The sequence below is a fragment of the Siphateles boraxobius genome, unplaced genomic scaffold (assembly GCF_051911475.1).
Source record: "Siphateles boraxobius isolate OS27281-9 unplaced genomic scaffold, OSU_SipBor_1 11, whole genome shotgun sequence".
Taxonomy (NCBI): domain Eukaryota; kingdom Metazoa; phylum Chordata; class Actinopteri; order Cypriniformes; family Leuciscidae; genus Siphateles; species Siphateles boraxobius.
Window position 1 is genome coordinate 12,963,467 of NW_027508711.1, and position 144,179 is coordinate 13,107,645.

At 41.3% G+C, this 144,179-nt stretch overlaps 3 protein-coding genes and 5 long non-coding RNA genes across 10 annotated transcripts; 1 reads left to right on the forward strand and 7 right to left on the reverse strand.

Moving 5' to 3' along the window:
- Nucleotides 1-13,458: 13,458 nt before the first annotated feature.
- Nucleotides 13,459-14,574, reverse strand: LOC143703509 (uncharacterized). Its single transcript, XR_013191118.1, has 3 exons — nucleotides 14,268-14,574; nucleotides 14,058-14,143; nucleotides 13,459-13,709 (listed from the first exon to the last, which is right to left on the reverse strand). It is a non-coding gene; the product is annotated as an uncharacterized LOC143703509 (long non-coding RNA).
- A 74-nt stretch (nucleotides 14,575-14,648) lies between these two features.
- Nucleotides 14,649-34,698, reverse strand: LOC143704390 (uncharacterized). Its single transcript, XM_077197437.1, has 6 exons — nucleotides 34,690-34,698; nucleotides 33,826-34,483; nucleotides 16,245-16,292; nucleotides 15,983-16,062; nucleotides 14,988-15,031; nucleotides 14,649-14,793 (listed from the first exon to the last, which is right to left on the reverse strand). Exons 1-6 carry the CDS (start codon nucleotides 34,696-34,698, stop codon nucleotides 14,742-14,744), a joined length of 891 nt encoding a protein of 296 aa, XP_077053552.1. The 3' UTR covers nucleotides 14,649-14,741.
- Nucleotides 34,699-35,402: 704 nt separating this feature from the next.
- On the reverse strand, nucleotides 35,403-36,306 carry LOC143703466 (uncharacterized). 2 transcript variants are annotated; one of them, XR_013191079.1, is made up of 3 exons: nucleotides 36,011-36,306; nucleotides 35,693-35,786; nucleotides 35,403-35,508 (listed from the first exon to the last, which is right to left on the reverse strand). It is a non-coding gene; the product is annotated as an uncharacterized LOC143703466 (long non-coding RNA). The 2 variants fall into 2 exon arrangements; XR_013191073.1 differs by having other exon boundaries at nucleotides 35,403-35,588; nucleotides 36,011-36,305.
- Nucleotides 36,307-59,458: 23,152 nt separating this feature from the next.
- On the reverse strand, nucleotides 59,459-112,309 carry LOC143703444 (uncharacterized). Its single transcript, XR_013191051.1, has 3 exons — nucleotides 112,205-112,309; nucleotides 111,773-111,924; nucleotides 59,459-59,502 (listed from the first exon to the last, which is right to left on the reverse strand). It is a non-coding gene; the product is annotated as an uncharacterized LOC143703444 (long non-coding RNA).
- Nucleotides 61,229-71,719, forward strand: LOC143703066 (uncharacterized). 2 transcript variants are annotated; one of them, XM_077197214.1, is made up of 3 exons: nucleotides 61,229-61,317; nucleotides 70,047-70,165; nucleotides 70,343-71,719. In XM_077197214.1, the coding sequence occupies exons 2-3, from the start codon at nucleotides 70,114-70,116 to the stop codon at nucleotides 71,404-71,406; spliced, it is 1,116 nt and encodes a 371-aa protein (XP_077053329.1). In that variant the 5' UTR covers nucleotides 61,229-61,317; nucleotides 70,047-70,113; the 3' UTR covers nucleotides 71,407-71,719. The 2 variants fall into 2 exon arrangements, with proteins under 2 accessions (XP_077053329.1, XP_077053321.1); XM_077197206.1 differs by lacking the exon at nucleotides 61,229-61,317 and having other exon boundaries at nucleotides 69,955-70,165.
- LOC143703520 (uncharacterized) lies at nucleotides 74,611-75,238 on the reverse strand. Its single transcript, XR_013191129.1, has 3 exons — nucleotides 75,160-75,238; nucleotides 74,974-75,066; nucleotides 74,611-74,800 (listed from the first exon to the last, which is right to left on the reverse strand). It is a non-coding gene; the product is annotated as an uncharacterized LOC143703520 (long non-coding RNA).
- LOC143703482 (uncharacterized) lies at nucleotides 90,347-91,024 on the reverse strand. Its single transcript, XR_013191090.1, has 3 exons — nucleotides 90,888-91,024; nucleotides 90,695-90,806; nucleotides 90,347-90,616 (listed from the first exon to the last, which is right to left on the reverse strand). It is a non-coding gene; the product is annotated as an uncharacterized LOC143703482 (long non-coding RNA).
- Nucleotides 112,310-138,887: 26,578 nt separating the features above from the next.
- Nucleotides 138,888-139,747, reverse strand: LOC143757061 (uncharacterized). Its single transcript, XM_077248057.1, has one exon. The coding sequence runs from the start codon at nucleotides 139,698-139,700 to the stop codon at nucleotides 138,888-138,890; it is 813 nt and encodes a 270-aa protein (XP_077104172.1). The 5' UTR covers nucleotides 139,701-139,747.
- Between the last annotated feature and the right edge of the window lie 4,432 nt (nucleotides 139,748-144,179).

The following is a 144,179-nucleotide window of genomic DNA, read 5'->3' on the forward strand; positions in this document are numbered from 1 at the left end:
TCGGGCCAAACAACTTTAAGCCAGCCCAACAGGAAGTGGGCTATTTTGGTCTTAATGTGGATTTTTGGCAAAATCAGCCTCTGATTTTTTACCCACTCCTCTTAAGTGGTTTATTCAATTCCCACCAAACTTTTTCAACATGATGAAAATACATTAAAGAAGCTAAATTGTGAATGGCTATTGAATATCTCAAATTGTTTTGCTATGGCCAGGGATTAAAGTCATGTCAAAAAAGTAAACACTAAAAGCCTCATATCTTCTAAAAAATTAATTATAAACCATTTATTTCTAGATAAAATTACACAAATATCAGAACTAAACCCATTTTATTCTTGTTTTCAATTTAAGAATAATGTACAAGTTTAAAAACAGCCAGAATGTGCTATTCAGTTAAAAAATAAATACATCAAGTAATACAAAGGGCTATACTGCCCACTTGTGTCCAAAATGATATCAACTCAGTACATAAAACTTTTTTTATCAGGTATGGCTATTGTAATTAAATACAAATATATTAGGTATGTGGCTGTGAGGATCTTTTCCCACCGGTTAATCGACGTTAGACACCAGCGAGGCCTTTTTAAATCGCTAATATAAAAGTGAAAGTAAAGTATAAGGACGTCCGCCCGGACATTAATAGTGGTGGCGCTCGCAGTGCGCTCGAATGAATTTCTATGGAAGTAGAAATGAAAAAACGTTCGCTCTGTTCTGCTCGCTCGTCGCCATGGACGCGCACCGTTATGAATGCCAGTGCAGCCGCATACTTTTTAGTGTCACTTTAAAATTAGCACCATATCGGGGGCCGATTGTTTCCGGTTTTCAGGTAAAACACAACAACAAATGAGTAAATGACAGATTCGCTTAAATAGGCGCTTTTACACAAAATATTCCGTCATCATTTTTTTCAGTCAGCTCTTCACTCTCGTGATTAATGAATTTTGACTCCTGTTGCTGATCTTTGCTGCAACTTTCGTTCAGCTCACAATTTAGTAAGCAAACACGCTTCAAATGTGTTTTTATTTTATTTTTGTGTATACATGTGTGTTTATATATATATATATATATATATATATATATATATATATATATATATATATATAGCTTATGTTTCAAATATGAGTTAATTAACAATCGTTGGAAAGAATGATACTTTTAAACATATCACTAAACCGTCATTAGGTGTCGCCAGGCGACCGTCTTAATGAGCGAGTCATTGATTCATTCGTTCAAACGATTCGTTCGAACGGCTGAGTCATTCATGAATGAGACAGATTATGGATTGGTCTTTGAATCTTTGAGTCAACCGATTAGTTCAAAATGCTGAATCATTCAGTAATGAGAACGCGTTGCTGTGAGATCCTCGATGGTTCTGCTGTGATCTTTGTTTAACTATTTTCGCTGCTGAAACAGAAAAAAAGTCAATATTGCATCTAAAATGTAAGTGATTTGACGTGTGTGTGTGTGTGTGTGTGTGTGTGTGTGTGTGTGTGTGTGTGTGTGTGTGTGTGTGTGTGTGTGTGTGTGTGTGTGTGTGTGTGTGTGTGTGATTGTGCCTGTTACAGTGATTGTTTAACCCTTGTTAAAGTTTAGGATATATATCTTTTTATATAAAAAAATAGCATACAACCCATATATTTTAAATGTATTGTTTGCTTTAAATTACATTGAGATTTGTATGTTTGGTAATTGAACCTGAATGAATTTTAAATGAATGTGCTATATTTCAGATCATATATTTGTTTTCCTTAAAATTTGAACTAACACTAACTTTATTCTCATCTGAATGATAGATTATTTATTTATGTATAAAATAAAAACACATTTGATTTTTCTTTTTTAATCAATGTAGAATGTGTAACTGAAAAAATAAACAGATTAGGGCTCTGTTCGAGGACAAGAAATGAAAACCAATGCAATATGATGAATGTCCAAAATATTTTTTTGCTTTTAAACTATGTGTGTGTGTGTGTGTGTGTGTGTGTGTGTGTGTGTGTAAGAGATTTTGGTTGGGTGACAGTTGTAGTTTAGCAGTACAGTTTGACAAAAGCACAATGTTGTGTTTTATTGCGATTGTACACAAATATAAGTAAACACTTTGCAGTTTGAATAATGTCCTGTATGAACAAAAGGACGGAGTATGTTTTTATGTCTACATTGTTCAATCACGCCTCACACACACACAGACACAAACTATTTTTCTAATCAGATCAGGCAAATATTCTGTCTTGGCACACTTCATATAACTTTCAAACTTGTGTACTTATTTCATGTGTCCATTAAGTCCATGGTAGGGTGTCTCATTTTTCATTTTAGGTTTCAGAAGGTTGCTCACGCATACTTTGTGGTTGATATGTGCCCTCAATGCACACTTTTGCAGAGCCCACACCAATGCAAGCTCTACAGCACACATCTTCTCAAAGGTCAAAACGGGGTTACGTTATTGCCCGTCATGCACAGTAACCCCAAAGGCACCGGGGTGGCGGTGCCACCGGCTTGTTTATATATAGCTGCGAGCAGCGATGAAGGGCCAAAGCCGGCGGCACCGCCACTCCGGTGCCTTTAGGTAACTAAAGGCACCGGGGTTGCGGTGCCACCGGCTTGGGCCCGTAATCGCTGCTCGCAGCTATATTTTATTCTTCTTCTTCTTCTTCTTCTTTTTATTATTTTACTACCTTTTGGGTACTTTTGGGGGCCTTAACGTGTTTGCCTTGTTTGGAAACTCATTTTCTATATTTTTCTTACGACTATTCGGGCACTTTTGGGGCCCTTAACGTGCTCGAAAACTCTTGAAACTTTGCACACGGGTCAGAACCCGCGGCCATCAGGGCCGGGCTGAAGATGGTACCCGGGCGTGGCAGGGGGGCTCGACAGCGCCCCCTGGAACGGGGTCCGAAAACTTGGTCCATAAATCAAACACGCTTGCATGTAATAATATGAAACTCGGTACACATATAGATCTCATCGGTTCATATATACTTCATGCTCTTTTTACCCCAGCCCAACAGGAAGTCGGCTATTTAGGGTTGTTTGTAAAACGCATGCAATGGAATTTAAAGTACTTCTCCTAGAGAATTCAAAGAAATGCCACGAAACTCGGTCAGCATGAAGTCAAGACATTGAGGATGAAAAATTGCCAGGGGATTTTTGATATCTCGAACGGTTTGGCCGTGGCGAGGAAACGAATTTATGGCGAGAAACGTGAAACAGGAAGTGTGTTATAACTTCAGCATACATTAGCTGATCTTAATGAAACTTCAGCAGTGTGTTCGTTGTAAGAGGCCGATCACATGGATGTGACTATTGTGAGTCAAAGTTATAGCGCCACCAACTGGCAGCAGGAAGTGTGTCACTTTCAAAATGCTTTGAAATCACCCTCTTATTTTAACCCGATTTGCTTCAAACTTCATCTGTATAATGTAAATACACGGCAGATGTAGACCTGTGAAAGGATTATTGATATCTTAGATACTGGTGCCATGGCAACGCATCAAACCTTAATATTCTTTTTGGATGCTTTTGAGACTCTTAGCATGCCTGAAATTGCTTAAAATTGCATGAAACTCGACAGACAGATCACATTTATTAGCCAGTAGACATGTGCAAAGTTTCAGAAACGGGCGTGGTGCAGGGACTCAGTAGCGCCACCTTTTGACAAAAGTGGGGGGGTTAGTTTTATAGTTTTACCTACAATCATAAAACTCGGTACGCATATTGTTCTGATCAAGCCGGACAACTTTCTAATTAACTGTCATTAGCTCAGACCAAGAGGAAGTCAGATATTTTGGTTTGAATATGGTCATTTTCTCTCTCTCTCTCTCTCTGAGCCAATATGGCAAGCCGTTTTAACATTTAATCATTTTAACCTACTAGTCTCTATTTTCATGCTTCTAGTACTTATTTTTTAGATACTAGTATCTATTCCATTAAGTACTAGTACTTATTCATTAGTGACTAGTGCTTTTTCTTTAGTACTAGTGCCTATTCTTTAGATACTAGTGCTTATTCTTTAGATATTCTTTTGAATACGTATTAGTAGCTAATGAATAAGTACTGGTATCTATTTAATAGGTACTAGTATCTAATGACTTAGTACTAGTATTTATTGAATAAATACTAGTATCTATTAATAGGTACTAGTATCTAAAAGGTCATTTTCTCTCTCTCTCTCTCTCTGAGCCAATATGGCAAGCCGTTTTAACATTTTATCATTTTAACCTACTAGTCTCTATTTTCATGCTACTAGTACTTATTTTTTAGATACTAGTATCTATTCCATTAAGTACTAGTACTTATTCATTAGCGACTAGTGCTTATTCTGTTTAGAATATTAAAAGTGCTTATTCAATTTTTATGCTTATTTATATTTTCAGAGCAGAAAATCCGAATTTTAAAATAAAAAATCCCGAATAATCCAGACCAACCAGAGCGCACTATTTCTACAACATCATCAGTGCTGAAGCGGAACTACCAGAGCCGTTCGGCAGATAGCCAGCAGATATTTTGTGTCACGTCGTGCACAATAACCCTAAAGGCACCAGGGTGGCGGTGCCACCGGCTTTTTATATATATATATATATATATATATATATATATATATATATATATATATATATATATATAAATATAGCTGCGAGCAGCGATGAAGGGCCAAAGCCGGCGGTACCGCCACCCCGGTGCCTTTAGGTAACTAAAGGCACCGGGGTTGCGGTGCCACCGGCTTGGGCCCGTAATCGCTGCTCGCAGCTATATTTATTATTATTTTACTACCTTTTGGGCACTTTTGGGGCCCTTAACGTGCTCGAAAACTCTTGAAACTTTGCACACGGGTCAGAACCCGCGGCCATCAGGGCCGGGCTGAAGCTGGTACCCGGGCGTGGCAGGGGGGCTCGACAGCGCCCCCTGGAAGTGGTAAAAAATCTTGGTCCATAAATCAAACTCGCTTGCATGTAATAATATGAAACTCGGTACACATATAGATCTCATTGGTTCATATATCCTTCGTACTTTTACTTTTTACGCCAGCCCAACAGGAAGTCGGCTATTATGGGTTGTTTGGAAACTAATGCTCAGGAATTTGAAACACTTCTCCTAGGGAATTCACCCGATCGTCACCAAACTCGGTGTGCATGAAGTCAAGACATTGAGGATGAAAAATTGCCAGGGGATTTTTGATATCTCGAACGGTTTGGCCGTGGCGAGGAAACAAATTTATGGCGAATAATGGAAACAGGAAGTGTGTTATAACTTCTGCATACATAGACTGATCTTGATGAAACTTCAGCAGTGTGTTCGCTATAAGAGACCGATCACATGGATGTGACTATTGTGAGTCAAAGTTATAGCGCCACCAACTGGCAGCAGGAAGTGTGTCACTTTCAAAATGCTTTTAAATCACCCTCTTATTTTTACCCGATTTGCTTATAACTTTATGTGTATAATGTAAACACACGGCAGATGCAGACCTGTGAAAGGATTATTGATATCTTAGATACTGTTGCCGTGGTAACGCATAAAACTTTAAGATTATTTTTTGATGCTTTTGAGACTCTTAGCATACTTGAAATTGCATGAAACTCGACAGACACATCACATTTATTAGCCAGTAGACATGTGCAAAGTTTCAGAAACGGGCGTGGTGCAGGGGCTCAGTAGCGCCACCTTTTGACAAAAGAGGGGGAGTTAGGTCTATACTTTTATCTACAATCTTAAAACTCAGTATGTATATTGTTCATATCGAGCTGGACAACTTTCTAATTTACAGTTATTAGCTCAGACCAACAGGAAGTCAGATATTTTGGTTTGAATGTGGATGTTTTGGAGAATTTTCTCTTCCTCTCTCTCTGACCCTACGTCTCTCCGTGTGTTTGGGGGGAGGGGGATTTGTCTGCTGAGTGAGATTGCTTTTATTTTTGTTTTTCAAGGTTTGGGGGCCCTTAACGTGCTTGAAAACTCTTGAAACTTTGCACACAGGTCAGAACCCGCGGCCATCAGGGCCGGGCTGAAGCTGGTACCCTTGCGTGGCAGGGGGGCTCGACAGCGCCCCCTTGAATGTGATTCGAACACTTGTCCATATATCAAACATGCTTGCATGTAATAATATGAAACTCGGTACATATTTAAATCTCATCGGGCCGAACAACTTTCGTGCTCTAAGTTTAACGACAGCTCAACAGGAAGACAGCTATTACGGGTTGTTTGGAAAATGCATGCTTTTATTTTTTATATACTTCTCCTAGAGAATTAATCCAAACACCACGAAACTCGGTCAGCATGAAGTCAAGACATTGAGGATGATAAATTGCCAGCGGATTTTTGATATCTCGAACGGTTTGGCCGTGGCGGGGAAATGAATTTATGACTAAAAAAGGACACATAAAGTGTGTTATAACTCAGTTAGTTTTACCTACAGTTACATAACTTGGCGTGTATATTGTTCTCTTCAAGCCGAACAACTTTCTAATTTACAGTTATTAGTTCCGACCAACAGAAAGTCAGATATTGTGGTTTGAATGTGGATTCTGAGAATTTTCTCTCCCTCTCTCTGACAGAGAGAGTGTTCCCTTCCATTCTCGGTGTGTGTGTGTGTGTGTGTGTGTCTGTGTAGGGAGGGTGAGAAGGAAAGGGGGGTGGGGCGTGGGGTGGTCTCTTCCAGTGATAGTTTAAACACAAAATCATAAATAGGGCTATACTGCCCTCTTGTGTCCAAAATTATATTTATACGCACTTTTATTTATTTATTAAATGTATTATGCACACACACACACACAGTTCGATCGCCCCTGCGCCTCTCTCTTTCTCTCTCTCACACACACACACACACACACACACACACACACACACACACACACACACACAGTTCGATTGCGCCCGCGCCTCTCTCTCTCTCACACACACACACACACAGTTCGATCGCGCCCGCGCCTCTCTCTCTCTCTCTCTCTCTCTCTCTCTCTCTCTCTCTCTCTCTCTCTCTCACACACACACAGACACACACACAGTTAGATCGCGCCCGCGTCTCTCTCTGTCTCACGCGCACACACACAGTTCGATCGCGCCCGCGCCTCTCTCTCTCTCTCTCTCTCTCTCTCACACACACACACGCACACACACACACACACACACACACACACACACACACACACACACACACACACACACACACACACACACACACAGTTCGATCGCGACCGCGCCTCTCTCTTTCTCTCTCACACGCAGACACACACACACACACACACACACACAGTTCGATCGCGCCCGCACCTCTCTCTCTCACAAGCCACACACACACACAGTTCGATCGTGCCCGCGCCTCTCTCTCTCCCACACACACACACACACACACACACACACACACAGTTCGATCGCGCCTGCGCCTCTCTCTCTCCCACACACGCACACACACACACACACACACACAGTTCGATCGCGCCCGCGCCTCTCTCTCTCTCACACACACACACACAGTTCAATCGCGCCCGCGCCTCTCTCTTTCTCTCTCACACGCACACACACACACACACACATATTGGAACGTGAGTGAAGTACAAAGCCTATAATAAAGAATAGTTTAGCATCCAAATACATCGCAAATGTTGAAACAATTTGATTCTAATGAGAGAGTTACGTTAGCCCAACACCACTTACTTTCACATTCGCTTCACATTATTTCGGTTACTTCTTGTTTATAGTTTTTTAAAATTCTTGTTCTGTTCTGTATATCATTAAATTTAAAGGATTGCTTGTGTAATATTTTGAGTGTATCATCAAATCAGAATAATTCTCTTGTTTAGTGATTCCCTAGTTATTTTTTAATTTATTTTTTCATTGCTCTAATCAGGTAAGGCAAGTAATATTCTCTGTGTCTGTATATATATATATTTTTATATATATATATATATATATATATATATCATCTGAATTATAAATAACTTATTTCTGTATAAAATAAAAATTCTAGAATAATCCAGACCAACCAGAGCGCACTATTCCTACAACATCATCAGAGCTGAAGCGGAACTACCAGAGCCGATCGGCAGATAGCGAGCAGATGCAGCATATGTGTTGTATCGAGGCAGGGTCAGGCCAGGGGAATCCATTTGCAGCTTTTTTATTAAGAATTGTCAAGACAGGCAGGGTGAACAATGGCAAACAGGGTGTAATGTTGCAGCAAAGATGAAGCGGAGAGTGAATCCAATCGCAAGCACTTTAATAACAGAATATCCAGGGTAAACTCAGAATAAGGCACAAGGCACACAGAACAAGGAACTGGGAAAAACTCACATCAAACAACGACCGACAAAAACCAACTGAAACACAGAGATCTAAATAGACAGGCAAACAAGCGAAACAAGATAACAAGGGGGCGTGGCTAATCAGAAACACATGGGAACAATGATCAGACAATTAACAAGACACATGGCAAACAGGGAATCACATGACAGACAAGAACAAGGAACAAGACACAAAACCCACACCGTGACATAGCAGCCCCCCCCCCCCCCCCCCCCCATGGGCGGCTCCCGACGCCCCTTGAGACAAAAACAAAACAAAACAAAAAAAACACTAAAGTTCAGGAGGGTGGTGAAGTGGAGGCGGTCTTGGGGGAGGGACGGAGGGCCAGGTTCGTGGAGTGAGGGCGGACCTGGACCGTGGGTGGAGCAGGCTGAGCAGGAGACCCCTCGGGCGGCCAGGGCGGTGAAGACCCCTCGGGCGGCCAGGGCGGTGAAGACCCCTCGGGCGGCCAGGGGGGTGAAGACCCCTCGGGCGGCCAGGGCGGTGACTCAGGCGCAGGAACAGCAGACACCGGCGCAGGAACAGCAGACACCGGCTCAGGAACAGCAGACACCGGCTCAGGAACAGCAGACACCGGCTCAGGAACAGCAGACACCGGCTCAGGAACAGCAGACACCGGCTCAGGAACAGCAGACACCAGCTCAGGAACAGCAGACACCGGCTCAGGAACAGCAGACACACACACTGGCTCGGGCTCAGGAACAGACAACACACACACTGGCTCGGGAACAGACAACACACACACTGGCTCTGGCTCGGGAACAGACAACACACACACTGGCTCTGGCTCGGGAACAGACAACACACACTCGGGCTCGGGAACAGACCACACACACACTGGCTCGGGAACAGACAACACACACACTGGCTCGGGAACAGACAACACACACACTGGCTCTGGCTCGGGAACAGACAACACACACACTGGCTCTGGCTCGGGAACAGACAACACACACACTGGCTCTGGCTCGGGAACAGACAACCCACACACTGGCTCGGGCTCGGGAACAGACAACACACACTCGGGCTCGGGAACAGACCACACACACACTGGCTCGGGAACAGACAACACACACACTGGCTTGGGCTCAGGAACAGACAACACACACACACTGGCTCGGGCTCAGGAACAGACAACACACACACTGGCTCGGGCTCAGGAACAGACAACACACACACTGGCTCGGGCTCAGGAACAGACAACACACACACTGGCTCGGGAACAAACAACACAAACTCTGGCTCGGGAACAGACAACACACACACTGGCTTGGGCTCGGGAACAGACAACACACACTCGGGCTCGGGAACAGACCACACACACACTGGCGCGGGAACAGACAACACACGCACTGGGTCGGGCTCAGGAACAGACAACACACACACTGGCTCGGGAACAGACAACACACACACTGGCTCTGGCTCGGGAACAGACAACACACACACTGGCTCGGGAACAGACAACACACACACTGGCTCCGCTCGGGAACAGACAACCCACACACTGGCTCTGGCTCGGGAACAGACAACCCACACTCGGGCTCGGGAACAGACCACACACACACTGGCTCGGGAACAGACAACACACACACTGGCTCGGGCTCAGGAACAGACAACACACACACTGGCTAGGGCTCAGGAACAGACAACACACACACTGGCTCGGGCTCAGGAACAGACAACACACACACTGGCTCGGGCTCAGAAACAGACAACACACACACTGGCTCGGGCTCGGGAACAGACCACACACACACTGGCTCGGGAACAGACCACACACACACTGGCTCGGGAACAGACAACACACACACTGGCTCTGGCTCGGGAACAGACAACACACACACTGGCTCTGGCTCGGGAACAGACAACACACACACTGGCTCGGGCTCGGGAACAGACAACACACACTCGGGCTCGGGAACAGACCACACACACACTGGCTCGGGAACAGACAACACACACACTGGCTCGGGAACAGACAACACACAGAATGGCTCGGGAACAGACACTGGCTCCGGTTCTGGAACAGACACCAGAACAGAAACCGCCACAAGGACAGACGTAAACACAGAAACAAACATAGAGCGATCAGGTTCAGGCGTGACTTGAACAGTCTCTGGATCGGCAGACGTGACTTGAACAGCCTCTGGATCGGCAGACGTGACTTGAACAGCCTCTGGATCGGCAGACGTGACTTGAACAGCCTCTGGATCGGCAGACGTGACTTGAACAGCCTCAGGATCGGCAGACGTGACTTGAACAGCCTCTGGATCGGCAGACGTGACTTGAACAGCCTCTGGATCGGCAGACGTGACTTGAACAGCCTCTGGATCGGCAGACGTGACTTGAACAGCCTCTGGATCGGCAGACGTGACTTGAACAGCCTCAGGATCGGCAGACGTGACTTGAACAGCCTCTGGATCGGCAGACGTGACTTGAACAGCCTCTGGATCGGCAGACGTGACTTGAAGAGTCTCTGGATCGGCAGACGTGACTTGAAGAGTCTCTGGATCGGCAGACGTGACTTGAACAGTCTCTGGATCGGCAGACGTGACTTGAACAGTCTCTGGATCGGCAGACGTGACTTGAACAGTCTCTGGATCGGACGGGACCAGCGGCGAGGACTCTGGGCTGACAGGAAGTACAGGGAGGACTTCCAGGCATTGCGGGACGTGGGAAGTCCTCTTCCTCTTCCGAGAGCGAGAGGGCGCTGGGCTGGACGGAACCAGCGATGAGGGCGCTGTGCTGGACGGGACCAGCGGTGAGGGCGCTGTGCTGGACGGGACCAGCGGTGAGGGCGCTGTGCTGGACGGGACCAGCGGTGAGGGCGCTGTGCTGGACGGGACCAACGGTGAGGGCGCTGTGCTGGACGGGACCAGCAGTGAGGGCTCTGTGCTGGACGGGACCAGCGGTGAAGGCTCTGTGCTGGACGGGACCAGCGGTGAAGGCTCTGTGCTGGACGGGACCAGCGGTGAAGGCTCTGTGCTGGACGGGACCAGCGGTGAAGGCTCTGTGCTGGACGGGACCAGCGGTGAAGGCCCTGTGCTGGACGGGACCAGCGGTGAAGGCTCTGTGCTGGACGGGACCAGCGGTGAAGGCTCTGTGCTGGACGTGGCTGACGTGAAGCTCTGGCCGGACGTGGCTGACGTGAAGCTCTGGCCGGACGTGGCTGATGTGAAGCTCTGGCCGGACGTGGCTGACGTGAAGCTCTTGCCGGACGTGGCTGACGTGAAGCTCTGGCTGGACGTGGCTGACGTGAAGCTCAGGCTTGTCGTGGTGAAGCTCAGGCATGTCTTGGTGAACGTGAAGAACAGGTGATGACGTGGCGTGCCACGGGAGGAAGCTCTCCAGACATCTGGAGAGTGCCTCTCTCCGGTCCAGACCGGAGAAATCGGGGAGCTCCCTCGGGTCGACCTCCTTAGCCCCCAGCCGGTAACACATCTTAATCGCCTCATCACCCAGAGAGCAGGAGGCAGCGAGGGGAACAAACCCCCAGGTGTACTGGAACAGATCAAGGCTTTCCAGGGCCAAGGCCGCGATCTGTCCAGCGAACTCCCGGTCTAGCCTGTGTAGATCAGGCGAGATCCGTGCTGCTGGATTCATATTTGGGGTCGGTCGTTCTGTAATGTTGCAGCAAGGATGAAGCGGAGAGTGAATCCAATCGCAAGCACTTTAATAACAGAATATCCAGGGTAAACTCAGAATAAGGCACAAGGCACACGGAAACAAGGAACTGGGAAAAACTCACATCAAACAACGACCGACAAAAACCACCTGAAACACAGAGATCTAAATAGACAGGCAAACAAGCGAAACAAGATAACAAGGGGGCGTGGCTAATCAGAAACACATGGGAACAATGATCAGACAATTAACAAGACACATGGCAAACAGGGAATCACATGACAGACAAGAACAAGGAACAAGACACAAAACCCACACCGTGACACAGGGCAGAACAGAAAAGGCAGAGACAAACCAGGTTGACAGGCAAAGGACAAAGACCTCCAGATAAATACTGGGCTTCTGGATTTACTTCACTGGATTTACTGGATTGGACTTCTGGTGCCACCGGCTTGGGCCCGCAATCGTTGCTCGCAGCTATATTTTTTTAATTTATTTTTTCATTGTTCTAATCAGGTAAGGCAAGTAATATCCTCTGTGTCTGTATATATATATATATATATATATATATATATATATATATATATATATATATATATATCATCTGAATTATAAATAACTTATTTCTGTATAAAATAAAAATTCTAGAATAATCCAGACCAATCAGAGCGCACTATTCCTACAACATCATCAGTGCTGAAGCGGAACTACCAGAGCCAGATCGGCAGATAGCGAGCAGATGCAGCATATGTGTTGTATCGAGGCAGGGTCAGGCCAGGTGAATCCATTTGCAGCTTTTTTATTAAGAGTGGTCAAGACAGGCAGAGTGAAAAATGGCAAACAGGGCAGAACAGAAAAGGCAGAGACAAACCAGGTTGACAGGCAAAGGACAAAGACCTCCAGATAAATACTGGGCTTCTGGATTTACACATTTAAGTGCTGCAAAACATATTGACCTAAAAATTACTGTAAATTTAAATGATCTCATATATGTGGCTATTGTGGTTCACGATCATAGGCCCTGTCCCACATTGCACACTTCATATGAATTTTCAGTCTTGTGTACTTATTTCATGTGTCCGTAAAATCCATGTCTCATTTGTCATTTTAGGTTTCAGAAGGTTGATCACGCATACTTTGTGGTTGATATGTGCCCTCGATGCGCACTTTTGCAGAGCCCACACTGATGCAAGCTCTACAGCACACTTCTTTTCGACAGTCAAAGCAGGGCTACGTTTTTGTACGTCGTGCACAATAACCCTAAAGGCACCAGGGTGGCGGTGTCACCAGCTTCTTATATATATATATATATATATATATATATATATATATATATATATATATATATAATATATATATATATATATATATATATAAATATAGCTGCGAGCAGCGATGAAGGACCAAAGCCGGCGACACCGCCACCCCGGTGCCTTTAGGTAACTAAAGGCACCGGTGTTGCGGTGCCACCGGCTTGGGCCCGTAATCGCTGCTCGCAGCTATATTTAGCTTTGAAATGTAAAAGTCAAAGTGCACTATTTTCCAACAGTTGGGTTTTTTAATGAATCCCCTTATACTGTAAATCACACCATAAAAAGGGCTATTTAATATAAAGGCAAGGGAAGTTTATTTTGTACACATCTTCAGTGCATCAGTGCTGTCCTCAATGTCCTCGAAAGCACCTATACTGCTGTATGCATTTACAGCCTGTCTGTGTTGACTTCTGAGTGACCTCCGATTGATGAGACTGTTGAGCCAACATGTAGCGTTCTCTGTCAAGTCACTGAAAACTGTAGAGGAATTGTAAGGAAAAATAGAAAGAAAAAGATGACATCACACAGCAGTCAAGGTCCCAAAAAACATGACAATTCCAAATATATACAATGATGCATTTGCAACATCAAAATAACCTTGTAATCATTATTTTAACTCGTCAAAAGAAAATGCAACATACAAGTCACTATAAATATTTGGGTGGTGAGCTTGTGAAATTGTGATAGACAAGCATTTCATTTGTGATTACTACAGCAGAATATCATGGTGCTGATATCATATGACAAAAAGTGATTAACACAGTGGTCAACTTCGTAATAAACACAAAACTTCTTCATGTCAGATAATATTCATCATTTTCTTACCATCTGCCCATTCTCTCATTTCAAGCTGGTGAGGTTAGCTTTCAGGGTTTCTAGGTCCCAAAGTGGATAAGTATAGCTTTAGAAATCTAAAATGACAAGAAAATGATTATTAGTGTATGAACCACTATTTGATATTTGTTATCTGATCACTATCATCCAAGCTTTTATTGGCATCGGTGGCTCAGTGGTTCATGTAGGTTTTCTACAAACCGGAAGGTTTCCTAGGGTGAAACCAGCACCATCATGATGTTCTCCACACAATGTTATCTGAACAGAGGGACACAAACCTGAACATCAAGGGCATAAGGTAAAGCAAATGTCTCCAACTGCAACCATTTGAATAAATCTAAAGCCTAATCAAAACTCAAACTGCCACACAATATAATAGGTTCCTTCCTGGACCGTACCCCACCCATCCATCAAGTTACAAGTAATCCTGCTTACAAACAAGATACATACACAGATAAACACAAGTGAAAACATAACATCTTTGACAGACATAGATATAACAGTTATTCATTCAAAACTGACATAGGATTTTTAATTATGTTATTTCTAATTATATGTATGTTCTGTATATTGCATATACAAATTAAGGCAATGAATAACAAGCCAATAACTTTGTTTATGTTTGTAGTTATTTTATTCATTATAATTTTAAAATTAACAAAAAATTTTTTTTATTCATTCTTCAAGAAGGGAGGAGTGCTCCCAGGAGTCCTTCCATTTGGTCCCACTGTAAAGAGACAACGTTTTGAGTAAAAAATGTACATTTGCTGAGTAACTCTGTCAGGCTAGCAAAATGGTATATCATTTTATGAAATATAACTATTAAAAAATATTCAAACATTTCAGTAACTGTTGACATTGTTAATGTTAAAACTGTTGTGTACGGTGTGTATGTAATAAAATGTACACTAGTACACCTACCAGGTCTTGCATGGAACCCAACAAATGAGGACATCTTCTGTTCCCTATAGAATAAACACAAAAAAAGAGTCAGGAGTCCTCAAAACATACTTTGTTGGAAATCTTAACATGTAATAACATTTAAACAATACAATTTACTTCTGTAAGATGGTGTTTCAAAGTCGTACAGTACAATATCATACGTCTGAGTGTTCTAGTAAATTACATCAAAACCTTGTGACAGTTTCAATTCATGTTAACTTTACCAACATATTCAAAGCTTTTTTTTTTTTATCTATGCATTTATTTTTTCAGGGTTTCTGCAAGTTTCAACAAGTAAAATGTAAGGTTTTAAATACATTTTTAAGAACATTATGAATAAAATTTAATAACTATTTCACTTCAATACTTGCAAAAAAGTATGAAGGCTATGAAGGAAAATCAAAGTCGAATAAGTACTTGCAAAGTACATTAATTTACAGAACTGTGTGTGCAGTTGTAGGTTTCATATTGGTCAGACAGACAGACAACAAATAACTACAAAAAGTACTGGTAAATAAATTCCAGAATAATTTAGACCTACCAAAACATATTTAAAAACTACTACAGTATGTAATACCTTAATTTATTTAAGACGTTTTCTACATATTAGAAGGTTTGTAACCGAAGTATTGATTGGATAGCAGTCTACATCATATGAGCCAAATTCTTTTCCGTTATTGTAAAGTAAACTTCGTATGCATCTTGTTTGTAAAACTGGTTACATTAGTGCTCACCGCATGAACACTAAATACAGATTATTGTTCTCCAAACATTCAGTTGTAGAGTCAAGGGCTCAAACAATGCAGATATTTTTTAAAGCAGTCTTAGGCCACATGTCCACCAAACCGTTTTTAGCCAGCTGACACAGGGTCAGATCATTGTAGAATCAAAAAGGTTTAAAATATTAATAACGAGTGAATGCGAGTACATCGATATAAAGCAAGACAGTTTGAAAAGGCTTTAGAAAGACGAACCTCTCTCACTCTTCTTTTCAAAACCTTGGAGTACTCAAAGTTGTTTTGCCTCACTCTCCTACAACATTCTGGACACTCATCTGAAAGATAGGCAATATAACATTGAAATAAGTATACCAATATACCAGTATAGACAATACCAAACTGTGACAAACTGTTACCAAATACCAAACTGAATCAATCTGTAGTTGATACATCATATCATTTTAAATAAAGAAAATTTACTTAACACTTTTGTTTTTGCTTCATAAATTTACTTAACACTTTTGTTTTTGCTTCATCTTGCTGGCTACCCTCTGTTGGACTGGATCTGTATAAAGAATATACAAGATACCACATTTTATTAAACACTACTTCTGTCAGGACCACTATCGTCAAATATGATTGACAGTTAGCATACAGTTTGAATTGGCGATATAGTTCTGTTCTGGGCAAGAACTCCCTGTGCTTCCATGAAGCCTAGCATAGATAAGAGCAGCCATAACAGAAAATAACCAACACAAATGCATTGCAGATATCATTAATTATTTTTAATGTACAACATAATTAGAGAATTTTAGTCAGATTCAGGGGGAATCAGCATGCCAAATCCTGACTGATGAGAGGTGGATCTGGGGAAGGGTAGTTAGCTCCTTAGAAACGCTTGGCTGCTGATAATACTGAAGGAGCTTACATTGGAGCTTGTACAGTGATAGGCATCGTATTCCTATAGGTCAGTGGTTCCCAACCTTTTTAGGGTACTGTACCCCCAAAACATTTTATCCTGCCTGAAGTACCCCCACAAGGTTATGTGATCGGTGTGATTTTTAGATTTGGTGTAAATTTTAGGTGATACCTGAATTTACCTGTAAATAATGATATTTTTACTTCCTATAATAACTCTTATAATATAATACTTGTCTTTGTTCAATATTTGTATGACTTTTTCACATCTTCACATGTCCAGACCAATTATACAAAAACGTCCTGGTTGCGTATGCAACCCACCGTTCCCTGAAGGAGGGAACGGAGGACGTAGTCGACGGTCGACTGAATTGGGAGATCGCTAGAGAGCCTGTCTTCTTCGAGTACTATTGAACGAGCCAATGTAATTGGCGTGCGTGATTCGCATCACACACTCCGCCCCCACGGCGCGGGTATAAATACGGAAGTGGATGCACGCACTAGTCGCTTTTCGCTGAGGAGCCGAGAGTAACCCGGGGTCAGCGGTGGTCCAGCGGTAGTGGCAAGGGGACTACGTCCTCCGTTCCCTCCTTCAGGGAACGGTGGGTTGCATACGCAACCAGGACGTTCCCTTTCAGTCGAGAACGTCAGACGTAGTCGACGGTCGACTGAATTGGGATCACCCATTGAACACGCCACTAACGCTGCCACCTTCCAGTGCCTAAACCAAAGCCTCCTGATGCCCCCGCAAACTTAAGGCGGGGAAGGACAGGGCTTAGGCCAGGGAAGTCACTGCTGTTCCTACAGGACCACTGGGAAAGCGTTCCCCGTACGTTGGAAGGAAGGGACGCTGCGGAAGCCACATCCAACCCAGAGGGAGGTAATGTGGAGAATACCAGAGGTGGGACAAAGTCATTGTTATGCAAGTCACAAGTAAGTCTCAAGTCTTTGCCCTCGAGTCCCGAGTCAAGTCGAGTCAAAGATGAGGCAAGTCCCGAGTCGAGTCAAAAGTCAAAGCCAACAAGTCTCAAGTCGAGTCCAAAGTCCTACCATTTTAGTTTCGAGTCATTTCAAGTCCTCTTACCATAGAAATAAAATGTATACAAATCATGTATGTCTGTAAGATTTGTATTTATTTAAACCTCTTTTTATACAATGACATTAATCAAATACAGTAAAAAAAACAGAATTTTATTTTCACAAAAAATGCTTGTATTTCAACAGCATATTGCACTAGAACAATATAGCAATACGGAAGTTTAACTTTCAAATAGACATGGGTCCTTTTAGCCTAAACGTTTTTAAACATGTCATCAAAATCCTCACTCCTCAAAAACAAGAACGAGAGAGAGAGAGAGCGCTGTGTGGAAGGTGATGAGCAGAGAGAGAGAGAGAGTGAGATAGAGAGAGTGAGAGAGCTCTGTGGAAGGTGATGAGCAGAGAGTGAGAGAGAGAGAGAGAGAGAGTGTGAGATAGAGAGAGAGAGAGTGAGAGAGCGCTGTGTGGAAGGTGATGAGCAGAGAGTGAGAGAGAGAGAGAGAGAGAGAGTGAGAGAGCGCTGTGTGGAAGGTGATGAGCAGAGAGTCAGAGAGTGAGTGAGTGAGAGAGAGAGAGAGAGAGAGAGAGAGAGAGAGCGCTGTGTGGAAGGTGATGAGCAGAGAGTGAGTGAGAGAGAGAGAGAAAGAGAGAGAGAGAGAGAGGGAGAGCTGTGTGGACAGGTGATCAGCAGAGAGTGAGTGTGTGTGCGCATGTGTGCTGTGGACAGGTGGAGGGAGGCCCCTATACTGCATTGCATTTGCAAAAGATTAAATTGGCCAAAAGTCTGTCAGTCATTTGTGCGCGGTGGGGACGCAGAATGATGCCACCATGGCTGAAGACTCGCTCCACAGGAGCACTAGAAGCAGGCACTGCCAAGACTCGGATGGCAACTTGAAAGAGTGAAGGAAGAGTCTTACTGTTCAGTGCCCAGAACAAAAGGGCATTCTGTCCTTCTGCCATGTTAATGTAGTGACTTAGCTGTACTGCTGGTGGGGTCTCAACATCCCTTTTCTGTCTCTTATGGTATGCAGCAAACAGACCTTCTCCTTCCATGTCCTCTAGTTCTTCTTCAGCAAGCACCGGCACAGGCACAGGTTGCTCCGTCTCTGCAGCATCTTGCAGGATCAATTCTAAAAAAAAATGTGTCACAACAGCAGAAACAAAAGAGCCCTTATTACCATTACTAATGTTGATGATACTGTGCAAGACTGAAAATTGTTAAAGTCAGAATAATATCACATTAGATCCTAGATCAGATTAAGATCAAATTATTTTACGTTGCATTTAAGTTGCATTGCAAGTCAATAATATTTACCTTTAACTCGTTGTGCCACCTCTGCCTTGATGTCACGGTTGACCAGCACATGGGGCTCAATCCACAGCAGACAAAAGGCTGGATCCAAGGCAGCTGCTTTCAGATAGACTGTGTCTGAAAAGGGAGCAGTGATCCCTTCTTGAGACTGGGCCATTTTCACATTAATGAAGATCCCAAGAAATCTTTTTTTCAGGGATGCCTGCAGACCTCTGACCAGGCCGCTCAGGAAACGAACTTGAGGCTTCAGCTTCTCAAGATGGTGATTGAGGGACAAGACAGATGGAACAACTGCACTGATTGTAATGACTTTCTCCCCCTGTGTCAAATCAGTTGCTTCTCCGAACGGTTTCAAGATGTCCACCAACTCCTTCAGCAGATTCCACTCTCGTGGAGTGAATGACAGTTCTTTATGCCCGGCCTTCTCAAGAACTGCGCAGAGCTTTTGCTGATCACAATGAAGGACTGCTTTCACCTGCCGCAGTGTGGAATTCCACCTCGTGCTCACTGCAGCAGGGATGCCTCTGTGCTCCCCAAATTCACCATCAAAGATGTCTTTAAACGTTGTGCTTGTGTGGAGCAGCGAGCTAAGTTTTGATAACTTGGAGAGAGAAGGACATGCCACTTTTGTTTCTTTCAAACCGTCTCCCACAACCAGCTGCAATGTGTGTGCAAAACACTGCAGGCGCTGTTTCTTTGCCATAGCAGTATTGACAGTTTGCTGGTCTTCTAGGGTTAAGTCATGCCATAGCTCAGGATCATCAAGATTATCTCCAGCATCATCATCTTCCTCCTTTTCGCTGGGGAAGCAGACAGTAAATGCCTTGCGCATGTTAGCAGCATTGTCACTAATGATATAGTCCAATTTAGCTTTGATGTTGTATTCATCACATATTGCCTCAAATTGGTCACAGATGCGCTCCGCTGTGTGAGAGCCTTTGAAGCGGTTGCAGGCCAAGAGATTAGTCTTTAGCTGTACCCTCTCTGCATCTCTCTCCATCCAGTGCACAGTGACACCAAGGAATCCCCTCATCTTTCGATCAGACCAAATGTCCACAGTGACTGAAACATGGTCAGTGTTGCTCAATTGAGTTTTTAACTTTGAACGTCTCTCCTCAGCAAGGCTCTCTGTTTTTGTGGTCAGCGTTCGGCGACAGACTGGGGTATACTTGCTGTCCAGCACAGCCAGAAAGTGACGAAAGCTCTTATTTTCCACAATAGACAGAGGGAAATTGCAATCAATAATCAAGTCAGACAGTATCGCATTGGAGATGGCCTTCTGCTGTGGGTGGCTCAGGCTGTAACGCCCTACACGAGTGTCCAGGAATTGTGAGATTAAAGGCTGTTGTGGTTCATCTACGATGCTTTTGTTCATCTGGTATTCTTCATACCTGTAACAGAGAAGAATATGAAACAGATGTCAGAAAATCCCTTATAGCCACACATGTTGTATTTGAAACTACTCTTTACTCATATCAATGTTGTTAATATTCATTGTCTATTGTACACTACGATATACGATAATACATTTCAGTTTCAGTGTATGCAATATTAAGAATATTTTCACTGCTTCAAAAGTCATAAGAAAGCCCTTTCCCTCAAGAAACTGAAGTCATATGCTTTATAGCAGTGGTTTTCAGAGTGGGGACGGGGACCCCTGGGTGCCGCAAGGGGGGCCATGGCAAGTTGGCATGAAAAGTATAGCAAAACAAAATAATTGAATAAATTTAATAACTAAAGTTACTTTAAAAAAAATGTAAACTGACTAAACCAAAAATAAGTTAAAAAATATTCCCATTAGTTAAGAACTGCACTATAATAATCTATTGCATCTCTGAACATTACTACTATAATCGTTATTTTATTATACACTGCCTCACAGACCTACAGTTCACTCTCTCCTGAACACCAGATTCCATGGTGCCTTGCTGCATCACACAGAAATTGCAGGTCGACTACTGCTCCCTCATTCATTGTTTAATTGTGATATTTGATGTCTTCAGCCACAGTTCAGCTTAGTTGTGATTAACCAAAATTACAGAAACGACCTCAATGAGGCAGCACACCAGCAACTCTGAAACTGAATAATTGAAAGAGTAAAACTGGAAGGCCTGTTTTTGTCTCATGTGTGTTGGAGAGACTGAGATATACATTTGTGTTTATCCGTCTAGCAGCAAGGTAGAAATTCAGTTGTCCTCTAAAACGGACGTTGACATGATGTTGGCGAGGTTTTCCATCTTGCTACACTCATGTACCTCATATAATCCAGGTTCAAAAATACCTATTTTTGTAAGCATGAACCAGCAAGGGAGACGTGCGTTTACTGTCTCGTTGATACAGTAAATAAATGCAGCAGCTAGCTAGTAAGCTACGGTACATCCGATAAGGTGCTTAGCATTCATTCAAAACTTACCTTTCTCTGTGCAACTTCAGGTGTCGAACAAAGTTGGACGTTGTGGCAGCTCCGTCAGTAATCTTCGACCCGCATGTTTTGCAAATTGCAACTCGTTTTTTGTCGACTACCTCGTAATTTTTATAGCCAAACGAAACTATCTTCGGTATCATTTTGCCAACTGGCGCGTAGTTGCTTGTTGCGCTTCATTGGTTGTCTTGCAATGTGCCTGCTTAGATGCTGTCGAATCAAAACAACGTGGGACTGCAGTGATTGGATGTCGTGCAGGCAGCGCGCGCGCTCTCTGCATGCATACAGGTGGCGCACATTTTTTTCACAGATGCAGATAAACAGAGCGGCGCGGCCGTGTGAAAAAATTTTTCCCCAGTTTTCATGGGAATTAGCAAGTCTTCTCGAGTCAAAAGGCGCAAGTCCAAGTGAAGTCACGAGTCATTGATGTTAAAGTCCAAGTCGAGTTGCAAGTCTTTGTACATTTTGTCGAGTCGAGTCTGAAGTCATCAAATTCATGACTCGAGTCTGACTCGAGTCCAAGTCACATGACTCGAGTCCACACCTCTGCAGAATACACATATGAACTGGGCGGAAACCGGGCAGTCTAACAAATGGAATGTCACTGGGGTGGCTCCAGCCTAAGACGGGGGGAGACACACCGGACAGTGACGGCAGAGAGGCTCTGCCGAGGGAAGACACGGGCTCACCGCAGGGAGCCGTATCGTGGAAGAATACACATATGGGGTCACCGAAGGGACCGCAACATATGGACCCAGCCTAACACAGGTTCCACACTGCTTACGAGTGGTAGGCCTAACACCAGACGTTCCGCACGTCCGACGTCGGAGGGGTGTGGAGGAACTCAACAGGGTTCAATTTTAAGGGAACTCAACTGGAGTAGAAAGGCGCACGTATCCAGTCCATAGGAGGGGAATGGCGCAGCAAGCCGACACTTGAACCGGGCTCACGGTGAAACTGGCTTCATGAGAAGGGAGCCCACGGGAAGCAGCGGTTCAACTAGGTGTCGTCCAGCCCCCAACTCTAGAATCTGTTTAGCAAAGTATATCGTCAACGCCCAGGCGGAGCACTTTACACTCATCATAGAGGAGCTCAACACCTAAGTGGACATGTTGCATCTCGGATCTTTGCCGAAATGAAGGCAAGCACTAAGTGCAACTTTGCATGGAAACAGCCTTCCCTCTCTGCTGAATTCCAACAGATATTTGAAGAGCTGGTCTGAGGTCTATGACTTGCATTCTGTACACGTCCAAGCAAACGGACAGAGAAGCCAGGGCTGGATCTGCCTCCTCCAGGGCAGCGCTTGCAGGCTCACCACCTGCTCCTATTACGGGAGAGGTAGGAACCTTGGGCACAATCCGAGCCGGGGTCTCAGCTTGTGAGAGTTAGCCGGCCCAGACTCCAGGCACAATACGTTGACCGAAAGCGAGCAAGTCCCTACCCTCTAGTAGAGACCACGCGAGCAGGAGAACTGATATAACAGAATTTTTAACTCACTACCTGCAGTGGCTCAGGGGCGGTCTCTGCAGTGCAGTCGCACCAGGGACAAGGCCCAAGAGGATAAAGAGGGACACAAGGATTTACAAGACCTTGCTCCTCAGGAACCTGACGATCAGAACGTGCTTCTGCATACTTCTGCAACACGATGAGCGTCGTTTAAACACCGAGGCAACATCATTTTGAGGGTGATTTAGGAAAACAGCCTACTGCAACCCATTTTGCAGGAAAGAGAGCACTGAAGTGATCGAAAGCTTTCAGGATCTCCTCTGGAGAGAAAACGCACTCAACGACTAGGTTCCACTTCTAAAGGCGTAAGCACGCTACCCCATTCTAGGGGGTGCTCGCAGAAGTGATGGTAACTATCACACATTCTTGTGATAGCCACCTGAACCTCCGCGTTCAGATGTAAGACCGCCCGGAATCCCCGGGGGAAGAACGCGTGTGCCATCGTGCCCCGCCCCCGAAGAGTTTTCCGGGGAAGTCAGGAAGGCTGTTGATGGGAGCCAGGTCTAGTTGGGCCAATAAGGGGCAACTATGAAGACCTGTTCCTCTCCTGACTTGACACGTAGGTGCAAGTGACGGGCGCAAAAGACAGGAGCATTTCTCAACACAACATGTGAAGATCACTGGGCTTCAGGAGCATTTTCTGCTCAGCATTTGGGTGTGACAAGTTCACTGAGCTTCAGGAGCATTCCTGCTCAACACCTGAGTGTGATAAACTCACCGAGCTTCAGGAGCATTTCTGCTCAACACTTGAGTACGAAGAACCTCACTGAGCGACAGGAGCATTTCTGCTCAGCACTTGAGTGTGACAAGTTCACTGAACTTCAGGAGCATTCCTGCTCAACACCTGAGTGTGATAAACTCACTGAGCTTCAGGAGCATTTCTGCTCAACACTTGAGTGCGAAGAATTTCACTGAACGACAGGAGCATTTCTGCTCAGCACTTGAGTGTGACAAGTTCACTGAGCTTCAGGAGCATTACTGCTCAACACCTGAGTGTGATAAACTCACTGAGCTTCAGGAGCATTTCTGCTCAACACCTGAGTGCGAGGAACTTCACTGAGCACCAGGAGCATTTCTGCTCAGCACTGCGTGTGATGAATTCACTGAGCTACCTGTGATGGAATCACTGAGCTACAGGAGCATTGCTGCTCAACACCTGAGTGCGATGAACTTCACTGAGTTTCAGGAGCCACTCTGCTCAACATGAAGTGTGATGATCTCACTGACTTGAGCATGCGCAAGGCGACCCTGAGTCGCAGTCACTTCTTAGAAGGCTCACTGGGGTTAAACGTATTCTGCGGGCCCCCGGGGCAGCTGAGACCCAGTGTTTGTCCAAGGGTAGTCCGCTCGGTTTACCCAAACACTGGCGGAAAAATAAAACCGGGGGGGCAATTGAGCGGCCCCGGAATGGTCAAGACCCAGCGGACCCAGCGGATGGAGTCTCCACTTGCCCTGGCTATAACTGTCGTGAGGCTCGATGGCGGCACGATTGAGTAAGCGGGAGGAGTGGAACAAGGCGCCCTCAGAAGCGTCTGACTCCAAGGAGGAGGTGACGGGAGAGTTTGTGACACCCGCAATGTCTAACAACTCGAGGCACGAATGCCCGTGTAGTCGGGGGACGCCCAGGCCCCCGTTAAAACACGCCCTTTGTACATGGCCCCTCTGTTGAAGAGGGTTTGGCAGCAGACCGGGATGAACTATAGTCACACAGGGTGAGCTGCTCTGCCACGGTCACCTCGGGACTCGATCGTGAAGCTAGCGCTGAAGCGGTCACATATGGAGGGAGCCAAAGGCAGCGACTACCATATACCCCAGGAGCCTCTGAAAGTTCTTTCAGTGGGACCCTTTCTCACTTCAACACCAGCTGAACACATTCTCATTGGAGAGACATGTTGGACCGAGTACCTCTCCAAAACTAGAAAAGAGATACTCAGCCCGTGGGCGAGATTACTCTCTTCCAGTTGACCTGAAGACCCAACGGGCTCTGGAGCACTCGAGGGGAAGGACACTGTACTGATACTCCACCCTTAGACGCAACACACAGGATGGCCTGCGGTGCGGGAGGTAGAGATCTGAAGCACATGTCTTTCAGGTCAAAGCTGCAGACCAATCTTGGGCCAAGAAGGTCACGACCCACCCCCTAGTAGCACGAAGAACGAGTTTACAACTGGCCTTCGTACCGGCTGGAGAAGCGGCTATATCAAATCCTTCGCCAGCAGGACAAGATAAGCACGCACAAGTCAGGAGCACTGCTCAACACTCGGTGTGATGAATATCACTGAATTTTCAGGAGCACGTCTGCTCAACACCTAATGTGATGACTATCACTGACTTGAGCGGGGTAGCCGAGCCTGAGGTGGGGCAGCAAAGTAGAGAGAGTGGTGTTAGTGTGCTGTGCAACACTTACCTGTCTCCACAAGCGGCAGGGGGCGCGTGAGAAGGCGGATGACCGGGTCCTCGAACGCACCAAGCTGCCTGCTGGCGACCAAGGGGGAGCTGAGGGGTGTAAGGCTATACAGGGTCATACCCGCCAGACTGGCCCTCTCGGGACCCAGGAACAGATGAAATTGCTCTCTCTTTGAAGTGTGGGTACCGCTTGCTCCGCTTTTTTTTTTTTTTTTTTTTAGGGAGCCAGCGGCGGAACAGACACACACACAAACAAAGGCTCCACCCGGCCCTCACCCGGGGGGAGGGAGTGATCGTGCCACTCCAAGAGCATCTCATCCATACCTGGGCGGCCCGCTCCGGAATGCTTTCGCTGTCGCTTGCCACCTGGCTTGGCAGCGCCTGGAGCGGGCTGGGCGTCTCTACTGCGGCCGGCTCCATGCTGAGGCCTGGGTGGAGGCTGCTGCGGAGGGCCAGCAGGAGCGGCGGCCGGAGAACACCCACGGCGACGAGCAGGCGGAGGAGCTGCCACCGGCGGCGGGTGGAGGCAGCAGCTGGCCACCGGGGCAGGATGTGCCGGATGACCTCCGTCTGCGCTTGAGCGGCAGAGAACTGTTTGATGCAGTTCTCCACCTCGTCGCCGACCAGCCCAACCTGGGAAATTGGGGAGACCAGGAACCGAACCTTGTCCGCATCCGCCATACCAACCAGGCTGAGCCAACGAAGGCGCTACTGGACCACGAAGGTGGACATCGCCAGACCGATCACGCACGCTACGACACCCGCACCCCGGAGGGTGAGGTCGGATGCAGTGCGGTGCTCACCTATGAGCGCACGGTCTGGATTACCCTTGTGCATGCCATGGGTGCCCTAGCCTGCAGCAACGCCATGGCACGCAAGAGGAAGGGGCTTGCCCACAGGCTTTGTAAGCTCTGCCCGTCGGAACAGACGAAACTCACAGGCCTTAGGGGGGAGACGAGGATCCCCCCAAAAGGCAGCGGCCGCCGGACACCTGTGTCGACAGACCGCTCCAATGGAGGGACACCTCGCAACCCTTCACCGTTCCTCCATCAAGGGTAATGAGGGGGGGAAAGCTATTCAGGCAGTTTCTGGCAGAGAAAGATGCTGTTCACCACCTGATAAGCTCTCCATGCATTTCGGGAAAGAAAGGCACTGGGGCGGCGAGCTGAGAACCAGCGCGGCCCGCCCCAAGATACCAAACTCCAGATTCCAACCGAGACTGAACGGGACACGGTGGAGGTTCCACTCGAGCCCGGCAGCCTCGGCGGCCCGTTTCAGCATAGCTGATAATTCTGGATCCGGCTCGGGCAACATTGAACTCCCGGAGGGAGACAATGCAGCCGAGTCATCATCTCTAGAAGTCAGCTCACCCTCCGATGCTGCAATCGGCGTCCTGTCCTCCAGGGGAGCCCCGAGTGAAATCGCTGGCCCACCCATTACAGATGGACCAGCAGACAACACAGGAGGCTCCAGTGGTTGCAGTGGAAGGGAGGAGTGAGGAGCCCACAGGGAATGGTTACCGGGCGGGACATCCAACACTATCCTCCGGTCACCCATCCCACACAGCACCCGAGGGTGGGGCATGGTAATGGGGACTCGCTCTCCGCGAACGAAGGCGAGTCTCGCCCTCAACACTGCGACAGTCATGTTCCCACAGTGAAAACATGAGCTGTCCACAAAAGCTGTCTCAGCGTGCTGTAAGGCCAAACACGTGACACAACAGTTGTGACCATCAGAGAGAGACAGGGAACGACCGCACCCAGAAACGCACGGGCGGAATGACATCTTGAAAAAGACGCAAACGCACCCGTGTTGCTCTTTCAGAAAATAGGACCGTCACCAGTGCCGGAGCACACAGGGGAATGACCGCGGCAACACTGAACAGAGAACTGAAACAGTGAAGCACTCACTTTTCCGCCCTCTAACCAGCCATCAACACACACAAACATTTAGAAATTTGTTGCTGTTAAAACAGCAGTTGAGTGCTCAAAGCTCGCGATCACCGCTGCACTCGCGCTGTAGAACACCAGCACTGGGAGAGTCTTCCTGAAGAACACCGACACACTCGCTCGTTGTAGACAACAGCACTCTCAGAGACATCAAACGATCGGCTCCGAAGCGAAAGGCGACTAGTGCGTGCATCCACTTCCGTATTTATACCCGCGCCGCGGGGGCGGAGTGTGTGATGCGAATCACGCACGCCAATTACATTGGCTCGTTCAATAGTACTCGAAGAAGACAGGCTCTCTAGCGATCTCCCAATTCAGTCGACCGTCGACTACGTCTGACGTTCTCGACTGAAAGGGAACAAAGATCACATTTTATATAATAATAATAATACATTTATTTTATATAGCGCCTTTAAAAGTTGCTTTGTCAAAGCGCTTTACAGTCAAACATAACAACAGAGAAAAATACACACTTTAAATACAAAAATAAGAAGAAAAGAAAATTAATAATCAAGTAAAAGCAATCATAAAATAAAATGTTTTGAGAAAATATTTAAAAGTCACTAATGTATTTGAATTCCAAAGCATAGGAAGAAAATTCTCTATCACAGAACGAAGCTGTGTCTTGGGAACAACCAAGAGACCAATCTGAGAGGAACGCAGATTACGACATGGAGAAAACTTTGTACATAGTAGCAGCCTACTCTAAATATGTTTAGACCTGTGTATGACACAAAATGACTCACCAATCAATGAGAAACTTGACCCTGTCTCTCACTCATAAGCTTGGTCAGTCTTGGGGGCAGTGTGGCAACAGCAGCTATCAGGCTTTTCTCCAAGTTGAGTCTGTTCCTGGTCTTGGACTTGATTACGGCCATGGATGAAAATGTCACTTCACATAAATATGTAGATCCAAATGGCAGGAGTTCATTCAGTGCATGTTTCCCCAAATCAGGATATTCCTTCTCCACATCACACCAGAACTGTGACAGGTTTGTTGCTGAGTACCTCACCTTCAGTCCACGGTCTGAGGACACATCCAGCAGATTTTCCTGTAGTCTGGTAGGAATGTTGTTATCCGTACTTTCAGTCATGAAAGGATTACGGACCCAGTCAAGTTTGGCAGACTTGCTTTCAATATCAGGGAAGTAGGAGTTGAACTCACTGTTGGGTTTGGATAAATGTGTGCTTACTAATTGCAGTATAGAAGCTCTGTCAACATCACCTGCAGAAAGATAGCTGTTGAGCTGCTGGAAACAACTTGTGTCCCCATCTTCACATTTACTCTCCCACAGTTTGATCTTCTTCATGAATCCACACACTTTGTCATACATGTTTAGGATGTGTGTGTCTTTACGCTGTAAAATTAAATTCATGTTGTTCAGTTTGCTAAAAAAATCAGCAAGATATGCAAGGCGGGCTACCCAGTCACTGTTCTCCAACATAACAACAAGGGGATGTGAGTGTTCTGCCAGAAAAGCGCTTACTTCGTTTTGCAGCTCCAAAAGCCTCTGTAGTGCTTTCCCTTTCGATAGCCAACGTACGTCGGTGTGAAGCAGTAGCTGTTGGCGCTCAGCGCCACTGTCATGACAGAGCCTTTCAAACAGTCTGTGATTCAGAGCAGGGGCGGAGCGGGGGGGTGGCTAATTGGGCTTAAGCCCCGAATGTTTTGTCAAAAGCCCCGAATCTTTTAGGTTTTTTAAAATAACTTCAACTTGTTTTCATTTTATCTCAGTCTTTCTGACTGGAGCGGCAAAAAATGAAACAAAATCTCTATTACCGTGCGTGGATGCGGACGGTAATGCATCACGCATCACTCAGCTTGTTTGCCAACTGCCAATAAAAACTAACGAAGAAGAAATTCGTCGTCGTTGTCATCAGGGGCTGGCTGCTGGCGGGCTTTTTGTATGTTTCACTGGCGTCGTAGCGAGCTTAATATGGACATAACAAAGTTTTTTATACAGAAAACTAAACCTCACCGGCCGGAGAGAGATTCAGAAGCAGCGTCAGACGAACCGCGGACAAGTGTTACAGGTTTGTGAATCCGCTGTTGTAACTTAACACTTGAGTTAAGTGATTGTATTGCTGCTGGCTAGCTAGCGAGTTATCGTTAGGTGTTATTAAGAGAAATTAGTTGCTAATAGAGATGGGCGGATGATTTGTTTGATGATTTGGGGGGTACATCTAATCTTGGCACATTAGTGGGATAAGAAGAGAGACTAATTGAGAAATATAGTGCTAAAGAAGATTAGAAAGACATGAGAAAGTATATTTCCTCCTGATGACAACAATTACAAGTAACGTTACAGATGCATCAATATCGTTAATAAGTTATTTTTCCCCCTCATACTTTAATTAAAAAAGTAAATCTTTAATATATTCTAAATTCATTACATAAAAAGTAAAATATTTCAAGCCTTTTATTGTTTTAATCTTGATAAGGGCTTACAGCTCATGGAAATCAAAACTCCAGAAGTAGTAATCTCAAAATGTATTAGAATTTTAGAACAAATAATTTTTTTATACGACCTGACAAGATCTCTAATCAGCTAATCAACTCAAAACGCCTGCAAAGGTTTCCTGAGAATTTAATCTGTCAGTCTTGTTCTATGGAGGACCAGCTCTACCATATTTAAAAATAAATACAGAAATAAATAAATGCTCAATAAATAAATAAGCATGCAATTAATTGCCCCAAAAAATACAATAAACAAATAAATGTAGGTAGAAATTAAATTATACAGTGAGACATAAATGTATATATCTCTTAATTAGCTTCTTTATTTATTGACCTTTGTAATAATTACCTTATTGATTTATGTGCATGTTATAATATTTTTGTCTGTTTTATTCTTCCTTTGTATTTTTTTACCCTATTTTATTTCTTCAATGCTATTTATTTCTGCCTGTCGTTTTTACATTTCTGTATGCATTTCTGCCTCATTATGCAAATGAGGAGGGGCTGTGTCTTAAGGGGTCAACGTCTGCCCATTGGTTGGTTAGCATTTTACTGCATTGGTCGAATCTACATGCCACCGGCCACAGTCACAACAAAGATGGCTACCTACGATGAAGTTGTCAGTGAGCTGAGGCATTTAGCAACTGTTTTTTGAAAACAATGCTAACGTTATAAGTATTGACTTTATTATTTTTCGTTTGGACGCTCTGACAGAACGTGTGTTTCAGTTAGCGGCACACATGGACACAGATGTCGACAATGTAGTTTTTGAGAATCTGGAGGAACCGGATAAGCATTTCTGCTTATATGCTGCCTGTGGACGCCGTGGAAGGACTTTTACATGCGGGTTTGCCTGTTGGTGCCATTGCACCATTCCACGGCGTCCACAGGCAGCATATAAGCAGGGCGACCAGCTATCCCAGGTGTGTGATTAACGTTGGCGACCGAGTTAAGAAGATGGGCCGCTTCCTCCAGATTCTGAAAAACTACATTGTCGACATCTGTGTCCATGTGTGCCGCTAACTGAAACACACGTTCTGTCAGAGCATCCAAACGAAAAATAATAAAGTCAATACTTATAACGTTAGCATTGTTTTCAAAAACAGTTGCTAAATGCCTCAGCTCACTGACAACTTCATCGTAGGTAGCCATCTTTGTTGTGACTGTGGCCGGTGGCATGTAGATTCGACCGATGCAGTAAAATGCTAACCAACCAATGGGCAGAAGTTGACCCCTTAAGACACAGCCCCTCCTCATTTGCATAATGAGGCAGAAATGCATACAGAAATGTAAAAACGACAGGCAGAAATAAATATCATTGAAGAAATAAATAGGGTAAAAAAATACAAAGGAAGAATAAAACAGACAAAAATATTATAACATGCACATAAATAAATACTTTAAAAAAATAAGTAATTAATAAATAAAGTTGAAGATTATAACGAACAATAAATAAATAAGGTAATTATTACAAAGATGAATAAATAAAGAAGCTAATTAAAAGAGAAATATACATTTATGTCTCACTGTATAATTTAATTTCTACCTACATTTATTTGTTTATTGTATTTTTGGGGCAATTAATTGTATGCTTATTTATTTATTGAGCATTTATTTATTTCTGTATTTATTTTTAAATATGGTAGAGCTGGTCCTCCATATTGTTCTGGTGGTGCAGCACACTATTTATAATACATTTTTGCATTTTTGAGATGCGCCTGTAATAATGTAATAAACGTATTAGTATTTATATAATGAATGGAATTGTTATAGTGAACAGTAATAATTAATAAATAGTAGCAGCAATGAATTAAATGAAATGAATATCACCGTCCACAATTTTATATGTAAGCTTTTTGGACAACGCATCATTATTTTACTTTATTACATGGCTTGGTAGAATTCTAATGTAGAATGCGGTCTGTTATTTCTTGACAACAGAGCGTTGCCATGAAAAACAGAGCGTTGCCATGAAAAACAGAGCGTTGCCATGAAAAACAGAGCGTTGCCATGGACGCGTTCAGAGACGGAACGGACTGTTTTCTTTAGCGGAAACAATACAACCGTTTTTAAATCAATAAACTCCTTTTTAAATCAATATTTTGTGTCAAATTATTGATTTATTTGGTAGGTAGCCATGTAATAAGCGAGATAATGTATAGCGAGGCGGTTGTTATAGCGAATATAAACCCTTCAGGCTGCTTCGCGTCAGACTCATAATCAGCCTGTCGGGGTTGTATTCGCTATAACAACCGTCTCGCTATACATTATCCCTTACGTAACATATTACACAATATCATCTATATTTAATGCAGCAATTCTGAACAAAAAGTATAAGTATTTAATAACAATTAAATACAAAATAGGTTGTAGGCTCTACTGGTTGGTTTTTTTGTTTTACTGTTTAACTATCATCATTTTCCCAGATAGTATATAGATTTTTAGGCATTCTATTATCACAAACAGCCTGAAAAATAGTGCATTTAGCTGACGTAAATGGGAAAAAAATCTCCCCGGGGGAGTATCCCCCTGGACCCCCCTAGATTTGGGCTAAGCCCCGAATCTTTACATCGTCTGGCTCCGCCCCTGATTCAGAGGCCGCGATTCAACAAAGTTTATCTCTTTCACTGCGTCATTCAAAACTTCATGTAACTCAGGACTCATTCTCTTACTGGCCAGTGCCTCTCTGTGGATGATACAGTGATTCCACTGAACGTCGGAGTTTACTTTCTTAATCTGCTCGATTAACCCTTTCACCCTCCCAGTCATTGATGCTGCACCATCCGTGCACACATGAATACAGAACTTCCAATCCAGATTGTGCTCTGAGAAAAAGGTGTCGATAACGTGAAACACATCTTTACCGGTAGTGCTCCCCTTTAGCTTCTTGCAGAATAGAATGTGCTCGTTAATTTCATAAATGTCTCTGTATCGCACAAACGCAATCAGCTGCTTTCCCCACTAACATCTGTTGACTCGTCCAACTGCAGCGCGAATTGACCAGGAAGTTTTAACTTTTCCACTACTTGATCGACAATATCAACAGCCATGTCATCAATCCTACGGCACACTGTGTTATTGGACAATGGTACCGTTTTCAGTGCATCAGCTGCTTTCTTATCAATCATTGTTTCTGCAAGAATTACAGCAGCAGGCAAAATTAGCTCCTCAGCAACAGTAAATGGCTTTTTGGATTTAGCCATAAGTAGCGACACAGCATATGAGGCCTCCAATGCTTTGATTGACACTGTGGTCGCTTTCTTTAATTTTTCTTGACTTCCCTTAAACTCCGATAGTTTTCTTTGAAAAAACTCTGCTGTCTTACCGACACAGGAAAGATGCTTGGTACTTAGGTGTCGTTGTAAATGGGCTGGTTTCATGCTATTATTAGAGAGCACATCCCCGCAGAGGAAACACAGCGGCTGAGGCGGTTCAGTAGGTGTGGACGTGAAACCGAAAACGACATACTGTTCATGAAATTGCCGGTACTTTGACTTATCAGCTTTTTTTTTTCTTTTTTCCATGGGTTCACTTGAGCTGCCGCTAGCACTGCTGCTGCTTGGAACGGCGCGTTTTTTTAGCCATTGATCCATAGCTAGCTTTTGTTCTACTCAAAGCTTGCCTCTCTGCCTGTTGCTATGGTCACTCTACTGCGCGGCCACACAGCGCGCGTCCACGGACAAGCACATTTGGAGGGAAGGACAGGGTGACAATATTATAACATGATTATAATGTTATATCATATATATTATATAATTATATTATATTATGTAATGTTTTGAGAATAGTCAATGGCTAAAAAAAATGTTTTAGTCTTTTGAGAATCATCCTACGTAACCCCTGGGGACTGCTCACGTACCCCTAGGGGTACACGTACCCCCGGTTGGGAAACACTGCTATAGGTAGATGTGGATCAGCTGATGCGAGCTTGACTAACGTGACCTGCCAGAACTGACGCTACGCTTATTATTTAAATATAGTAATATTATTTTATATTATATTTTATATATTATATTTATATATATTTATATATAATATTATATTATTCACTAATAAGACATTACTGACTATTAAGGAAATATACTTCACTTCTTTGTCTTTTTTTTGCCGTCTGGCCCCGGGGTCTTGAGGCTTCTGATGAGCCTGTGGTATCGGTGCCAGAATCTTGTGGAGGGCTGTTGGTGACGGTGACAGAAGCTTTTGGAGGGCTGTTGGTGACGGTGACAGAATCTTGTGGAGGGCTATTGGTGACAGTGACAGAAGCTCCTGGAGGGCTGTTGGTGACGGTGACAGAAGCTTCTGGAGGGCTGTTGGTGACGGTGACAGAATCTTGTGGAGGGCTGTTGGTGACGGTGACAGAAGCTCCTGGAGGGCTGTTGGTGACGGTGACAGAAGCTTGTGGAGGGCTGTTGGTGACGGTGACAGAAGCTTGTGGAGGGCTGTTGGTGATGGTGACAGAATCTTGTGGAGGGCTATTGGTGACGGTGACAGAAGCTTCTGGAGGGCTGTTGGTGACGGTGACAGAATCTTGTGTAGGGCTGTTGGTGACAGTGACAGAAGCTTCTGGAGGGCTGTTGGTGACGGTGACAGAATCTTGTGAAGGGCTGTTGGTGACGGTGACAGAAGCTCCTGGAGGGCTGTTGGTGACGGTGACAGAATCTTCTGCAGGGCTGTTGGTGACGGTGACAGAATCTTGTGGAGGGCTACTGGTGACGGTGACAGAATCCAACAGCCCTCCAAAAGAAAACTATTGGGTAATAGTTAGGGTTAGGGTTAGGTGATCACATGCTGCTTTATCCTATTATGGCTGAAAGTAATGCTCATCCTTTGCATCAATATGAAAAATAAAGAGAATGATACTTGTGGGTTAACCTTCCTTTGGGTTACCAGTGTTTCCAGATTAAACCATCAGTAGTGGCGATAGAAGAGCCCAGCACTGAATCCCCATCTGACAGGCAGCATGGGAAATGTGGTGTATGGGAAACCGCTTGCGCTGTGTCGTCTGTCCCACTCAGACGCACATTCTTTCTGCTGTACCAGCTCTCAGTCCACTCAGACGAATACTCTTTCAGCTGTACCAGCTCTCAGTCCACTCAGACGAACACTCTTTCAGCTGTACCAGCTCTGTTCACTCAGACGAACACTCTTTCCTGTGTATCAGCTCTCAGTTCACTCAGACAAATACTCTTTCCGCTGTACCAGCTCTCAGTCCACTCAGATGAATACTCTTTCCGCTGTATCAGCTCTCAGTTCACTCAGACGAACACTCTTTCAGCTGTACCAGGTCTGTTCACTCAGATGAACACTCCTTCAGCTGTACCAGCTCTCAGTCCACTCAGACGAACACTCTTTCCGCTGTACCAGCTCTCAGTTCACTCAGACGAACACTCTTTCCGCTGTATCAGCTCTCAGTTCACTCAGACGAACACTCTTTCCGCTGTACCAGCTCTGTTCACTCAGACGAACACTCTTTCAGCTGTACCAGCTCTCAGTCCATTCAGACGAACACTCTTTCCGCTGTACCAGCTCTCAGTCCACTCAGACGAACACTCTTTCCGCTGTATCAGCTCTCAGTCTACTCAGACGAACACTCTTTCCGCTGTACCAGCTCTCAGTCAACTTAGACGAATACTCTTTCCGCTGTACCAGCTCTCAGTCCATTCAGACGAACACTCTTTCCGCTGTACCAGCTCTCAGTCCACTCAGACGAATACTCTTTCCGCTGTACCAGCTCTCAGTTCACTCAGACGAACACTCTTTCCGCTGTACCAGCTCTGTTCACTCAGACGAACATTCTTTCAGCTGTACCAGCTCTCAGTCCACTCAGACGAACACTCTTTCCGCTGTACCAGCTCTCAGTCCACTCAGACGAATACTCTTTCCGCTGTAACAGCTCTCAGTCCACTCAGACGAATACTCTTTCCACTGTACCAGCTCTGTTCACTCAGACGAATACTCTTTCAGCTGTATCAGCTGTCAGTGTGCTGTATGCCTCCAGCTCTCAGTCTGCGTCTCGCTTGCAAGCCCCAAGTCCTTCTCTCTCACTCCCTCTCTCATTCCCGCTGGCTTATATGCGGTCTCTCCACGCCAATCACTGCAATCAGACACAGGTGTTCATCATCTGCACTTGACCTACTTACTCACCGCACAGCTCGCTCGTTCCTCTCCCGCTACAGACTTCTCAAAACCACGCCCACCTCGCCACATTCATATTTACTACATTTTTCTCTATTTCAAAACATTTCAAAAGTTTGCTTGACAATTACAAGGAAACATGGCTATTGACTGTTAAACTTTACTGTGTTAATTTGACTTAACCTCATTCAACCATATTAGCATCCTTAACTCTGATCTTACCAACACATGACTGCTATTAAGAACAACTGTCCTGTTGTATTTTTTCTTTACTGACTCCTTCCATTCGATTTTTTTACTTTGAAAGTTGCATCTCTTTGCTGCAACTTTCGCTTTATACGGCTGCAGTTGTTTGCAAAGTGGGCAAGTCTTGTATGCAACACTTATTAGGGTGTTGCACCCTGTGCAAATTTTTTGTGAACTTCCTGGAATCTCTAAAATTAAGTAAAAACTGACATTAAAACCTTAATTTAACTTGTTTTTGTAACATGAGATCCAGTAACAAGAGGCACAATTATAACGTTACAATTTTTTTATCTAGGTTGTTACTATAAAGGCGGGTAGTACTACTGGCTAGCCTAGCCACTAGGGTTGCCAACTGTGACGTACTACAGCGGGCAGTCATGGCCTAATGGTAACAGAGTTGGACTGGTGACCCAACAGTTGCTGGTTCGATTCCAGTATCGGCAGGAATATGACTGAGGTGTCGTTGCGCAAGGCACTTAACCCCCAATCGCTCCCCGGGTGCCACTCAAGGCTGCCCGCTGCTCCGGGTGTGTGTATCCACGTTTGCAGTGTGTGTTCACTACTCTGCTCCTAATGTGTGTGCACTTACTTGGATGGGTTAAATGCAGAGGTCAAATTCCAAGTATGGGTTACCATACTTGGCCGTCACTTTCACTTTCACTTTAGCCGGGACATCTCGTATATTGATTTGTCCCATTTATAGAGTGCTACACTGATTTAACCACTGACTGATACAACAGCAACAGTGTTGCAAGCATAGGCGTCGATTTCGGTGGGGACGGTGGGTACGCGTCCCCACCAGATTTCGTCATGAGTCATTTTGTACCCACCAGTTTTTGAAACATTGAAGCACCACGGATGTACCTAATACAAATAAATAAACCATATCCAGTTAACTAGCAGAGCATTCATTTAATTCACTATTAAATAAGAGATCTGGCGCTAAAATGTGGTGTTTTTGAACTCAAGCGGAGCGCTCGTTGCCGCGGCAATCAGTGTCATGGAGACAGGCTCGCGCAGTCTTCACTCGGACGCGCTCTTCAATCTTTCGCCGTTGTGGAGACTCTCTATTCATTCCGGTGAAATCTCAAAATAAAATGCACACAAACGTGTCCCTGCTTGATATAGACTGTAACCACTGATGAACATATTTAGTTTTGATGAGAAAAAAAAACCCATACCGAGTGTGGATTAGAACCCGTAACCTCTGACACGCTTGGCAAAAGAACTACCACTAGACCATTAAAGAACTCCAACAAAATCTGCAGATCGAATTTCACAAATTCACAAATTTCAGTGACGTGCGGTCTGGGTAGGCAAACTAGGCACTACCCTGCCAAAATTGTTTTTTACTGTTTATTCTCGTTTTTTATATATGCAATATGTGTGTTATTCCAATTGTTTAGACGTTATGATGACAAATGTAGCAGTTACGCATAATCAAATAAAAAACAAAATGGTAGAATAAGCAGTGCTTTTACTGTCTACTAGCATTTTTCTTTTACTAGCATTTGTTTACTGTATGTTGCGCATGCGCACTTCGATCCTGTATTCTTCAACATGTACGGCAAAAAGCACAAATCTGCTGTGCCTTTGGACGTATATATATATATATATTTTTTTTTTTATTTTTTTTTTGACGTAAATATGTTATGCCAGTAATCGTCTCCGTTACGTATCAGACATGGACCAATTAAAATCGAGATATTACTGGACATTTGCACAGCTAATGTCATTACACCACAGCTAGCCTGCCTAAGAGTTAATCCCCCTATGGTTAATCCCCGCCAAATTCAAAGTCAAAATGAGAGCACCGGCCGCGATCACGGAGTTAAGAAATTTTTCCAAGCTCGATTTTAATTCAAAATCTGAGTTAATAGCAAGAGGGAGGTCTACGCCAGCCTTAGATGGATTAACGTTAGTACAGCAAAAGGGCCCACAAATTGTCCGATCGTTTCAAACAGACTGGTATGAAAGAAAATATGTGATCGACGTCTTCACGAGGAAAGAGCGGCGGATGGATGTTATGTACAAATAATCTACCGATTGGTGAGTCAAAAACTATTTTGGGCTTAATATTGAATTGATAAATGTGGTTGAATTAATGAAAGCCATTTGCCTTTATATTCAATTGAGCAGTGTGTGATTTTACTTTTGCTGACTGACAAACATAATTGGCCGCTGCGTGCCTGTGCTACAATTAAGGAAGAATGGTTGTTGCATTCTAATGCTGGAGTGCGTGTGTGCCTGTGCCGCGCCTGTGTGTGTGTGTGTGTGTGCGTTTGTGTGTGTGAGTGTGTGTGCGTGCGAGAGAGAGAGAGAGAGAGAGAGAGAGAGAGAGAGAGAGAGAGAGAGAGAGAGAGAGAGAGACTACACGATATACATTCCTGATTTGTACATTTCTTGATATGCCGCGCTTGTGCGTAACGTTTACTGTTATTACGAATTATTAGCCTAAACAGTAAATCAGAAATACGGCCGCCATCTTGAACCAGCTTCCTGAAGAGATCAGATGTGCTCCTACAGTAGTCACATTCAAATCCAGACTCAAAACACATCTGTTTAGCTGTGCATTTACTGAATGAGCACTGTACCACTGTACGTCCGACTGTTTGTACTCTATTTTATTTTATGTTTTAATTATTCTGATTTCTTTTGATTATTTTAATTTATTCTATGTACAACACTTTGAATTACCATTGTGACTGTTTCTACTGTATTTTATCTTTATTCTAAAGTGTTTTAATTATTCTGATTTCTTTTGATTATTTTAATTTCTTCTATGTAAAGCACTTTGAATTAGCATTGTGTATGAAATGTGCTATATAAATAAACTTGCCTTGCCTTACTCTTACTATCTGTTTCTAATTCTCTATCATAATAGTGTGTGATTTGCTAAATAGGCTACCTATCATAGCCTACATCACATATCACAGGGTGACCAGACATCCCCGGTTTCAGGGGGTATTTTGGTTGCCTGTCCCTGGCTAAATACAGGAATAAAACTCTGAATAGAAGTAATAGCCTAGTATTAATTTAAAATAGAAAAAAATTGATAGTCAAACTGGAAATGTCCCCGTTTTTTCCCCCTTTTCGGGGATTATGTTCCAAGTTTTGATTTTGGATGTCTGGTCACTTTATATCATATATCAGAATATTCTATTACTGTTAAGCCCACTATGAATTTTAAAATACGCCGAACCATGTGTCCTGTATCAGGGCTACATGTATGACCTTTGCAGCAAAAAAAAAAAAAAACCTGCGTGAAACTCAGTTCGCTATGAGTTCAGTTCAGTTCGTTTCAGAGGTATGATTAATTAAATTCGCTGACAGCTCATTGTAACTTGTCAAACAGATTACACTGAGTGGAGCGAGTGACCGGTCTCAGATAGCGGCCCCACGGCTCGTCCGCGCCAGTAGGAAGTTAGCAGGGCGTCTAGTTCTATATGATGTCTATGTTTCTCATCCCGTTAGCGGGGCGTCTAGCTCTATATGATGTCTATGTTTCTCATCTGTGACGGCCATGCATAGTTGGGTGTTTTGCTGTGTGGTTTTGGGCAGTTCACTGTTTCCCTTTTGTCTTTGAAGGTATCAGCGCCAGATTGGGAGCACCTGCGCTAGATGCTGTGGGAAGATAAATACTCCGGCCTTTTGAATCTCTCGCTCGCTCTGACCTGGTCTCACTCCTGCCAGCAGCACATCTTTGTTTTGTTGTTGATTATATTATGTTCTGTTACCTTTATTTTTCAACACTCAACTTTGCAACAGTCACTCATCCACATTTACATCACTGATGTCACTGACCAACACGCGCTACTTGTTATTACAATAAATGTTTACTTTTGGCAATCTTTCGCGTCCTCTTTGAATTTGTCATGGCCTTTGAGCCGGGTTATGACAAATTGGGGGCTCGTCCAGCCGTGATTTCCTGTTAGTACCGCGATTGTTTGGTAAGATTACGGAAAATTATAGTTGTTACTTAGTATTTCAGTTTGTTGCTTAGTATAGTGTGTAGGCGGGAAGTTTGTTCGGAGCGCTCGTGCGGCGCGCTCAGTGGGCTTTGTTCTCTGGTTTGTCTGGGCAGATGCGGGGATTGTTTGGATAACAGAAGAGACACGCACTTGAAGATGACTTTGTCGGTAAGCAAGTAGCCTACTATATTTGTTTATTATTATTATTATTATTTTTTTACTCTTAGTTTGTTTGGATTTAAATAAACAGTTGTTGTTTGCGTGTGGTTCGTTCTGTGATCAGCTGGTCCGGTTGACATTGGCCGGTTTGCCTGTGTGGTCTTGTCAGGTGGTGCGAGGTTTTCCCGTGTAGGTTGTAGCGACGTTCCCCTTTGGGTTCGTTGAGCTGTTGGGGGGTAGTGTTGTGGTGAACGTGGGAAAAGCTGTTGCTTGGGAGCATGTCCGTGGTTTCGGGAGGGTTGCTGATTAACCAGTCGCTTTCCTGATCCAGCGGTCTCTAGTGCGAAAGTACCCACCACAACTAGCCACATGAAGACTAGGGGGGAGCTTAGTTAGTTGTACTGGTTAGATAGTGGGGAAACTCCGAACCACGTTGGGGCTTAGTTCTCTTTGGCCACACGGGTGAACGTCGGTGTCTATCTGATCACTGAGTGAAATTTGTTTATTTAGTTTTTGTGTGTTTGCTGCATAGGACATTTTAAAATGTCTGAAGTCGAAGCATTTATTACTGCTCCATCTCAGGAATCCCTGGATAAGTGCACAAAAGAGCAGCTGCTTCAGATTGCTGAGCATTATTCAGTGGAGGTGGTCGAGACAAACGTGTCAAAGAAACCATTAAATTAGCTATTAAATCTAAGTTATTAGTAGCTGGAGTTATGTCGGTGTCTAAAACAGATTTTTCTCAGAGTCCAGCGATACATGGTTTAACCTTTGAGCAGCAGAAAGAAATGTTGATGTTGCAGTTAGACCATGAAAAAATGAAACATGAATTGGACATTAAAAAGCAGCTGGAAGTGGAGAGAATTCGCCAGGACATCGAACAGGCAAAAATAGATTTAGAGGGAGATCGATTGTCAATGATCAGAAATGGCTTATTGTCAAGTGAGGCTTTTGGGGGGCAGCAGGCCAGATCATCTGACCGTTTTGATGTGAGTAACTTGCGCTTATTGCCACAATTTAATGAAAAAGACCCAGACACATTTTTTTTGTTGTTTGAACGTGTGGCTAAGGCCAGGAACTGGCCTGATTGTGATTGTGCTCTGATGCTTCAGTGTGTGCTTTCTGGGAAAGCACAAGAAGCGTATGCGTCTTTAAATCCTGAACATAGCTCTAGCTATGATCAAATAAAAGCAGCTGTTCTTAGAGCTTATGAGCTTGTGCCAGAAGCATATCGCCAACGTTTTAGGTCATGGGAAAAAGAAAAAGGCCAGACATATGCCGAGTTTGCCAGAGATCTTTCAACTCACTTTAGGCGTTGGTTAACTGCACTTGAAGTCACCACCTTTGAGGGTTTGTGTGATTTGGTAATATTGGAACAGTTTAAAAATACTCTGCCAGAACGTGTTTCCACATACATCTCGGAGCGAGAAGTTGTTACCGTTGGGAACGCTGCTGTTGCAGCTGATGAGTACGTCTTACTCCATAAGAGCAGTTTTTGGGAGCGTCATGTAGCTTCTGATTTTGGTCCGCGACGTAGTGGCGTTGATGCGCCGTCGGATATGGTGAGTTGGAGGAAAGTCGGTAATATGAAACCTGACATTAGGATAAATCGTACATTTGATGATGTCTGTAACTATTGTCATGAAAAGGGTCATTGGAAGGTGGATTGTGCTGTATTAAAGGCTAAGACAAAGGGAACGAAAGCCAATATTAGACCTGTGGCATTTGCTGCAACCGTGAATACCGACTGTGTTGCTGAGGTGAGCTTAGCTCCCATTTGTGAATCCGATGTTTTGGCATCTTATGCTCCTTTCATTCGAGATGGGTCTGTATCACTGGTGGGGAGTAAGGTAAAAATCCCATTAAAGATTTTGAGGGATACGGGGGCCTACAACTCCTAAATTGTTAGCTCTGTGTTGCCTTTCGCTGGGGACACAGATGGTGACTTTGTTCTCAGTCGTGGGATGGGATTGAGTGTGTTTCCAGCACCTTTGCACAGGATGGTTCTTGATTGTGAACTGGTTCAAGGTGAGGTAGTTGTGGGTGTACTTTCAACGTTACCTATTGAGGGTATACATCTTATTTTAGGGAACGGTTTGGCTGGTAGTAGAGTTTGGGCTGGCACTCCTCCTGCCTCACCAATAGGCACTTTACATCCATCTGAGTTTGTGTCGGGTTCGAATTCTGGTGCATTGCAGGAAGTTTCTCCGGCCTGTGTGGTTACACGTGCCATGCATAAATTACAGCTTGATGTGTTCCCTTAATCTAACTGTGTTGATGTACCTTTGCAGGTCCCATCTCTGGCTGAGTTACCCTTGTCACTGTCTCCTAGTGAGGTTATTCAAGAGCAGCGCAATGACGTTTCTTTAAAGGAAATGTTCCGGTGTGTGCTGCCTGCCTTGGAGATTGGTAATGTGGCATCGGGTTATTTCTTGCATAAGGAATTTCTGTTCAGAAAATGGGTTCCAGTGAGTGAAGATGGTGTGAAAGGTGATGTTTTTCAGGTAGTCGTGCCAGCGAAGTTTCGTCCCGTTGTTTTGAAGGTGGCACATGACGAGTGTGGGCACTTTGGTGTCCGTAAAACGTACCTCAATGTCCTAAAACATTTATTTTGGCCTCGACTGAAAAAGGATGTGTCTGGGTATATTAAGACCTGTCATGTATGCCAGCTTACAGGTAAACCGAATCAGGGTATTAAACCTGCGCCGTTGCAGCCTATTCCAGCGGTAAGGGAACCTTTTACACACCTTATTGTTGATTGTGTTGGTCCATTGCCTTCTGCTAAATCTGGTTGTAAATATTTACTGACGGTTATGTGTCAGAGCACCAGGTACCCAGCCGCGTACCCGTTAAGGTCTATTACAACTAAGTCAGTCGTTAGGGCCTTAACACAGTTCATTTCCATATTTGGCATCCCTGAGGTGATCCAGAGCGACCAAGGGTCAAATTTTACATCACATATGTTTTGTCAAGTGTTGAAGCTATTACATATTAAACAAAACCAGTCTTCGGCCTATCATGCGCAAAGCCAGGGTGCTTTGGAGAGGTTCCATCAGACGCTCAAGTCTCTATTGCGCGCATATTGTACAGAGCTAGATGGAGACTGGGAGCACGGGCTCCCGTGGCTCATGTTGGCAGCGCGGGAAGCTGTACAGGAAAGTACAGGCTTTAGCCCAAATGACTTGGTTTTTGGGCATACAGTGCGGGGTCCTTTGGCTGTCTTGAAAAGTGGCTGTGTTGATACTGAGCCACCGAAAAATCTGATTGACTTTGTGAATGGGTTCAGACACCGTTTGTTTAAAGCTGGGTGTATGGCACAAGAGAAATTGGGGGGATCGCAGAGTAAAATGAAAAAGTTGTATGACAGACGCACCGAGAGACAGGAGTTTAGTCCAGGTGACCAGGTCCTTGCACTGGTGCCCATTGTGGGCTCACCTTTTCAAGCTAAGTTTATGGGTCCTTACACTGTGAGTGAGAACATTTCAGAGTTGAACTATATTATGGAGACACCAGGACGTAAGAAGGCTCAACGACTTTATCATGTTAATCTTCTTAAACCTTATTACAAGCGTGTAGAGATTGATTCACGTCAAGATGGGAAGAATGTTGTCTGCCCAGCATTGTTGGTAATTTCAGAGGTGTTGTCGCAGGAGTCAGATGGAGTGCCGGAACCAGACGAAAGCGTGCTCTGTGGGAGACTGAAAATTCATAGTCTCTTATTAATTTGGATGAGTTGTTGGCTCATTTGCCTGAGTCTAAATTTAGGGAATTGGCTGAGTTGATACACAAGTTTCCTTGTCTGTTTGGTGACATTCCTTCACGTACCAGTTGGATTGAGCATGATATAGATGTTGGAGATGCTCAGCCAATTAAACAGCATTTTTATCGTGTGGCACCAGGTAAACGAAGTTATTTGGATGCTGAGGTGGATTACATGCTCCAAAATGATATTGCTGTTCCTGCTGCATCTAGTTGGGCCTCCCCTTGTATTTTGGTGCCAAAACATGATGGCACACCAAGATTTTTGCTCAGATTTTAGGAAAGTTAATGCGGTCACAAAATCAGACTCTTTTCCGATTCGACGCATGGATGACTGCATAGATCAGGTGGGATCTGCCAAATTTGTTAGCAAATTTGATTTGCTTAAAGGTTACTGGCAAGTGCCTTTGTCCAAGCGTGCACAGGAAGTTTCTGCGTTTACTACACCTTTGGGTTTATATTCGTATAATGTGATGCCATTTGGGTTAAAAAATGCCCCCGCAACATTTCAGCGGTTGATGAATCGGGTAGTGTCTGGTTTGGCAGGTTGTTCTGTTTATCTTGATGATGTGGTCATTTATAGTGACACCTGGCATTCACATCTTCAGCGCATTCGTTCCTTGTTTGAGCGTTTGGTGGAAGCACACCTCACCATCAATTTGGCTAAGTGTAGTTTTGCCATGGCCACAGTGACATATCTTGGCCGGGTGGTAGGACAGGGCCGTGTGGCTCCAGTCCAGGCCAAAGTCATGGCAATAGCAGAGTATCCACAACCCACCACAAAAAAGGAGCTTCAGAGGTTCTTGGGTTTAGTGGGTTATTATAGAGGTTTTTGTAAAAACTTCTCCACTGTGGTGTTTCCTCTTACTGAACTGCTCAAGACCAAGATTAAGTTTGTTTGGTCGGCTGGTTGTCAACAAGCCTTTGATAATGTGAAATTGCTGTTGTGTTCTGCTCCTGTTCTGGCAGCTCCTTGTTTTGATCGAGCTTTTATGCTTGATGCCAGTCAGGTGGGAGCAGGTGCTGTGTTACTCCAGGGGGATGATCAAGGTTTGGTGAGACCAGTTAGTTTCTTCTCTAGAAAATTTAACAGTTATCAGAGTAATTACTCCGTGATTGAGAAGGAGGCATTGTCACTTATTTGGGCCTTACAGCATTTTGATGTCTATGTAGCAGCAGGAGGGCCGATTGTGGTTTATACTGACCACAATCCACTAACTTTTTTTGCGGTCGCTCAGATGTCCCAACCAGAGATTGACCCGTTGGTCATTGTTTCTCCAGGCTTATAACCTGGAAATTAAATATATAAAGGGGTCAGAGAATATTATTGCAGATGCACTGTCTCGTGCTCCTCTGCAGTGATGGAGATTAGTATGGGCTCCAAGTTGATGTTGCCTCTTGTACTCTTGTACTCTTGCCTCTTATTTCTATATCTGTTTCTTCTGTATTTATTTTCTTAATCTGTTTTTCAGGTTCCGGGATTGATGAGCATAGATGGGGAAATTTGCAGGTGAAGTGGCTGGGACGGAGGTCAGATATCGTCTTTGTGTCATATTGATGTAGTTTAGGTTATTTAGATATGTGGAGTAGTGTTGTTAGGTGTTACTGCTAGGTCGGTGGTCCTTGGGGACACCGACTTTAAGGGGGGGGGGTGTGACGGCCATGCATAGTTGGGTGTTTTGTTGTGTGGTTTTGGGCAGTTCACTGTTTCCCTTTTGTCTTTGAAGGTATCAGCGCCAGATTGGGAGCACCTGCGCTAGATGCTGTGGGAAGATAAATACTCCGGCCTTTTGAATCTCTCGCTCGCTCTGACCTGGTCTCACTCCTGCCAGCAGCACATCTTTGTTTTGTTGTTGATTATATTATGTTCTGTTACCTTTATTTTTCAACACTCAACTTTGCAACAGTAACTCATCCACATTTACATCACTGATGTCACTGACCAACACGCGCTACTTGTTGTTACTTATTAGTTTTATTGTTTAAGTTATTACAATAAATGTTTACTTTTGGCAATCTTTTGCGTCCTCTTTGAATTTGTCATGGCCTTTGAGCCGGGTTATGACACATCCCAGATTTATGTGGAGTAACGTTAGGCCAAGTGATATTGTTATTACTGATGTCACGGGTGACAAGAACGCTTAGCGAGCGGAACCCCTTGATGAGTCACGAGTTTCCCGAGGGAACGTTTTGTGTGCGACACATCCCACTCCGGTTCCGGGTGTGGCAGAATCATTGCCCGGCCTGATTAACGCTAATGCACTGTATGTGCGAGAGAGAGAGAGGAGCGGCGTTTACACGGGCTGTTTGCTTCATAAGCCATAGATAAAAGGGCTATTGGAAGAGTTTTGAGGTCGTTGTTCGTGGGTCGTTGGTCCGTTGTTGGCCCCGTGCTGGTCTCATGCTGTTCTGTGGTTCTGGGTTTCTCGGAGCAGTGGCGGGCATAAGCTTATTCTGCACTCAAAAAAATAAGCTGTTGAACGAACTTAATTAAATTAAGGAAAGCTTTTCCACGAAAATGTATTAGATTTTTCCAACAAAATCTAATTTGTTTGAAATTATTTGTTGTAATCTTGTTGTATGAGCTTAAATTAATTTAGTTATTCCTGCTAGATAAAGTTTTGTCAGGTTGACTATTTAATTTTTGCCCTGCCTAAAAACGCCAACATTATAATTTTGGCTAATTTGACTCTACAGTTATTTCCAATGATAGGAACAACTTCTGTTCAATTTAATTAAAGCCACTTTTTTACAGAGTAATATTGAATATTACTGATATTACTGTCTGCAAATGAGGTTTAATGCATATATAGAATATAATGAGCACCCACAGCCCTAAACTAAACACAGTCACCTCTCTTCTGCATAATGGTAACCACAAAATTCAAAAACATTACAGAAAGTCTTCTAAGTTACTAACATTACTGAATATTAAACATTAACATTAACTAACAACATCTTTCCATTTACAGAAAAACACATAAAATAACACTTTAATCCCTAAATTTACCCTCCTAATGCAGTCCCTTGCAAAGCATGCTGGGAACTACAGATCCACTGCCCAGTTAGTTGTCAACAAAAATGATTTATGTAGTTTTCTCACAAATTAATTAAGTAAACTTCAGTTTTAAATATATTAGGTTGATTGAACACAATTAAATTAAGTTGTGACAAAATATTATAAAATTGTGTTACTCTTGCTTATTTTAATTAATTAAATTTAACACGAGGCAAAAGTACATTTTTTGAGTGTGGGAAACCGTCTGGGTGTGGAAGCCGCCCATTGAAGCTGCTGGATCATAGTGATCGTCTGTGGGAAATCTGCTGGACTGAGTTATCGATCAAATCTGCACTGAGAGGAGAGAGAGAAAGATAAGTGAATTGATTTCATCTTGCGAACATTTAAACCGTTTGAAGAGGATGCAGTGAGTGTGGAACTGCTTGTTGGAGAAGCTATGTGTTTCAGAGTGGGTTGAGGAGGAACTGAAGATTTAATATCTCCCACGTGAGTGTAACAAATGGAGTGAGGCCTCTAAACAGCCCTACCGTGTGAGTGAATTGCAGTGAATTGCAGTGCTATTGCTTTATGGAGACACATTGATTTATGGCTGTGGAATTGAAGTGAACACGAGTGTGGTGGAATTGAAGTGAACACGAGTGTGGTGTGCTTTTGATGAGAAGTGGCCCCAACCCATGCTTGCACCTTTGTGGAAAGTTGTTACTATATCTGTTCTCCATCAGAAGTCTAGAGTAACACAGCTGAGCTGAAAAGCAGCTTGTACTGTGGAGATTCTTACCTCTTCTCCTCACCGTCGGAGTCTGGAAGTATGCAGCGTTGCCGGTGAAGTAAGCTTTTAAACCACTGTCTCACTACTGTGAACTGAAGAGAGTACTTTGTACTGTGAAGAATCCTTACTCGTTCTACTTACTCTCTGAGTCTGGAAGTATGCAGCGTTGCTGGTGAAGTAAGCTTTTAAACCACTGTCTCACTATCATAAACTGAAGACAAATACTTTGTATTGTGAAGATTCTTACCTGTTCTCCTTACTGTCTGGGTCTGGAAGTATGCAGCATCACCGATGAAGTAAGCTTTTAAACCACTGTCTCACTACTGTGAACCGAAGAGAGTACTTTGTACTGTGAAGAATCCTTGCTCGTTCTACTTACTGTCCGAGTCTGGAAGTATGCAGCGTTGCTGGTGAAGTAAGCTTTTAAACCACAGTCTCACTACTGTGAACCGACGAAAGTACTTTGTACTGTGAAAAATCCTTACCTGTTCCACTTACTGTCCGAGTCTGGAAGTATGCAGCATCGCTAGTGAAAGAAGCTTTTAAATCACTGTCTCATTCCTGTGCACTGACGAAAATACTTTGTATTGTGAAGAATCCTTACCTGTCTACTTACCTTCTGAGCCCCGAAGTGTGCAGCTTTCGCTGGAAAAGGAGTGCTTACCTGGTTACTTCCCTTCTGAGCCCCGAAGTGTGCAGCTATTGCTGGAAGAAGAGTGCTTACCTGTCTACTTGCCTCCTGAGTTCCGAAGTGTGCAGTTATCGCTGGAAGAAGAGTGCTTACCTGTCTCTCTACCGTCGGGGCCGTGGAGTGTGTAACATCCCGGGGAAGGAGCCCTCAATCTGCCCAGCTGTTCCGGGGAGAAGGCCCAGCGACCGGTACCATCCTTTTCTTTACTTCCATAAATACAGTGCTTAATAAAGATTGTTATTCCTTGAAATTTACCTTTGCCTCTGTCTGGTCCGTTGCGTACCTGTGGTGTTGGCTCCTCACGGTGGTGTCTGGAGTCAGGGGCGGTTGGTCATACGAGTCCGCCCCGGCCTGCACCGGTGACACTGACACATTACAATGACGTTCGAGAGAAAATGACATCGTCTAGAAAACTAGAGTTAGCTTATGCTGAAGTTAGCTAACAATTTAGCAAGCCTTATTTCACAAGAGTTTTTTTTCTTCTTTCACTTATGAGGAAACCATTGGTCGGACTTTAATTTGTTGCCCTAACACGTAAACCATGTGAGTCTAATAACAAAGAAAGCCATCAATTAAAATATTTAAGAAAAAAAATTACTTATGAACCTTGTAACTTACCTGGACAGACGTTTGAGCGCAATGAGAAATCACAAAAAAATCACCCAATCGCAAAGCGGAATGTCTCCGTCTCCACAGCAACGGATGCTTAGGATCACAGGTAATGCTGGCGTCCACTAATTAATCAAAGTTTAAAAGAGAGAAATGAGAAAAAAACAATGCTCCCGAGTGGCTGAAAGAAAAACGTAGTGCAGATACAAAACATTAGATTGAAACTCGTGCTGAGTGACACGAAATCAATAGATTATATTTCATGACTATGTCACGAACTGCAATGAGAATAAACAATGTCACTCGTTAGCGAACCCAGTGGACATTTGTGTTTCAAAACTGTAGCGATACGTACATATTTTTGGCGCTGCAAAAAAGTGTGCAGAGGTACACATTTCCTATGAGACCAGGTTGTTGTTTTTTCTAACAACATAACAACAAATACGTACATATTTTTGGCGCTGCAAAAAAGTGTGCAGAGGTACGCATTTCCTATGAGACCAGGTTGTTGTTTTTTCTAGGCGTCCCGAGTGGATTACACACCTCAGAATCATCAATGTAGAGTATAAAAGGGATTCTTACACCATCTCCAGAAAAAAAGATACTTTCTTTGAAATGCGAACCATCACAAAAGGATCCATAAGTACTTTTAGAGCTCAGTGTATTCCTAAGCACCTCATTATTCCTATCTAAAATCTGTGACAACAATTGCAAAATGGGAACATACTGGAATGGACTGTTTTCATCTAGTATGTACTCTACAGGTTCAACAATAGAGAATTGCTCCTTTTTGGTCTCTTTTGTATGAGGTGTGGAAAGGTCCATCCACCCCAAGAGCTGCATTTAGCGGATTAAGGGGGCAAAGATTTTCCACAAAGTCTAAGACTAGCGACTCATCAACATTGCAACAATTACTTTTTAAAGTCGTCTCAATAATCTGTTTGATAACTGGACTTGAAGCAGTTGATGTTATAAATTGTAATTCATCTATTATTTCATCAATGCACTTATTAGAAACATTAAAATCACTTTCTAATTTAATAAAAAGACAACCCAACTTTTTGTTGATTATTTAGACAAAATCTAGTTCTTCCTCAACAACAGGTTCACAGAAATTACTTTGATCAACAATCAATTCAGTATCTTCAGGTATTTGCCAATTGTAATTTTGAAGGATGGATGGTTTGAAATGTTCAAGTGAGTGGGGAGTATGCTTCCTGTTTTTATGAGATGCAAAGGTTGAATATATATTTGTACTGTACTCACAATTATTGAAAACACAGGTCACTGTTTCATATTTTTTTAGATGCCCTTGAATGTGCTCAAAGTATTGTTTTTCTGAATGGTTAGTAACTGAATTACAAACAAGACACCTAAATGATAGGGCCTGTGTAAAGTCCAATGACTCTCTGTGGTTTTTGGACAAATGAGAGTGAAGGGCACTCCAGGTCCTTAAGCAACAAGGACAATGGCCCTCATTTATCAAAAGTGCGTACACCAAATTTCCAGCGTACACCTGGCGTACACCCAAAACCACGGTGACTTTGATATTTATCAATATGGACGTTGGCGTACGACACGCTCAAATCCTACGCCAGGTCAGGAGGTGGTGTACATGTACGCACGTTTTGAGTTAGTGCGGAAATGCGCAGAAAAACAATTCCTAACACCACAAAACGCGCTGACAAACTAAAAGATATGAGGAGCTCTTTTCCAAAACGCGATAAAAGCCATTTTTAAAAATAAATTTGTATTTTATTTATATTAATAAACTAGTGTTGTGTATGCAAAGATGAAATTGATGATCACCATCTCCGTAGTGAACCCGCCTATAGAGAGAGTAGCCTATTTCTTTTCGTTTATAATTGTTTCGTTTAAAGACATTTCAAGCTTTCTTTATAGATATATTTCTCATGTCTGTGAGGCATAGGTTGATTTGTGATGAGATGCGCTCCAGTTCACGTGCAATGCAAGGGACCGCGCTCGCGCCTCCATGTCATAACTCATGATTATATTGTCTGCTATTTGCTTATTATTTTTTATTTTATTGGTTGATGAAAAAAATATTAAAATTAAGATACAATTTATACAAAACGAAATTCACTTTAAAGAAAGCCTTTCTACAAAACAAAACTTAATTAAGTGGCCAAAATCATGTCTGAGCATTTCTCCCGATTGCGCATCCTATCTTAGCCTATGTTCACTTTTCATAATAAACATAGATGGGTAAAAAATAACATTATTATTTTTTTAACAAATATGAAACTAAATGCACTTAGTTAATGGCTACAACACGTAGCCTAATAGTAGGCCTGAATATTGTTATTACTTTACTATTAGCCTAAATGTGTTACTAAATGATGTGAATGTATTTTTAACATCGTTGTATTTAAGGACTGTATTTGTGTGTTATTTTTAAATTATTTGTGTGGTGGACAATATTGGAACGTGACATTGGAAATATTTATTTTATTTTTACTATTTAATTTATTTTACTATTTATTTTGTTTGGCTTTTATTTATTTCATGCAGTTGCACTTATTTAATTTATATTAATTTATAGTATGAGTCCCTGATTATATGTTGCATGTTCTCTTGTTGTTTTTGTTGTTGTTTTTTTAGACAAAAAATGGATGGATTTATAGCGTTTTGAAAAAAAAAATACAATTAACTTTGAATTTATCATCAACAATATTGTTGTTTGATTTAATAATAATTTTTCATGATGGTGATGGTCTCGATCTCCAGAGAAGTGTCTCCTCTTTGCCGTCTTCTGTGTGGCCATGGCGTAAAATGAGGGTGTGGGGGAAGCGGATACTTGAATATATCGGGGCGTGTTATTCTAATGACGATCGTTTTCAGCCGCGGCATTTATCAAGGGCAGGTATTGCGTACACCTGGATTTCAAAGGTACGCACAGCTTCATAAATCAGGCGGTGAGAGGAGTGTAAGCATAATCTTACGCCTACATATACGCCCGTTTCTACGCAAGAATGATAAATGAGGGCCAATCTGAGTAAGGGCAAGGAATTGAGTGGTTTTGTGTGCTGTGCCCGTGCTTCAGTCTGTAATGTTTTGAAAGTTCAGATCTTTTGAATATAGTATAGTTACATGTTTTGCACAACCACCTCATGTGAAAATTAACGAAGATTTGATTGAAGAAAGTTCATTCTGAAATGCTTGAATCAATATAAAAAAAAAACATTTACTATGGACTTAAGGAGAACAATTCAGTGTGATCGGTCTCTCTCTTTGTCCGGTTTACAGCGAGGCCAAAAAGGAGTATGCAGTTTGCATTTGAGAAATATTCTGAAATTAAGAAAAGAGAAAACAAACAATCAGTAAACAGCAAATACTTTTAAATTAAAAGTTGATTAATTTGCATTCACATGATTAATTTCACTCATACCAAATCATATCAAAAACATTAAAACATCCTGCATGACCTTACTCTCATAGCCATTTCCTCACATTAATGCACACAGCATTCAGATAAATATATCATGGCAACGAATAAGGAATTTGAGAGTACTAATTTTTCACTCGTCTTGATTTAAATAAGGCAACGAATTATTGTCATTTACAACGTGATCACGATATAGTAAAAGCAGGGACCATTTAATATGCACGATTTAGTAGTTGAGGGAATGAATTAGCCTAACATATTGTGCACGATGAGGGAACGAAAACCTGCACACTTGTTAATTCGTGGCCATGATATTTGTCATCTATAAAGAAAATTGCACACAAAATAACAAATATTATACCATGGCCTGGGTGAATACTTGATTCTGATTGGCTGCAGGGTGTCCATTAAAAAGTGATAGAGGACACCCATAGATATTATATAGAGACTAGATGCCCTATTGGCCGCTGGGCACTGAGAAATAGGGCCGCCATCTTAAACCGGTCATACTCCTAGTTTCGTTGCGTGGCAGCAGTTAAGATGCCAGAGCACTGTGGAGGATTTTCCTGTTCTAATCGGCAGACCATCGCAAATACGGCACGGGGGATTACTTTTCACAAGTAAAATTTAACATTACCGTACTATTGGTTGTATTTTGTGAATAGAATATTACCAGAGAGTTAAGAAGGAGCAATGATCTTTGATATTACTATACTGAAATCGTGACCAGCTAGCTAGGCTATGTTTACTGCACTGGCTGGTGTTCACCCGGCTATAAACTGAGACTTGATAATTTATATTCCATAACACTGACTTAGATTACAACTGACACAATAATGCTATTGTAGAAATAAAACAAATATTACTGGTATAACATTGGCCTGCAAATTTTACACAAGTGGCACAGACTGTTTTATCAGTGTTGGGCAGTCACTATATATACTTGTAGCTTAACTAGTAATTTAGTATTTTGGAGGTAGCTTCACTATTTTGTGTGTGTGTGTGTGTGTGTGTGTGTGTGTGTTGGGACTCGGGAGGCGGGCTGCTAAATGTCAAGGGCTGGGAAGAGATGGATGCAGAACAATGCAGTAGTACAGTGTGTGTGTGTGTGTGTGTGTGTGTGTGTGTGTGTGTGTGTGTGTGTGACAGAGAGAGACAAATATAAAAAGCTTTAAGTAGACTCTAATATAATATAATAATATATTGTTTATTCAACTTATTAAAATATTTGACTTTACTGCCACTATCTCTTTCTGCTTCTCTATCATATTTATAGAGTGTGATTTGCAAAATACATAACGTTATCATAGCCTACATCACATATAGGGTTGACCAGACGTACTGTTCTTCGGGGACTGTTCTTCAGGGAACAGTCCCCGTTTTTGGTTGCCTGTCCCTGGCTAAATACAGAAAAAAACTAACTTACCTCTGTCCCCGTTTTGTTTTTGAAGACACAACATTAGGTTTTTCAATCAGATTGATAGTCAAAATGTCCCAGTTTTCCCCCTTATTGGGGATTATGGACACTTTATATCATATATCAGAATATTCTATTACTCTTAAGCCCACTGTGAATATTAAAATACGACGAACCATGAGTCCTGTATCATAGCCACCTGTATGACCTTTGCAGAAAAAAAAAACGCGTGAAAATCAGTTCGGTATGAATAATTAAATGCGCTGACTGCTCATTGCACCTGCTAAACAGATTACACTGAGTGGAGAGGTTGACGGTCTAAAATGGGGGCCCCACGGGGCGTCTATCTATATGATGTCTACGGAGGGCACCTAGTAAAGGAGTTCTGGTGAAACCAGTGGCGTCATGCCCATTCAAAGTGGGCACGTGGCCCCTCAGATTTTTCCTCCCTGATAATTTTTTTGTCACAACTTTATTCCTATTATGCTCCATAATTACCAGAGCCTATAACGACTCAAATGTATTCTTCTGGATGTGTAATAAATCGGTCAGCATCAGCCCGCCCCTTTTTCCTAATATTGTGTCTGTGTATATCAAATCTCGAGCGCTACGCACGTACACGTGTTCATGCAACTCACTCGTCTCGCACGTTGAGCTGGCAATGTTTTACAGATGGTCTAGAAGTGGTAAGTGGGCAAAGCAACAAATCGGCATTGGATTAGTTATCGGATGATATTAAAAGGTAGTGGGATTATTTGTGGTTGACCTGGAAATTTTTACTTGATCAAAAAGTTACGGATTTTATATTAGCTGCGAATTCAGAGCATTAACTTAAAGCTGCAGTAGGGAGTTTTGAGAAAATTTTGACTTAGCCTGAAAATTTGAACAAGCACAACTTACAGGTCCAACCCCCTTGCTCTCTGCTGCGCTACAGCCCTCCCTCCACAGCTCCTCCCCCACAGCGGAGCCTGCCGTGAACGCGCAGGCTAGTAAGCAGGACCACCGATGATGGCGGATTATAAACAGTTATGGGAACATTCACTAATAGGGACGAAACATCAACAATATGCTTTAAATTGACTATGGCCTTCCCATACTTTGACTACAAACTTGGTCCACATAACACTCTATAGACTTCTATAATTCAATATTAGGCTGCTTAGATTAGGTCAGCCGGAACTGGGAACACTTCCCTCAAATCCTGATGTACTCGTTACATCATAAGACGAATGGCATCTAGGCTAATTTTATTGTCTTTGTTTATCCCGAGGTTTTCCCGCAACCTGCTGGATCCAGGCCGTTTCCAGATCTGACGAAGGACTTTCGCCTGGACCTGATGACAATGCAGTGCTGAAGTGCCAACTAGCCTCTCCTAATGGAGGATCCCTATACCACTCTACAGGTAAAGCGTTGTGGAATTTTTCGGTTCGCGTACCTACCCAAAGTGATAAGATAAAATAAAAATTCTGCATGAAAATTTATAGACAAGTAGTTTGTTTAGGCATGGTTTGTAAGGAATTACAAACCTGCGCACATATATTCAAACGCACATAACTATAGAATCAATTCTTAATGCGCATGTGAACGCCATCAGCGTCTATCACAGGTTCACGTTTAAAGTCTGTTTAGAGAGAACGGTGTCGTCTTAGCGGCCCCTAATTTAATAACAAATGATCATTTAGACGGAAGTGAATCAATCAAAACTAACTTCAGTTGGAAAAAACATTTTTCAAGAGCCACTATAAAACCAAACCAATCTCTGTTACCAAACCAATCTCTGTAAATTATATCTTTATCTCTGTAAAGCTGCTTTGAAACAATCTATATTGTTAAAAGCGCTATATAAATGAGGATGACTTGACTGACTTGACTCAAATCATTATGTATTTTGCAATACATGTAACTTTATAACGTTGCACTCTTTCTATAAGTTATAAATAGCTAGTAAGATAACGTTAAAGGATTAGTTCACTTTTAAAAAAACTTTTGCTGATAATTTACTCACCCCCATGTCATCCAAGATGTCCATGTCTTTCTTCCTTCAGTCGAAAAGAAATTAAGGTTTTTGATGAAAACATTCCAGGCTTTTTCTCCATATAATGGACTTCAATAGGACACAAACGTTTCAAGGACCAAAGGACAGTTTCAGTGCAGCTTCAAAAGGCTTTAAACGATACCAGACGATGAATAAGGGTCTTATCTAGCGAAACGATCGGTCATTTCAAAAATAAATAAAAAACTTTAAGTTTTATAAGCATAAATGCTCGCCTTGCTCTGTTCTGTGATGCTGTGTGATCTGTTTCGTTCGTTGAATGAAAGAAATGACTCCGAAAAAGACTCGTTCAAAATGAACAAATCTTTTTTCGAGTCATTTTGTTCATTGAATGAACAAAATGACTCGAAAAAAGATTTGTTCATTTGGATGAACGAGTTGGAACAGGAGAGTCACGAACAACGGTACGCGCTCGTGCTGTGCAAGAGAGGGGTGATCAGCGCGTACACGAGCGTGATTGACACTGCTAAGACATTCCTCCTGGCTCTGATTGGTTGTTTCTGACCGGAGCGGTGTATTTCTGCAAATGGCAATAGGACCACAGGGAGGAGCCAGAGGAGCTTGATTTTTTCACAGATTATCTGTCTCATATTATACTGTCAGGACATAATGACAGTTATGACAAATATTTGTTTACAAAAGTTACCTACTGGAGCTTTAAGTTGTGTCAGTGTAACGTTATCGATACGATATCGTTATCGTAAGTAGACTTCAAAAGCTTTTGAATTTGAGCTTGCAGTTCTTTCATCAACCTGTCTTTTACATAAACTTACAAAATAGATACTTAAGTTAGTCCTCAGATAGAGGAGGGTTGCTGCTAGCTCCGTTAACCCATAAGAACCCGCTGTGACGTGGGTGTCACAAACACTGGTGATTATCTGGAAAGGTCTTTTTAAAGCATTATACCTCACTTTCAACCCAGGCAGTCCCTAAGGGACATTTAAGGAACACCCAGGTTCAGTCATGTGACAATGTGTGCATTGTTGTTGCCATGGTAACATTTCCAAAATGGTGGCCTGTCTGGTGTGCACATGTTGCAGTGTCAGCAATTTTTTAAAACACTTTATTTTGTTATTAAAGGTATGTTTCTACCCATGCAACAATTCTAATGTTTTAATAACATATCCTAGATTACACTTGACCTGATTTTAAAACATGTTTTGAACAAATTGATATAAAACAAGTTTTGAAAATGTTGTGGTGACATATGTGTCACATCGGGCTTTTAACCTTAAAACAGTAGGTGGAATTTTGATGTGACGTATGTGTCACATTAAGAAAAATGGTAATGAGCTCCTCAAATAATTTAGCTGATTCAATTATTTTAGTGTTATATATATTCTGCTGCTCAATTCAAAGCATATTTTAACATATGTAAACAAAAAAATGTCAAATTAATAACATTGTTAAAGGGGAACTAAACACCTGGTCAGAGCCTGACTCCACCCACTGGCAATATTTGAAAAATGCTGAAAAAGTGGGCAGAGCCCAGCAGAGGGGGGTGTGCACCTGCGACACATCTCTCTGTAGGCAAGGGTGTGATTAGCTGGTACCCTCTGACGTCAGAGGGTACCACAACTTCCAATAGGAAAATTCAACTGCAGTAGCCACCGTTCAACCTCAACCATATATTGTAGAATTAAAAGACTTTATACCCAAATGTCCAAAAATTACTTGAATCAATGAACAGCAATAATAAAGCCCCAGTCTTACAGATCATTAACTAAAATAAGTTAGTTTAGGGTTTACCCTTTAATGAAATGTATTTTGAAAATATTTTGCATACCTGTAACTAAAACAGGTATGCAACATCTGGTATAAAACACCATATTTATTTTTATTCAGTTTGCACATTTTCGAGTTGTGAAAAAATAATCAAAACATTTATTTCTGGTTAAACCGTATACCTGAAAAGGTCACAGTTATGGTGACAGTTATGTGTTTTTGAAATATGTGGCAAAGCAAATAAAATGCAAAAACTATTACTTCTGAAAAAAGGTTTTATTTTAATTTATCTTCCCAGAAAAGTATTAATTTTGAAAATGTTGTGGAAAATAAAATAAACAGAAAACAACTGTTTAGCAAGAAAACTGACAAAAAATGTTTTTTTCCAAATGAGAAATAAAAGCCCAATGTGACATAATATATGTAACATTAAAATTGTATCATAAACGCCCAATGTGACATGTATGTAACATTATAGAGCTTCGACAAGGAGTGGTTGTATTTAAAAAAACAACGGCAGAAACATGTTTTAAGTGGTCCATTTAGTCGGTTTTAAATGCCCCATAATTTTCCTATAAGGGGAAATTGGTCTGGGTTCTTATGGGTTAATGTATTTCTGTCCCTCCCAAACTGCATTGAAATGGTATGTTTTTTTACTAGCCAGAATTTAAAAATGTTCAGGGGGAGAAACCCCCTGACCCCTCCTAACATGATCCATATCACCCGTCAGGAAACAATTGCAATGTCTCAGATTGTGCCCCCCCCCCAGAATTTTGGCTTGCATGACGCCCCTGGGTGAAACTGACTGTTTGCCGTTCGAAATTAATAAATAAATGCGCTGGCTACATCAGCTGTGAGTAACCATAGCAACAGGCAGTCAAAGTATCAATTTAAAAAAAACTGTTCTACGAGCTGAGCGGACTATATCTTCGGTTGCTAAATAAACCGTCAGGCGTAACCAGGGCATACAAGTTATTTTTTGTAAAAACTTTAGATTTCGATTGTAAAACTAATTAAAATATAAACTAATGTTTTAAAAATGTGTTATTTGGCAAGTGACCATGGTATATGTGGGTCAATGCCCTTCGAGGTGTCCATCGTCTAAAGTTAGGTATTAACTTAATGGACTTCGGTGGAGGCAACCGTCCTCCGCGCACGCCTCGCCGTCGTCGATTAACGTTAATACCTGACAATGGACGGGCATTAACCCTTAACTTACTTAAACAAAAAGATCATGATTTAAGTATTCATGGTTTTTAGGCGTAACTTTTGTGTAAAACGTAAAGTTTAAAACTGAGGAAAAAAATATGGCTAACGCGTCTTACGAAGCTAACTCGTCATTAAGAACAAAAACTTTTCAAATGTATAGAATTAAGTGATGACAACACAATCGTTGAATTAAGTTGCATTTACTGAATAAATTACATAAAAAATCCGTAATAATGAATTTGTTTTACTGTTGCTTACCCGTCGAGAGCAGATGGAGTGGATCGGAAATCCCTCAATCGCGGGTTTTCTTCTTTCCGCGCATGCGCAGATTGCTTTCTTAAAGGACGTAAATTTTACTTGATTTTTTTAAATATTTGCTTCAAGTACTTGACTTATGCGTGTAAATATGGCAGAGAGTCAGAAGTCAAATTTACTTGTCTGTTGGATGTCTAATATTTACAAGTAAAAATTAAGTATATAATTAGGATTTACTTAATATTCAAAATTTTCATTTTTACAAAATGATTCTTAGCAAAAGATACATTATTTTTCCTGTTTTATTTACTTTGCCATAAAATAATTTTTTACAGTGTAGGTTCTTAGGATTGGTTATACATTATATTTTAACAAACAATTTGAAAAAAGATTGGATAAAATTTAACTTATCATGTTTCAAGTTGATATTGTATGGTCTCGACTCGATTCTCTGAATAAATTGCATAAGCTTTTCTATACTTAGTTATGGCAATAGTTTGGCAGCGCCACAGGTGTTCCTCTAGATGGCACCATTTGCTTTCATTTCAGCCACGTGAATTTGTTGAATCTAATTGTGATTCATTAACAAGTTAACTGATTCAATTCGCTGTGTTTATCAGATTTTGAGGACATTCATTTTATTTTCATTGGGAGAAATCTGAATCGGACAACTTACAATGCTTACATGCATTGAGCTTGGACATAACATGAGTTTTACTTTGTCATATCCAGGGCCTGAAATTAACACCTGACCACGCGCCAAATGCGGGTGAATTTTGCAATTGGCGGGTAAAACTGTCAATCTACCTGCCACATTGGCGGGTAGCCAATGAGAATTGAGTGATTCATCAGTTGCTGTTTTTTTTTGCGTCTGTCCGATAACATCACCAATTTTCATTCAAGCAGCTGATTTCTGTAAATGCATGTAAAACTAAATGTATATTGCAGCACAGGGTGAAGTCAGTATATACATTAACGACGATTTGAGACAAAATAAATGTACATTTAATGTAAAACTATGTAAACGGCGCTCTGTGGCGCGGCAGGATTTTGAACAAGGTCCTGAGCCGTTGCTGGGCGCCGCGGACAGACGGCGAATGGCGCCGCTGGTGTGTGTACACTGATAGAAAATAATGTGTTCGAATTTTAAAGACGTGGTTCTGCGCGTCGCGCCGCGCTGCGCATCCGGTGTGCGACCCCCTTAAGAGTTATTATTACTTATAATGATTTTGTTAATAACTTGACAGCACTTAAATGTGTATTCTTATAAGTTAAAGAACAATGTTTGTGTGATTTCTATTTTTCACCTTTATGAGGCAAAAAATAATAATAATTGGCTGGTAAAAAATTTACTGTGGCAGCTGGATTTTTAAATCCACCTGCCGCAGTGGCTGGTGGTCAAAAAAGTTAACTTCAGGCCCTGGTCATATCATTAACGAACTGTTCCTTTGTCTTTACTTTGACACATGTCAGAAACCAGGAAGGCTTTCTCCATTTGACAGCTCAAAATCTGCTGTGTTTTTCAGACTGTGTTAATTTAATTATTGATCAGGGAATGCAGAACTTTTCCGAGGGAACGCAGAGTTTCTCGGGGGAACTCAAAAGATTTGCGAGAGAACGCCCATCCCAATTTTTTTCCAACACTATGTCCCTTTAGGGGTTCCGTACATATATACCACGTTTAATCGATGTCAGATTACAGCAATCAACTCTTAATTCACTTAAAAAACCTAATCATTTTGCAAATAAAGATGGAATTTCACAGACTAAAATGAATTTCATGCAAAAAATGTGTAAAGAATTTCATGAAGGAAACATTAATGTGCACGTGAGAAATCACACAGATAAAGACCATCTATTCTATTTAATTAGTTATAATTAATAATAATTAAACAATATTGCTTACTCCTAACTTTTCAAGATCGACTTGATATTGGCATGTCTGTGAATGAGCAACTTTCACTTTCACTTTACCGTCCGTGACGCATTGCCTGTTATCTCACTGGAGTTCCGCCTTTAGATGGCGCTCGTGTAGCCGAACCAATGATACACATCCAAGTCTAGGAGAAGAAGAGAAGTGAGCGAGGGAAGGAACATAAACATGTGAAGTGGAACACAGCCGTTCATTCTGCTATAAATCTGATGTGTTTTTCAGACTGTGAGTACATTTATTTGTATTATTTATTAGTAGAAATAAATAAATAAATAAAACGATTTAACGAGTCAGTTCATTTAGTGAATCACTCAGAAATGAATCGAAATGAACTGACTGATGTTGTAGGTTACATCGTGAAACGTAAGCTCGTTAATGACTGTTTTTTCACATTACAATTTGTAGGGATTGTGAGTTGTTAATTAAAACTTGTGTTTTCATTAAAACAGAGTTTTTAATAATAAATCATATCTAATGTAATCAGGGCTCGGTTTGAGGGGGAGGTGGTGACATTCCCCTTGTTGATAAAATGACATAAACTGTATGCCCTCTTTAAAACCACAACCCCTCTTACCATCAACATTAGATTAACAGTGATAAGTAGCTATCATGTAAAATGTATCATGCAAATGAAATATCAAAGTGACCCTATAAAGCTTTTTCGAATATTACCTTTCATGCAGTGAGTAATATTACATTACATTTTATATATATATAGCTGTCTGTGAATGTAAATGGTCTACAAAGTTATAAAGTCGGAAGGGCACAACAAATAAAGTTATTGTCTCCCGAAAGTAAGAATTGACTCTGAATCGCCTAAACGATTTGTGAGGAATTCCAGTTTCACTTCCATGACCTGCATACCTAGCGCTTTAACACATTTTTATAATGCCCCATGTGGTCTTCATTGGCTGCCTGCGAACAACGTTTGACCTGCCCTCAAACACTGTAGATGGTTCATGTTGTGTACATGTCGAGAATACGCTGTTTTCTGCTCTGCAAAAGCAAATTCTCTTTGTAAACACTTCCAAAGAATGGTTAAATGATTACAGTGGTTAAAATGACCACCACAGCGATACAACAGCAGGATCTGTCATCGGCCTCATCCAAAACTGTGATGAGTCTGCTTACAGACTGGAGGTTGAACAGCTGACTGTCTGGTGCAGTCATAACAACTTTGAGCTGAACACGCTCAAAACTGTGGAGATGATCGTGGACTTCAGGAGAAGCTCCCCTGCACTCCATCACCATCATGAACAGCACTGTGGAAGCAGTGAAGTCATTCAGGTTCCTGGCCACCACCATCTCTCGGGACCTGAAGTGGGACACTCACATAGACTTCATAGAGAAAAAGGCCCAGCAGAGGTTGAACTTTCTTCGTCAGCTGAGGAAGTTCAACCTGCCACAGGAGCTGCTGAAACAGTTCTACTCGGCCATCATTGAGTCTGTCCTGTGCTCCTTAATAACTGTCTGGTTTGGTTCAGCTAGCAAATTAGACATCAGGAGATTACAACAGACAGTCAGGATGGCTGAGAAGATTATAGGCCTCCCCTACCCACCCTCCAAGATCTTTACCTTTTGATGATTGCTTCTCAAATCTATTTGAGGCCTAAATTAGATTTACAAAATGCTTGTCCATTTAAGATTGGACAGTACACACTTTATTTGGGACCAACTTGCTCCTCAGCATCACAGCCTGTAAGTATAATTAATTCTTGATGTATATATTTTCTACTGGGTGTTCAAAATACGTAGTTTTGTGTTTTGTATTGTGGAGGCTTGCGGAAAGGAGGGGTTTAGAGCAGGGGCGGAGCCAGACAATGTAAACAATCGGGGCTTAGTCCAAATCTAGGGGGGTCCAGGGGGATACTCCCCCGGGGAGATTAGTGCATTTAGCTGATGTAAATGGGAAATTTTTTTTTTTCCCATTTACATCAGCTAAATGCACTATTTGCACTATACAACTGCCGTGCCTCCATTCTTTCTCTCGCAAACCCTCTAAATATTTGCTCTCCTATTTTTGTCTTGATCAAGCATTTTTTGTCGCCTTCTATTTCTGTTGTGGCAACATAAGGCTGTATCGACGTGGCTTTAATTGAGCGAATCTGTCAATAACGCTGTCAGGGTCGATGTCATTCAAATTGTCCTTTTCAATTGACATGATTGCCAAGTCGTTGAGCCTGTCTTGACCCATGGTGTTCCTTAACCCTCTGAGGTCTAAGGGGTTTTTGGGGTCCTTGAGTCGTTCTGACATGCTCTGACATTTGTGCCTTTTTCAGTTATTTATAAACATGTTAACCCTTTAGGCGCCAGAGTTTTTTTCCTAAAACGTCCAATTTTGACATCTTAATTTCAAAAGTCTATATATTAAAAGTGATAAAAGATAGAGACTTTCTGTAAATTAGAGAAATATTAAGGATGACCCAAAGTTTATGTAGGGATTACATTTTCCCATCTAATTTGCATATTATGACGTCATATGGTGGCGGCAATCTTGGATTATAGAATTTTCATGAAAAGTCACGTTTAAATGATAAAATGCAGCACTTCTTTCCCCCCAAAATGTCCATCACCTTCTGTATGCTATATTGCACAATACTGAATGCTCAGGTATATATTAAGTATTAAACAAACTGTAAATCATTACTAATAAATGGTAGAAACAAACTGAATGCATGTAGTGGTTGGACTTTTGCTGTAGAGATTTTCCATTTACTAAATACAGTAGGCACTCTGATTCCATGTATGGGGCACATATATATTATTCATATGACATACAAACACAAGTAGACAAGACCTGTTTAGTTCAAACGCTCACTCGCCACGGCAAGGCACAGATCATGAGTGAGATGATACGAGCAGCGCGGCCAGATCTGCCTCGCGCGCGCGCCGAGTATGCACAGCTCGGACTACTTTCATTGTCATTGCGACTCCTCACCCTGCCTCCACGTTGCCTCCTAACTGTCCTATGAATACTTCGACCTCGTCTAACATACCCAGTGGTATTAGACAAAGTCTCCACCACAATACTGTCGCCGCGATTGTGATGGCGAGAGGCTCTGATAACATGGCTCACTCGCACACTAGCTCCGCTTTTGATCGCACTGATTCAATGCGCTCTAACTCGAACATTTTGTATAGAAACATTACGTTTTTTTGAGTCGGGGGTGAAGAATGACATGTCTGCCATCCAGTGGAGGGGATGTCGAACGAAATTTGACACCCAATTTGAAAAAAATCGGCCGTTTTATCCAATGCGCGATCTTGTCGAGTAAACTCGACCGTGGCGCCTAGAGGGTTAATGGCAAAGGTGTAAATTCACTCTATATAGCACAACAAGGGCTACCGTAATATGTGAGCAACATGTATGTACATGTTTGTATTTTTTAGAGAATAATGTTTATGCGTGGTTATTGAAAAAACTAAAACTTAAAGTGTCTGGAATAAGGCCACAAAACACATACTAAATATGTGTCCACAAGACTTTTGACTAATGGGTGTTGTTGCCTAGAATTTTTGCTTCAAAATGATCTGAAAATCATCCTGCCTAATCATTTACACAAAACAATACATTGATTTAAATTTTATAAGACACCTTTTGTTTGGACGGGCAATATGCGTGGGGGCGTGTGCACACCTGAGAAGACAAAGGCCGGATAATTCGCCACATACATAATGAGCTGCATATTAATTAGCCCTTCACACAGCCGTGTCACAGGATCCCAAAGAATGCAAGGACAAAATAAATTATCTATATATACATATTTTACAATTAGAAATTGTAACCAATTACCAATAGGTTACAATTACAACAACTATTACAATCTTAACAATATTTCAAGTGTATATATTAGTAAAAAGTATACATTTTATCATACGTATTAAAAAAGGTAAGACATTCATTAGTTTGAATATTGGAACGAACACTATAATAACATCTTAGTTGATAATTCAATATACCTACTTTATTTTTGACAAAACATCATACTATAGTATATTTAACTATGCGCAGAAATTGGTGAACAAAAGCGTACCTATTTAATGTGACAGTAGACTTTTTTTACAGTCAAAACTTTATAATCTATCCAAAACTAATCACAAAATCTTGTCTAAACATTCATATTTAGTCTGTAACATATTGTGTATGATATATTAACATATACATGTGAATTTGCAGTTTGTTGCTTATACAGACATTTTATTTCAACATATTTCAGTCTATTTTTACTCATCTTAGTAGGCTATAGCAATATAGTTTGGATGTGTTCATGTAAACATAACGTTTACTAATGTAGGTGCGAGAGTGAAAGAGCGGCACAGACACGCGCTGTATAACTGTAGTAAACAAAGCGCACGCGCCTGTGCCGTTCATTCATCATTTAGCCTACACACAGACACGCAATTCATATTTAAACAGTCTTTTTGCAGTTTACAGTCAGACACTATTCAATATCGCGATTAGAACAAAGCACTTAAGAATAAATGACTTACTACATCAGCTGGATCCGTTGCTCCTCGAAATGAAACTACCAGCACTTCTGGTACATATTCCAGGGTTATTAGATAGTATTATTCCTCACAGCGTAGGGATACGCTGTGTACACAGCTGTAGTAAGATACTTACTAAACACGATGTGTTTTATAATCCAGCTGATGGGCGTTGGCATGTTTGAATGGCTTGCCTTAGATCATTTGCGTTTGAATACCGCGCGCTCTCCGTGGGCGTGGCACATTAACGCATAATCAGGTATAATGAGCTGGAAAGAAAAAGACTGACATCTCTCTCTTTTCATACAGATTACATAAACTGAGAATATTTGTGTTTTTATATAAATTAATTCATTTAAAAGAAGAGAGTTCAAGCTTCATTATGGAAAAAACACTCGTGCCTGTATGACAAGTATTCGTGGAATTACAGTTAATTTTCGGACGCGTTTTAGAATGGACTTAACTGACAGAGAGAAGGCAGAACGCGCATCATGTTTGTTTTTCTTAATTTGGCGAAAAGCACAACACTTTGTTTTTATTGTGAGTACAAAAAAATAGACCCTTATCAGGATCTAATGATGTACAACACTTAAGATGTGAGATCAAAATCAACAGAGTATTTTGAGTTCCTTTTGCACTGATAAGAAAAAAAGCGAGACTATCGCACCCGCGATAGTCGACCTCAGAGGGTTAATCATGTATGAAGATGGCGCAAGGCACTGAAGGACCGTTCACAGCTGCAGCTGCTTACTGGAATAGTCAGGGCAACTTGGAAGAGAGCCTTCAGGGTGGGAATCATGTCTTCATCAAGCAGTTGGAACACAGTGGAGGTGTCAGGGACTGTCTCTTTCTCCATCCTTCTATTGATTAAACTTTTAGCCACTAGGAGTTCTTCTGGCTTCAACTGAATCTTATAATGGGAAGCAAGGCTTTTGAGGGCTTCTTCAGAGAGAAAGGTCTCTGTGGTTGGGTTGCAAGGATGAATACCTGACATAAGTGCTTTTCCCAGACCTGAAAACCGACGGGTGAGTTCCTCTACCATCCTGTCCAGGCATGGATAAAAAAAGCTGTTGTCTGAATTCATCTGAGGTGGTCAGATTGGAGGTTGACCCCCAGGCTGACTCCACCAGAAAACCATCATATCTTTTTTGTTTTTGCCTGGGACCAACATGGAGCTGGATGTCATTCGCCTCACATAAGGCCATGGCCCTCCTGAACACATCTTCACCACCAGAGTCTGTGCGGAGCTCTGTCAAAGTTTGAAGGACTGCCGTCTTGTACTGAACTGCTTTGCCCAAGTCCAAACTTTCCCCCTGCAGGTACCGGTGTAGACCTTCAGTTATGCCGAGGAGTTTGGAAAACATCACCAGCATGTAGAGTGTCTTTGTCTTGCAGAGCTTTGACCGGATCCCTAGGGCCATGGATGTGTTCATGTTGCTGAGACACGCTAAAATGGCAGAAATGTTGTTCAAGACAGCATTGACAGACCTCACCTGGCACGCCCATCTTGTTGTGGAGAGCTGCACAAGTTCAGATGGCCTTAATCCAAGTTGTTTCTGGATTTCTATGAACTTGTTGTGGTTCACAAGTGAGTTGCTGAAAAATGTGTACACATTCTCCAGCAGTTCAAAGAATGCGGTAGCTTCAGGTATAGCTTTGCATGTGTAGCACAGAACAAGGTTAAGTTTGTGTGCATAGCAGTGCACATACACTGCTTCAGGGTATCGCTCTCTGAAGCGGGCTTGGACACCACCCACTGCTCCACTCATGACAGATGCCCCATCATAGGCTTGTGGAACACACAGTAGGTCACCCAAGTTGCGGCTGTAACAGTGCCTTTATCTAATCTGCAATGGACTTTGCATCAATGCCCTGTAACTTCCGAAGCCCAAGAAAACACTCATGTAGAAAAGTAACATTGCTGTAACATGTTCTTTAATTTTAAGACAGATAAAAAGTATGACATAAAGACATTCATTAATTGCAATACCACTTTCGTGATATATAGGTTATCATGCATATGTGGATGCTTTTATGTAGGCCGGACCAAGAGACGTCTTAAAGACAGAGTATCTGAGCATAAGAATGCCATTAGAAAAGCCAATTTAGATTATCCTATGGCAAAACACTTCCAAAACGTGCACAATAACAACCCAGAAGGTCTAATGGTTGAGGGTTTAGAAACAATCAAAAAGAGTATTCGGGGTGGTGACCGATTAAAATTACTTCTACAGAGAGAAACTTTTTATATATATATGAATTACAGGCCACAGTATATCCTGGTTTAAATGAAGAAATAGATTTCAGCCCTTTTCTGTGATTTTTTATTTTTTTGTATTTTTTTTTGTACTACCTCCTAGTGGACCTTCTCTGTATGTGCAGGCTATTTGTCAATCAGGTGTTCCCGATTAGCATCTATAAATGAGGAAATTGTTAGTTTGGAAAAAATACCCTGCAGAAGGCTGGTTGTGCCGCTACGCGTGGTTTGTATTTTCCCCCACATGTTTTAATAATTTTTTCAATCATGATAGAGCCAGTTTAATAAAGGCTTTTTAATTTTCTAAAGAAGAGTGCCTTGGATTCCCTTTTCTACATGACATTGAACTCTCGACCCCAAAGAGCACCTTCTAATACTTTTTTTGAACTCCTTGAGCACCCTGGACTTTTTGTCTCTTCCCAAGAAAACACTCTCGCATGACGCCCTTTTGCATAACAAAACGCACACAGACTGCAAGCTGCCCAGTGCATCCATCTCTGGCCTCGTCTGCCATCACAGAGTACATTTTTGCAATCTTCATTTGCTTAATGATGCTTTCTGTGATTTCTTGTGAAATGCTGGTTATCATTTTATTTTGGGAAAAATGAGAGAGGTAAGTGGTATGAGAAGGGGGAGTATATTCTTGTAGAAATGGGTCAAATTGTTTAAGGAGCTTCATACATTCAATAAAGTTGCCTTGATTCTGGCTAGATTCTTGCTCATCATGCCCCCTGAAATGGGATGCCTTGTTTTCCTAAAAAGGTGGTTGCTGCCACTATACGGTGAAGGTACTGGCACCTCTCTGAGATTTCTGCTGCACTGGCAGTTTTCAGCTGCTCAATTACATCCCCATGAGTTTTTGTGCTTTTAAAACTCTGCCAGCATGTCATGGTGGAAATGTGGAGGGCATTTCTTCCATACTCCCGGAAGGATTCCAAAGCCCTCTTCCAATTTGAAAACCCAGAGTTGTTGTCATCAGGAGGAAATATACTTTCTCATGTCTTTCTAATCTTCTTTAGCACTATATTTCTCAATTAGTCTCTCTTCTTATCCCACTAATGTGCCAAGATTAGATGTAACCCCCAAATCATCAGAAAAATCATCCGCCCATCTATATTAGCAACTAATTTCTCTTAATAACACCTAACGATAATTTGCTAGCTAGCCAGCAGCAATAAAATCACTTAACTCAATTGTTAAGTTACAACAGCGGATTCACAAACCTGTAACACTTGTCCTCGGTTCGTCTGACGCTGCTTCCGAATCTCTCTCCGGCCGGTGAGGTTTAGTTTTCTGTATAAAAAACTTTATTTCCATAATAATTTATGTAAGCTCGCTACGGTGAAACATACAAAAAGCCCGCCAGCAGCCAGCCCCTGATGACAACGACGACGAATTTCTTCTTCGTTAGTTTTTATTGGCAGTTGGCAAACAAGCTGAGTGATGCGCGATGCATTACCGTCCGCATCCACGCACGGTAATAGAGATTTTGTTTCATTTTTTGCTGCTCCAGTCATAAACACTGAGATAAAATGAAAACAAGTTGAAGTTATTTTAAAAATCCTAAAAGATTCGGGGCTTTTGACAAAACATTTGGGGCTTAAGCCCAGTTAGCCTGACTTTCTGGCTGCTTCTATACAGTTATTTAGAGGGGGAGGAGGGGGGAGGGGGAGGAGGGGGGTGAGAGGTGCATGCAGGCAAAAAAAATTGTCATTTGAATCATATATAGTTATTTTACTTTTTTTTTTTGGTTGATAATTACAGTGTTGGGGTTGAATCTCTGAAACTGTAGTCTGACAAGCTACTCATGAATTAAACTAAACAAATATGCAGGTTAAACTAACAGCACATGCAGTGATGCTGCATTTACTGTACACTCTCTGAGACGCGAATCATGAGCTGCTTGTATGAACACTACGCTTTGCCCTGAAACCCTTGCAACCCTATTTAATTCTACAAATACAAATGATTTAAAAATTACACACATTTTGTAATCATTGTGTAAGGTTAGCTACATAAATTGCACACAACTGGTTAAATGGTTTCCAAATGACTATTTGAGCAAACATTTTAGCCTGAATAATTCAGAGCGATTGTAAGTGTGCACCTATGCAACAGTGCCTACAATTCACACCTTCAGTCCGTGAAGCTGCTCCCACAGCCGTTCATGAAAGTTTAAATGCTGGGGGATATTTCCATCTTCCCACAGGAGAAACAGCAGCAAGCAGGAGAAATTAGGCTACTCCAGGAGAAACTACTGACATACTATTGTAACGATGGAGGAAGAACCTTGCAGAATAAAAGATGAAGATACAGAGGAACAAACAGGTTGGTGTTTTCCTTCATTCTCTTTAATGACTGATGAAGAACATTAAGATGAAAACTGGCATTCAATACATCTAATTCTAGATACTAGTAGACTCAGTAGTAAACTGGATTTTTTCTAAATAAGAATGAACTTTATTTCTTTGAGTTTCTGATTTGTCCTTTTTTAATTGAATTTAGACATGGAAGTGAATGAAGACAAACACCGTCATTTCATAAATGAAGATGGAAAACTGAAATATAAAAATGAAGACAAATATTATCTGTTTCAAGAACCTTATATCAAAAATGAAGATGGAAATGCAACCGTTTTAAAGACTGAAGAGAATTTTACACAAAAACAAAATGGAAAATCTGGATCTTTCACCTGCTCAGAGTGTGGAATGTTTTACATGCATAAATCAGACCTTAAGAGACACATGAGAATTCACACTGGAGAAAATCTGTTCACATGCTCTCAGTGTGGAAAGAGTTTCAGTCGCAAAGGAAACCTTAATGAACACATGAGAATTCATTCTGGAGAAAATCTGGTCACATGCACTCAGTGTGGAAAGAGTTTTAGTCGCAAAGGAAACCTTAATGAGCACATGAGAATTCACTCTGGAGAAAAACCATTCACATGCACTCAGTGTGGAAAGAGTTTCACATCCAAAAGCTTTCTCAACAATCATCTGCGCTCTCACTCTGGTGTGAGATCATTCAGCTGTGCTCAGTGTGATAAAACATTCATTTTGGCAACAAGCTTAAAAACACACCTTAAAATTCATACTGGTGTAAAGCCTAACTTTTGTTCTTTTTGTGGAAAATGCTTTACACGACTGCACAATTTAAAAGAGCATGAGCGTATTCATACTGGTGTGAGACCTCATGTTTGCTCTGACTGTGGGAAGAGCTTCACTACATCAGGCGCAATAAAACAACACCAGAGAATTCATACTGGAGAGAAATCGTATGAGTGCTCACACTGTGGAAAGAGTTTCAATCGGTCAGAATCCTTGAAAATTCATGAGAGAGTTCATACTGGAGAGAAACCGTACGAGTGCTCACACTGTGGAAAGCGTTTCGCTCAGTCAGGAAACCTGAAAGATCATGAGAGAGTTCATACTGGAGAGAAGCCGCACCAGTGTTCTTCATGTGGGAAGAGTTTCACCAATTTATCTAATATGCGGACTCATGTGAAAAAGCGTTGCCTTAAGTTGTCTAATGAGCAAATGTTTACGATCAGATCCATTACTTACAAATAATACACGTACAAGTAAATAATTTGACATTCAGATTAATCAAAAGAATAATTTGCTAAAATTAGTAGTGAAGTTTGATTGTTTGACAAGGGGAACCTTTGGGGAAGGTCAAAATAATAGTTTAGAAAACTAGTGTGTTGCCGTTAAATAATTTGTGAAGGGATATGATTTAGGAAGGGATGTGTTTTGTTTCTTTGTGGAGCTCAGTTATTTTCATTAATTATGCAAAGGAAGCATTTGTGTACAAGTGTAAACCATATTCCAAACAACTTGTTTTAGCTGTTTGGATGTTATGCATTAAGATACTGAAGACTTTTTTTGGGATTGAATTCACTCTGCACAATGTGAATATATATATATATATATATATATATATATATATTCAGTATCTCACAAAAATGAGTACACCCCTCACATTTCAGCAAACATTTTAGTATATCTTCTCAAGGGACGATACTATAGAAATTAAACTTGGATAGATTTTAGAGTAGTCAATGTGCAATGAGTAGTCAAACTATTTTGACAATAATGGCTGTATGTTGAGTTATTTTCAGAGGATAGTAAATATATACTGCTATACAAGCAGCACATTGACTACTATATCCAAGTTTAATTTCTATAGTATTGTCCCTTGAGAAGATATACTAAAATATTTGCTGAAATGTGAGTGGTGGCCTCAATTTCGTGAGATACTGTATATGTGTGTGTGTGTGTGTGTGTGTGTGTGTGTGTGTGTGTGTGTGTGTGTGTGTGTGTGTGTGTATATATATATACAGTTGGGTTCAAAATAATAGCAGTCCAACATCACTAACCAGATCAATCACTGTTTTTGGTAGAAATTATATTTCTACATGGCAAATAATTTACTATTAGGTGTAGTAGAGTAATAGAAAAACAACAGACCCAACAGTCATGACATGTATGTTGCTAATTCTGTATAATTGAATCATTAATTGAAAGGGGTGTGTTCAAAATAATAGCAGTATGGAGTTCAATTAGTGAGGTTAATCATTCTGTGAAAAAACTAGTGTCAATAAGTGGCCCTTATTTGAGGACGAAGGCAGTACTGGACTGTACATGGTGGTTATAGTGCATTTCTCTCTTAAGATCTGAATAAAATGGGCCGTTCCAAACATTGTTCAGAAGAACAGCGTACTTTGATTAAAACATTGATTGGAGAGGGGAAAACTTATAAAGAAGTTCAGAAAATGATAGGCTGCTCAGCTAAAATGGTATCAAATGCTTTAAAATGGCAACCTAAACCAGAAAGACGTGGACGAAAACGGAAAACTACCGTTCGAATGGATCGAAGAATAGCCAAAATGGCAAAGACTCAGCCAATGATCAGCTCCAGGGTGATCAAAGAAGATCTAAAGTTACCCGTGAGTACAGCAACAATTAGAAGAGGCCTATGTGAAGCCAAGCTATCAGCAAGAAGCCCCCGCAAAGTCCCACACTGTAAATTGTAACAAGTTCAGTTTACTTAAAAAAAGTTTGGAAACCGATTGCCTTATTTTTGCATAGCAAACTTAAAGGGCAAACTGAAGTTAAGTTAATAATCAGCTAAAAGTAAAAAAAGCAAACTCTTCCCAAGTAAATTAAGTAATACATATTAAGTTAGTTTAATGTAAAGTTCTAGTTAACGTACTTAATAATATTTACTAATACTACTTAAGATTTAATAGTAAAATCACTTGAGTAATTCCATTTAACTAACAGTGTTATAATGTGTTCTGAAAACATCTTAAATACTATTATTCTCAACATGGTTTTAATCTGCCATTTTAAGCTACAGAGACTTAAAAAAATATGTGCAATCGGTTTCCACATTTTCTTCAAGTAAAGTGAACGTATTGTTAGTAGTTCAACTAGCATGGAATGCACTTAACACAAGTGTGAAATTCTCAACTGTTTATTTTTTGTAAAAAGCATGTTTTTACAGAAAAATTAAGAACATCACAATAAAACATATACTTTAAAACATCTGTGTTCTCTTGACCTCTTGGCTAGCAGCATTCTGCTGTCATGACATTTTCAAAACAGACACTGTATGCAAACAAAACAGCAAAAATATCACAAAATAGGCTTTTACAACCCAGAAATACAGACCCTTTCTACTTTGAATATGCTTTTACAACATACCTTGACACAGTATGTGGCTTTCTAACCCTAACTTATTTGAACTACTGGCCACTTGAAATTAGTGCAAATGAATATGCCAATATGCCTACATCTTAAAGGGATAGTTCACACCAAAATGTAAATTCTGTCAGTAATTACTCTCCCTCATGTTGTTCAACCCCGTAAGACCTTCGTTCATCTTCGGAACACAAATTAAGATATTTTTGATTAAATCTTGAGAGCTGGATCACTCCTCCATAGGCTTCTAAGGGATTGAAACTTGCAGGCCCCGAAAAGTTATTAAAGACATCGTTAAGATAGTCCAAGTGACTACAGTGGCTCAATCTTAAGTTTATCAAGCGACGACAATACTTTTTGTGCGCAAAAAACAAACAAAAATAACGACTTTATTTCAACTATTAATTTCCTTCTCTGTGGGCCTTGAGTCAGTTCACGTAGTGTAACAGCGCAGCGCTTCTGTGTTGTACGTCACATGTATTGGCCGACGCTGGTCATGTGTGTGATGCGTGTGACGTACAACACAGAAGCGCTGCGCTGTTACACTACGTGAACTGACTCAAGGCCCACAGAGAAGGAAATTAATAGTTGAAATAAAGTCGTTATTTTTGTTTGTTTTTTGTGCACAGAAAGTATTCTCGTCGCTTGATAAACTTAAGATTGAGACACTGTAGTCACTTGGACTATTTTAACGATGTCTTTAATAACTTTTCGGGGCCGGCAAGTTTTAATCCCTTAGAAGCCTATGGAGGAGTGATCCAGCTCTCAGATTTAATCAAAAATATCTTAATTTGTGTTCCGAAGATGAACGAAGGTCTTACGGGGTTGAACAACATGAGGGAGAGTAAATACTGACAGAATTTACATTTTGGGTGAACTATCCCTTTAAACACGGCAGCTTAGGCATCCAAGGCAGAAAGTAAGGAGACACAAGTTTAGCTTAAAAGCTGATTTTTAATGGTTTGGAGTTTGGGTTTGGATTCTTCCCTCCCAAAGACAGAAATACCCTCTGAATTAAATCAAATGTGTTCCTCATTGTTTTTGGGTAGTCTAAATTTAGAGCATAGATTAAGGCAAAAAGGAGACATACAGCATGTGGCAAATTTGGGACATCATCCACGACAATTGTTCCCTCCAAAATGATTGCTCTCATTGCGTCCACGTTGAGGGTATTTGGACGTTTGGCAGGCATTTCTTCAGGTAAAATTGTGAGCAGGCCAACATCTACTTCACTGAAGTCTGCTTCTACATCCGCATCCTAAGTAGAGAAGGAATAATCAGAATTGTTTCACAAGAGACAAATATAGTTTCTACTGCAAAACTACAAAAAGTATACCCAGAATTATTATTTTTCCTAACATGAGCTATACTCTCATGGAATAAAACAAAATGGCAATTTAAGAAAGCAGAAACACCAATATCATTACTTACAAAGCACGTCCTGAAAAATTCCTCTGGGTCATCCCCCATGAGGACTGGAAGTCCCTGAAGTACTGCGGTGCGAACAAATGTTACATCAGATGGCTAAGAAAAAGTAGAGACAGGTAGACACGTTATTGGCCGAGGGTATCAATCATATGCAAATCATGATTCAAAGACAGCATCATAAAAAAATACCCTTGAATTAACTTGTTGCAAAATTTCATCAAGTATTCTTCCCTGGTTTCCTCCCTTTTTCCGGAAAATTTCAAACAAGCGTGCAGAGTGTGTAGAACTGAGATCTCAGATTTTTCCCAGATATGCGATTGAATTCTGCAAAGATCTAAGCACAAACAGAGTGGTTGTTAACATTAAAACACACAATTCATAAAAAAACACAGGGTTTTGAAGAGGAAAAGAAAACAAACCTGGCTTTCCGTGAAAAGTGCTGGCCACTTCTTCAAAATCTCACAAACAGGAGGTTCAGAGTGGATGATTTCTTTCCGTCTCAAAGCAAATGTGCAGTCCATCTTCTTGCCAATCAGGCTCACGTTTGGGGGCCTCTTTTTCATTTCTTCTACAAGTTCTATTCTTGTGCATTCTTGACTTTCTTCGTCTTCCCCATTAGGAAAGTTTGGCAAGAAATTCAATTCAAATCGCCTGGGTTTTTTAAAGCCTGACTTTGTTGCCATTGTTGCACCTCTCTTTCCACCAACTGCAACATCACTACAGCCACATTTACGCAGTTTTGTTCTATAGTTGGCCATTTTAAATTTCAGACTGTTTTTCCAGCCAGCTGAGCCTGTTGGAGAGCCCTGTTCAGTCAAACAGGGATGTGCTTTGATTAGAGCTGCAGCAACTTGGGCAAAATCTTCATCTCTTGGATATGACTTAAAGGTGTACATGGCCCCAGCAAGTGCTTCCAGTATGTCGTGTTTTATATATCTTCCAACATTAAGAGTTGTTCCATCCTTCATAAAAGCAAGGTTTCCCTGACGGAGACGGTACTCAACATTAACAGATAATTTGGGTATTTCAAAATCATCAGGCCATTCAAGCTGTCGTTCAGCAGACAACTGCTCTGATGTATCAGAACCTGAGAGAAGTACAGTGCTAGCTTGACTTGAGGAGGGCGATGTTTGTTGAGGAATTATTTTCAGTGTTGCCCTCTCTGGCAAATCATTAATGTCACTGACATTACATAATGCATTATTAAAGTCAGGGTCTTCAAATTGGACACTGAACGTGTAGGTGAGCTGCAGCTTCTCTTGCAAAACATGTTTCAAAGCATCAACATCAGCTGGTTTTTCAGGAATGGTGACTTTTCTGATGTCACTGTCGTGCACAATAACGCGGAGTACCATCGGCATGGCTAAGTGAAATTCTAAAATGGGGAAAAAAGAAGAGCAGAAGTAAAATAAACAAGCCATAATACAAAAGAATGTAATTTAACAGCAGATGTAATACTTCAATGTGACATAGAACTGGCCTCGGAGATTATAAGCTGCCAAAGGGAAGGGGTCATTTAGTTCAGATGGCAAAACAACTTGCAGTGAATGTAAGCTGCACAATTCATAAGAGCGCAAATGCTCAAAAGTATGTCAGTGTTGATTGTCAAGATTTTCTCAATCTGCTTGAATTCTGGCAACCCTGAACAAGATCCAACTGCAACCACCATGTTTGGGCAGTACTTAATTCCATCAATGTAAACACTGGATGAAACTAGCACAGTACTACAATTAGGACTCCGCAGCTCTAGATATTCCTGAACATTTTCAGGAAAGGCTGTGATAAGTAAACTACAGACCTTGTCCATTTGTACTCTTGGCTTGAAAAAAGAACTGCCATCCATGTGATAGGCATTTGCCATTTGATGCTTCTTGGCCAGCATTAGGGGGACATTTTTGAAATTGTGTGCATCACGTATCACTTTCTTGAAGAATTTATGTTTCCCCTCAAATCTGATTGTCCATAAATTCCTCAATGGCCCATACATTCTGATCAGCTGAGGATAATGCTCCATGTAGTGATGCTTTGGACGCTGCACAAAGTTTGGAAACACTTCTTTAAGCAAAGCCCTGTGTTCCGAGATCTTGCAATTCAAGAATTCCACAGTGTCATCAGAAAAGTGAGTAGACAAAGCCAATTCAACAATATCTTTCAACAACATTAGAATTTCCCAGGTATGGTCATTCTCTCCCACTTCATGACCAATCAAGAGTGGGAGGAGCCTCAAGAGGGCCCAATTCTCATGGCCGTTTCCCCCTATTGTTCGCTTACTTGTGTACGATTTTGGAATTGGCTGTGGCTGATCAGTCCTGTCTGAAAATTTGTATAGGAATTGTTTGATGGCACCATTTAAGGAATCCAGGGAAAAGTAATGTTTGCCAATTAAATCCTGCAAACACACCGCCATCTCTACAGGAACAACACCCTCCAAGAGATCATGCAACAGATCTGGGGGGAAACCACCAATTGCATTAAAGTGTTTCAAATTGTCACTCAATGGACAGGTACTCTTCTCGCCATGCTGTGCCACCAAAGTACTATCCTGTAGAGCATCTTGAACATGCTGTAGGTGTTTTTCTTTTGTCCTCATTTCAAAAGAGCCGGACCTAACTTCTTTGACTTGAATGTCATCCCTTGTGGCCATGCAAAATCTACAAGGAAAATTCACTCTAAAGCTCTCCTGAAATCCTGCCAAAGAATGGGCACCCAGATTATCTGCCAGGACATGCAGAACAGATCCCCTTACACATGATCCCAACTGCTCAACATATACTCCCTGCTCTTCAAGACATTTCAGGTCTTCAATTAGTGGACGGAGTACTTTTGAGTAGCCATGTTGCTTAACTACATTTGTTTTACACAGAAGAGCTAGCTGAATGGTGTGCAAAGATGATGTGTGTTTTGCAGGCAAGTTCGCAAGAACCCAGTAGATTGCACACAATTTGTGTTTTTTTCGTGATGTTCCAAGTGCATTGGCCACTTCAAAATCATCTATGTAGAGATTAAGGGATATTCTACAATCACCTTCTGCGAAAAATGAATTATCCCTATAATGTGTACCATCCCTGTAACTACTGTATCCCCTTGAGGTCTCACCTGCGGCCAGCACCTCATCAAGAACTTCCTTTTTTAATTGGGACATACACATAATATTGATCATCTCCATCTATTTTGTACTCAAAAGGAATAACAACTGGAAATTCTCTCATGAAGTATGATTCTCTCCTATTAGTTGTGGATAGAGGACCTCCTTCCTTTGTACAGTGTAACAGCAGTGCTTAACAATAGTCTGCTGTAGTGTGCTATATAACAGTGGCCCAGACAATAAATTAATTTGATTCAACTGTTGGATAATTTCTTGTGTTGCACTATCAGAAATATGCAAGATTGTTTGCATTTTCAGAAAAAGTGATGCCAAATTGTGTTCCAACTTTTGTTTTGTGTCATCCAAATTGTCTTGTTCCTCTGCCACATTACATTCATCTTCACTGCCTGAGCTGTCAACAAGTGGAAAAGCTGTATCTTCTTCTGTGTGACTACATTGAGTGCTTAAAATAACTCCTACTTTAAAATCTTTATAGCAGTGGTGGTGGTGTGCCTTACTTTATGTGCATTAAACGTGGAGTACACATTAGTCTCAAATGAACAGTCTTTGAAAGGACACTGAACTTTCTCATTATTCCTCAAATGAGTACGCAAATGGGCAAAATAATCTGACTCGCTACATGGCTCAGTTAAGTCACAAACATGGCACTTGTAACAAACTAAAGCACGATCGGAACTACTTGATTCTGCAATTCTATGCTGGGAATGGATTTTTGATAAATGCACTTTTAATGCATTAAATGACTTAAAAGTACATGGACACTCAGAATGGAGACATGGTACTGGAACAATTCTTGAATATGTTCCATGGCTTATGCGGTAGTGTTTAAGAAGTTGTGCCCTCTTTTCTGATGTGTAAGTGCATAACTTACATTTCCACTGCATAGCAGCTCATCAACTGGTATTCTAAAAGATAAAAATAAATAAAAAATAAGTTATTCCATCAATCAAAAGTCAATGAACAAACAACATAATCAGATACATAGACCAGTGTTTCTCTCCATCTCTTTTTTTTCCAAATTGTGGGACACATGCAAAGCAGGTGGTCAATGAGTTAAATGGAAAAAGCACATGCATTAGGTATTATTTTAAAACTAAGACTGTTAAAGTTTACGTGTTAACTTATATTTAAATAAGTTTATACAAATGTTATATAAAATGTTATATTATATGTTTATACTCTGCTTGAGGAGGTGGGTTAAGGGGTCTGCTAAATACTCTGTAACAAACTCGACAGAAACACACCTCACAATTTCCTTGTTGTGCTGCCTGCATATTGTAATTATCATAAGCACGCATTTAATTTTCGAAGCAACCGGCCTGACTGGAGTTCAGCATTTATCGTTACGTTTTTAACGTGCCCTGTCAAGTTAAAAATTGTTATTTTAAAGATTTTAAAATAACTGATATGCCTTTTCCACACATTTGTACTTTGCCTGGATTGCGCGCTCTCTAGAGTGAATGCAGCCGTGTCTCTGGGCTGCCTCTTTCGAAATCGAAATTGGCGCGTCCAGCTATCCTACAGTAGCCTATATGCTGAGCGTCAACGAAAATCATTCCATAAACACAAAATTCAAAACGAGATGACCCATTTGACACGTTTTGTAGAGTTGTCACTGAATTTTGAATTCTGTAAACTTTCGCATCTGCATAATCATTCGTTACAAATACAATCATCAGTTCAAATTACTGGCCATCACTAAAACAAATTAATTAATTAATAGTAATTAATAGGCAACCAGGCAGCTGGATTTACAGATATAAAGAGACAAAAAACTAGTTTGAGCAGAAATTGCTTCAGATGATGCGCAGTGGTCAAAACGTGTTTGTGTTTAAGTTCTTAACATGGGCTAATATATTCAACAAAACAGAATGCAACTAACAACGTGCAGAAAATGTAACGATTATTAAGACTAGCACACAAACAAATTAGAAAATGAGGTTTAAATGAAAAGAGTTTACCTTGAACTTCACGAAGAGCGATCCTCTCGGCAAAAGCTGCATGTGCTTCTGTGCTGTGTGGGGGAGGGGAAATTGTGGACCAGTACGCATGCGTAACAGCACCTCTTGGACATTTTGAGTAATTTTACTTAAATTACTTTAGTTATGGGAGCTATATTTTCTAATATTTCAGCAACAATATAAAATTTGTAGTAAACTCAACATTTTGGTTAAAATCAAGTAAACCTACTAGTATTTTTATGATAAGGAGTATGATTTGATTTTACAGTGCATTGTTGCAAAAACGACATGTGCTAAAGAGGATACAATTTGCCAAAGAACACATTGACTGGCCTAAAGAGAAATGGCGCAATATTTTGTGGACTGATGAAAGCAAGATTGTTCTTTTTGGGTCTAGGGGCCGCAGACAGTTTGTCAGACGACCCCCAAACACTGAATTCAAGCTACAGTACACTGTGAAGACTGTGAAGCATGGTGGCACAAGCATCATGATATGGGGATGTTTCTCATACCATGGTGTTGGGCCTATTTATTCTATACCACGGATCATGGATCAGTTTGAGTACATCAAAATACTTAAAGAGGTCATGTTGCCTTATGCTGAAGAGGAAATGCCCTTGAAATGGGTGTTTCAACAAGACAACGACCCAAAACACACCAGTAAGCGAGCAGCATCTTGGTTCCAGACCAACAAGATTAACGTTATGGAGTGGCCAGCTCAATCCCCGGACCTTGATCCAATAGAAAACCTGTGGGGTGACATCAAAAATGCTGTTTTTGAGGCAAAACCAAGAAATGCAGAGGAACTGTGGTCTGTAGTGCGATCGTCCTGGACTGGAATACCTGTTCATAGGTGTCAGAAGTTGGTCGACTCCATGCAACACAGATGTGAAGCAGTTCTCAGAAACCGTGGTTATACAACTAAATATTAGTTCAGTGATTCACAAGAAAGCTAAATCTTCAAGCATTTTTCAGTTTATACAGTAAATGTTTGACTTTGTAAAGAAAAATGCAGACACTGCTATTTTTTTGAACAGCCTGATATTCCCTTTTCTTCACTTTCTATAAAGTGAAAACAAATTTCATAAATTTTTCTTCATGTTTTGATCTAGTATAGAATGTGCAGTGTTCCCAATGCATTTTTGTGTATTGAAATAAAAGTTATTATTAGGATTTTGATGTTTACACACTTTTTTAAACACACTGCTATTATTTTGGAGACAACTGTATATATATATATATATATATATATATATTTATTTTAGGGCTGTCAACGTTAACGCGTTAACTTATGCGATTAAGAAAAAATCCTTATCGCGTTAAAATAATTTAACTCAAATAAATTACTGAAACACACAAAGGTGCGTCATTAACGTAATTTGCGTCACGCAGTTGATGATATTTGGGGTCGGGAGTTTAATCACTCTTAGCATCTATAATGGTGCAAACACCAGTAACTCTGTTAGGCAGAAATGTCTCTTTTAAAAGAAAATTGGATGGCACTCTGGATAAACGCAAAGTTCTGTACATACACTGTAACAATCATTTAAAAACAAAACCCATCACAGGTTCTAGCAAACTGACGAGTCGTGTGCAATAACCCACACTGGATCACACAATAGTTTATACAATGTACCGAAGGAGTGGGAGACCGAGAGCAAAATCACTACTGTTGGTACGGACAGCGCAAGAAACATGATCGCTGCATCTAGATTGCTTCCCTTCAACCATATGCCTTGTAGAGCACACATAATACAGAGGGCAATCATCATGGCTCTTTGTGAAGGCGTCTTTGGCGTTTTAGTGAAATGTTGTATATTAGTCGGACATTTCAAACATAGCCCGTCTAATATGATAGACCTGAAAGCAGCAAATTGCTCATGGCCTGGGCGAAGAATCTCTAGTGCAAGATGTTTTCACAAGGTGGCATTCCACCCTCGAAATGGTCAGCCGGATACTACGCAACAAAGACTCCCTGATGGCAAGTTTCATTGGCTCATCAAAACCACATGCTATCCCTTCTAACATATGCAGAGTTTGATAAGCTTGCCAGGCTGGAGAAATAACTGGAACCATGCAGGTTGGTACTTCAGTTTATTTAATGATATGTTATTTTTAGCTTGTATATATTGATTTTTATGGCTGCTATCAAAACAAGTCCTGTATATTTAAAATAGCTCATATAGGGCTGTCGCTATAACCGCAATATTGTAAAACCGCGCTATTGACAAGCCAACCGCAGAGGAAGGAAAGCAACCGCAGTGTTCAGTTTTTTTGTTGTTTTTTTCTCCATGAGGCTTTGACCTTCTTATTTTTCAATTCATCACTGTGCATTTAATGTTAAATAAATTAATAATGATACAAGAGTGTTACGACTGACATTGTCCCGTTAACTGTTTGTATTTGGTGTATTCAAAATAGGCCTACTGAAACGATGGCAAGCACTGTCGTCCCAAAACCTAATGTCACGTCACCAGGTTGGGAACATTTTGGCTTTCAACCCAATGAAAAGGGCGAGCCAGCGAATTTAGATGAGCCGATATGCAAAATTTGTTGCAAAAAGGTTCCTGTGACACGCGGCAATGCATCTAATTTGAGGTGTCTTCTCGCTAACTGTCATCCAGTCATTGAAGCGCAGCTGCCCCCTCAAGCGAGCAACATCAAAAAGAACAGCTGAGGCCGGTACCAGCCGACAGTTAGAGGTAGCTGAAGCCTTTGCGAAATCTGTAAAATACAGCCGTGAAAGTAACAGACATGAATGCCTTACAGCCGCTGTTACGCAGTATCTAGTTCAGGAGATAGTTCCATTCAACACTGTGGAGAAACCTGCATTCAAGTCAATGCTTCAAAAATTTGACAAGCAGTACGAGTTGCCGGGCAAAACCTACTTTTCACAAACTGCTGTGCCGAAAATGTACAGCACGGTAAAGACATTGATCAAAAGCGAGCTTATGAATGTCGACTACTTTTCTGCCACAACCGATATGTGAATTGACGATATGACAATGATACGAAGTGTCAATATGACTCCTTTATCTAAGTCTAACGGTTTGACACCACCATCTAAATCCAAGCTGGCAGGACATCGCTGCCCTTGAGTCCGTGAATGCAGCACTTAAACCCGCGGCTGAGTTTACTGATCTGCTGTCTGGCGAGAGCTACGTTACAGTGTCTTCAGTCAAACCTGTCCTGAAACTCCTGACAGAAGATATGCTTAAACCATCAAACGAGGACACCACCTTAACATCGGACATAAAGCACAAAATGTGTAGTGTTCTACAGGGGAAGTATGAACCAACTGCCTTACAAAAACTTTTGGCAAAGGCATGTTTTTTAGACCCTCGATATTGGGGCGAACATATCAATGACACAGAGACAAAATCCCCACTCATCGAAGAGATGGAGGGAGTGGAGGACAAAGAGACCGCTGCCAGTGCGTCAGTGGTTGGAGATGAAGGGCAAGAGGTGGTCCCACCTGCAGCAAAGAAAAAGACTCTTAGAGACCTGCTGAAGTTATGGACAACCTCCGCGTCAGCGCCCATACCCAAGAGAGCGCGAGCAGATAACAAGCTCACGTGCTATCTGCATGAGGAGTGCATCAACTCCAACGCAAATCCACTGTCCTGGTGGCGCGATAATCAGTCTGGATTTCCGCTGCTGTCCAAAGTCGTGTGCAAATACATGTGTATTTGTGCAATGAGCATATTGTCGGAAAGGGTTTTCAGTGCCACGGGGAATATTGTTATCCCCATGCGATCCTCCCTGAAACCACATAAGGTTAATATGTTGGTTTTCCTAGCTTGAAACAAGAGCATGATAATCTAAATCACATTCGTTACTGCTTAACTCTTCGGGGTCGCCGATCACGCCGGCGTGATCAAGTTACATGACCAGTTTAAGACATCGAAGCATAAAAACAAAGTCACGTTGAGTGCTGCCGTCCACTTCTGTCGAAAGTGCTGGCTTGAAATTCTATTTTACTTTTTGTTTTGTGTTGATAGACCAAGTAAAAACGGAGATATGATCATTTAAACTTTATATAAAAAAATACTGACGCGTTCGTAAAAGAACGCAAGATGGGATGCGACAGGCGTTGCATTTATTCTAATAACTTCGTCGGTTTTTGTCATAAAACAAAACGGAGAAAAATGTGTGAATCTGCTGACTCTGCTCTTCAGGCTGCACATTTTAGGGAATGGAGGAGGAGCAAACTGAGCTAAGACGCAAAATTGAAAGGCAGAGGATTTTACCGAGTTGCTAAAGAGAGACATATATACGTTATATATATAGAGAGAGAGATTATTGCTAGTTTTTGGAAGAGTTTGAGTAGATTTTGAGAATAGTTTAGGAGTAGTGTAGATAGTTTAGGTAGTTTAGGAGTAGTTTAGGTAGTTTAGGAGTAGATTTAGATAAACTGTTTTGAGGAGAGGCACAGATAAAAAATAAAAATAAAAAACACCTGATATTTGTTGTAAATAGTTGTATGTATAATTTGATTTCGTGTTCATTTTACTTTTTGTATGGTATATTTGCACTATTGAGGAACCCCTCTTACTCAAGGAGTGAAATCCCTGTAATGTAGCTATCTGTGTAATTGTACATGAAGTGTTTTGTAGAGTTTCTAAGCAAAAAGGAAAAGAAAAAACGCCTATTGCCACACCTGCTTTTTGCTGCATATAGTTTAATTTTATCTCAATTTTACATTTTTAATGTTGTATTTGCACTATTTGCGAACCCTCATACTCTGGGAACGCAAGGCCTTAAATATAGCTCTCTGAATAATTGTGTGCACAACATTTTTTTAAAAAGTGGCTGAGCTAAAAAGAAAGAAAAAAAGCCTATGGCTACACCCGCTTTTTTTTGTAAATCATATTTTTTTTGTATATAGGTTGATTATATCTGAATTGTACCTGTATATGTTGACATTTACAAATTGTGTTTACATTTTAAACCTTTTAAAATGCTTCATTGAGCATGTTTGTGTTTTTTGTAGTAGAAAAGCTATAATTTTTCTATTCGGATTTTGTGTTTTTTGTGTGATTTTGGGTCCAGTATGTTGATAGAGTACATCAAAGTGAAAAACTAATTGTCTGATCATATAGGTGATGTTGTGCTGAAAAAAATTATACCAAACATTGGTATGCTAAACATTTGTTTATGTTGCAAAATTTAAAAAAAAATAAAAGTACTCAAAAACGGCCAAAATAGCCCAAGACTCCGAAGGGTTAAGTGCCTAATGCCTATTAGAAAAAGGCATTCTCTTAATGCTTGTTTTCATGTGATACTTTAGAACTCTTTGATTTATTTTATTTTTTTAAATTGGAAATGGCATGTTCTTGTTGCTGTTTGGCATTGAACAATAAGCAAAAATGTTTTAAAACGTGTCTCTCTGTCAGTTAAAAAGCAACGATATATGCTACATAATAACTCAGGGTTACAATAAAATCAGGATAAATTAGGTTTGTACAAAAAAAAAAATACCGGCGGTAATACCTCATATCGCTGTATTATTGACCCATAATATCCGCAAGGGAAATTTCTTAACCGCAACAGCCCTAAGCTGATGTCAAATGCAGCATGTGTATGAGAGAGACCAAATAAGTAGCCTATAGCAGGAGAGAGAATAACACTTTACAATAACATTCTATTCATTAATGTTATTGTGAGTAATGTTAACTAAGTAACTACAGTAATCAAATACTAGCAAACTATTGTTTAGTGTTTATTAATCTTTGTTTATAGTTTAGAAAAAAATAACTAATACTAGTAACATTTAAATAAAACATTATTAGTAAATGCTGACATTAAAATGAACTAAGAAGACCTTAGGTCATTGTTAGCAAATGCAATCTATTAATTGGATGTTTGTTTATTATTCAGGTATGTCATGGAACTTCTTGGGTATAAACAATATGTTTCCTGTTCTGTTGTTACCTGCACTTTGCCACTTGACCCTGAAGATGGCTGTCAGAGAAGATGACCCTGCTTGTGTTGTGCGCTTAAGGATGCATTCAAAGATGATTTGACAAAGCGCAAAGAAAACACAAACGTTGCTTGGCTCAAAATTGCAACAGCCCAATTGATCCCAAATTAAAAAACCTAAAATGCTTACCTAAAGCAGAAAGAGCTTAAGTTTGGGAAACATTAGACAAGATGCTAAAAGAGGAGCCTAACCCTAACCCTAATGTGGGATCAGAGCCACAAAAGAAGAAAATTGGTCTCCTCTTGATGGGCTTTGATATGGAGTCCCGCCCTCTTGGATACAGAGCATACAGAGCAGAGCCTAGCATAAGCCTTGAATAATGCCCTATACAATGGTGGTCTGCACACAGCAGAATTCATGACAAGCTGGCAACCATTGCACGGAAATATCTACCAACTTCTGCTTCAACTGTGCCATGTGAGAGACTATTTTCACTTGCAGGGCACATAGTGCACAAGAAGAGGGCTGCTCTGGCACCTGAGAATGTTAACAAACTTGTATGCCTTAGCACCTGGTTAAGTGCTGACTAGAAATATAAGCACCACTTTGGGACAAAATGGAATATTGAGATGAAAAGAAAAAAGAGGGAAACTGGTGAGAGATTTTCTGAATTATGGGTTAAACAGAGAGAAAGCGAGATATTTGAGAGAAAGACATGCACACAGATAAAGAAAAATCTTTAAACAAAAGAGGGGGAAATCGACTGGAGATACATTAAAAATATCCACATCCATGAAATAAACACAATAAAACTTTACCAAAGGCACAGCAAAAATAACAACCACCACATTCTCATTTATTTCAAACAGAGACATTATATAGCAAATGTAGGAATATGATTTGGTCAAAGGTTTCTCTGTCATTAAGTATTAACTTTGCCTGGGATGCTTCTGAAAGAAAGACATGAATTTTACTCTTCAGATAATTTGATTTTAGAATCAAATGAACTTGTTTATTTCTGTCAAGTAATTTGCTTTTGAATTTGATGATAAATGTTCATATTAAAGTGACTTTTGATTTGGTGTTTAGGCAGAGTTTGCAATATAAAATGTCTTCTGAAAACTTCTGAAATTGAAATTGAATTGAGATTGAAGTTCTCTTTGCTGGATATAGCAATTTTGTGAAATGATGACAAAAATAAACATGTTAAACAAAATAAATAGTGTATCAGGGTTTCCCGCAGCACTTTGTAACTAAGGCGGTCGCCTAAGCAACACACGCCTGCCGCCTTAACTACGTCGTCAAAAAAAAAAATTATATGAGCGATATCCGCCGAGTTACTCCGTCCTGTTTTCTCCCTTTCAATCTTTAAATATGTGATAAGCCTTCGTGTTCGCTTCAGTCTTGTTATCAGCGCGTTCTTCCGCAGCGGCGCCAAGAACAGAAGTGTGTGTGTTCATCTGAGCCTCATTAGTCTGTCACTGATCATCAATGTCCGAATATTTGAGATGACCAATCAAATCAAAGTAGGCGGGCTTTATGTTCGCAATGCGAATTTTAGCAGAGTGACTGCTGCGTTTACACTTGGCATTAACATTCGATCACCGTGGTCCGATCAAGCAGATCGGATCAGTAGCCAATCAGGACATGGTGCGTTTACATTTGTACACATTAAGTAGCCTCTGTATCTGGATAACCGATCGGATTTCTGTTTCCTGCATAATATTTAAATTAGGTCTGTGGCACAACACCAGAAAAGAGTAGCCTAAGGATTATACAAATTAAACAATGTCCCAATTGCTTTCACTCACTCGCCTTACTTTCCTATGCAATTTCCAGTAATTAGATCAAATTCAGTTTTTTGAACGAAGGAATACTTCCAGAGTTGATCATACAAAAATAACTGTTGATCCTGTCACATCGTCACATCGATCATCTGGGTTTAAGGTTATAGCGTGTAATGACTATTGACAGAAATGGGAGATTGATAAACATGCTGAAATTCAACATTTAAAACAAAAAATTCCAATTCCGATTATTCCTCTGCCAAAGCAGCGTACAGCTCTTCATTACGATCTCATGACTGACTGTGATTGTAGGCGATCGCCTCGTTCAGATAATGTTGCACAATTAAAATAAAATTGCCTAAACTGCGTCTGGCCATTATTTTCTGACAGCCGCGCGGAGAGACGGGGGGGGGGATTTAAATTACGTCCACCTGTGAATGCAGATACAATGGCTGGATTGCGTTTACATTACACATAGATCTGAGGGGTATTGCACAAAAGTAGAATTAAGAAAGCCAGGATAAAAGACCAGTCCCGGCTTGACCTAGTTTAATCAGTGCATCCTGGCTTAATCCGTTGCACGTTTGCTGAGCCAGGATGAGAACGCGCGGATATGTCAAGCCAGGTGTATATAGTTTGGATAAATGCACGTTCACGGCATTCTTTAAAAGATCACGAAATCGATCACAGAATCACCGATCCGAAAATGGACAAAACGCGTGCGGCATACTTTTCGCCTAATGAGCAACAGCTTCTTATGGAAACGTATGAAGAAGTTAAACATATAATATGTAAAAAAGGCAATACAGCTGCTGTAATAAAACAAAGAGAGAATGCATGGCAAACAATAGCGGACCGATTGAATGCGTAAGTAGTCCAAATAACCAGTGCTCCACTGAAACCCTCATAATTACAATTCAAGGAGTTACTTGTCATTTTCAAAAATAATTGTATACTTTGCCTTAAATGTGACCAGTGAACATGCATTTAACATGAAGAATAATTGCAAACACTTACCCACTATGTGTATCTATTTAGTTTATTTTGTCTATTATCTCTTTAATCTTTTTACTCTTATCTATTTGTATGTAGGTTTTGTTTTTAATTGATTTGATGTAATCTATAATCAGATATTTTGCTCTATTTTTATCCATCTAATCTATTTTATCATTTGTATCTATTCCTCTTAAAGAACAGACATGTCTGGCCAAAAAAGGACTTGGCAGCAAGTCAAGATTAAATACAAGAATATTTTGCAGGCTGGTAAGTGACTTGTTTGCGGAGAACATAGGTGACATGTTTGCTGACATTTTATTGTCTGTGCTGATTTTAGCAATAAAAAAAAAAGTCATATATCTGGTACGGGGGGTGGCCCTCCAACCCAAGACTTCACCCCAGCAGAGGAGCTGGCCCTGGACCTAAATAAAGGGAAGCCAGTGATTGAAGGGATCCAGGGAGGGACATCCACTGACTCTGGCCCAGCAAGGGATACTGGCCTCTTCATACAAAGTACATTATTGCCATACAACTGCACATGGAAAATATTGAAATCCATATATATTTTGTTTTGTAAACTGTGTGACTTTGCCTTATAGTGGCTGGTAGCACCCTTACACTTTTGGAGCCAACAGACTATGATTTGCCGGTGAGTACTCTTTATTAAATCATAGGCTTGGCATGTCCTGTCAAAAAATATCAATACAAGTATTGAAATGGCAGAGGGAAGCCACATCTACAGCAGTGGAGTGCACTTCTGCCGATGATGAGACCGTGTCGCTGGACTCCAGAAGGCTCGAGGTATTTTGTGAAAATAGACACATTTTTTATAAGTTCATAATAGATAAGAAGTCAGGGAAGTGGTACTAATAGAAAATATTATTTGTTACAGGATCCTGACATTGGGCAACCTGATAAGCAGCCTGGTAACATAGTGCGTATTGCCTAAAGTAAATTTAAATTATGCCAAAATTCTGCTATGCTAACTAAAAGGTCTTCACAGAATTCACAAACTGTCAGATATCTCTACACAACCCATCTAAAGAGACAGATCGAGCTGACAGAAGTCAAGATTGATGTGAACAAAAGAAAGCTGCAGGACATGGACCTTGAGATGCAAATTAAACACAAGACACTGAGGAAACTAGAACTGGAAATCCAGAAACTAGAAAGAGAAGTAAGTGACTTCAGTTCATACTGTAACCATGACTGTAACACAATGTATTAATCATATTTTTTTCTCTCCAAAGCTCCAAGCTGACAAGTGATAACAGCAAAATAATAAAAGAAAAATATTCCAAAACCATTGTGGTCTTGTAACTTTTTTTTATGAATGTCAAGTATATACTTTATATTTATTGATCCAGTGAAGTGGAACTAGAATTTGGGAAGATAACCACAGTGTGTGCTGCTGATTCCAAATAAAATGCATGTACACATGAAAAAGTTATATAGCCTGCATTATCGTTTATTAAGGGATGGGCTAAATCAAAACTAAATTAACTGAAATAATTTGCAATGTATTGTTCTCTAACCAGTCTTCCATTTCTGTTATCTGGGAATATGGCAGCATTGTCCCAATTAACATCCAAAGCAACTCTGGGAGCCCTTTCTTTTCTTAGGCTGGCAATATTGTGCAGCACTGTGCAGGCAACAGTCACATCACATGCTCTGTCTGGGGAGACCCTCAGGTGGTGCAGGCACTGAAATCGTGATTTCAGGAGGCCGAAGGTCATTTCAATTCGAGCCCTGGTTTTGGCATGGGCATGGTTGTAAGCTTGCTGTGCTGGGGTTTGGGGGTCTGTAAGGGGAGTCATCAGAAATGTCTCACAGGCATAGCCTTTGTCCCCCAGCAGCACACCAGAGAACTCACCTGCGAATACAAAACATAATTCTTACAAGTACTGTACCCTTGATGTTCAAGGTGCTTAAAAAAAATGGGGTGGCTTACCTAGAGAGAGTCTCTGGTAAATTCTACTTGCCCGAAAGATTCTGGAGTCATGGACTGAGCCAGGCCACTTTGCCTCTAAATTTGTGATAAGGCAGTCAGCATCACAGATCATCTGTAAAAATATATAGCCTATTAAGGTCATTTAATGCACAGAATAATTATGTTGCTGACAGTGACCATAACTCATTCTTACCTGAACATTGACACTGTGGAAGGATTTCCTGTTAACATAATCTCCCTCATGTGCCCCTGAGGGGCGTTGGATACGAATATGGGTGCAATCCACTGTACCAATTACATTAGGAAAAGCTGTAACACAAAATAATGAGTGTCATACTGTGACTATGCTAATGTAACATTTTGTAGTAATCTGTTATTATTCGTGTAACCTGCAATCTTGTAGAACTCCTCCTTGATGTGGATGAATCTTCTGTGACCAGGGAAGGTGATAAATATGTGCACAAGAGATTTCAATGCCAGACTTACATTTCTTATTGTGCGGCAAATAGTGGCTTTATTGAGGTTTTCTGCATCACCGACAGAATACAGAAACATGCCACTTGCAAAGAATCGCAGTGCTACGCAGTCCATCTGTGGGACAATGAGAGCATGGCTCCGTGCTGTCTTGTGCTGTATGTTTGGACCCAGCAGCCTACACAAATATCTGATGCCATCACCTGAGAATCTGTACCTCTCAGTCAGATATTCGTCTGAAAAGGCCAATGGGTCTGCCCTATCTCGGAAGACTCTTTCATGCCTGAATGCTCGTCTGAGTATTAAAACTTCCTCATCAACTACATCATCCAACAAAGGACAAGCCATTGTGAATAGGAAACACACAAATCTTTAGTCTATATATACTACATATTGACCTCGTTACGGACTTAATTGAAACCACATTTGCAACTTCATGAGCCATTTCTTATTATCTCATCAACTGCAAAAAAATTTTTTTCTCATTCAACAGTACATTTCTACTCTATACTTGCATATATAGATATACATAGTCTATATTCTATTTCTCATATTGTATAGTATAGTTATTTTGCACTGTGTTGGCATTCATTGTGGACAGCAAAGTAATAATTGCTCAGGAAAATCTGCTTTCCTCACTGGGTGTATGACAATAAACGCTTTAAATCTCGAATAATATATATATATTCATCAAACCTCTGACAGTGAAATGAACAGCAGTTTTCAATAATAACTAAAATAACAGTACGCATACTTAGATGAATGACAGTATATCTAGTATTTTAATGCAGGACCATGAAGTGACTAAAACACATTAATATCTAGTAGGATTTAGGGAGGAACTAGCCGATAAATCACTAGGATTAATCTTAGCCTGGTTGTTAGCCTGCTCCGGAGCAGGCTAGCTGCAAAGTGTAAATCTCCATAGTAACTTAATGTAGATTAATTTAGCCTCCCTTCATGCAACCAAGTAAGGGCTAAATTCAGCCAGGATAACTGGAAAATCCCAGCTTAATCCCTTATCTTGCTTTTGTGCAATACCCCCCTGATCACAATGCGTCCTCGACTACCTCTGAACCTGGACACGCTGATCGGATAACATTTCGATCAGAAATACGTTTACACTTGTCTTTTCAATGTGTATGTGGACAACATCCGGATACAGGTCGCATGTTAATGCCAAGTGTAAACGCAGCCTATAGACAGGAGCGACTCGATGCGCTTCAGGTCGGTCAAGTGCGAGATAAGATGTAAAGTGCTAAACTAAACATTTCCTATTTGACAGGTTTTTTTAGGTCATAAATGTTAAACGAATCACAAAAATAATCAGGCAAACTAATAAACTTTTGTCTATTTCCGCCATTTTTAACTGAAAATAGACCACTATGTGACGTGACTCATGTAATGTAACGTTAGCCTAATAATTAGTTTACTGTCATTGTGAGGGGACAAGACACATTAATCAGTGTACCCACGTGATCTTAAAAGCATTGAAAAATGATCTCAAATTAAGGCCTTAAAAGCCTTGAATTTGGTATACAAAGTCTTGGATTTCGTTACAAAGGTATTATATATTTTTTGCCTTTACTAGGATTAAGTTCATACCATAACAAAATTAACTGTTACTAAAAATTCATGCAACGTTGAGTGCACCTCACACTCCACGTCATAGCAGAAAGCGCGAAAGCGTGCGCACTGTTACTATGGTCAGAGCCGGATTAACCATTAGGGCAATTGGGCACTTGCCCAGGGGCCCACGACATCTAAGGGGCCCTGGGCACCAGGGGCGGAGTGGCAATCGGGAGAGTCGGGAGTTTCCCCGGTGGGCCGGTAGTGTTTCGAGGCCGCGAGGGCCGGTCTGATAAAATGTATTCATTGCAAGTTCGCCATGCACACTTGTGGCCCAAGCGAGGGGAAGAAAACAAATATTTTAGATAACGGAGCATATATTTGCACTTAGTGCCTGTCTTTTTAGCAAAAAGACGCCCTTCACGGAATAGCTACAGTGGCGCAGGTCGTAGCGCGTGAAGTGCTAGAAAGTAGCTTTTGATGCGCTCGACCCGAGTTCGAATCCGCCTTTTGCCGAACTCTCTCTTCTACCTTTTTTCCAACACATATGTGATGTAAAATGTATAACCTTACCTAACATAAAGGTCTATAGCATTATATTTTGCCAACGAACTAAACTCGAAACCATGATATGGCTTTGTGCCTTTATAAAACAGCACAAGACTTTAAGAATAGGCATCCTGTTTGTGCTCCGTGATTTAAAGAAAAGTGCACTCTTTGCTCACGCGATCAGCATGGTTATTTGGTGTTTTCTCCTAAATAAAAGCTCAAGGGTTTATTTCTTGCAAGTGAAGACTAAATGTAGTAAGTAATGTAGACTAAAATATACTTTTGAAATATTCATTTTCATTTATATATTACATATATAGGCTATATGGATTTTACGTCATAGGAATAATTATATAAATCATTATTACATTATTATAATAATTGTTTGGCATCCTAAAACAACATTGATAAAGTAATGTAGACTGAGACTCTCATAACTAAAAAGATGTTTAAGCCCTCTTTATTTTCCTGATACAAATCAATGCTTTTTCTTTGTTCAACGAGCAGTTCATGGGTTGAAGCTCTTAATTTTGATCCCTCAAAGAGCACGAGATTGATGCATTTAACCTTAAAATGTAAAAAAAATTATTGCGGGGGAGCATGCACCCGAACCCCCCTAGAGGCACACCCAACATAGTTTTACAAATTCCTATGGGAAAGAACAACCATTTATGAACTTTACTCCAGCATAGTACAACAAGGTTTCTTTTAAGTCAGTAAAACTGTAAATGCCATATTATAATATCCTTGGACAAAATATACATTTGGCCTGCCTAAGGGAGGGCCTACAAGACATTGTGCCCAGGGGCCTCTGAACTCTTAATCCGGTGTTGACTATGGTTAGTTGGCAAGTGAGTTACAGAATAAGTAGAGAACAAGAACAAGAACAAGTTCAAATCAATGAAGAGCACTGAGGCAAAGTTTCCAGATGTCTGTAGGTGTTGAAGAATAGGATGGAGAAGGCATGCCACTGCGTACTCCGTACCTCGTCTGGGTCTATATGCAAATTGATGTGGTTCCAGGTGTTGTCTGATAGTTGGCAAGATGAGGTGGAGGATTAATTTTTCCAAGCATTTCATGATTATGGGTGTGAGTGCAATTGGTCTATAGTGATTAGGCTCTAAGGGGCGTGGTTTCTTTGTAATAGGTACAATGGTCGAGGTTTTCCATAGGGTCGGTATTGAGGCTGTCCTATACGATTCCCAGAAGATGGTATGGAAAATAGGAGAAAGCTCCATGGAACAGAGCTTAAGCACCCTTGCTGAGATGCCGTCTGGCCCTGTTGCCTTGCCAGTTTTGCACCTGGCCAGCTGCTGTCGGACATCCTCCTCTGTGAAGGGAGAGTGCGTGGGGTTTTGGCATGGAAGGGCCCTGAGTAAGTCCTCACATGTGGCAGAATAGTCATGGGTGTCAAACCGAGCAAAAAAGTTATTTAGGGTGTTTGCAAAGGTTAATGGATCTGGTGCTGTGATGTGGTTCTGTTTTTGTTCCTGTCCAGTTAGTATTTTAACTCTTTGAAAAGCTTGTTTTGTGTTCATGTTACTGAATTCCTGCTCCATTTTATCTTTATATTTTATTTTTGCTTTACGAATGTCGTTTTTTGTCTGTCTATTAAGTAATTTGAGAGTGGCCCAATCCTTCTGCTTGAAAGCTTTTTGTTTTTGTTTGAGAGTGAGCTTGATATTAGGGGTGATCCAGGGCTTAGAATTTGGATATCTGGTGATATTCTTTGTCGGAATAGTTGTGGTGATGCAGAACTTTATGTAGCCTGTAATTAATGAAATCCGCTCATCCAAACTTCCCTGAAAAACATCCCAGTCAGTGCAGGCAAGAGAGCGCTGCAACTGTGCAATTGCATCCTCCGACCATTGGGTGATGCTGTGCGTTTGTGGCTTGATGCGCTTCAGTTCCGGTTTGTATTGCGGGAGAAGGAACACGACATTGTGGTCAGAGAAGCCGAGTGGAGGGTGAGCCCGAGCACTGAAAGCATCAGTTATATTACTGTAAGTCCAGAGTGTTCTCTTTTCTTGTGGGAACATCCACGTACTGTTGGAAGGACGGCAGTACGTCACCGAGGATACATTTATTAAAGTCCCCTAAAATAAACGCCGGTGCCTCAGGGTACTTGGCTAGCATGGAATTAGCCACCTCGGCTAGTATCTCCGCGGCTACCTTGATGTTAGCACTAGGAGGGATGTACGTACAGGTGACAACCACAGCGGGGAATTCCCTCGGGAGGTAAAAGGGACGCAAGGACAGGGTCAGCATCTCCATGTCTGGTGTGCATGCCCTATTATGGACTTTGATGTTATCACACCACCTGTTGTTAATGTACACACAGACCCCGCCACCTCTCCCTTTGCCTGACTGGCTAGTTCTATCGGCCCTTATGATGGTGAAGTGATCAAGACTGACCTCAGCGTCTGGGGTCTCCTCGTCCAGCCAGGATTCAGTCAGAGCGATAATACAGGCGTCTTTGAAGGCTCTCTCCATCAGGCACTTGGCGTGCAGGAGGTCCATTTTATTCCGGAGGGAGCGGACATTCGCCAGTATGATGGAAGGGAGAGGGGGTCTGAAGGGACGCTTCCGAAGTCTGGTTCGCACTCCGCCTCGTCTGCCTCTTCGCCTCAATTTTACCTCGGGCGGTAGTGTAATCGCAGGCTTCTGTTTGCACCAGATGGAGGATCGTAGCTGTAAAAGATCCTCACGGCTATAGGTGAGTAGTCCTCGGTCGCTGGTTTCTAGTGCCAGCACCGAGTGAATGTTAATAGTCCAAAATATTATAAGTGCGATTCTGATTGCCTTGTAGAGATCAAACATTGTGTAGACAGACGAGACTTAACAATAGACGAGAGACAGATTTCACAAAGGACTTCACGATAGCTATGGATCACAGACAGAATGTGTGTCGTCGCAGCAGAGCATGCGCCGGAACACCATCACCACCTGAGACAGAAACAAATGCAGAGAGAATCACAGTTAATTCTGATGTTTTCAACAGTTTCAAATTCAGACATGTGGAATTCTTTTCCTTTCTCCATTATCATGTCCATTGAAATATTAATTCCAGTTGTCACATGAAACCGAGTTTCATTGATCAGGTCTGAACTATTGCTGTTGTTTCAGTGCAGTGTGTGACACCTAAAAGCTGCTTCTGCAGTGGAGCCTTCACAGTCTGCTGTGTCATGAGCATTAGAGGTCCCGAGATCCCAGTTCTGCTGGGGAAAATTTCTGGATTAACCAGAGTTTTTCTCACTCATATTTTTATGAGATCAAATGGGTCGATGCCCATGGCTTTATTTCAAAGTTGCTCTCTTTACAGTCAGATCTGTGGGCAGAAATTAGTTCACCTGTTTGGGTGTTGCCTGCTTAGCATTTGCTTTTTTGTGGTGTCATTCACACAAGTGCAGATCTCTTGTGACATGCAAAAGGCTGTGATACTTCTGTTCCCATCCTCCTTGTAAAATTACTTCTCTGATCAGATTCAATTTTAGTTGGTGCGTCCCAGTTAAGGATGAATTTGGTTTGCTATTACCTGTGCCACACTTCTGGTTGTGTTTTTGTAAAGGCAAAAAAATAAAAGCACATCCCCTCCCCCTTTTGGCACTGGGTAGCAGGCCAATGAAGTCAAATTGTAAGGATTAAATGTCACACTTCTCCAATGAATGCCCTGTTTGGCGATTACAATATAATGTATATTATAATTTGAGTTATAATACACTTATATTATATTAAAAGGAATATAAATTAAATTATATTGTTTCTGGTCTCTAAAGAGTCTCTGGAACAACTTAGTTGTCAAAGTGTCAAAGCTGTACTGGTCCGTGCATTGTATGTACAACAACGGTCAGGCTGATAGCCAATGAGGAATTGTGTTGTTGTTAACACCCAATCAACTGCAAGCACATGCTAAACACATGGTCAAATCTCTGCTCATTCTCATGTCAATACATTTTAATATGAAAAGGTTTCTTGGCTCAGGGCTGATTAGAAGCACATTCGCGGTTTCTGATTTAGATTTCAAATGCCTGTTCATTTAATTTAGTCTTTTTAAAGACTACATAAAGGCAACGTGGCCATTTTAACGTTTGATTATTCCATTTACTCTATTTTAAATTCTCCCCGTTTTTAGATTAGCAAACTATGTCGCTTAGAGGTCCTCACGTTTTCTGTCTTAACGTTGGTCTCACGATCACAATCAGATCAGTTTCATCACAGAACAGAGGTAATTGGCTATATACCTGAGATTTGCCGTATTCACACGTACACAATCAAAGACACTTTCATAGCCCCCATGGAATTGCATCTGTCTGAATTTAATTTAGTCACTTTACCTCAGTAGAGGTTTTGGCCATCATCAAAGACGCTAGTCGATCAACTTCACTTCTCTTATAATGGCTTTGGAATGGCCAAGCCCGTGGTATCCCACGTCACACTTATCTGAAATAACGCTAAACCAAAATAGACAAGGCAGACGCACCTGAATCTAGGTCGGTCAAACAGCATTTCACTCTTCTAGACGGAAATAACTCGTCTTTGCAAACCAAGTACACTTGAACCTGTGTAGAATATTGGTCGTCACCAATCTGATCCAAAAATTGCGGTAACATACGAATCCGTTTTTAATTGGGAAAATAAGTGTAGAGCAATTCAGAATTAATTCAAACGTAACCCTAATTGTCGACTAAATGTAAGCGAAAAACAGCTCCCATAGAATGGAGAGGTAAAGTATGCGTTCTCTAAAGCTTGTTGTTTCTCTTTTGTAGATTTCAAATGCACTGTGAAAACACATTGTAACCACATGGCAATCCTATGCTCCTGTATAAGGGGGGAAACAAATTTCTCATAGACACGTTTACACAGTACACACAAGATACATGGCCTAGAATGCATGGCATCTACAGCCTTAACCTAAGTGCTATATCCAACACTTACAGTTAAGCAATCATGTGTTTCAAAGAATAAACTTAACTGCCTATCTGCACATATAGTAGCACAACCATAAAGTGTGTTCTATGAGCACAATTTGTTAAGTACAATTACAAATCTAAAAATACAAACGAAGCTTTTTAGTCCCATATCCTGTTAATCATTTTTTGGGAGACGCATCGTCATAGCATTTAGCTTAGCCGTGGAATCTGATGCATGGTCATAGCATTTAGCTTGGCCTTGGAATCTGACGCATGGTCATAGCATTTAGCTTAGCCTTGAAATCTAAATTTTAACCTGTGATCATAATGTAATCCTGTTTTTTCCCAAATTTGCTTTTCATAAACAAATGCATCGACTTGCCTTTTTATATAAAATCACATGTTTTCCGATTGTTTACAAACTTAGAATTTTCTTTCTGTTGTTTGCTCATTTTTAACCACGTGTTGCTTGTTTGTTTCAACAAGGCCATGCAACAATGGAGAAAAAATGCTGACTTTAAATCTTGAGGCTCAAATTTACAGCTCTTCATCGAGTATCAGAATTTAATTTGGAAGATGTTTTCCAATTTAGGTTTCGTTTCTTGTTGCGTATAGGCAAACAAGGATATCTTTAAAATCTATTAACAAGGGGTTTCATTCTTCATCTGCGCCGCCACTATCACGTCCTCACGTTTTTCAGTTCCGGACTAAACAAATGGCTTTCCGATCTGTAACAATGCAAACAACATTTTCTCAACACTTCTAAAAAAGGGGAGAAAAAGTTAACTTACCATAACGGCGGAAAAAAGAGAAGATGTTCAAACCTCAAGTTGATTTTAAAATCCCAATACTTTGCTGGATAAGACGTTGCTGTCACGGTGAGATGTGGAGATAAACCCAAACGCAGACAGTATAAAATAAGACACGGTTTAATGACAAAAACAGGAAAACAAAACCCACGAGGGGGCAAAACAGATGGAACACAGAATACCAGACTGACTAGACTAAACTGGGAAACAAATGAACAAGAAAACAAACAAGACTTCAAGAGATGCTAACAATGACTAGATGTACACAGGGTACTCACGATCAACGTATAACAATGAACCGACACAAGACAGCAAACACAAGGGGATTAAATAGGAAGACTAATCAAACATAACAGGTGACCCGGGTGAAACACTAATGACAGAATCAGGATAACAAGGGGGCGGGGTAACGAGACAACACAAGCACATGACCAAAACACAAGGCCATGTGCTTGCACACAGAACATGGGTCTGTCATGATCCTGCCAAAATACTAGAACTCACAGACCTGATGGCAGAATCATGACAGTACCCCCTCCTTAAAGAGCGGCTACCAGACGCTCCCCAAGGAGACATTAAACGCGGGACAAGACTGACAGAGACATAGACCAGACCCAACAAAACATGACAAATAATAACAGGGGCATACAAGCGTGAACAAGGACCGGGTTGGGGTGAAACATCAGAAAAAATAAACAAGGAAGGGGAGGCGGAGGGACAACAGAGTCTTTGAGCGAGAATCCAGGGTGGGTGGGCGGGACGGTGATCTTGGAACTACAGGGTGTGGGCTTAGGACGGGGGACCCGAACGGACTTGGGTGGAGTGGTGTGAGTAGACGGAGAAACAGTCCTAGGTTGAACCATGACGGGGGAAACAAACGGGAGTCCGGGGGCAGTAGAGACAGGGACACACGAGGAGACAGTCCGGGGACTTCTGACGGGGAACGTGGTTGGTGATGGGACAGGACTGGGTGCCGCGCTCACGGCGACGGGCTCTGGAACAGCGCTTGCCGTAGCGGGCTCTGGAACAGCGCTTGCCGTAGCGGGCTCTGGAACAGCGCTTGCCGTAGCGGGCTCTGGAACAGCGCTTGCCGTAGCGGGCTCTGGAACAGCGCTTGCCGTAGCGGGCTCTGGAACAGCGCTTGCCGTAGCGGGCTCTGGAACAGCGCTTGCCGTAGCGGGCTCTGGAACAGCGCTTGCCATAGCGGGCTCTGGAACAGCGCTTGCCGTAGCGGGCTCTGGAACAGCGCTTGCCGTAGCGGGCTCTGGAACAGCGCTTGCCGTAGCGGGCTCTGGAACAGCGCTTGCCGTAGCGGGCTCTGGAACAGCGCTTGCCGTAGCGGGCTCTGGAACAGCGCTTGCCGTAGCGGGCTCTGGAACAGCGCTTGCCGTAGCGGGCTCTGGAACAGCGCTTGCCGTAGCGGGCTCTGGAACAGCGCTTGCCGTAGCGGGCTCTGGAACAGCGCTTGCCGTAGCGGGCTCTGGAACAGCGCTTGCCGTAGCGGGCTCTGGAACAGCGCTTGCCGTAGCGGGCTCTGGAACAGCGCTTGCCGTAGCGGGCTCTGGAACAGCGCTTGCCGTAGCGGGCTCTGGAACGGGCACTGGGTTCAGCTCCGAAACACCGAACACCGGCCTCTCTAAGATCCGAGCCAGACGCTCCAGATAGTCCCAGCTCAGGAAGGCAGACGGGGCGTGAACAGTCTCTAGCTGGACAGACGGGGCGTGAACAGTCTCTAGCTGGACAGACAGGACGTGAACTGTCTCTGGCTGGGCAGACGCAGGTCTCCTCCTCTTCTTCCTCCTGATTCGCGGAGCCGATGATGCCTCGGGAGTCGAACTGGGACGAGTCTGTTCTCAAGCCTCACGAAGCCTAACCTCAGATCCTCCGGGATCACCGGCAGACAGGCAGGAGGTGACGACACCATGGGACCCTGTGACTCCCGACGAACCAAGCAGTCCACCATGTCCCGGAACGGGCGGTGGGCCAGCCTCTCCCGTTCCGCCAGAGGTGGAGGAACTTTGAGACCCGCGATAAGGTAACGGTTGACCTGGCTCTCCGGTAAAAAATTTATCTTTGCCTCCACGCCCTGAGCATATCCTCTCAGGGACCTCTCTCCCTGGGGAGGGAAAGGAAGCTTGCCCAACTTGCTGCCGTTGATAGCTGACTGCCACCATAGTTCCTGGTCAGCTGATTGTTGTTGTTGTGGGGATGACATACTGTCCGCTGGGTTCAGAATGGGTCGGTTCATTCTGTCACGGTGAGATGTGGAGATAAACCCAAACGCAGACAGTATAAAATAAGACACGGTTTAATGACAAAAACAGGAAAACAAAACCCACGAGGGGGCAAAACAGATGGAACACAGAATACCAGACTGACTAGACTAAACTGGGAAACAAATGAACAAGAAAACAAACAAGACTTCAAGAGATGCTAACAATGACTAGATGTACACAGGGTACTCACGATCAACGTATAACAATGAACCGACACAAGACAGCAAACACAAGGGGATTAAATAGGAAGACTAATCAAACATAACAGGTGACCCGGGTGAAATACTAATGACAGAATCAGGATAACAAGGGGGCGGGGTAACGAGACAACACAAGCACATGACCAAAACACAAGGCCATGTGCTTGCACACAGAACATGGGTCTGTCATGATCCTGCCAAAATACTAGAACTCACAGACCTGATGGCAGAATCATGACAGTTGCTCGCTTGTGATGCGAGATCACGTCGAGGTCACCACTTTGTATGGTTGTCTAACTCGATCCAATGGCGGTAATCGAATTAGCGGTGAAGGTCTTTGCGTGTTACTGTCTTTTCTCGCGACAAAGTATTTTTGGTTAAATGCAATACATTTTATCTTATGTATTAACTCGTTTCATCTGACTCCATAAAATGAAAAGGTTTTTCAATGATATCTGTGCATCATTAAATGTGAGCGAATGTTATACTATTCTTTTAAACTCTTGAATGAAAATAATGTCAAAGTCAATTACAATAATCAAATGTCATTATTTAATATGTCAGGTAAATGTATCATTATAATTTCATAATCAATTCAAGGATAATCAATGCAAAACATCAAATGCTCTAGAACAAAGGAAAAAGTTTACCCGACAAGAAATACGTGAGGCAGAGAGTCTCGCAACTCTCAGCCTCACGGGCCGATCTCAGATATAGAAAAAGGCCCTGAGCTCTCGCTGCGTTTCATTATATACCCAGGCCTCATTTCAAATCTAAACATCATTCACAGTGGAATTTTACCTGTAAGTCACCATTTGCTAGCAGTGGAAAATTAGCATTCAGTCAAATGGTCGAAGGTGTTAACTCAAAGACACACCCTCCAGTATTGGACGGTGTGGAAGATATTTCTAAACTTCCTAAGAACTTTATTACCTTTTGGGTTTACTTCTTTGGGAATGAGACATTTGTACCAGTCGTACCGAGACATTTCAAATAATACCAAATATGTATAAAACTAGATGATAATCATTCACATTAAACCATTTAGATTCCTGTGTGAGTTTGGGAGATCTCTGCCAGGATGAAGAATGGGGGAGAGAAATGTAGATTAGGATGAGGGAGGTGAGACCTTCGTCTCAATAGTGCATGAGGGGGAGTTCAAATGTTAATTTCCTTTGTTTTCTCAGAGAGTGGCCCTCTCTTAAAGTCCTTCAAGTTTTTCCAGTCTTACACATGCCACGCTCAAAATTGCTTAAATCACCTTTCTTTCCCATTCTGACATTCAGTTTGGAGTTCAAGAGATTGTCTTGACCAGGACCACACCCCTAAATGCATTGAAGCAACTGCAATGTGATTCGTTGATTAGATAATTGCATTAATGAGAAATTGAATGGGTGTTCCTAATAATCCTGTAGGTGAGTGTATATACTGTATACACACACTATTTGACAAAAGTTAAGGGACACCTGCCTTTACGTGCACATGAACTTTAATTACATTCCATTCTTAATCCGTAGGGTTTGATATGGACTTGGCCCACCCTTTGCAGCTAAAACAGCTTCAACTCTTCTGGGAAGGCTTTCCACAAGATTTAGTATTGTGTTTATGGGAATATTTGACCATTCTTCAAAAAGCACATTTGTGAGGTCAGGCACTGATGTTGGATGAGAAGGCCTGGCTCTCAGTCTCTGCTCTAATTCATCCCAAAGGTGTTCACTATCAGGTTGAGGTCAGGACTCTGCAGGCCAGTCAAGTTCCTCCACACTAGTTCAACATGCTAGTTCAACTCCACTAATGCCAACATAGTTTTCTAGTCTATTTAAAATAATGTTGTGGTCGATAGTGTAAAATGCAGCACTAAGATCGAGTAACACTAATAGAGAGAGATACAACCACGATCGGACGATAAGAGCAAATCATTTGTGACTCTAATGAGAGCTGTCTCAGTACAATGATACTGTCTAAATCCTGATTGAAAATCCTCGCAGATACCATTTCTTTCTAAAAAGGAACATACAGTAGTTGTGAAGATACTGCCTTTTTTAGTTTCTTTGACAGAACAGGTATATTCGAGATCGGCCAGTAATTGACTAATTCTGTAGGATCAAGTTGTGTTTTTTTAACAAGTGGTTTAATCATAGCCAGCTTAAAATATTTTGGTACGTATCCTAAGGACAAAGATGAATTAATGATATTAAGAAGAGGATCTATGACCTCTGGAAGCATCTCTTTCAGTAGTTTAGTCGGTATAGGGTCTAACATACATGTTGTCTATTTAGATGATTTAACGAGTTTATAAAATGCACCCTCTCCTATAGCAATGAATGAATCGAATTTTTCATCAGGGAGACTGCACTGCATTGTCTGATTGTAGTCTACTGTAGTAGACGGTTGCATAGTTATAATTTTCTCCATGATATTATCAATCTTGTAAGTAAAAATGTTCATAAAGTTATTACTGCTGTGCTGCTTGGACATGTCTGGACTTCAAGCTTTATTTTTCGTTAGTTTAGCCACTGTTTCAAATAAATACCTAGGGTTTTGTTTATTTCTTCTAATAGGGTTGAAAAATAAGCAGATCTGGCAGTTTTTAAGGCCTCTCTGTATGCAATCATGCTCTCTTTCCATGAAAATCGAAATACCTCTAGTTTTGTTTTCTTCCAGTTTCGCTCCCTTTTTCTGGCCGCTCTCTTAAGGGCCTGATTGTGCTCATTGTACCATGGTTTTGGACTATTTTCTTTAATCTTCTTTAAGCGCAAAGGAGCAACTGTGTCTAAAGTGCTGGAAAAGAGAGTCTAACATATTTTTAGTACTATTGGTGATTTTTTTTTCTTTTTTTTCTAGAAACTGGCAAAGAACCGTCATTTGAACATGTAGCCACATCAATACTACTTGGTAGCTCAACAACTGCATTCTGAGCAGCACTATCTTAAACATGTAGAAGAAATTAATTTCTTCTTTCATGAACTATTCAAATGTTTGTGGAATCCTGAAAATGTACCAAATTCTACACAGCAACCTGCTTGAACACATTTAAGATGAAGTGATTTGCCAGGCAACAGTCCATGGATTAAATTAAGATGTGGAACAAGCACATTTGTGTTCTCAAATTCAGCAAGAACAAACAAAGCAGATCATTTTTTTTTTTTTTTACTGACAATCAGCTCTAATGGTGCTTTGCGGTTCAGGGCTTCCGTACTTCCATATGTTCCCGAAGCCAAATACCTTTTTTTTAAATCTCTATGCAATAATGAGTGAAGTGAATGAGTGAGAGTAAAAATTAAAGGAGCGCAAATCCATCTATGCGTGCATCTCAAATCAGAGTTTGGCAAGATTAATATCAACTCAAATAGACTACCGCTACATGTTCTACGATATGATATCGTATATTATTGTACGTGTATTTAAATTATTTTAAGCCTTGTACAATTTGATAGGCTACTCGAATTAATGGAATAAGCACAGCACGGTCACAAATCAAACAGCTTTTTTTATTGCCATCTCTGCTCCGTCTCAGCAACCAAACCAGCTCTAATAACCAATAATCAACTAAGATTCATATACATTAATTCATTACTACTTGATTTGTCTATTTAAACATTTTAAACTTTGTATGATCTGTATTCTAACTGTTAGAGGCTCCGGTTCCCATATGAACCTGAGACAGCACATGCGCATTGGTTTGTCTGGCCTGAAAAATAAGTGTTTGGTGGGACTGATGTGGGGGCTTTTACACTGGGCTCGTTTGCTCGTCGGCCAAGCACGATTGTTCCCGACGCCCCCCGCAACGTTGGTCTGGTTTCACACTCAACTTGATTCTATCGAACTCTGGTGCATTTGCGTGCAAACGTGCACGGCGCATGATAGAAAACACGACGCGGGTCAATTTATTGTTTTTTATTAATTTGGTGCTGTTATGCATAGCTGAGTAAACAACACAGGTTTACTATGTGTCTGTGTGTGTGTATGTGTTGGATAAGTTGTCTTTCCGCTGCTTGCAAATGCACTCAAAAAAATATATTGTTGAATTAACGTGATTTAATCGTAGCACCCATTATGCATCTAATCAAATCAAGTTAACTTGGACTACTTTGAATATTTTATATGAACACAATATACATTTGTAGATTCAACATGGTTTTAATATGTCAATGTAACTTCTTTACAACTAATTGAATCAAAATGTTTGTATTATGTTAGTCTAATCAAATGTATTCTAATCCACTCAATGTCAGTAAAGCACTTCAGTTCAACAAAACACTGCCTTGTTACATAAACTAGTTAATGTCTTGTTCTGGTAGTTTAATGAATAGCTATCTTGTTGTTTCATTACATTTGTTTTAGATGACAGCACTAAGAAGCATGCCATTACCAAAACTAAGTAATCTACTAAAAAAAGCACAGAAAACATGCAAACAATTTAAACATTTTTTTTTTTTTTAATTGGGCTTTCACATGCACCAATCAAGTTTAAACTGCTTTCTTCACTTTAAGTCTCCAATCCATTTGAGTGTTTGTAACAGAATGTATAAGAGACATTTAGCTAATAAAATCTTGGCTCTTGAGAAAACTGATCCCCAAGCAACGCTTGTAGAACTCTAACCCATTTTTAATTAAGCCATTTTTTTTGTAAATAAGCATGAATGAACTTGAATTTAACAAAAACAATTGAAACATTTTGAGCTGTAAAATAATATTGTAAAATATATTCTGATGCAATACTATTTAAAAAAAATAATAATAATAATTTGTAAGTTAAACCTTGGCCTGACACAAAAAATGGTTTAAACAACATTTTAACATTTAAACAAACATTAATGAACATGAATTTATAACATAAAAACAAACGTTTGTTAGCGTAACATTTTTTGAGCTGTAAAATAATAATAAAAAAGATAGTCTGATGTACTACTATAAAAAAAATTAAAATACTTGCAGCAACTTGCTGATATCGCATGAAAATTTTGTTAATTATAAATTCCCAGTGTAGATATAATGCTTCACATCTGAAAATAAACAACATAATACTGTGCATTAGTGACTGCTCCACTCCCAGAAAATATTTGTAAGTGTGTAACAACTACTTCAGCCAGTTGTCCCTTTGGTAAAACACTGTTTTAGTCTCAGTCCATTTAAAAGCTCGATTACTCCAGCACCATAGACAGTTGCCTATAAAAGTGCTTCTTTCCAACTGAAAATGTGCATCTTCCTGTTTGGAGGAACTGTGCCAAAAATAAGTTGTCCATATACATAAACTCCAAGTGCATTTTGTTTGACTTTGTCTTTTTCAAGCTCACTTACTCCAAAAGCTTGTTTTTGAGGAACTGTGCCTTGGATGACAACATCTGTCCATTTAGATTTAGAAAGATCTTCAGCAAGACTTCAAAAGTGCATTTGAGCTCTTGTGGGTAGCTCAGGTTCAAACAGTATATCAGTATATCAGTCCAAATAACAGAGCACAAGCCTGTGCAATGCTATTCAAGTCACTGAGGACTTCCACACCTTCAATTAGGACACCAATGTCTGCTGGGTCATCGTCAGGCAGCGCTCCCTCCTTCAGTATGACATACACTCCCATCACAGTTTGCTCCATGGTACTTTGTGACTCAAAGTCTGAATCCTGTGGGATGAAATACATGAAAGATCACAAACAAAAATTAGCTCAAATATTTATTACAAGAATTGCACACTTATACACTCACTGACCACTTTATTAGGTACACCTGCAAAGTAGACTTCAATCCAATACAGGAGCTCTGCTGTGTATTCTACATCTACAAAGTTATAATTTCTCAGATTTTAACCTGAAACAGTCAGAAAGGTGAAATTTCTACTGTTCATTATTGACAGTGGTTGCTGGAGTGTTATTGTAGTGCATTATATTAAGATTGTTATAATTTAACTGGCCATAAACTAGGTAGCTAAACATTAGAAACATCTAAGCATATAATGCACAGCAATAAAACAAAAGCATGCAGTTTCTGATGCCATTTAATTTTTATTAGTAAATTAGGCCCCAAATGAGCTCAACCAATATGAATAAAAAATGTATTGGTTTAGAACATCAACCAATTCACATAAGAACTTTGTCATGGTGTACCATCAGTTTCCTATAAATTACAAATTTGTCCAGCTCAGTAATTTGACAGTTGTGTGTTCTCTCATGTCACATGTTTGTTGTTGCAAATAGGGAAAAACATGGCCCAAATACAGATTCAATGGGCCTTTGAAACTGTATTTTCTCATCAACTCCCCAAATATGCCTTCACCAGTTTTTCAGGGTCTTCATTCAAGTAGGTGCACAGAGACTTGATGTAGGGGAGAGCGGGGCACAACCTAACACATTTTGTTAGATTCAAGTTAGATTCAACTTTTTTTTACACAAGCAACATACACATCTCTGCTACAAATGAACACTTAAAGTTTTTTTCTAGGGCCTACTATTTTCGTACAGTTGCACTGAAAGTGACAGAAGTGCAAATGTTACAACTTACCCCATATGCGGGTTTAATTGTAACAGACAGAGGGTTAGTTGTAACACTTGTGTGTAACACATAATTCAGTACTATTTTATCTGTATAGTTTGATATTGTTTGTACATCTGTATAGATAGATATCCATAAATCCATCCCTCATCCAATCATCCTTCTATTATGGATCAATATCATGGATAGAGATATAGGACTGGACAGTTTTGCAATAAATAAATAAATAAATAAATAAATAAAATAAAATATTGTAATTGCAGTTGAATTACATTTGTGTGTGGCAGCTGCATGTAAAAAAATTTTATTATTAAAAAATATTATTATATATTATTATTAAAAATATTATTATTATTAGTAATAATAATAAAAATGAGCTTAAAATCTAATTTTAAAGGGTTTATTGCATTAAAAACAGGCTATATTTGTAATAAATAAACAAGTGATCAATGCATAGTAAACTAAATAAAAAAAATGTAATTCCAAAATTGTTTGTGAAAGTCCAACAAAGTTAAATATATAAATAAATACTCAAACCTGAAAAGTTGTGTGGCTCCCTGATTTCATTTGATTATCATTGTACACTTGGCGGCTTAGTTGTAACACTGCGCTACAACTAACCCCGCTGTGTAAAAAATATTTTAAGCTTAGCTAACAGTTTCTATGAGTTGCTGACATGTTTCAAAACGGTGCTATGTTTTAGCCCACAAGACAGTGATTAAGGCAATATAAAGTTAGATTTGGAAACGTACACACCCACGTCAGAAACCGAAAAAAACCTATGATGAAAAAATGTACTTGCATGGTGTAAAAACACTCTTTGTCCAGAATCTTTACGAAATATTATCAAAATTTTCCACAAGTTCGCGGGAGACCGTCTTCTGGCAGCGAGAGAAAAAGGGCGGAAACACAACCGGCTTGATCCTGACTAACTATGTAAAAGGTCCGTGTTACATTTAACCCCGCGTTATGTTGTGCCCCGCGCTCCCCTATAGTATCATCCTGTGGGGTGTACAAGATTTACTCAAACTTCAGTGGTGGCACAGCTAAAGAGTACTGTTTGGGAAGAAAATGCCAAACTGCATCCGTCTTTCCATCTGCATTGAGAATGACTATATTACAGCCATTTATCAATACAAACCTTGGAGATGGCATCCATGATCTGTGTGATTTTCTTTCCTGCTTGCCCGCCTTTTCTACTGAAGATCTCCATCAATCGTGGGGAGTACCGGTCAAGCTCAGTGTGACGAAGCGGTATAGGAATTTAATAAATAGTTTTGTTAATGGTGATAATTGTCGACTACACCACCATGAATAACTCAGGGAATATCAAAATAACCCGGCAGTTAGAAATAGGTCACACAGGTTCGCGTGTGCCAGGAAGGTCAGAGACATGTACAAACAATTTACAAAAATAGTTTTTATTGGCCTATAAAATATAGTTAAAAATAGTATATTCTTGTTAAAAAGGGAGCGCGCAGCGCTACATGCACAAATAATGGCAATTAACAAAAAAGATAATCACAAATGACAATATATAATGGCCACACCAGCACAGTCCTCTACCCACGAGGGTAGAAGGAACTGCAAGAAGATCTACAAATACAATTCACAGATGTTGGACAGACAACGAATGATCATACCAAACCACCAGGCTGGGTCTGCCGGCGGAAGGACCACTTAATGGCTTTTCCAAAAGCACAATCCTACTCACGGCACACGTCACCGTGCACTAGATCACACACACAGGCACTCCAAAAAAGTGTCACCCACTGCAACACCACCACTATCACCATGCACGAGAAGGTCCTTCCGCCTGGCCACCTCAGTTCCTGAGAAAACAAATACACTTGAGTTTAATAAAACCCCAAAATAACCACAGAAAATATCACAAACAAGACAAAATAGACATATGCAACGATCAGGTCGATGATGACACCCAGTTAGATGACAGCAAAATCTGACTATAATACACACAGCTGAACTAAGGAAAATAATTACAGAAAAATCAAGCTGATGCAGCACACACACACTGGTTCTCGTACAAATGACAGTCAGTTATAACTTTGCGATCACTCAAAAAGGAAGTAGACGTTACAAATCCTGTTAATGTGTTTATAAAACACGTCAAGTTGCAATCACAGCGATCCGGAGAGCAGCGTGAACACCGTAGTTATTGACTCGGATTCACATAAAAGCACAATCACTGCAGAAACGAGGAGAAAATCGATCCTGAGGATGATAAAACGATCCTGAGGACGAGAGGGAAGACCCGCGCCCTAAAGGAAGCGAGAGGTTACTAGTACTCTTTCCACTATAATTTTCCTGCCATCTTACATAACACTTACCGCAAGAGGGTATCACTTCACATATAATTCCCACAGCTATTGTTTACAGCAATCAAAACCGGCGATTAGCTGAGGTACAGGAAGCAACATATTAATCGTAACATAGCGACCCATTATACCACACGCCGTTATAAGCCACCATTCAATACAGCGACAAATCAATACAGCGCTTACATACCTGAAAGGTTGGCAGACACCCACTCTGAGCCTGCGGAGTGCACCGTCGGAAAAGTACTAATGTACGCGCTGCAATCTAAAGAAATGCAACACATCAGTAGCAGAGGTGGGGGACTCGAGTCACAATTTTCAGGACTTGTGACTTGCTTGATTAAAGTACGAAAATGACTTGACTTGACTTTGACTTGAGAACAAGTTACTTGAGACTTGACTTGACTTGAAGTGGAAGACTCGACAATGACTTGAACTTATAATAAACAAACAGCAATACAATTAATTTAAAAAAATATATATATATATATATATATATATGTATATATATATATATTGTGACGTCAGCATCACTATCGGCATCTGTGCCTTTAACGCTGCTCAATTCAAACCGCGCCAAATATGGCAGACAGTAGTCGAGTCCCACAAATTGTCTCGTTTGGTTATACAGGCTTTGAACTGGACCGTGCCTATAAAAAAAAATTGCCAGTTGCAAAATATGCAAGGCACGAATATCCGACACAACAACCACAACGTCAAATTTCGTTCGACATATCAAGAAGAACCACAAGGAAAGGTAAGAAAGTAATCTCTTTATAGTCGCTCAGTTAGACTAGATCTACTTTATAACGATTACTAATGTAATGAATTAATCTTTTCTGTTTGTATTAATTTGGCCTTGATGGCATATTATGTTTTTTTCTTATTAGAAATGTGACCATGGCATTATCATTATACTGTTACGTCTCGTAAAAAGATGTAACTTATTGGGGAATTTGACTATAACAGCGGCGTAGCCTGAATTTTTTAATGTTGATTGGCATCTTAAAATGAGCGAGCAATTCAATATTACATGTATGTATTAAATGTGCGCATTTTCAAGTTTGTGGACTGCGTGTGGAAACTATAAAGCATTGCGCATAACGTTACTGCATGACAGGCTAACATGGAGGCGCCGATGTGATCACTAGCACGCCACGCACCTAAACATTTCTAAGGGGCTGTTTAACTAGGGTTGCCAACCGTTCCATATAATACAGAATCGTTCCGTATTTGACACATAAAAGTCTTGTTCCGTATTGAACTGACACGGAACGCACTTTGTTCCGTATTTTCGAGTATCAATTCAGTGCAAATCCATGACGGACCCTTAGCTTCTATTCTAATATATATGTCAGACAGACTATGAATGAACGAAGACCTGCTTTAATGCAAAATTCGGGGACTTGGCGCCCCCTTGGCGGGCTCTGACCCGCGCTCGCGCCATTGGATGTGCAGTTGCCGCATCACAGCCTATCTGTGCGTTCACACCGCCGCCGGCGAGAGCGTCAAAGTGGCCGGAAGTCATTCATTTTCAATGAGAGCCGGCGGCGAGCTCCGGCGAGAGCGGCGCGACGCGTCTTGGACGATGAGAGCGGCGAGGAGAGTTGAAGTCAGGTCAACTTTATGGTAATAAGCAATGACGCGGTTCGGCGGCAACGGGCGGCAACCAATCGGAATATAGAAGTGCTCCGTTTGAGAGGAGTCCAGAGAACGCAGTCCTGTAAACTTTGGTTCCGACCACATTAGTTCCCAAGCAAAATTGAGGAGGTTGATCATTTGAATTTGATAAGAAGGCGCGCAACACTATTTATAGGCAATATTTTCGCGCTAGAACGCTTGTTTTTCAGCAGGAATGTAAATTATAATAGCACTTAACCATGAACACAAATGCCACACCACACAAATGGCTTTTAATTTGTTTATTTCATTAGCAAACATGTCACTATAATTGTTAAGTTTTTTCCATCGATCAATTTTCTGCAAAAATAACGATCGACATGATTGATGCTTTGTGGCCCCTTTAAATACAGTTGTAAAAATGACCACGCGTTCGATCTACGTCAGAGCATCAGAGCGTCCACGAATCTTTCCACGGCGTCGCTGGCAGGGCGGCGAGAGCGAATTTTGCCGCTCTCGCCGGCGGCGGTGTGAACGTACAGTAAGAGCGAGACAGACGGCATAGATATATGCAGCATAGATATATACACGGCTGTGTAGCTGCAAATGCATTTTACATATAGGCTTCAGTAAATCGAGGAAAAGGAGTTTCCGAAGACATTTGTTGGCTATGATAAGAAAAACTACTAAATTAAAAAAAAAATTTTTTTGCACTTGAAAGAACATTCTAGAAGTCTCATTCTATTGATTAAGTTCGCACAAGGCTACAGAAAACTGTTGTGGTTGGCAACCCTATGTTTAACGTTACACCTGGCCACTTCATGCGTTTTCTCAGATCGGATAGCTGATTCTGATTTATCAAAACGATTCCATTTACACTTGGTCACATAAATGTGGTTTTGCAAATTGATTTTCCTTAAATTACATTATTTTTAAAAATGTAAAGAATGTTTGTGCATACGAAAATAAATTTGTTTTAATGTTTACAGTTTTCCCTGATTGTTTTTTATTTATTTATTTATTTATCCATGCAGATATGATGAATATCTCAAATCCAAGATACACTGCACCGATCTACAGCAGCCATCCATGTCACAGTTCATTGTGCCCCAGACTACTACATATCCAGTCAACCACCCTCGACAAAAAAGCCATTACAGAAGCAATAATATCTGATAGTGATCATTAATTGCAACTTGCCCCTGTCTATCACTGACAACAAGCACTTCATTCATTTTCCCTCCATTATGGACACAAAATACACTGCAGTGAGCCGCAGAACCATCACCTCAAGACTTGACACTGTGGTGTCTGAGAGACAATCAAAACTAATAAGTGAAATGGCCACAGTTGAAAATCTGTCTCTCACTGTGGACATCTGGTCAGACAGAAGAATGAGAGGATTCCTTGGCGTCACCGCTCACTGGATGAACACTGCAGCAGATGCTATAACTTTGAAATCTCATCTACTAGCTTGCAACCGGTTCAAGGGGTCATATACGGGAGAGAGAATTTGTGAAGAATTTGAACAAATATGTGATCAGTATAAAATCAAACAAAAGATTGATCACATAATTTGTGACAATGCAGCAAATATGAAAAAGGCATTCACCACATGTTGTCCCAGTTCAGCTGAAGCAGACGAGGATGATGATGACTGCCTTGATGATGCAGAACTTTGGAATGCTCTTCCAGTGGATGAGGAGGAGAGGCTGAATGAGACATTGACCTCCAAAAGTCAGCATAGACTACAGTGCTTTGCGCACACACTACACTTGGTTGTTGGTGATGGTCTTAAAGAGACCAGGGCTGTCAGTTCAGCTCTGGCCAAAGTGTCGCGTATCAGTTCTCTGCTCCACACAAGTACTACTTTTAAGGAGGTTTTACTCGATGTTGTTACTCGATGGAATTCGACTTTCCGACAGCTGAAGTCCTTGCTTAGCTGTGACCACCAAACTTTGTGCAAGGTCTTGGATGTTAAAGGGCACAGAGAGAATATTTTCACTCTAAGAGAGTGGGCTCAAATTAAAGAATTGGTCAGCATTCTGAAGCCCTTTGCTGATGCCACTGAGCTCACTCAGGGAGAGAAAGTTGTAACCATAAGTGCTGTGATTCCCTGTGTTCTCTCCCTTAACAATCACTTGGAAAACCAGAAAGAAGGAACACAATACTTGGTCAACCTAATCCACAGTCTTCAAAGATCACTGCAAAGAAGATTCAAAGGCATCTTTGTCAATGTAAACATGTCTCAGCCAGAGACAAATAAAGGAATCCTGCCATTCTCTGATCCTGTTTATGTCAAAGCAGCTGTTCTTGATCCAGCCTCTGGGGTTATGTGGATAGAGCACGATGTATTTGTTGATGACAAGCTGAAGGAGCAGTTGATCATGGAAGTAAAAAGTAAGTGATAGGCTAATTTTAGAATGAGACCCCATACTTGAAGATATTACATTATTAGTGTTTTTTTTTTTTGTTTTTTACAATAACTGGAAGTGCTGCACAATAAACCATTAAAAGTTTGCAACGTTGATTTAAACACCCAAGTACTCTTATTCCTAAATGACAATGTTTAAAAAGTATGATCACAGCAAACATTAAATTCTGCGTTGCACTGCTGCTGGCCGAGAGAGAGCAGTTATCATGTATAAGTATTAAAATCGAAATATAGATACTGCAGTTGAAAACTGTTACAATCATTCAAACCATCACAGAAATACTGAGATAAAAGTAGCGATTTACTTAGTTACTTACTCAAGGTAATTTGATGCTTCAAATAAAGTTTCTGTCAGTTACAGTGACTTTCACTAATTGACTCATTGAAGAGATTCTTCTAAAACACTGATTCCTCCAGTAATGAAACAAGTTAAGCCTTTATGAGTGAGACATTGAATCATTTATTCAGTTTGACAGCTTAAAAAAAATCTTTTCAATTAAATATTTTTGAATAGACTACAGCAATTAACATTTTGTCAGAACATTTAGTAAATTACATGACATTTTTTTGTAAAGAATTGTTAGATAATTGTCTATGTAGAAATAAATCATGATTCTCAATGTATCCAGAATCATGCAGCTCTAGAATATTGTGTAGGTTTATTTATAATTTCACATTTTTGTGTTATCTGATTCTCCAGGAGGCAGAGCAGCATACCAATATGGTACAGACAGGTCATGGAGATGAAGAAGAGCAAACCAAAGGTGATGAAACTGGGCTGTTCTTATACCACAAAAAGCAGAAGAAATCCACTCATTTCAGCCCTGCTGCCCAGCTCAACCATTACCTGGACAATTGTGATGGCCAGAACTGCCTTTTGTTTTGGGGAATGAACAAGGAGAAAATGCCTTCACTGTTTCAAATGGCAATGAGGGTATTAGCTGTGCCTGCTTCAAGCGCACCTGTCGAGCTTGTGTTCAGTCATGGGGGGATTATTATGCGGCCCCATCTTTCACAGCTTAGTGCCACTGTCTTGGCAAACCTTATTTTCTGTAAATGCAACACATTTTAGACCCTTTCAATTAATTTGAATTAGACAGATTGGATTATACATCTTAGAATCGATACATCTTAGACTCTGAACGTTTTGTGTAAACAACACAGTTTTATTTTATTTTCAGATATTAATGTAGCACAGATATGCATATGATTAATATGTAGCAAATGTATAATAAATAAGATACATAATATATGTATACAAGTTCATCTTTTCTGTGCAAAAATAAATATGTATCGAAAAAATTTACCTCTATTTATTTTAGTATTGTGACTTGATTTTACTTGAAACTTATCAGGACTTGACTTGACTTGGTTAGGGTGAACCCTTGACTTGACTTGACTTGCTTGATTTATCTGAACTGCGACTTGAGACTTGACTCGAGACTTGATGGTTAAGACTTGAGACTTGCTTGGACTTGACCATGTGTGACTTGTCCCCACCTCTGATCAGTAGTGCTCCCGACACATGATTTAAACCAACCGCTACCAGCACGTATGTGAGGCGCTAGTGGATGACGCACAAAGAGGGACAAGACGTGACGTGGCTCAGGGTACAGCCAACCAGCATTAAATAGCCCATACTCTTCTCTGATAGGACACCACAACTGTCAATCACTTAACTGATTCTGTCACATCAGCAAAGAATGTAGAACGCAGTGGTACAGTAGAAATCCGCAAGAACTCCCTATCAATCTGAAGAAAAAAAAAGAAAAAAACATTGATAATACATTTGTTAACTCTCATCATAACAGAAGAATAAAACAAAACAAAAAACTTTTTTAGCATCTCTATCAACAAGATAGTTAATTTACACAGCAATATAAATATTGTCTACTCTGTTTTTTAAATTAAAAGTATAAGAGCTGAATTTTCATTATCTTTGTTCTCTTAAATGTGTTTCAGTCTGTATGTGTATATATATTATACATATATACATTTATATTATGGGGCATATATAAACCTGATGTGATGAGATACACACCTCTTTCACATTGAAGAGAGCTGGCCATCTGCTTTTATTGTCTGCAACCATAGGCTCTGCTTGAAGACTCTTCTTGTCTTCTGTAAGAGAAAGTCTTTTCCATTTTCTCAATCACTATGTGGTCATTGTTTCTGTTTTCAATTTCTGAAAGCATTGCGATTCTCTCCTGCTCCAGACTGTCAACAGTTTCTCCTTTTGGATGCTGAGGACAGTAATTAACTTCGGCTCGTTTTGGTTTCTTCACATTCAATGCTGCTAGACTTTTTTTGTCAGTGGCCTTGTTCTTCAGTGAATTTATCTCCACCTCAGCACATCCCAGGCCTCTTAGTTTGGTCCGCAAGTTTGCCATTTTATACTTCAGGCTAATCTTCCAGCCATAACAGCCATTGAAAGACCCCTCTCAGACAAGGATGTGTTTTGACAAGAGCTTCTGCAACATCATTCAGATTATTGTCACTAGGGTAGGCTTTGAACTTAAAGTCCCTGTAAAGGCAATTAAAAAAAAAATTCTAAACACATTATAAATGTTAGAAATGTATTGCTAAAACACATTACAAAGACTGTGAACTGTGAAGTACTGAATTGTGGAGTTAGACCGTTAAACAGTTTTTCACCATTGATATTTTACGGATTTTTTGGGCGGGGCTAAAAGGGTACTCGATGACGCACTGGAGTGCTTGAGCTCCTGGCCCCGCCCCTACCTGATGACGCACTGGAGCCCCTGAGGCTGGCCGCTCCCCTAACAATATAAATAGAGCACATTTGCATCAGTTTGCCACTCAATCGCGAGTTACTGTCAGTATTATTAGTTACTACAGCTTACAGTTTGCTAGTTAGCTATGTCTTCGTCACGGAAATGCGTACTACCTGGATGCGATCACGTACAAAACAGATCAGTGTCCTTATTTAAATTTCCTAAAAACGATCACATCAAGAAGAGGTGGATTCATTTTGTGAAGAGCCACCTTGATAGAGAGCTGAGGATCACCACCAAAACCCGCCTCTGTAGTGATCATTTTACACGGGATAGTTTTATAAACTTTCGTCGGAGACAACTGGGATTCACTGATAATCCGCTGTTACTGGTGAATGGGGCCGAACCGACTATCTCCAGCCTCGGCCTTCATCCTCCCGTCGCGCCGACAACTGGTGCCATCATCGGCAGTGCGTGCCCACCAATGAGTGTAAGTTGCCTTGTGCGCTTATGTTATAATTAACCTAATAAGCTGCTAGGAGCATCCATTCCGGCTGTAGCGGGTGACAGTTGAGTGTGGCAACGGCAGCTGTCCCGCGAGTGGGCGTGGTTTCAGCGCAGCCAAATTCAAATTTGGCTGGGTGTCTAATAACACATTTTTCTGTGATATGACAAACTCAGAACACATACTTCATTTTGACTTTACAGGGACTTTAATTATTTCTTCTGCAAGTCTCTCCAAAATGTGTGATTTTAGTTTTGGTGAAGGTTTCAAAAGAGTTGCATTTGTTTTGTAGTCAGCATTAGCCTTCTCAAGTTCAAGTTCTGCCTCATATTTGAAATGCGGGATAGTAAAAACACTTGGCCAGACCCACTGCCTTGTAGATGGAGCTGAACCTTGAGATGTAACCGGTTCTGTTTCACCCGAAGAGATGATTGAGCATTCTGTTGGACCCTGTACTTCTTGGGGGAGTTCTTGCATCATCTTCTGTTGCATTACTTTGCAAGTAGATCACTTTAAGACTTGCTTTATCTTGTATTTCAAAGATTTCTGACAGATTTAGGTATTCATTTCCAAAATCTGTATCTTGATATTGAAGACGAATATCTTGCTGTAATCCAAAAATTGTCTTTATTGTCTGGCACAATTCCTCTATGGACTCTGGAAGACCCCTTGGCAGAACAAGCTTCCTGGCATCATCTTCACCAACGACGATTCTCAGTCTAATAGGCTGGGTCATTGTGTACATCTAAATATTAAAACAGACAATAGAAAAAACCTGAAATCTTTACAATTAGACAGAAGTGTGTGTTTTATATCTCAAATACAAAATTGTGTCTGGTCAAACAATAATAATTTTTTCAATTATTTTGTAACTATGTAGTTCAAGGACCTGATACGACAGAACACTACTTCCAGGTGTAAAAATGTAAGGCTCATTACGTTGCCATAGAAGACACAGACTGAACAAAAATGCAAATGATGTTGGTTGTTTTTGTTGGTTCTGAGTCAGGGTTTTGTGCAACTGGAGAACTTCAGGGGACTCCCGCAAAATATGTTTGGTGCATAGAGCAGAAAAAATGCAAATTCTCTGTCAGACCAGCCCCTATTTTTTTTTTCATTAATAGATGGATATCTACTTTGCCATACATTCTATGGAGCACCTGTAAAAGGACAACATTAGTCTCTGAGTGATGTCGTTTCTCCTGAGGAGCCTCAGGAAGTGCAAACGTTGTTGGGCCTTTTTTAGCACCTTCACACTGTTGACGCTCCGTTTCAGACACTCCTCAATGTACACACCCAGAAAACAGAAGTCCCACACCTGCTCCACCCGATCCCCGCTGATGATGAGTAGTGTGATGTCAGTCTTTTCCCTCCTGTAATCAATCACCAGCTCCTTGGTCTTTACAGTATTAAGGAGAAGGTTATTCTCCCTACACCACACCGACAGATGTTTAACCTCCTCTCTGTAAGCTGATTCGTCTGCTCCAGTGATGAGCCCTACATCTGTAGTGTCGTCCGCAAACTTCACTATGATGTTATTGTGGTGGATTGAGGTGCAGTCGTGCGTGTAGAGAGTGTACAGCAGGGGGCTCAATACACAGCCCTGTGGGGAGCCGGTGCTGAGACTAAGGGCCGTAGATGTATGATGGCCCACTCTCACCCTCTGGGTGTGACAAGTGAGAAAGCTTTTAATCCACATACAGGTGGGGTATGGAATGCCTAGGTCCAACAGTTTGTTCATCAGTTTTTGAGGAAGGATGGTGTTAAACGCAGAGCTATAGTCCACGAAGAGCATCTGTACGTAGCTCCCCTGCTGCTCTAGATGGGACAATGCAGAATGCACGGCTGTAGCTACGGCGACCTCTGTGGATCTATTAGCTCGGTATGCAAACTGGTGTGGGTCCAGACTTTTTGGCAGACATGATGTAATGTGACCCCGGACCAGCTTTCAAAGCATTTCATCACCACTGGGATGAGTGCTACTGGCCGGTAGTCATTGAGGCTGGAAATATAAGGTTTTTTAGGCAGGGGGACGATGGTGGAGGACTTTAGACATGGTGGGACTGTGGATTCACCCAGGGACTGGTTGAAAATCCTCATAAAGATTCCGGCTGATCCGCACATTCTTTTAGAACAGGCCCAGAGATGCCATCTGGCCCAGCAGCCTTCTTCGGGTCCACGGCCTGTAGTGTACGCCTCACCTCATGCTCAGTGAAGGTGAAGTTACTATGGACCTTGGGGTGTGGTGTTGCTGAACTTGGTTCCACCTCAAAGCGGGCAAAGAAAGTGTTCAGTTCCTCTGCCAGTGAGGCCTCACCCTCAGCTGCTCCTACGGTGGACCTGTAATTGGTGAGCTGTTGGACTCCCTGCCACACCCGCCTGCTGTCATTACTTCCCAGATATGCCTCAATTCTCCGCCGATAATCCAACTTTGCCCTTTTGATGCCTCTTTTCAGGTCAGCCCGGGCCACAGTGTAAAGGGTCTGGTCACCAGACCTGAAGGCGGTGTCCTCTCCCTCAGCAGCCGATGTACCTCCCTAGTCATCCAGGGCTTCTGATTGGGATAGACCCAGATCTGTTTTTCCACGGTAAAAGTGCCTATGCAGTGACGTATGTAACACAGTACACTGTCCGTAAACATCTCCAGGTCTTGATGTAAAAACACATCCCAGTTGGTCCTTTCAAAACAGTCCTGCAGCCGGTGCATGGCTCCATCAGGCCAGATTGTTATAGTTTTTGTGATGTTGGGCGTACTTTTCCTGAGGGGGGCATATGCAGGAATTAACAGCAAAGACAAATGGTCAGACTGGCCCAGATGGGGTTGTGGTTTAGTCCTATAACCAAGTTTGATGTTAGAGTAAACCTTATCCAGAGTTTTATTTCCTCTAGTTGTGCATTTAACTTGTTGATAGAAATGAGGGAGTACTAATTTCAAGTCTGCGTGATTGAAATCCCCCGCTATCATGTGTACAGCGTCAGGATATTTACTCTGTGGCTGGTAATGCTACTATGCAAATGACTGCTAACCATTTTAGCATTAGCATCCGGTGGTATGTAAACAGCTGTTATGACAACAGAAAACTCTCTCGGGAGACAATTGGGTCTGCATTTCACAGACACATACTCCAAGTTCGGGGAGCAGTGACTGTCCAGAGTTACTGTGTTAGTACACCAGTTGTTATTCACGTACACACACAGCCCCCCTCCTCTGCTCTTACCGGAGCTCTGTGTCCTGTCCTGTCACTGCCCGGTATAGCCTGTTAGCTCCATCGCCGAGTCCGGGATGAGTGGGTGAAGCCAGGTCTCCGTAAAAAGCAGAATGAAGCAATCTTTTACAGTGTTGTTGGTTGCAATCTGTAGCCTCAGCTCATCCATTTTGTTGACAAGTGATCGCGCATTAGCGAGAAACAGGCTGGGAAGCGGAGGTTTAAGTGGCTGCCTCCGTAGCCTGGCGAGTGGGCCAGCCTTGCAGCCCCGCTTCTGCCTCCTCTCTCTACGCCGCCTTCGCCTCTTTCCGAGGATGATAATCCATGAGGAGATATCATGGATGATAATCCATGAGGAGCCGGGGTGCCGTGCTATCTCCTCCGGTATATTGTGTGTGTGGAGAAACTTGGTTGTAATATTCTGTTCGTAACAGACTCCTATCTTAAGGAGATCGTGCCGACCGTAGATGTTATTGGCCTGACAGAAAACACTCAGGACATATATAAACACGAAAAAACAATGCAAACTATGGCACCAACTGAGAGAGCACCGAGCCGCAGCATCTATGTGCGCCGCCATTTTGCCGCCAGACTACCCCATGCAGTTCCCCATGCTCAATGAGAACAATCTCTTTTCTACATGTGACATACTCAACTCAAAAGCTCTGAAGTGCTTCCTGTACCAAGCAGCCAACTTTTTCACTACAAAATGGATCTTGCCTTGCAAAATACAGATCTGCAATATTTCTGCAAACTCAGGCAGACCAAATAAATGCCCATGGACAACAATCATTCCTTTGCTGTAGTTCATTCCATGGTATGACACATTTGTTGTCAAATGGGCATCTTTCTCATCTGGTAACCTTTGCTTGATTGCAACTGCAATGTCAGATTTCAGTAAATCAACTGCCACTGGTGAGGTATTATTTACCACAAAAGATGTTCTTTGGTCAGAGGAGTGCAAATGAGACACAATCACGAGCTGATGTTTTCTGGCAAGTGTAAGAGTTATATTTTTAAAACAATTGGAATGGCGAGCAACCTGTTTAAAAAAACTATGCTTTGCCTCAAACCTCATTGTCCACCTATGAACAAGAGGTCCAAAGAGGCGAATCATAAGAGGGAAATGTTCTAAATAGTGATGCTTAGGAAGATGGTTAACATTTGGAAAGAGCTCTTGGTATCTCTGGCGATGTTCACTGATTTTACATTCAAGATATTGTAAGGAACTCAGCTTTCTGGAAATATTAATAATCAATAATATCTTGTTATTATTAATTATAAATATTCGGGTCAGTTAATTGGATTAACTTGATGTGGCTGAATTAATATTACAATCAATTAATCAGTTCTTCCAACGAACTCTTTTGATTATTAATTTATTCTAAGAAAAGGGTATCTTCCATGGCCACCGAAGAATAATTATTTCTTCGCCTGTACAGTACTTTGAGCCAGTAGCAAAAACCGTGATCGTAAAGTGACTTGTATTGCAAACAAAACAGAACCAAATACATATTATGTACAAGTTTTATTAACTAAATATAGATATCTATATGAATATAAATAAACTAAACAACATACACACATGAATACATAAATAGGTTAGTGATAGGATGAAATTGGAAACCGGAAGAGGGTCTATGAGAAGAACCATCAGAATTTCATTTTCACATTTCATTGAATTGAATACTTGCATTTGTAATGGGAACAATTCTTGAAGTTGTTGAAAATTGAAGTCGTTGATGGTTCCGGCAGTGTCAAGTGGAAGTTGGTTGAGCGTTCTCTTTCTCCAGGAACGCATGACTGGTTTGGTGAAGGCCTGGGACTCTGTTGAGGCCACGCCGAGCACCTAGGAGAAGTGAGGAAGTCGGAAGGATGGGTGATTGGAGTCGTTGTTGGTTGGAGTCTTTGTTCCAAAACTCTTGAGATTGTCCTTGGTTCTTTGTGAGAGAGTCATCTCTCTTTTCCATGAGGCCGGATCTGGTTGGAATCGTGGCCTGCTGGGCCCTGGGGCCCCCGTGGAGGGGGAGGGGGCTCCCCAGTCTCACCAGAACAGTGTTGCGGCTGGATGAAAAAACTAAGAGAGGGCGGTCACTGTTGCCTGCCTCTGATATACCCTGAGAAAAGAACCAACCCCTAAGGTTTGAATGGACCTATGAGTAAGGTGACATGTCCGAGAGGGGAAGCGGCTCTTAGTTGATTTATGGTCTTTGTCCCCAGCATGCTTAGACTGTTCATTCAAGCTCAAATAGACATAACAAATTCACATTGCATTCTAAGAGAAGGTGATGTACATCAAAGTGTGTGTCATTAAATGAGGATTAATTTGCTAGGAAGCATTATACAGGTGAGGTTATATTGACCGTTGGGTGGTTGTTCAACCACATACACCCCAATCAAACATACCATGTTGTTATACCTAATAGTACACGAGACAGTAAATCATCACAGTTTCTGTGAGGCATGTTCCTTCATAGATCAGAGTAACACCGCAAAGTTTATTTAATTAAAGATGGTCTCTCTCTCTTAAGCATGTGGCGCATGTGGCCACATTCCTTTGAGGTCGTAAAGTCTGTTATCAGTCTTAAAGTGTTCTGTAACCGGACACCCGGCTGACAAAGTAACTTCATTTGTGAGGTTAGTTTTGGGGGAGAGTTTCATAGACCTTTATATTCATTAAATATAGTGAATATGAATAATTAGTGTGTGTCTGATTGGTCCAGACCCTACATCCCCCCCTTTCGACCGTTGTTGTCCACCTCAAGGACAACCATGATCGAAGTTGAAAGTGCCGACAGATCAGACACACCTTTGTCAGAGAAGGCTGGAAGGCCATGGTGGCCTCTGGTTGCTCGCGTCTTCTGGAGTGGTGGTCGTTCCACGGCGGTTGATGTGGACAGTAGCCCAGTACAGGTCTCTGCAGCAGGTGTTGGGGCAGAAAGTGCCTTGACTGGGTATCACCTGTCATTCTGGAGTTAGGGTGAAATTGTGGTTCTTGAAGAAGGATGAGGTTTCCAGCTTTGATTCAGGTTTGGCCTCAGCAGGGCAGCGTGTGTCTTGGATCAGAGACTGCAGACCAGCTGAGTTTGAGTAAAGTCATTCTGGAAGACAGTAAACAGCTGTTTCATGGAGTTCACTGTCTGGTTCAGCCGAACGCTGTGGGTGTTGAGAATTACCACAGTTCCCTTCGATGTCTTGCCGATGGACGGCAGGGAGGCACTCTGTGTTGTGAGTTGCCCTTTTAGCTGTGGGATTTCAGTTTGAATTTCAGCCACACGTTGTCTCACGGTGGCTAGGTTCAGTGCGTTGACACTGGACATGCCAATGTTAACAGAGTTCCGACGGCAGTGGCGGTTGTGTCCATCTGGCTCTGCTTGTGTGACATTTTTTTTTCAAGTTGGTTGAGCATGTGTTCGACATTGGCCTCAGCGTGGGCGAGGGAGTGGAGTCGAACATACACTCTCTGGGTGTGGGTCCTGCAGTTGGTGATAAGGAGTCCCGGTTGTTCCTTCGGGACGCTGCCTGATACCGGACCTGGTGAGATGACTGACTGCGGCTGTCCTCTGGTTGGCTGGAGGCACAGGAAGACTAACCACAGCAGCATCCTGGAACAGACAAAGGGGAGAGGGAGAGAGAAAGGGAGGAAAGATCTCAGCGACTGTCGTCCTTTGTTGGCTAGGACAGTCTTTCCGCTTCGAGGACGCCGGTATGCCAATTGCTTCGGTGTTCTGGTGCTGCGGTGTGCAGCACATGCTGCGTCATGGGCATACACTGGCATGAACCCTCCTTTTGCACTGTGGCACCACAAGCTTTGGCGCAGCGATGTCATCAGGTGCATAACACAGAGTGTTGTCCTGTGCACGCAGCGTGTGCTTGTTGATTTCAGTTGTCTGGGGCACCGGTTGTCGGTGGGTGCAGACGGCGTTCGTGGGTGGTTGGAGGGGTTAGAGGTGGTTTCTCATAGTGTCCATTGGTTTGTCATAGTCTTTGGTAAGCTGAAAGGTTGGGGTCAGGTTAAGCAGAGGCTCTGTGACATTTTGGCACACTTGTGGTGAGAGACTAATTCATGACCCTAAAAGTTCAGAACCACTGTTTAATGGGTTCGCTAGATATGTAGCATAAAGTTAGGTGTTTCATGTGTATCTAGCTAGTGATGTGTCTCTTGTATCTTTATCATCTTAGCTGTGGATGTTAGGAGGCTAAGACTTGTGTGGTTCCTAGAGTATTTCCTGGAAAGGGCATAGCCGAGATGAAATAAATGACTTAAGATGGTTCTTATGACTAAATTATTTCTCTGGACTTAAATGGTGGTTCACTGCGGCTTGACGAAGTGAAGGATAGGAGGAAAAGGGACAGCTTTCCTATTCAAATTATGCTTATTATCAATCCTCAGGACTATAGTTATGCCCTAGTAATTGTTGAAATTACTTGTGTCGCAGGGTCACAAAAATGAGTGCACTTGTTGAAAATAAACACAATCACAAATAAAGGTGTCTCTGTTTCCTTTCTGGGCCCAATGGGAAATAGAACCACATTCGAACAAGAGAGGAAATGGAATTAAATCATATAGATGACCGAATAGACAAGGGAATAGCTGATTGCTATTATTATCAAAGTGGAAATAAAAGAATAAAATAAAAAAATAAAGTAAGTAATCAAAACAGCGGTAATGATCTGAAATTGAGAATAATCAATAGCACTAGTGACTAACCTTTAGATTTGCCTGGACCAACACTCCCTAGTGGGTCACAGCTGTTGCGTGTTTAAGACCACACCGTGTGTGTCCCTCCAAAGGTTTAGTCAATATACTGATGAAAATTCTCATAACTATAATAATTCTTCTCTAGCTACACAGCTTACATGTAATTAAACTTGGGTTTAATTGCCAGGGCATCTGCAAATTTAGCCTACAGCGCTCAGCAAGGACTATGCCTAAACTAGTGAAGGTGAAATTCAGCTGAGAAGAATTGAAAGTAAGGAAAGAGAAAAATTAGAAACCCTAAATGGGGTTAAAGAAAGTATTTTAGAATACTTTGCGCTGTATACATAAAAGCTGTAATTAAGGCTTCAAGTAAATGATGCTAACCGCTAACTGTAGAAGTTATTATGTAGCTTAGCCTAAGCTGGATGGACGCTAGGTTAAGTTAGCTTAGCCACCTAGGCTGGTTTGATTACAAAATTACGTCACGAGTTAGCACTTCCTGTGACAAGTCGTTGTCATGGGAACCAGTGCATGTCAGAACAATTCAACAGTACCTGAAGAATGTCTACACATTTTACTGAGTTATGCATGTTTAAACGGGTTAAAAGGGGGCGCCTATACTTTAAGTCTTTCAAGAACTTGATGTTACATTCAGTAAAATGCTAATGTGTTTTGGCATTTGCTAATTTTACTCATGGAACTCTTCTCTTTACTTTACACAACTTATTCTATTCGTTTACAAAGTAAGGAAATAGATTTGCTGTAAGTCAAAGCTTGTCTAAGCCTATATAGTTACGTCCCTCTCATGCATAAATGCTGACTTTTCAGCGAGTGAACAGTTTTGATCGCTAGGTAGCTCTCTGCTTGTGGATGCAGCTAAAAATTTAGGTGAATTACATCAATCTAACAATAATTTGTAAGGCCTTTACATTGTAGAAAGGGGAGCATCACCCAGGTCTACGTATATATAACACTGTCCTGAGCTTTCTTTTTCAGAAACAGGTTTAGCAATACTGCAATTTGGATTTCTTTAACCAAAGGAGGATAGATATCGGTACAGTTTACAAGCTGCTGAGATGAGATTCCTTTGTCAAACAGACTTACGCTTTAATGCTGAACTTACTGATACCAGTTGGAAATCTAAGACTCTTTCACTTACAGTAGAGATGTCAATTCCCGCTATCGTTTTATCTGCATTTAGACAAGCCAGCAACCAGTGATCAAAATGCGTATCGCATGTTGTGTTCCAGTTGGACCGCAATGGTCAAATGCACGCCTGTAGGTTAACAGTAGTTTAAAACTCAGGTGGTTTTCCTACACTATGGCGTCAAGGTATGCCCTATTTGGAGCTAGTGTTTCCTGTAACCCTTCATTGTCATGGAAACTAATGTAGCAGTGCCAATTCAACCAGCATGTAGCAAATGTTTGTTTCAAAAGAGTTGTGCATAGTCTGTTGGCAGGTGAGGCTTACACGTCCATTCAAGATTTTCTTTATATCAGTAAAATTCTATTTTTACTAATGCAGAGTCTTGCTGCTCTTTGAGCACCCATTTTCATCTACTTTAAAAGTTTTATGTCCTATGCTGACCAGGGACTTTTTAGCAGAGTCTTGCATTGTGTTCATGCTGTGTGGCTTCTGGTTTTGCAGTTCAGGATCAATGGGGTCTTAGGAACCCTTTCTGGGGAGGCCTTCTGTGTTAGAGGCCTTCCGCATCAGGTCACACATCGTTGAGTGGGCATTGCGTGGGGGCAGGTGAAAATATGGTGACTAACTGGTTTTGGAGGAAAAGTTTCTTGAAGCTGGTGTCCTCCTCCGTCACAGGTTCGTTGTAAGTTCCACAGACAACTCGTTCGGAGTTGGTGGTGGTAGCACAGGGCCTTCTAGGTCTGTCCTGCTTGGTGTTTGGGCAGGGCCCAGCTGGGCTGGATGTGTCCAGATCAGATGGAGTCTGTCTCGGTGTGCCATACCGGTTGGAGACTGCAGGTGAAAATCAATGTCTCGTAGATTGGCAGGGATGTTTCTGACCTTTCACTTGCGATATGGATGTAAAACAATTGTATAAAGAGAACATTGAATTTCGTGATAAAGTGGAACGACTGGAGGCGCACAGTCGGAAATTCAATTTAAGAGTATATGGTCTGCCGATCGGTGTGGAAAAAGGGAATCCGACAGTCTACATGAACAGTCTGGTGAAGGAGTTGTTTAAAGGGAAGATTGGGACTGAGCCTGTGGTTGAAATTGCACACCGCGTTGGCCCTGGGAATAAAACAATGATTATGAGGATGCAACGTTACATGGCAAAGGAAGAGATATTGGTGCTGTCTAAAAAGGAACGTGTATTTAGATATGGGGAGACAAGGCTTCAGTTCTTCCCTGATCTAACGTCAGATATGGCCAAGCGGAGAGCAAAATTCGGCGAAATTAGGGAAAAACTCAGAGCTGCTGGTGTAAAACATGGAATTATTCATCCAGCCACTTTAATCATTACCCATGGAAATGAGACGCGGAAATTCACGGATTATCAGAAGGCGGAAGCTTACTGGGAAGCTGTGGACAAACATCCGAAATTGAACTAAACCGTAAGAGGTCTATGGGTTACAATAGTTTCATAAAAGTCACACAGAAACATGGGACTTTGATTAGTTAGAGATGGTGTTAAGCATATTACACTTACTGGGATATTATGTTGGTTGTGTTTGTGTGTGTGTGTGGGTGGGTGAATGGATGCATGGTGGGTGGGAAGGAAGGGGTTAGGGGGGAGTGTTTGTGTTATATGTTGATGAGATTTTGTGTAGAAGAACGGCTTTATTTTGATGCAATGTTATGTTGGTTAACTGTTAGCCTACTGAAGTAGGATGCATGGTCCCATTTTACCACAAAAGGGATTGAGGTTGGGTCATTTGAATATTTGTAGTTTACGTAATAAAGTTGTTGATGTCGCTGAGATTTTGACTGAATATAAATTACATATGCCTGCAATTTCAGAAACACACCTGCATTCAGCAATAAATAGTGATGTATTGAAAATAGAAGGTTATAATTTGTTTAGATTGGATAGGGGTGCAGTTAAGGGAGGTGGAGTAGCCGTTTATTGTCAAGAGCATATACCAGTTAAAATTAGAAGTGATCTAGGATGTAAAGAGGTGGAAGTTTTGTGGCTGGAAATACAACTTCCTTATATAAAATCAATATTGATGGGATGTTGCTATAGACCCCCAAGTGCTACCACATTGTACTTGGATAATATATGTAAAGTGCTGGACAAAGTATGTGATACAAATTATGAGGTGTTTTTTTTAGGAGACTTTAATATAGATTGGAGTGTGAGAAACTGTCCACTTAAGGCGAGATTACTTTCTCTAGCGAATACATGTAATTTATCACAAGTAGTCAAGAAGCCTACTAGAATATGTAGAAGAGGGGATGGAGTTATATCTGCAACTTGTATTGATCTGATATTTACAAATGTTTCTGAGCTGTGTTCCAGTGTAGCTTCCATTCCAGTAGGCTGTAGTGACCACAACCTTATTGTTATTGGAAGAAAAACAAAAATACCAAAAAGGGGTCAGAAAATTGTTTTCAAGAGAGTTTTTAAAAACTTTAATGAAAACAATTATTGTAATGAAGTGAGAGGGGTGGACTGGTCTGAAGTTTTACGAAAAGAAGATCCGGATCTTGCTCTGGGTGAGTTTGACAATATATTACTCCCCATTGTAAATAAATTTGCACCAATTAGGAAGTTTAATGTGCGGAATTTTGTGTCTCCTTGGTTAGATCAGGAATTAAAAACATATATGATTGAGAGGGATAGAGCTAAGGCAGATGCTGTAAAATCAGGTAGTGAAAGTGAATGGGGTAAATATCGTAAATTAAGAAACTTTGTTACAATATTGAATAAAGTCAAAAAGAAAAAGTATTATTATAATAAAATTAGTAGTAATAATATTGACAGTAAGACAATTTGGAAGGTTCTTAATCAGCTTATGGGTAAAAGTGGTAGATCAACACCTTCTTTTTTAGAGGCCGATGGCAAATTCATTACTAAACCAAGTGAAATTGCTAATTATCTGAGTGGTTATTTTAGTGATAAAATTCAGAAATTAAATAATGGTATTGTCACGGAGCGCGCGGTGTCACTGAGCGCGCGCCTTCACCTCTCCCCGATCTCACACGCTCCTTGTCACCTGAGTTCTAGAACTGCACTTCCCATCATTCCCCTCTGCTATCATTAGGTTCCATCCCTGCCTGGTTTCTCCATTCAGTCTCATCACTCCCACCTGTTAATCGTTACCTACCCTTTATCTGGACTGCTCAGTTCTATGTTCTTTGCGAAGTCTTGTTTTGCCACGCTACATGCTGAAACGTGTGCATTTGTTTCATGTCAGTGATTCCTTGTTTTATTACCTGTTTGAATAAAGTGCTGCAGATGGATTCGACTGCCTCTTCTCCGTCATTACAGGTATGAAGACAAATGATAACTATGAGCACTCATTTAAACGTATTACTAAAAAGCTGATGTCGAATAAATCTTGTAGTTTTCATTTTGAAAAAGTCACTATGTCTACAGTAGAAAAATTAATAAGATCAAGCAAGGATAAACCAGCAGGTATTAATAATTTGGATGTAAGATTGCTTAAACCTGTAGCAGATGTCTTGGCCCTACCTATCTCTCATATTATTAATTTAAGTTTGGAGAAATCAGTCTGCCCAGCTCAGTGGAAGATTGCAAAAATTATCCCACTGCCTAAAAATCACAAAGAGAATTTTTCAGGGAAGAATAGTAGGCCGATAAGTATATTACCCACCTTAAGTAAAATTATGGAAAGAATAGTATATGAGCAAATTCAAAATTATTTTTGTATAAATGACTTGAGCACAGCTCATCAACATGCCTATAGGAAGGGATATTCTACAGCTACAGCGTTAACACAAATGACTGATGAATGGCTGAAAGAAATTGATGCAGGAAAGATAGTGGGCTGTGTTTTACTAGATTTCAGTGCTGCTTTTGATATTCTTGACCATAAATTGTTAACTAAGAAATTGCACTGCTATGGTTTTGACAGGGATTCTGTTGCATGGATCAATAGTTATCTTACCAATAGAAAATATTGGGTATATTTCAATGGAGGTTTCTCAGAAATGAGGGTTATGAGCTGTGGAGTGCCCCAGGGGAGTTGTTTGGGGCCGCTTTTATTTTCTATATTTACTAATGATTTACCTTTAGTTTTAAACAATGCATCCATTGCTATGTACGCAGATGATTCTACCATATATTCATCAGCGTTTACGTCAAGAGAGCTTGAAGAGACTCTAAATGAAGAGTTAGTGCGTATTGGGAGATGGGTTAATGTAAATAAATTGGTACTTAATATAGAAAAAACAAAATGTAGTGTATTATGTTCTAAGAGGGTAGGGAGAGTAGAGCCAATATTGCAATTAAAACTAGATGACAGAGAAATAAAACAGGTTACAGAAGTTAAGTTACTTGGTGTATTGATTGATAGCCGTATATCCTGGACAAATCAGATTGATGAAATGTTGAAGAAAATGGGGAGAGCCATGGCTGCAATTAGATATTGTAAAATATATTTACCAAGACATTTGATTAAACAATTAATGGAAGCTTTGGTTCTCTCTCAGTTAGATTATTGTACAGTTATATGGTCCAATACATCAGAATATAATCTTAATCGATTACAGGTGGCACAAAACAAAGCTGCCCGTATAGTGCTTAATTGTTCATATAGAACTAGAGTTTGTGATATGTTGAATATGTTAAACTGGTTACCAGTTAAAATTAGGTTATATTATTCTCTTCTTGGTTTTGCAAGAAATGTTATAATAACAAGGACTCCTGTTATTTTATTTAATAATTTTAAGTTTTCTCAGGATGGACACGAATATGTTACACGTCAGTCATCAGTAGGAAGATTTCTTCTGCCTGGTTATAGAACAGGAGCTGGACAGAGAACATTACACTATAGGGCCATGGTAGGATGGAATTCCTTACCTAGTTTTTTGGTCAATGAAGCTAGTAAGATGGTCTTTAAAATTAAACTGAAATTATATTTATTTACACAAGTTCTTATATGACTTTTTATTTTCTGTTTGTTAAAGGTGTTATATAAGTGAAAGATTTTGACCCTATAAGTATACATGGGTTCTCAGTTCATTAGTTTGATTTAAATTTTAACCAACTTAAATTAAGGAATATTTTCAGTTCATCTTCTACTAAATGTCTTTGTTTATGGTGGTATGTTGTATGAATGCATGCTTATTTTTGTTAAAAATTTATATGTAATAGTGATTTTTGACCACAGGAAGAACAGCACTCATATGTATATGAGATAGCTGATTGTTGGATCAATAAACAATTCAATTCAATGGGGACATGTCCCACTCGTAAATTACGCCCCTGCCTTGAGCGCTTCGCTGGTGTATGGAGAGGGATTGTGGGCGAGGTAGATGTAAAATCTGGCAAGTTTTTACTAGACTTTAGTGGAGTCAGCAGTTCGTTTAACAGTAAATACGGATCTATACCTAAATTATCTATTTTATTTAAATACCGTTGCTTTTCATCTGTGCTATTTAAATGTGCGACATCTTTCCTATCACCAGGGAGAGGTTACGCAAATTAACGCAAAGGTCCTAAAGATGGCGGCCACAACAAAAAAGTCACGTGACTGAAACCCATGAATATGAAGTAATCAAATCTCAAATCAGTTCTTTTCAGGCAGACTGTGCACACTATTAATTGCAAGTAATCAAATAAGATGTGTGTGTCTAGACAGTTAAACGATGCTAAACCCTTTGGTTTAATGTACAGTTCTTCTAATTGATTTCATGCAAGGAATTATTTTCATTATTTTCTCTGTGCATCTAAACAGCTGTTTTGTTTGTGATAGATGATGATTGAATGGACTGCTTTTGGCATTGATCCCTCATACAAATCCCTCATGGTAAGCATGTAGTAAATCCACAAGAGAGATGAATGACAGAAGAAACACTACATTTATTAAACAGAAAGAGTAATAACACCACACATTTACCACCAAACTTTAACGCAAGAAAGAACTGAGGGCATTTCAACTAAAAGGTGAAAATTCGTTTTGGCCATTTATTTACATTACAACAGTGTTTTGGGGACCTGGTAATGCAAACCTTTGAAAACAGGATTCTAAGTTTTTCGTCTCTGTCTAAACTACAAAAATATTGATTTGTGGAAACTGTGATATGCACATGCGTATTACTAATGTTGTCCTATAGAGGGGGCCACAGGATTAGAAATCTTTGAAGTCCACTTTTATGCCCCGTTTCCATCAGTTAAAATGACAAATAAATGCATACTCCAAGAGCACTTCACAAGTTATGTTAATACATCTAGATACTCTATTGATTGGGTGAGTGCACGTTTTAAACAGTTTATTGTACAGGTAATTAATCACAGGTAAACTAATGTGCTGCTATACTGTCAGGCACACACAGACAGTAGCTTGCACGTCACATACAGATTGTGTGCACACATAAACATTCAGTAGCGCACTGCTATGAGTGCTTTTCTTTAATTTATCAATAAAACCGCTAGTAAAACTGAAAAGTGTTAGCATACATTGCTTTCTGTTTTTTTAAGTATACTAAAACCCACAGCTTCACTATTAGTAGAGAGACGCTGCAGACACAATTTACACACACATTCGCTCTCACTAAAGCATTCGAATAAATATAATCTTACTGTGCTACTTTATTTTTGAATGTGTGTGAAGGTGGATCATTTAGACAACATTGTCGTCTGTACAAAGGAAACACTTTTGTCATGTAAACATACTCTAAATACACAGAGGAAGGTAATCAACAGATAATAATATATAATGATAATAATAATAATAATTCATTACATTTATATAGAGCTTTTCTCGGCACTCAAAGCGCTTTACATAGAAGGGGGAATCTACTCAACCACCACCAATGTGCAGCATCCACCTGGATGATGCGACGGCAGCCATATTATGCCAGAACGCCCACCACACACCAGCTTATTGATGGAGAGGAGACAGAGTGATGAAGCTAAATAGTTTATATATATATGGGCAGTGGTTAAATTGGGCCAGGGCTCTCCGGGGCTCAGCCCCGGCACATAAGCCTGCTTGTTTGCAGTCAGTTGCCTACTGGAAATTATGTCACATAAAATTTGATGAAAGTGATGCTTTTGAAAACATATTTATGATAATAAATGAAAGATTTTTGAAATGGCATGTCTATTTCATCTTGGCGGAGCTGAGAACAATCGGAACACGGCCGTATTCTTGTTCAGCTGCTTAATCTCGTTGTCAGTCGACCATGATTGCGCATGCGCATCTAGGTGACACGGATAAATGTATACAGCAATATATAATGAATATTCCTGGGAGATCCGTAGTTGCGAGGGGTGGTAGCGCGCAAAAGTTCCAGAAATGTACAAAAAGTGGCCTGGGCTTGAATGACAAGGTAAGGAAAATAAAACTAAATCAAAATTAAATAACCAAGACTAGGTTGACCATGTGATTTTTCTTAGGAAATGTTTTGAGCATTTTACTTCAGACACCGGATTATCAGCAAACTGCCAAGAGAACTGCTAGCTGGCTACTCAAAATAAACTAGCAAAATATTCAGTCAGCATATTTGTATTTGATCTGTGTGAATTACAGAAATATAAGACTTGCTAGACCTACATTTAGCTACCAAGCAACCTTTCCACAAGGATAGATTGATTTTATTTTTGTGACTTGTGCCTATCTTGATGAGAAATTATGCAGAGTAGGATGAGTGTGTGTGTGTTGTTGTAGTAGTAAAGAGAGAGAATGGGAGAAGGAAGTGTGTGCAAGGTGGACCTGGTCACCACAGACCCAAATCTTCTCAGCTGTTGCTACTGTCATACTCTGCACTGTCTCTTCATGTGGCACATTATGTTTGGCACATTGTATGGGTCACTATATATCATAACAAGGTAATACAATGTGTAATCAAGTGATGACTGATTAACAGTAATGTAAATGCTAAATGTCCTAATACCTGTTGATACTACATCAATGCAAAGTATATGCTCTTAACCTTTCAGTTTTTCACATATCATGTAATACTCAATTTCACCATTTCTTTGCAAAAAACTCTCCAGAAAGTGCTATTTAATGGTTTATTTAAAAAAAAAAAAAAATTCACAGGGGGGCATGTCCCCGGACCCCCCTAGGGAGAGCACCCCCACATTATATCCCAATTTAACCCCTGTATATGGGGATGATTAGGGGGCCATGATGGACAGAGGCCACTGGGCAAATTTGTTCAGGATGCCAGGGTTACACCCCTACTCTTTCGAAGGACATTTTTTGTGACCACAGGTAGTCAGGGCTCGGTTTAACGTCTCATCCGAAGGACGGTGCTCTTTGACAGTATAGTGTCCCCATCACTATACTGGGGCATTAGGACCCACACAGACCACAGGGTGAGCACCCCCTGCTGGCCTCACTAACACCTCTGTGATATGCACAATTGACCCTTCGCTAAGACACGCCCGAAAACCGCAACTGGCCAATCGTGTCTTAGCAACCGTAACTAGGCGCGGGAGGTCTGGCAAGCTTTCGAGCGAGTGAAACATGCCGAAGCGTTGTGCGTATGGATTATGCTAATCTGATACCCGGTATCTTAAAAGTTTGGACGGGGGAGGGGAATTTTTTTCCTTCCCGAAAATCTAAAAGCCAAGAGGAGAAATGATGTGCGTGGATCAGCAGTGTGGGAGACCACATTCACAACTACATGTCCACAGGATTAACAAAAACACATATTGCTTGGAAGTTGGAAATAATGACTGTTCTTTGTTCATAATGCATATATTTTAACGTAAAATAAGACGATTAAAGACAAGACGGAGGCTCACTGACATACTTTAAAATATATTTCAGCATTTCGTTAATCGACGGCCTACTAACGTTACCCCTGACTGAGTAACTTTAACCCAATCTGATCACGGCTCACCCGGTGTTAGTGTTATTCCACAAAATGTATGGATAAACTGTTTGATATATAATTATTAGATTATTTTCACATTTCACTTACCCTGCTGTGCACGAAAATAGCTGTGTGTTTCCCATTTGAATGGTCAGCATATGAGGCGGCGGCTGCTTGCGCTCGGACTATATAGGCTTTATCTTCAATTTGAATGAAATTATTAGCTAATCGGTTGCATATTATTTCGTGGATATATCGCTCGAATACATACTGCAGTCCCCTTTGTCTTGCTCTCTCAGATATTTCACATGTTCACCAAAAATTACTAATTATCTCATTGGGAATGTCTGACACCGGTGCATACACACTGTAATAGACGTGCCAGACACGAAAGCTTGACAGGCGTAGCAACAGTAACTAGGGAGGGCGGGGCATAGTGAAGGGTCAATTAATGTGATTAACAAAACACATTAATTCATAAATCGTTGCATTTAACAGACATTTGTTTACTGAACTATTACTTTGACCTTCCTAAAATGTCTTTTGTCAAATGACCAAACTTCACTATTATTTCAGCACTGGTGCGGCTTTTTTTCCAGTATGAATTCTCTCATGCTTTTTCATGTTTCCTGACTGAGTAAAACTCTTTCCACAGTGTGAGCACTTGTGCGGTTTCTCTCCAGTATGAATTCTCTGGTGTTTTTTTAAGATGCCCAGTGTAGTGAAGGTCTTTCCACAGTCAAAGCACATATAAGGTCTCACACCAGTATGAATACTCTGGTGAACTTTTAAAGAGGCCATTAGTGAAAAACTCTTCCCACATGTAGAGCACTGGTGCGGCTTCTCTCCAGTATGAATTCTTTCATGAACTTTCAAGGATTCTGAACGAGCTCTTTCCACAGTGTGAGCAGTTGTATGGTTTTTCTCCAATATGAATTTTCTCATGTGTTTTTAAGACATCCAATGAAATAAAGGTCTTCCCACAGTCAAAGCACATATGAGGTCTCACACCAGTATGAACTTTAATGTGTCGTCTTAGGTTTGATGCCAAAACAAATGTTTTGTCACACTGATCACAGCTAAATGACCTCACTCCAGAGCAGTGGCGGAGCCAGAGGGGGGTCCGGGGTGCCACCCCAAAATTGTATTTGCTACTGGCAGTTGCTGATGCTGATTTTTTTTTATTTAAATTACGTTCGCCGGCAGCGCGGCGCGCGCAGTTTTCAAACGGACGAGCAGAGGACGAGAGATGGTTGCAAGATACCGAACTTCACCGAATAAGAAAACATCATATTTGAAGTAAACTTTTAAAGTTTAGCATCAGGGTGGTTTGCTCCCAATAGCCTACATTAGGCCTAATACAAGCATATACAGTACCTTGCCGTGTGTACGTTACAGTATACAAATGTTCTAGCTAATGTGAGGATAGGAGATCAAAACGCAGGCAAAGAAGTGCAGCAACAAGCGATATCATAATGCGATCACTATAGGACTATGAAGCTTTATGGGTGTAGGTTGTTGATGGACTCGATCTACTGTGTTTTGATCATCATTATGAATCTTATCTAGATGTAGTCTTTGATAAAAATGCGATTTTCTCAGCTTTTTGATCATGTTGCTTTTTATGAAACTTGCCAACATTCAAGTGTTCATTAAAAAAAGACGCACGAAGCTAGAATAACATTATTTTTTTGTTTTTGTTTTAAAAGCACAGGGTTTGTTCTTTCTTTTGGTATGTTCAGATATTCATACAACAAAATATTCTGGGGTGCCATGAAATTGTGAAAATTACCAAAACCACATTTTTTTTTATACTGGCGAGAAAGAGTTAAATGTTGGTAATTGGATGATTTTTAGAATATGAATATGATTGGAATCATATTTTAAATTTGTCATATTTTCGAACAGGGTCAATTAAACATGAAAAGAAAGGGAGAGATATCAGAGTTATTTTAAAATAAGCACAAACATAGTCCAGTCATTTTATGAAAAAAAGGTTGAACAAATTGCAACAGAAGCAAACTCAAATAATTTTGTATCCTCATTATGTCCTGAGTAAGGAAACAAAGTCCCTAAGAATCCCATTAGGGGAAAGTTTCGAAATCTGTTTCTGGGGATTCACTTTTTATTTTACTTACCTTTTGTCTTCTGCATTCTCCTTACCCTTGTCTCCTGTTCTTCCCTTAGACTCGTCCCCCAGAAACAGTCGCACAGACCCAGCCCCAAACCCCATCTCTTAATAATTAAAAAAGGCTGGTTTCTAAAGTACTTCTTCCTGCCTCTATGTATTAATGCTCATGGGTAGCCTAAATGGGTTCCATTCAGACCTTAACATTAAGTATTTTACTGTTATGTGTCAACAAGATTCAACAAGACATTTTCACCTGGCTAGACCCAATGTTTAGATCTGTTGTGGTATTTATGCAAATTAGCACATACGTAATTAGATTATGCACCGTTTGTCCATCTTAACAAACAATTAAAAAAAAACTTGGAATACATTTTTTGTTTGTCTTGATGTAAGTAATCAACTCAGTAATTTTCATGGTGATATCTAAAGGTTAATCTTTTTACCCTATTCTCGTAAGAAAAAGAATGAATAGGCGTATGAATAGGCTATATTTGTTTTTTTTTCTAAACTTTCCCTAATGGGATTCTTTGGGACTTTTTTTTCCCTTATTCAGGACATATTGAGGATACAAAATCAGTTGAGTTTGCTTGTTGCAATTTGTTCAAGGTTGACCCCGATTTTGGTTTAAAATGACTGGACTAACAGGCAGATCAGGTGCAAACAGACCCCCCAGCCCTTGCATCACCACTGGCTAGTCAGAGTCAGTGTGGTCAGACTTCAGAACCAGCAACAGGTCAGAGCATCTACCAGACACAGGCAGTCAATCACATACCCAATTCAGGAATTTAAGTTGAGATGATTTTGCCAGATTAAAAGGATAGTTCACCCAAAAATGAACACAAAAAAAATAATTATAAATTAAATAATTAGAATTAGAATTATTATAAATTATTATAAAGAAAGAATTATGTTGTATTTAATCTTCCCAGGATAAGATTTTATATTGATGGGCAATAAAATTGTTAAACTTTTTCAAGGACATGTCTGCTTGATGCCTGCTATATCTAATAAAAGATAAAATAAAATAAAAAAATGTAAATGTGAGTTTTTTTGTAAATAAATGCAGCAGTTCATAACAGACACATGCGGTATCTTATCTACTTGGTGGTTCAGCTTTGTTTTCTGCAAAAATGTTGGATGTTCAACACTTATAGACACAAACAGAGTGACCCAATTCCTTCCACAAGCTTTTCCACTGTGTGTGTGTGTGTGTACTGTGTACCCCCGAAAGTAGCAGTGGCCACCCTCTGGCCACCCCATGTATAAAACTCTAGTTCCGCCACTGCTCCAGAGTGACATCGCAGATGATCTTTGAGAGAGAGCTTTTGTGAGTGAAACTCTTTCCACACTGCGTACACATGAACGGCTTTTCTCCAGTGTGAATTCTCGTGTGATCATTAAAGTGTTCTTTCTGAGTGAAACTCTTTCCACACTGAGTGCATGTGAATGGTTTTTCTCTAGTGTGAATTCTTGCATGCACATCTAAGTGTTTCTTCTGAAAGAAACTCTTTCCGCACTGAGTGCATGTGAACAGTTTTTCTCCAGTATGAATTCTCATGTGCACATTTAGGTCTTTTTTCTGAATGAAACTCTTTTCACACTGAGTGCATGTAAATGGTTTTTCTCCAGTGTGAGTTCTCGTGTGCACATTTAGGTGTCCTTTATGCATGAAACTTTTTCCACACTGAGTGCATGTGAATGATTTTTCTCCAGTATGAATTCTCATGTGAACATTTAAGTGTTTTTTCTGAATGAATCTCTTTCCACACATGGTGCATGTGAATGGTTTTTCTCCAGTATGAATTCTAATATGCATATTTAAGTCTTTTTTCTGAATGAAACTCTTTCCACAGTAAGTGCATGTGAATGGTTTTTCTCCAGTGTGAATTCTCATGTGCACATTTAGGTCTCCATGTATGGAACTCTTTCCACACTGAGTGCATGTGAATGTTTTTTCACTAGTGTGAATTCTCATGTGGACAAAGTTTTTTTTGTGCATATAACTCTTTCCACACTCAGAGCAGGTGAAAGATCCATTGAGTCCAGGTTTTTGAAACTGATGTTTGTCTTCATTCGCTTCCATCAGGTCTAAAATCAACCGAAAAAACAGAAAAATTATAACAAAAAGAAGTATAGGTGAGTTGCAATATATAAAAAAATGTAGTTCTGTCATGACAACTCAAGTGTTTAGCATGGTAATGAGTAATATGTTTGGTCTTGGCAGAATAGATCTGCTACGCTGTTGCCTATTGCTGCTGCAGAGCAAGCACAGGACTTTTTTACTGCCAATACATACATATACATACAATACATACACAGACACGCTGCTGTGATGATGTAAGACATTCTGCTGCGGCACAGCATAACATACATTAATTACATGTGCCAGATCTATACAGGTGGATCTGGGGAAGATGAAGGGTTTCTAAAAGCGCACTGCAACTGGTATAGCAATGCTGACCAGTATTTGAAAGTTATGCAGCAAGCTCATTGGCTACTGATGCAGCAGGAACCAATCAGAACGATGTGGTCGCTAGAAGATTGAGTTATGGACCTATCAGCCTGCACCATCTAGAGCAGGGGTGCTCAAGTTCGGAGGCTAAGAGGGCCGCATTTAAACCACATAAAATGCAAAAGGCCACAAATTAAAACTTGCAGCGTAATACTTATCTAGGCTTACTCAAGACAATATTTGTAATTTTACTGAGTATTTACAAGTGCAGTTTATTATCTAGCTAATTCTTACTAGTCTTTTAATGGATGTTCTATTTAAAGTGTCACTGAAAATGAAAAAAAGGCATTTCAAAAGAAGGATAAATAGTTTGTCTTGCTGTATTCTTAATGCAAAAATGCATTCATACTCAAGAGTAGAGTTTTAAAAAAGTACCGACATCGGTTCCAAGTTGGTACTGAAATTTTTAAATTGTGATGCTTTGAGCGCTGTTGAGCAGAATCGTAAACACGTTGGCCTGTATCTGTAAGCGTTCTGTGAAGTGTGTCATTGATGCATATTTACAACATGTTTTTGAAGCGCTGATCACAATGAGAGCTACAATAGCCAATCACAGACATATCTGATTAGTAGGGATGCACCGATCCGATACTCAGTATCGCTATCGGCTCCGATTCTGCCATTTTTGCCAGATCGGGTATCGATCAGAAGAGGCCGATCCAAATCCGATATTGTGCGTATACTATTCTGTGTTATTGTTAAGCCCCACAAAAGTCACAAAAATATTATAAAGCACCATAAAGTTTTCGTGCACTATATTACAAGTGTTCTGAAGCCATTATATAGCATACTGTGAGATAGAAATGAACATTTAAGTCATTCAATTCAAGATCACGTAAACTTTTCCCTCCGCTGCGGCTTTCAGTCATTCTTCATCCAGCATTCAAACAGCGCGTCGCGTTCGGTTACGACAGTCAACTCAAATGAAACTCTCCAAGATGATTCAATGTTACTATTATTATACTTGATCTGTAGATAAAAGTCTATAATTTCGCATAAAACAACTTTATCTTATTGGAAGCTCACGCATAGCTGGATCCAGAGTGAGAAGCCGCGCCGTCTGAGAATAAGCCTTCTGCGGGACGAGCCTTTGCATCTGAAGCCGCTGGCCTTCATCTCACAGCCTTCAGTCGCCGTACCTGCTACGCTTTCCGGCGTATATCCTTTTACTCTGCCGAGTGTGTGTTCGCCGCCGCGACCCACACTCTCTCTCTCTTATCTAAAAGAGCAAGCGTCTTTTTAAAGATGCCTAATTCCTGTGGCTCGTGCAGAGCCACATTCAGCGACGGGGACCGCCATGTCATCTACGTTTCCTGCCTGGGTGAGAATCATGCAGCTCTTGCGCTCGCTGACGGCGGCTGCCATCATTGCGAGCTATTGCCATGGCGACTCTGAGGACTCGCCTGGCATTTTTTCTCCGAGCTTGCACTTCCACCCGCTATAGTGTCGCGCCGTATATAGCGCCGTACTTAACGGCGGCCTTCTCCAGCCTGCGAAAGCTTGCCGGTTCGCACACCAGCTTCGCCAGCTTCACTCGAGGCGCTCCACGACGGACAGCGGCCGCCATCCGCCGCCGCTTCCGCCATTGGTGACGACGAGATAGCTGCTTCTGTGCAGGAGGACAGCTGCTCTATCCTGCGTCGGACAGTGAGGATTGGGCGAGCTCTGTGGACCTCCCCCCCCCCCCCCCCCCCTCCCCCTGCCCGCGAGTTGTCAGGGAAACGGGCCAGCATCGAATCCAAGCTGATACATCTGGTCTCACAGGGCGCGGCGAGCCTCGGCCTTGAGTGGAAGGCGCCCGCGCAGCCCGCTCTCGCTCTGCCGGACGCGTGGGCCCCCGGCCGAAGATGACCCATACAGAAATTGAGCGCGGCCAGCGACTCATGTCGATTGTGCATTACATGTAGTGTATGTGCCCACATCTCAGTGCTCACAAACACTACATAATGCATGTCCCGCGATTTCTGTGAAATGCATGTCCCACGTTTCACCCCGCTCATTTTCTCTCCGCAAACTGCCATAGAGAAATCGAGCGCGGCCAGACCGCCCGCTGTGATCAGCGCGCACCCCGCCTCAGATGCTGCAAGCACAGTGTTTACTTTACAGCACACCGGAGCTCTCCGGCCGTCACTAAGTTGCGGCCAGAGCCCAGATCTCATTTTACCCCTAGTGGGATATCAGAATGGGTGCTGAACACTATAGAGAGAGGCTATTCGCTGCAGTTCGCTCGACGCCCCTGCCGTTACACGGCACGGGTCGAAACTACGGTAAAAAGCAAAGTAGATCTACTTCGAGCCGAGATAACGAAACTATTGAGCAAAGGAGTCAAAGAGCCTTTATCTCAAGCTCAGAGCGAAGGGGGTCTATACAGGAGATATTTTCTGGTACCGAAAAAAGACGGGGGTCTCAGACCCATTCTAGATCTGAGACAGCTGAACAAAGTGCTTGTGAAACGCCAGTTCAGAATGCTCAGGACCAGGGAAATCCTCGCGCAGATTTGCCAAGGGGACTGGTTTCTGTCAATAGATCTGAAAGACGTGTATTTTCAAATACAAATAGTGTCACGTCACAGGCGATTCTTGAGATTTGTCTTCGAGGGCCAGGCATATCAATACACAGTCCTGCCGTTTGGCCTGTCCCTGGCACCCCATACATTTACGATGTGCATGACGCGGCTCTCACACCGCTGAGACTTCGGGGCATGCGAGTTCTGAACTACTTGGACGATTGGCTGATTCTAGCTCGATCACACTCAGAGCTCATAGAACACAGGACCATGTGTGGACTGAAAATTCAGCGCGCCGCGAAATCCTTCCGCCGCGGCACTATAGACCCGCTCAAAAGGTTTCAGAAAATGCTGGGCCTTATGGTCTCAGCATCTTCGATACTCCAGCTGGGTCTGCTTCGCATGCGCCCACCGCAGTTATGGCTGAAAGCGCGAGTTCCACCTCGGACATGGGCCTCCAGTCCGTTTCGCCTCAAGGTCGATCTGAAATGCGTCTCAGCTCTGGAACCTTGGAAGGCGACCGACTGGTATCAGTCAGGCGTGAGTTTGGGGACTTTCTCGAGTGTGAAGGTGGTGTCCACGGACGCCTGCACCTCGGGATGGGGAGCGCTGCTCGAGGGCAGACCGTTCTTTGGCCAGTGGTCAGGACGGGAAAAGCTCCTACACATAAACTGTCTGGAAATGATGGCAGTCGACAACGCGCTGAGGCGTTTTTTTCCCCAGATAAAAGGTCACCACGTCCTGGTCTGGTCGGACAACTTGTCAGTGGTGGCCTATATAAATCACCAGGGTGGCATCAGGTCCCGAAAACTTTACAGGCTGACGGAACGCCTCCTGGTCTGGGCTCAGCACAATCTGCTTTCATTGAAAGCAGCACATGTGCCTGGTCACCTGAATCTTGTACCAGACAGACTGCCCAGAAACAATGTTCCAGCAGGAGAATGGTCGCTGCACCCGCAGACGATCAGACTGCTGTGGTAGACATTCGGCAGAGCGCAGGTGGACCTGTTCGCGTCCCAAGAAAACGCTCACTGTCTGAAGTTTTTCTCAAAAAGCAGGGATGCGCTGGGCCACGTCTGGCCCCGCTGCCCTCTCTATGCTTTTCCCCCGTCTTGCTCCTGCCTCAGGTGTTGGAACGAATCAGGGAAAACGGATGCTCAGTGCTGCTTGTGGCTCTGCTCTGGACGAGCCAGGCTTGGTTCCCAGTCCTGATGCAGCTGACCAGCACTGCCCCGTGGCCAATACTGATGAGGAAAGACCTCCTCTCTCAGGCCAAGGGCTCGATTTGGCATCCTCGCCCAGAACTATGGTCCCTACATGCATGGGCCATCAACGGGTACCCGCTAACCTCCCGGAGGGAGTGTTAAACACGATCACACAGGCTAGAGCCCCGTCTACTAGACGGCTCTATTCCTCAAAATGGTCTGTGTTCTCTGGCTGGTGTCAAGCTCAGGGCTTTTCACCCCTAGACTGCGGGGTTACGGACGTTCTCTCCTTCCTTCAAGAGGTACTGGATAAGGGCAGAACCCCATCCACCAGCCGTC

Excerpts from the sequence above, each read along its gene's own strand:
- LOC143704390 (XM_077197437.1), bottom strand. Across the intron at positions 15,032-15,982 it reads TGAAAAGAAGAGTGAGAGAG|GGAACAGAAGATGTCCTCAT; the intron begins GTTCGTCTTTCT and ends TTTATTCTATAG. Across the intron at positions 14,794-14,987 it reads TGGGTTCCATGCAAGACCTG|TGGGACCAAATGGAAGGACT; the intron begins GTAGGTGTACTA and ends GTCTCTTTACAG.
- LOC143703066 (XM_077197214.1), top strand. The coding sequence starts at position 70,114 with ATGGAGGAAGAACCTTGCAGAATAAAAGATGAAGATACAGAGGAACAA. Across the intron at positions 70,166-70,342 it reads AGATACAGAGGAACAAACAG|ACATGGAAGTGAATGAAGAC; the intron begins GTTGGTGTTTTC and ends AATTGAATTTAG.
- LOC143757061 (XM_077248057.1), bottom strand. The coding sequence starts at position 139,700 with ATGGAAGCGAATGAAGACAAACATCAGTTTCAAAAACCTGGACTCAAT.